General features: G+C 41.5%; 2 protein-coding genes and 1 non-coding gene across 4 annotated transcripts; 1 reads left to right on the top strand and 2 right to left on the bottom strand.

Moving 5' to 3' along the window:
* Window positions 1–9,992: 9,992 nt before the first annotated feature.
* Window positions 9,993–32,380, top strand: SERTAD2 (SERTA domain containing 2). The gene is made up of 2 exons (XM_003262457.3): window positions 9,993–10,289; window positions 27,100–32,380. Exon 2 carries the CDS (start codon window positions 27,104–27,106, stop codon window positions 28,046–28,048), a length of 945 nt encoding a protein of 314 aa, XP_003262505.1. The 5' UTR covers window positions 9,993–10,289; window positions 27,100–27,103; the 3' UTR covers window positions 28,049–32,380.
* Window positions 32,381–70,997: 38,617 nt separating this feature from the next.
* On the bottom strand, window positions 70,998–138,648 carry AFTPH (aftiphilin). 2 transcript variants are annotated; one of them, XM_003262456.3, is made up of 10 exons: window positions 138,347–138,648; window positions 110,078–112,044; window positions 95,794–95,945; window positions 94,282–94,408; window positions 93,821–93,877; window positions 90,379–90,501; window positions 84,033–84,093; window positions 82,404–82,487; window positions 78,427–78,550; window positions 70,998–72,117 (listed from the first exon to the last, which is right to left on the bottom strand). In XM_003262456.3, the coding sequence occupies exons 2-10, from the start codon at window positions 112,010–112,012 to the stop codon at window positions 71,973–71,975; spliced, it is 2,808 nt and encodes a 935-aa protein (XP_003262504.1). In that variant the 5' UTR covers window positions 112,013–112,044; window positions 138,347–138,648; the 3' UTR covers window positions 70,998–71,972. The 2 variants fall into 2 exon arrangements, with proteins under 2 accessions (XP_003262504.1, XP_030683304.1); XM_030827444.1 differs by lacking the exon at window positions 82,404–82,487.
* On the bottom strand, window positions 84,598–84,702 carry LOC115838436. Its single transcript, XR_004033463.1, has one exon. It is a non-coding gene; the product is annotated as a U6 spliceosomal RNA (small nuclear RNA).
* Window positions 138,649–144,179: the final 5,531 nt, after the last annotated feature.

The raw sequence follows: 144,179 nt of genomic DNA, 5'->3' as shown, positions 1-144,179 counted from the left end.
AGCTGTAGTTGTGGAGGGATGTGTACTCACAGATGAGGGCCCAAAGCAGGAAGGAGGAGGGAAGAAGTACCCCAGCTTCTCTACCTTCTGACCCATTGATCTCCTTCTGGTACCTTCTTTGTCTGAATCCAGTTGGAAGCTAGTGAGCAAAGGAACTTGGGTGAGGTTGTCCCTAGATGTCAACATTTCAAGGCATGGAGCCAAGCAGAGGCAAGTGGAGAATGAATCTCAGATGGACTATAATCAGCACACTTTCCTTATCCTAAAGCCATAAACATATTTTCATCTATTATATTCTCTCCCAAAAGTTAAAAATTTTGTTTTACCTATTTAGATTTTAGTCTACCTGAAATATATTTTTTTGTAAATATTAGGCACCTAATTTATTTTTCATACAGGTAATCAGGTGGCCCTGAGCTATTTATTTATAATTTTTTTGAGACAGTCTCGCTCTGTCACCCAGGCTGGAGTGCAGTGGTACCAACATAGCTCACTGCAGCCATGACCTCCTGGACTCAAGCGATCCTCCCACCTCAGCCCCCTGAGAAGCTGGGACCACTATGCTCAGCTAAATGTTGGTTTTTTGTTTTGTTTTGTTTGTTCTGTTTCTTTTTGAGATGGAGTCTCGCTCTGTTGCCCAGGCTGGAGTGCAGTGGTGCAATCTTGGCTCACTGCAACCTCTGGCTCCCAGGTTCAAGTGATTCTCCTGCCTCAGCCTCTTGTAATCCCAAATAGTTGGGATTACAGGAGCCCGCCAGCACGCCTGGCTAATTTTTTTTGTATGTTTAGTAGAGATTGGGTTTTGCTATGTTGGCCAGGCTGGTCTCGAACTCCTGACCCCATGATCTGCCCGCCTCGGCCTCCCAGAGTGCTGGGATTACAGGCTTGAGCCACCGTGCCCGGCCTGCTCAGCTAATTTTTAAAATTTTTGTAGAGACAGGGTCTCTTCATGTTGCCCAGGCAGGGTTCAAGCAATCCTTCTGCCTCAGCCTCCTGAAGTGCTGCGATTATAGGCGTGAGCCATCATGCCCAGCCCTGAGCTACTTATTGAATTCTTTCCTTACTGATCTGTAATTTCACTTCAGTCATGTATTACACTTCCATATATATGTGGTTCTGAACTCTCAATGGTTCTGTTCCATTGATCTATTTATCTGTACCTATGTCAACTCTACTCTGTTGTAATTACTAGAGCTTTATAATAAGCTCTGATAGGACATGTCCCCCATCTTGTTCCTTAAGCTTATTACAACTGTGTTTGGCTCTTTTCTATTTCAGATGAATTTTAGGATTCATTTGCCAAGTTCCACTGAAGGAAAATATGGGATTTAAATTGCATGTAATTTGTTGATAAGTTTGGGGGAGAATCTGCATGTATATAGCATTAAGTATTATTTTCCATTAAATGGTATGGCTCCCCATTAATTTTTATCTTTTCATCTGATGAACTTTTGGAAAGGTGTTTGTTTTCTCACTTTTCATTTTTGGCTGTAATGAGAAAATAGTAATTCTGGAATCTTTATTCTCATTGCTGTTAATTGTTATTAAAACTAAAAGCATGATGTCTCACAGTTTTAAAGGGGCAACAAATCAGAATGGATTGAAAATCAGTATCGGATTAATTAAAAATTTTTTCTACCTTTTTGTAATTTGGGCTTTAGTTTCTTAAAGGAAGCTAAACAGAAATTATGTTGAAATTATCAATATTAGTCCCACAAAAACGATTTTTCTGTAGCCCAGTACTGGATTGTGCTGAACTCTGTGTAAAGAGGCCAAATGAATAGCTCTGCACTCATAGTGAGGGAATCTGGCACTTTTTAAGTGAGATTTTTGACTTGTTGTGACTCTTTCAGATGTATGTTTTCTTTTAAATGAATCATCTTTAAATATATGCATTGTCTGAGCAAGTTCAGGATTGTAAAGTGTACATTTAATTGTAACAGAACAGAACAGCAGTGGGCGTCTGTGCTACAGATGATATTCTTAGGGTATTTGCTGCCATCCACTCTCCTTTCTAAATTTGGTGTTACAGATTCAACTTCTGTTTTTAAAAAGGGAAGTTGCAGATAGATCATTCACACTATTATTTTCTCCTTAAAGCCAGCTTCTTTGCCCATGTAAGGAGTTTCCTATAACCTAAACAAGACTTCTCCAAGAAAACTGCTTTGAAACAAATATTACTTAGCAAGATTAAATCTTTTGTTCAATATTTAAAGTATATTTTTGAAAAAACAATTGACTACTTACACAAGTGTACCTAATGTGGTGTTGGTGTCTGAGCTGCTTGCTTTATTTTCTTCCTACTTGACTTTACTCTGCATTTCTGAAATTTTAGATATGAAAACTTAAAAACTAAAAACAAAAACAAAAAAAGAGAAAGAAAACAAAAAGTATATATTTTATTTTATTTTCATTCATTCTTTAATTTGTTTTGATTCAGCTCTGTTGCCTAGGCTGGAGTGCAGTGCTGCGATCTCAGCTCACTGCAACCTCTGCCTCCTGGACTCAAGCAATTCTCATGCCTCAGCCTCCCGAGTAGCTGGGAATACAGGCATGTGCCACCATGCCTAGCTAATTTTTTTGTATTTTTAGTAGAGACGGGGTTTTGCCATGTTTGCCAGGCTGGTCTCAAACTCCTGGCCTCAAGCGACCTGCCCACCTCAGCCTCCCAAGGTGCTGGGGTTACAGGCATGAACCACCATGCCTGGCTATAAATTTTAAATTGTGTGTGTGTGTGTGTGTGTGTGTGTGTGTGTGTGTGTGTGTGTGTGTGTATACACACACACACACATATATTCCAATTTAAAGCAAAAGACTAGTATTAGACAGGTTGGATAATTTTGAAAACGTCTTGTTTATTCTGGCAACAGGTCTTTAAAAGACAATTCTACATTAGCGACTAAAAGGTAAAGCCTACACAGTCTTGGCAAGTGTTACCTCTGCCCTAGAAAACTAATAAAAATTCATGTGGCAAAGGGCTGATGCATTTTTAGTTGTATATTGTGTTTACACTTAAACTGTATCCTCTGTTCACGTTTATTTCCTAATGATGCCTCATAGCCTAAACTTGGAGGCACTTCCTGGGCACCTATTCACATTAAAGTCTTGATTTTTTTTTTTAACTTCTCTAAGTAGAATTTTTATAGCTGAGACTTCAAAAAATGGTTTAAATATATTATTTACATTACAAAAATCACCATACTTAAAAGTCCTCTTTACTTATAAGGCTTAAAGTTACTCAATCCTAGATAGTTTCTACAATAGATATAAGAATATGTAAACCAAAAGATAGAATTTAGTCTAGCCAATCATATAAATTTGCTTGATTTTAAAACATAAAAACATTTAGCATTAGAGTAATACTTTGAAAAAAAAATTTTTCCTGTCATCACTTTGCCATTTTTTCCTCAGAATTAACAGATAAAATTCTTAACTACTGTCATATTTTTGTATTCCATGAACAAAAGGGTGTGAAGGTGACAGTGTTAAATGCTCATTTGAACCATTCAGGTAGCCATTGGAAAATTTGGATAGATAAGTCTTTTTTTTTTTTTTTTTTTTTTTGAGACAGAGTTTAACTCTTGTTGCCCAGGCTGGAGTGCAGTGGCGCCATCTCAGCTCACTGCAACCTCTGCCTCCCGGGTTCCAGAGATTCTCTTGTCTCAGCCTCCTGAGTAGCAGGGATTACAGGCACCCGCCACTACGCCTGGCTAATTGTTGCTATTTTTAGTAGACACGTTTTTTTTTTTTTTTTAATTTATCTTCAAGTTGATGGCCTAAGCATATATTTTGGTTTTCTTCAACCCCTATCTGTCTTTTTTATTTAACCTAAAAATCAAATGCTGCTGTTTTAAAATGTTATTTGACTGATACTTTTCATTCTTAAAGTAAGTACGCAGAGAAGAATCTTCATTAAAAAGTACAGAATGGTGAGATTCTGGCAATAATTTGGTGTTTATCTGCAAGGCTGTTCCCCATGTAATGATCCTGTTAAAATTAACTCTTAACAGTACATACTTCATGAGAGAAATTTTAGCAGGAAAGATTAACCTTTTGAGTTTAGGAAGCTGGTGTAAGTGCTTCAGCATTCCTCATTGGCCCACTTATTGAGTGATCCTTATTGAATGCCTACTATGTCAGGCAGTGCTGTAGAGGCTAGAGACAGGGTGGTAAACAAGAATGACTGTGTTATAAACCTTACTGGAAATGAGTGAGGGGCTAGAGGATATGATGAGTTTTATTTCTTTTTTGTTGTGGTGGTTGTGGATTGTTAATTATGTGGGATAAAATATGGTGCTAACAAGGCTAAGGATAGGCAGGGTTGGAGTTTTTTGTATAAAAAATAGAATTGTTATTCCATGACCTGTGTAGAGAGATGGAGCTAAGCAGCATCCAGTTCCTGGCCCAGCACTACCCTCCTGTTAGTCTCTGCATGTTGACTCTGTATTTCCTGGCTCTGCACCATTTGCTGTTTCTGAGGAGTGTATGCTCTTCTCAAGACGCTCAGCACTCCTGGCTTCCACAGATTGCTTCAGTGAATGTTAGATCCTTTCTTTGACCCTGGAGTCAGCTTGATAAAGAGTTCCATTGGTAGGTCCTTCTCAGATCCTCTGTTTAGTCCTTTATGAGGTGTGGGTAGTAGTACCTGCCCTGCCTATGGCACAGGGAAGGTATTATGAAGAGCAAACAAGTGGATCCATATGAAAGCACCTTGTGGCCAGGCACGGTGGTTCACGCCTGTAATCCCAGCACTTTGGGAGGCTGAGACGGGCGGATCACCTGAAGTCGGGAGTTCAAGACCAGCCTGACCAACATGGAGAAACCCCGACCCCGTCTCTACTAAAAATACAAAATTAACCAGGTGTAGTGGTGTATGCCTGTAATCCCAGCTACTTGGGAGGCTGAGGCAGGAGAATCACTTGAATCTGGGAGGCAGAGGTTGCAGTGAGCCGAGATTGTGCCATTGCACTCCAGCCTGGGCAACAACAGCAAGACTCCGTCTCAAAAAAAAAAAAAAAAAGAAAGCCCCTTGTAAATTGCCCTGCTGCTATACAAACTTAGGGGGTAGGGGTATTCCCAGTCTCACAGCTGGGTGACTTGAACCCTAAGGGGTAACAAATCTAGAAGAATATGGATAGAACTGCTCAAGTCCATCTTCTGGACTTAAAATAATTCAAAGAACATATTGAAGAGACCACATTATCATTATTTGTATTTCTAGTCCTTTCATTTAGAAATATGTGGACATGAACTCGGTTTTATATTCTTCCAGACAAGCTGAGCAGCTTCCAAAGCATTTTATCTCATTTTAGCCCTAAAACTCCTCCATGAGGATATTCACAGTGTAATCACTGTTTCATAGACTCTTAGCTCTAGGGAGGGGCTCTTGAAATCTTTGAGTCCAAGTTCCTTTTTTTGCCAGGTGTCGAAGCAGGCCCACTGCAGAGGGTCTGATTCGGCCTCCCTGCTCACTGTGGCTGATGAGCCAGCCCTGAAATCACCTGACTCAACAACCCTATGCTCTTTTGACCAGAACTGGTGCTGATCCTAAATCTGTGACCAGTCAATTAAGAAACTTAAAAGTCATAGATTTATCAAGGTTAAGTAATTAATGTGTACAAGATCTTCAAACTCCTAGTCCAGGACTTTTCCTCTCACCAAGCTGGTTCCTGGGGGCAAGAAAGGTCTGTGCAATTTCTAACATTCATCGAAAGTTTCTGTGGAAGCTAGAAGTGCTCAGTGCCTTGAGAAGAGTGGGAACTTCTCAAGAATGATGGATGGCTTATAAACAGGAAGAAATACAGAGTCGATGCATAGAGGTGATGTGTGTTGTGTAGGGAGCTGGGGACGGGAGATGTTTCTGAGAAGTGACCACCAGTCTTAGTGGAGTAGTGTCCCTGCAGGAGGGAACCCTGGAGTTGTCAGAGTCACCAAGAAAGTTCTTTGCATTTTGATAGACTGCACAAGGCTTTTGAAGATTCAGTGGAAAATGGAATAGGAAGGAAGCTGATGCCTAACAGAAGCCATCTTCTCCAGTAATAGAAGGGACTGATCCCAAGTGCTAGAAAAAAAGGAAATGGTTTTAAAAGCATTTTCTTTAAATATTGCCATGAAGATTGTGTTTCAGGTTTAGATTTACATATTGTCAGATTTTTAAAAGAGAAAAAGGTGTGTCTTTTACAGACAAGTGAAACCTCCCTCAGAAGGTAAGAAGCAGTCGTTGCAAAGCAGTTCAACGTAACAACATGGAAAGCTTTGCAAAGGGGCCTTCACTGGAGCTGTAGTTCTGCTTTTATGAATTGTGACTTCAGGGAGGAGCAGAAAAAAACCATGACAAAAGCAGGTGGAAGAAGAGATGGAGAAAAGTTTGCAGAAGTAGAGGAGTTCACTTGCTGCTTCGATAGAATTGTTTTAAATTGTTAGTGGCTGAAAAGGACTGAATCTGCCTGTGCCATCTTTGTGAGAGTATTTACTTTTCCAAATCATTGTATCCTTTGTTGACTCCTTGATAATCAGTTAGGTGATGTGACTTCCAGAACTTTATTTTGAAGATTTATTCCAATATTCAGTTATCCGAATGATGAGTCCACAGTTAGGACGTCCGTATTTTCCATGAAAAGCTTATTTAGCCTAGCTGGCTCTATACAATTCATTTAATAACTGAAACATTTATCTTTTTTGCCATAAAACCAAGACCAATATTTGCAAGGTATATAGATGGATGATCATTACTGGTATTTCAGGTGGAACCTGAAAGATAAAAATTTAATAAAAGCAAAGGAAAAATGAAATTAAGTTCAAAACCTGTTGTAAAGTCTTTGTTTCTCAGTTTATATATCCAGTTTGCCCCTTGTGTTTTTGTGTGCTAATTTGTGCTAATTAAGTGCCAAAAGTGGCCTTCAATTAGTGCACTAGTGTACTGGTCTGTAAGATGTGAGGGCACAGAAACGTTCAAAAGAGAAGCAGTGAAGTGTAAACTAGTACCCAGAACTACAAAATGATGCCGAGAAGTACTTCTCTGAAATTAAACTCAGGAGCATTTTTAAAATTTACCATCACAGTTCTATACTTATAAAAGGAATGTTTCTTTTCTCCCTAAACAGATATGTTCCTGGTAGTTAAATGTGGATGACTAGCCTAATTTCTTATAACTGTTCTAAAGTTATGTTATATGAAAGTGAGAGGCAGACCTTCTAAATTCTGGATGAGGCCCTCAGAGTAGGATTATTTTAAATGGGATTTTGTTTTGAGACAAGATCTTACCTACATTGGAATGCAGTGGTATGGTCATTGCTCACTGCAACCTTGAACTCCTGGGCTCAAACAATCCTCCCACCTCAGCCTCCTTAGTAGCTAGGACTATAGGCATGCATCACCATGCAGGGCTAATTTTTTCATTTTTTGTGGCGATGGGGGTGTCGCTATGTTGGCCAGAATGGTCTCAAACTCCTGGCCTCAAGTGATCATTCTGTCTAGGCCTCCCAAATTGCTGGGATTACAGGTGTGAGCCACTGCACCCAGCCCTTAAATGGGCTTTTAAATCTCCCAAAGAGTGAGAACAAAATTCACATATTCGCTAAGCACTTCTTATCCAACGACATGATTTGAAATAAATAATATTTCATTGAATAAATAATATTTCAAATCATGTCATTACATACTGAAGGGAGCTGACTTCAAAAGTGTGGGAAGTGCCTTTCCTTATCCTCATAGACTTGAATTTCTAGGGCTGGGTAGAGATTGCTGTCCTGGCCTGTGTGTGACTCAGCCTTGGGGTAGGGGGTTGCATAAGGGGAGGGAGAGGGTTAACCAGCTGGTGTTAACCACATTGGCAGCTGTTGAAGCTGCCAGCTCACTTGAACTTCTTGGTCAAAGATGCCAGATTCTAAAAGTGGGGGAAGTGGGAGCTATTTGTAATGTGCGCATTGATAAGATGTTACAGCCTTCAGAGGTATAAAGAGATGGAAACCATTTCACTCCAAAAAACGCAGGTTGCTGGTCTCATAAGAGCGCAAACCTTTGTTTGAGCAGGTACAGAATACAGACCTTATAGACTTCAGCAGAATCCTGTCTACCCTAGTGACACAAAATTGTCACTTTGACTTAAATCCTGTTATTTTATACAGAAACACTGCATTTGGTGTAATCTATTTGCTAGAAAATATCCAAGTGTCACGAAAGTTCTGCAAGTGTTAACTTCCTGCTTACTTTAATTCATGAATAACAGTTTAAATTCACGAATAGCAGTTTAAATTCACTTTAAATTCAACAGAGCTAATGCCTGTAGCCTCCTCTACAAAGATATCACAGGAAGAGATTATTGCAGCTTCTATTTCAATGGCTTTTCCTTAAAGTGAGCACTGAAAGTATAAGTGAGTGGGTGGTTAGGAAACTGTTAGTAGTTAATGTCCTCTCTAAACTGCAGAACTCTGGAAATGAAAATATCTTGGCTTCACAGCAAAATGTTTGAATGTTATGCCACTCAGGCGCAAACTGAGCAAGACCTGCAGAGGGCCGGTGAGCACAGCTTCCATAATATCTCATTTTGAACGCCATTATAATGAGACTTTGCAAAGATATCCACAAATGATTAGCTTTTGGCCTAGGTTATACTGTATAAGACTTCAATTATACTGAGGGTCCAGTAAAAACCTTTTCCATCGTCCTTAAAGATAAAACAAGAAGCGTTGTCTCCTCTATCAGCATTTTAGCACAAGTTTAATTTCGATGAGATCATCAATTTGATTGATAACAAATCATTACAGAACAGTTTAAACAAGTCTAAATTTCTCTTGATGTTAACGACTTACAATCACCTTTATGTTAGGTCTTAAAGCTTTATTATCCTTAAATACAACTAGTATAGTGGACCATTAAACTCCAAAGTGATCTGAAATGATATTGATTGGGGTGGCAGCCAAAATTTTAAGGTGCCTGCCTGCATTGCTTTTTACATCTTGACATGAATGCACGTGTAATTTTTTAAATAATCATTAATTTTCCAGTGGAACCATCTATCTGGCCTCTTTTCCCTAGTGCTCTGAAATTCTCACCATTTGGGCATACACACATTCTCTTCCAACTAGTATAAATTTCCCTGGTAAATTTAAGTAGTTCGAAGCATAAGCTTACTCCACGGGAGGGAAAGGCTGTCAACGTGAAACTTGTGGGCAGAGGACTGCGCCTCCGACCTGGCTGCGTCTCCTAGCCTGGCTTCCCTCCTGCCGGGTCTGCACCGCGGCCCGGCCGGCCACGAAGGATGCAACTCGTTCGGTCCGGCTCCCAAAGTGCCGTGGACTTGGTGACCCACTTCTCGCGTCGGGCTGAGGCCACGCAGGCAAGGGACTTTTTCTGTCCCCGGCTCACGGCTGGAGCCCCCATCCTGCCGTTCGGACCTCAGAGGAGTGTCCCGCAGCGGACCCCCGCCCAGGAACCCCCGCCCAGGAACCCCGCAGGCAGCGAGACGAGCGCCCGGGCCAGCTCTCTGCCCCTCGCCCCCCGCGGGGACCCTGCCCGCCCCGCTGACCGGCCCCACGTTGCCAAATAGCTCAAATGCTTGTCATATTTGCGGTCGCGCGACTCCGCGGGCTGTGCACGCGCTGCACTCGCCGCCGCCTTTGTCACCAGCCGCTTCGTCATTCGCCTGAGCACTTCTAGAGTGTGTAGGGGGCGTTACTAGTGGCAGTGGTGGTCCTCGGGCCGGAGTGTCTCCTTCTGTCTCCCCTTTTCTTTCAGCTGGTCCTTAGGAGAAAATCAGGGGCGCGCCGGCCCGGGAGGGAGCTGGGGGCGGCGCTGCCACCCGGCGCTCACTGCGCTCCGCCGCCCCTTCCTGCTCCTCCGGCGGCCGCGGCCGGCCTCGGCCTTTATCGCGCCTCCCGGGAGCGCCGGGGAGAGGCGGGCCGGGGCGGGGCCGGCGGGGGCGGGGTCGGGCGGCGAGGGGCGGGGCCTGCGGCGCCGGGGCCCGGAGCTCGCGGGAGGCTCGCGGGCCGCACGTCACTCCTGCACGGCGAGTGCTGGAGCACGAGCTGCTGCTCGCTCGGTCAGGGCGCCCCCTCCGCCCGGCTCCTGCTTCCTCCTCCGCTGCCTGCCGCCGCCGCCTCCACCATTGTATAATGCTCGGGGCGCACAGGCAGAGGACAGCGGAGTCTTAGCCTCAGCCTCGCCTGCTGCCCGCTCCCCGGCGCCACCCTCGGGCCCCTGGAGCGGGGCACTCCGCATGGAGCGGGAGTAGCTGAGGAGTGGGCGGAAACCCCTCCTGATGCGTTAGTTCCCAGGTGGAGCTGCATGTGGTAAGTTCTTCTGGCGCCGGGCTGGAGGGGATCTGCGGGCGCGGGGGCTCCGGGTGGATGGGGGGCGGTGTTGGGACTCGGCCAGGGCTGGGAGAGCCCGGAGGGCGGAGGAGGGGCCGGGCGCCGCCGCGGGAGGGAGCCGGGGACGGAGCAGGTACGGGAGGAGCGCTCCCTCCCGTGGCCCCGGCCCCGGCCCCGGCCCCGCGCTCTCGGACCCCCGGCGCCTGCGGGCTGAGCCGCTGGGGGCAGGGCCGGGGTCAGGAGGGGGTCGGGAGCTCGGAGAGCCGAGCGGCGGGCGGGGGCGCCTGGAGCTGTCGCCTCTAGAGCTGGGATGTGTGTGTGCGTTGTGGCGGTTGTGTTGTTGTGAACGTGCGAGACTTCTTTTAAGGCTCGGATTGCTGGCGCGAAGGCTGCTTCACTTTTGAGTTCTGTGGCCGGGTTTGCATCCAACTTGCTGTAGTGCGTTTTTGTGAATTTCCCGGTGTTTTTTTTAATGTTAAAAACGTCCCTCTCCACCCTCTTTTCGTCCATGCCCAAATGAATTGATTTGGGATCTATATGTGTATTAAACTTAACGTCTCGTTGGTTTTTAAGTTGGAAATCTACAAGTCATCTTCGTGGTAACCGCCTATGACTGAAAGGGAGGGGGCTGAGGGGAGCCAGCTGTCCCAAGCCCTAGACTTTGTACCAGTAAGACAGGGGGTGTCGTCACAGGGCCACTGCATGGAGAGAAAATCGTGTTTTGTTTTGTTGTCTTGGCTGTAAGTTATCTTACCTTTAGCAGAAGTGGTAGTAATAGATTGAGATGGGAGTCGAGTTTTAGGTTTAGTTTCTAAGTTTCGCGAAAAGATCAGGTATAGTTTGCATTGGAATAACTTTCTGCTTACAAGCTGAGTCGTTTCAGGAGGTAGAAAGTAAGTTTTCACAGACACTGAATGGAGAGGACAGTCAGCAGAGTGAGACAGCCAGCCTCAGACCACAGCAGTTTTTATTTGAATCGAATTGGGCAGCCCCAGTTGGTCTTAGGGGAGAGAGTACATGTTTTCAAGCTTTGTTCATGAAATACGCTTTTTGATTTCCCAATATATGTTAAGAAATATCCATAATGTGGGTAAAGAGCCTGGAAGTTGTAGTCACCAGTAGGATTCCTGAGGCCCTAAGTGTTCACAGTAGCTTTTTGTAACTGAAGACTAGTCCCTGACAAGAGTGAAGTGGGCTTTTGGCTTCGCTGCGCCCCTGAAGGACCGTCCACCTGAGAGCGTCTGGGCTGCTTGGCCGATGGGGGTTGGGGGTAGTTGCTCAGCTCAGCAGAAGGCATGTCTCACCCTGGCAGCTACCATCCCTCCCCCTTTTTATAGCAGTCTATTCTGATATGAGTGTGCTAGGGTGTGCTGTGAAGATGAAAATATCCATCCTAAGATCCCAACTTCTGGAGTGAACAAGAATAGTTTGTGGATCTCTGCTTTTCTGTTTATTTTTTCAGGTTTTTTTTTCTTTTTATTTAAAAGAGACAAATGTTTAAAAGTTTTCCTTTAGCTTCATTGACTTCTTAAAGGTGTATTGTATGTTAATATAAAATTGTTTATGTCGTTCATTAAGTTTGGAATTCTTTAACAATTTTTTTTTTTTTACTTATTTCACCCCCTAATTAAAATGTACATAGCCATGTTGTTCTCAGATGAGAAATCTTATTTTGGATTTGACATCCCCCAACCCCCTTTTTCCTTAACACCCGGCTCTTTTCCTTACTTCATTCAGACAGGTAGGGGAGAGGACTCACATTTTATAATGCCAACCAAGTGTATGTATGACAGGAGGTGTCCTAGGGAACGGTTTTATTGTCAGGCGAATGTCACAGCGTCTTAGGTAACAGCTGCTCAAGCTTGTTTCCCTTGAAGAACTAAGAGAAGGATATTAATTCAGATTTAGAAAATCTTTACACTTCTATTTGCTGAATTGTCCCTCTTTAAAGCTTTTCTATTTAATTGAGAAGCTAAAATATGAATTTTGCCCAGTTGCTACACACTGAATTATTACTGATAACGAGCCTAGTAAAATAGCACATATTTTGATATTTTAAAACTCATTCAAATTTGTGTGGCGACTGATAGCTTATGGCATCTCCTATTTTAAACAGGGTTCCAATGGCAGAATAAGTTACAACACTACTTTAGAAAGGCATACACATGCATCACACACAAAAAACATTACAAAACGTATGAAGGCAGTTTGAAGATGTTCGAATGCAAATACATAAAAGTTTCTATCGATAAAAGTAGCATGCTGCAAGTTATCAGTGTCCAATTATACTACAAGTTTACCCTCAGACAAAATATTTTACATTTTAGTATCTAAGAAAGGTGAAAACTGGAACAGAAACTTTGAGAGGTTTCTTTTGCTGTGGTTTCTTGTTAAAAAGCACAGAAAAAAGTATGAAGCTTTATTTTATATTTCACATATATCAACAGAATCAAGACCACTTTGTCAATATTACCTATGGAAAAAGCTATGTATAGATAGGAGTATTTGAGACCATGAACTTTAATTCACTCATAGAATTTTTAAAGCTTTTTGGCAACAGAAATTTTGTATTCACTGTCCTGGCATATCCTATAGAAGATAGCTCTAGTTGCAATAGTTACTTGGTGCGTGAGAGAGAGAGCAAGCGCAGGCGCTATCTCTGATTACTGAGTCCAAAGATCAGGTGTGTACTGAAGGCACCAGAAGGCAAGCTCCAGTTGACATGAAAATGGCCTCACAATAAGGGTGACACCAGCTCTCATAGGTCTTTCTGTTAATTAATACTGACTAGCAAAACATGAAAATCTAAAAGTGCCATGACCACTTTATATGTATAACTCATATATTTTGTACCTATTGTTAATAATTATTCATTAAGCAATTGGTAGAAACCCACAAGCCAGGACTCCTGTTTAAGAAATATGTGGCTATTTCATTTAGTTTTAGTATGTTTGAAGGAAATGGCTACTAATCTAGAAAAAATGATTGTCTCAAATGGCCGGTGCAGTTGATATTAAAGGCAAACTTATGCCCTGTGTGCAGATGCTGGGAAACCCTCATGAACAGAACTGTCCCCTGGAGCGTCCGTCACTCATTGTGTGGAGCAGTGTCTTTCTCCATTAGCACTGTGTGGCAGTTCATTCTTCGCATGAATCTGTGAATGGCATATGTCAGCCCAATAAGACGACATTCCTATTCTGAGTAATAAATAGACTCCTTGTTTGTTTTTTTTTTCTCGGAGATCACGAGACAAACAAAACATGATTGGCTGTCTAAAAATTTTCTTTGAAATACAAATGAAAATGTCAAAGTAAAATCATCACAATATATTTTATAATATATGATTTCTAATGGGACAGAACAGATACTCCAGTTTCAACAAGCACCACATACAGACAGCACAAACTCTCTTTTGAAAATTCTGCCCTCTTTGTGGTCTGAGGGATCCCAAAGCTGGAAAGACCCATTTGTCTTTTCTCAGAATCCTCTGTCCCTCTTCTGAACTTAATGCTAGGATTCTCTGAAGTAAACCCACAATTTGATTGATCTATTTTGGAAACCCAAGATCACCTAAGCTGTATTCTGCACCCATTGCAGTTTTCAGCTCAGAATGGTGTTGTCGTCTGTGCTCCTGGCCGGCCTCTTCTTACACTTGCACACTGTCTGGCCAGAGCTGGCCCTGCCCCCCAACAGGGACAGCAGATCAAGGGGTGAGTGTGTCCGGCCCACCTCCACCCTGAGTAGAGAGTGGACTGAGCTATGCGGAGGCGTGGGGTGAGGGCTGGAGGGAGAAGAGCAGAGGACAGATCTGGAGCTGACTGTGCAACTGCTATAGCAGGTCTGACTAGTTTGAGGTGCCCAAAGGCAGCTTTGTTTCTCTACTAACTCCAGGTAGCAGCAAACTTCAGTTCTTAAAACTCATTCATGTCTGCCTTACTATCTTTTTTGTCACTTTACAAAAACCTGTAGCTTTGCAGAGTTACTAATTAATTCTAAGCTTTTTTCCTTTAAAAACCTTCCTAGGCAGTTAACTGAAAAGAAGCTAAGCATTTTCTAAGGATTTTCCCATAGAATAGTAAAGGGGAAGGGATTCTGGTTCTTACAGACATGATCTATGTCTATATATTCTGTATATCCATGTGCACACACACTGATGTTTAACAGTGGGCTGAGTGAACCTGTTGAAGAAAAGTAAAATGTACACTTGAATAGACCATGGTCAAAAACACTAAATGATTAAAAGTCCCTTGCTCCAGATCAGCCTTTAGCGCTTTGCTTGCCTCTGCTCCGGCCGGCTGCTTATCATTCCACGCCATGCACTGCAGCTCCTGGGGTTTGGAGCAGGCCTGCTGGTGTACCCCACCCTTGTGTTTAGAAGTATTGCCCAAGTTAAACTCAGAGAATCTGAAAGTCCCAAGGTCATCTCTACACCAGAACAGGTTTGCATAAAATCCTAGTCACGCTAATGAGATATCGAGCTGGCAGCTGCTTTAAACTGATCTTCCCTGTGTGGTTATCCCATTTTATAATAGGTGATACAGATTTGCTTTTCAGATTTCTTTCCTTCTTTGAGGGGACATCTCCCTGTCCATCTGTACTTCTCCTGTGTCTTCCGTGCTATCAGAGAAAACCAATCTGCCTGAGGAATTTGGGTGCTGTGATCCAGAGTGGAAGAATTTTTGCTCTGCCTCTCTGCTTGTCAGGAACTTGGTGGTCTTTTCTGAACTTTTTAAGGCAAACTAATTTTTTAAAATAGTTTTACCATGTCCAGAAATATAAAATAAAATACATTTCACTGGCAGTGTTTCTTAGCTCTCTGACAAGCAGTTGGTTTACACATTAAAAATTCGATTCTTCAGGTGGTTCCTGTCTCCTTCTAAAGCTCCAGAAGACAGGTAGGATGAATAGAGTGGCAGGCTGGGGCTGGCAGGCTGGGGAGGTTGAGGAAGGCTTTCCATGAAGACCATTGAAGGTAATTGAAGAATTATGAAGTATTTTCCTTAGAAAATAAATAGTTATTACATTTAGCGTGGAACTCTGGTTATTTTTATTGTATTTAAATGACATAGCTTAAAGTTGAATGAGCCATTCATTATCAATGCACAGAAGTCCTTGGGAAGATAAACATTTTATCTCAAAATAGTCCCAAAGTAGTTATTCTTTAATGGCTGCCATGTTTACAAAGTATCATTTACTCCCCTCAAGTTTAGCTTGTATCCTCATTGCCTTTTTCTTTCTAAAATTATTTTCTATGTGTGAATTATTCAAGTATATGATACAAAGTTTAAATTGTCTTTGTAAAACCTTATTAGCCTACCTAGTTCGTAGAGGCAACTAAATTAAACATTCGGAACACGTAGGTTACTTACATGGGACAGGCATTTACATAGAATAGTTATTTCCTGCCATTTGCATGTCTCAAGTATATTTCTATTATCCTGCACCTCAAATTTTTGTACTCATGTCATGTTGTAGAAATGTGATACTGTTCTCTAGGGAATCCAGGTTTAGGCCGTACAATACGATGTTCAGTTTTACACAGTAAGTAAAAGAAATAACACTTCTCTGGTTTTCCTCTTTGGACTGCACGGATAAGTTATAAGATGAAATATGTTCTGTATTTATAAGGAATATTTTAAGTGATTCTTTCGTAGTAAAGAAGCATCCAAATTTGAAGGCATGACTAGTTTTTAATTTTTAACTTTTAAGAAAAGCTTCCATTGAAGCATTTCTTGAAGTAGCATACTTTATTTTTATTCCTTAGTTTTATTCAGTGGCAAATAGTTTTCTAATAAAACCTAGAAGGCCACCTTTGGTTTTACTAAGATGCAATTTTATCTTTCACAGAATTGTTCTAAAAGCTTATATTTCCCTGTTTTAGTAAGACATATATATTATGTCTTACTAAATACATATATATTAGTAAGACATATATATCTTGAGTCTTTTTTTTTTTTTAACACAAAAACTGTCACATACTTTTGGCAAAGCCTTTCCTTTCTACTCTAAGTCCCCCACCCCCTTGACATTGTTTATTAAGGGTCTCTAGTGTGAGAGAGAAAAACAGTGTATCTTTAGGGAAAAGATGCTACAGGAGGATTGAAACAGAATCCCATCCAAGCAATTATAAATACAGGAGAAAAAAATATTCTCATTATGCCCGAGAATGGGGGGTTGGGCAATGCTGGCTAGCCTTTACTAGTAAAGCACATAATCTTATGGGAAAAATTGTCAAATCTGAGAATTCCTTACCCTAATGTTAATGAGGCCTTAGATTCAAAATGCTAAAAACATATTCTGACACCAAATTATTATGAAGTAGTATCACAATTCAAATGATTATAATATATAGATATGTTTATAGTTTCCAGTTTTCAAATGGGGAGACTCATTATAACATTTCATCTATTATGAGCATTATTATTGAACATACAATATCATATAACGTGACCTTATAATTTAAATAGAAAGAATTCCAGCAAGTAGTTACACATAATGATCTCGCTTCATTATCTCCCTAAGGTTAACTGTGTTACATTTTATAATTAAATGGCCCCTCCCCAATGTCCTTTATGAAGGGTTTTCCCAAATAACTGCCTGAAGCGGTATCTGTTCAGTATGGAGATAATTTATAGTTACTAAGAAGTAGTAGGCTTAGTAAAGGTGTCTATCTATACTGGTAAAAGTCTTAGTGCCGAATTTATTGAGACTCATTGTTTTATTAAGGGAGTCCATGTTGGAAGCCCCACTGGAAATTCTGAACTGTTGGTTTCTCCATGTTCACATCTCATGACTTGGGTGTGTGTTTGTTGTTGTGTGTTTGTTCTCATTTCAGGAATCCTCCAGGGATTTTAACCACGGTTTTTGAAATATCAGTGTTAACTTTTATATACAGGGAAACAACCTTTCCTATACACAGTACTTCCAGAGTTTGAACCGTACCATAATTTGATTTATTTTGGCCTTGGCAAAGCTCCCAGCTTGCTTAGCATTGTCCTGTGGATACCTGAATTTGGAAACAGTCTTGAAAATGTGTATACTTTGAGAGAGCTGCAGGTAGAAATTGCAGTGAAGAATGAGACTTCTGCGCTCCTTGCTGCTCGGCTGCGCCCCCTCGTGGCTGGATGTGATGTGCTGTTTTCCAGAGTTTAAAGAGTTCCAACTTGAATTGGGCGTGCTTGTTTACATGGAGCACTAATAGCTTTCTTCTGTGTGGAAAAAACAAAACAAAACCCTATCAAATTAATATAATAGTTTTCACTGGGGGTGTGAGTAATTTATTGTGATTATTTTATATGTTTTAATTTAGAAATCTGTATTGGCGTGTTGTGGTTTTTAACTTTTTGTTATGGAAAATTCCAAACACATTCAAAGTAAAAGGAAGAGTACAATGCACCGCCTTGTACTTATCAGCCAGCCTCAGCAGGTATCAACATTTTGTCAAATCTTGTTTCATCTACATGGCCAGGTTTTGGGTTTTTTGTTTGTTTGTTTGTTTTGGAGTATTTTAAAGCAAATTCCGGGCCATCAGAGCATATTATGTTTTTGTTAACTTAAGGTTAGAAACTGTATAATTCTACTCAACCTTTTACTTGAATTAAGTGTGCCATTCCCAAGTAATCCTTTTCCTTTATAAATTAAAAAAAAAAATCCTTAAACCTGAGAAAACAAAGCTTTTTTCTTTCTAATTTTTTTTTAAATCAAGTGTACCATACTTTTAGCCAGAATCCTTAGGTAAAATAAAACAATTGGCAGCATTCTCATTGTCCTTGGAAGAAGGTGATTGGTGTCCATAACTTCATAAGAGTTGGAATTAAAACTTAAAATTCCCAGCTGGCGGAGGAACCAGTAAGACAGGATATAAGAAACATTTTATACCACTTGACATTTATATTCTAAAAAGCCTATTTTCTTTCCAGATGTGTACTAACAAGGCCATAATTTATTCTAAAGAAATATTTACTTGAAACATTCCCTCCCAGAATTTGACTATATTTTGCTTACTAAATGCAGCTGTCAACATTTTAAAAAATTATTTTACTAGGAGAAAAGATTATATTTGACAAACCTCCAGTATTGGAAATTGCCTTCAATTTAATAGACGCATGTAAAAATCTGAGAGGAGAAACTAGAATTTTAAAAATTTGGACTTTAGAAAACAACCCCAAACAGTAAAAGTTGTTTCTTAAATTTAATTAGGGCTTGACTTCCTGTTCGAATTTCAGTGTATCGTCAGGCTGTTTTTTTTTTCTTCTTCTTCTTCTTCACTGTCAAGAAAGCCAGGAGGATTGCTCCTGCAGGTCTTCGTCAAATGCAGGGTCTCATCTTGCACAAACAGCCTAGGCTGCGTTGCCCTGCGGGCCCCCGCCCGGCCGGTGAGCAGCGGGAGAGCCCGGAGGAGGCGCCGGCAGCAAACAGTGGTATCGGGTTACAGGTTCAGAATATCGCTGGAGCACTGGAGACTGGCTTGATCTAGTGACTGGCTTTATAATTACATTGCTGATTTGTTAGGGGAGGCTTTGTCTTACTTACCAATTAGCATGGATGTTACTGCAGGGACCTCAGACATTCTGGATGAGCTTTGGTGTTTTTTTGTTTTGTTTTGTTTTGTTTTTTAAGCATCCCGATCCACAGAGCTTCATGGGTTCTGTTACTAATACTCCCTCTTGTCTTTGGGCATCCTTACCCTGTCTGTAAATAAGCCAGAGATGGTCTCTCCGTGTTGGAATTTTTGCCCACTCCCCTGGGCCAGACGCAGTTGTTTTGGGGTCTCAGGTTTACTTTTGCTGTTTGGATACCCCAGCACCTTTCCGCACCGTGCTGGAGGGGACAGCCCACTTCCCGTGCCTGCTGCAGTGTCAGGACACGCGAGGCCCGGCTGAGGACGCGCCTGTTTCTCTTAGCTTCCTTTCTGATTCTGCCAGTATCATCCACCACTGCAGCCTTTTCAGGGCAGCCTCTTTGTTTTCACTGGTGTGTTTTATTGTTCCTTGGGGGAGGAGGGTGTTAAAAGCCTGGACATGATCAGATTTCTTAGTCCAATGTGTTGTTTAAGGTGTAACATTTTAAGCTGTAGAAAGTTATCTAAACAAACAGCTTCCCCCAATTAGGATCGGGCTTCTCCTTCCTGCTCGGAAGTTGCTGTGTCACACTACGACAACAGCCTGGAGGCAGGGCTCTGGGGTCCTCAGCCTCCCGCCCTCAGGCTGGTGGGAGGTTCCCTTTTGTCATGAACAGAGGCTCTCCCACTTGGATGCCTCAAAAGCAGGGTCCTAAACGCATTGGGAGGCCAGCCTGTGGAGTGAGGAGAAGAGAAACAGCGTATTCTGTGTTTCAGAAGTTGTCTCAAAACAATCCTGGCCCTACTTTGAGCCTCTTTTCGGCTCAGAAGTCTGCCACATGCCCAGCTAATTTTACCAGGGGCACCCCTTTCTTCTACCACCACCACCAAAAGACACCGGGAGAATGAATGTGTTTCCACTTAGGGCTGTGGGCTTTGGTGGCACAGTGTGTCAGGGGAAGGGAAGGACCACTGCCAGCCTTCTCATAAGACAATCGCCACACGTCTTCTGTCAGCTTCTTTTTTCTTTCAAAGAGGTGGGTGCGTGAGGGCAGATCACTACTTTGAGCATTGGCGTTGGGTTGAAGGCCTCATCTTTCTGGTTTTAGCGTTAGCGTTGGCACCTCTGGACTCGTCAGCAACCAGTGGTCACACCAGCAGCCATATGGGACAGTGTGTCTGATGAGGTTAGGGATACAGCTTGGTGTTTGGTTTTGTTTTTTTGGAGACGGAGTTTTACTCTTATCGCCCAGGCTGGAGTGCAGTGGCGCGATCTCGGCTCACTGCAAACTCTGCCTCCCGGGTTCACGCCATTCTCCTGCCTCAGCCTCCTGAGTAGCTGGGACTACAGGTGCCCGCCACTGCCTGGCTAATTTTTTGTATTTTTAGTAGAGACGGGGTTTCACCGTGTTAGCCAGAGTGGTCTCGATCTCCTGACCTCGTGATCCGCCCGCCTCGGCCTTCCAAAGTGCTGGGATTACAGGCGTGAGCCACCGCGCCCGGCCAAGGGATACAGCTTGTTAAAGCTCCCGTTTGAATTAGGAGCCTTTTTCCTGATAGCTGTTAGCTAGCGTTTTGAAAACGTTCCTGTTGAAGTATAGCGTGCATGTGGAGCCATGCAGGATCCCGCGTGTGCAGGCTGGTGACTCATCATGAGGCAGGCCCCAGCTGTGCTCTCCACCCAGGTGAGCGGCAGAGCATGGCCAGCTCACCCCACTAGCCGCCCGTACACCACGGCAGACACTGTAGTTCAGTGTTGCCTTGTTACCTGACTTTTAAAACAACATATCACTTAATTGTGAAGCCTGCTGCACTCCTGAGAAGGGAGCATACAGAATGTGTAGTTGTTGCTGTTTCCCAAAAGGAAATTGGAAAAAGCTCTTGAAAACGTACACAAGGTACAAACCAGTTGGGCTTCTAAGGCCATGCTTTCCTGAGTTCCCCGTCTGTGTCTACACCAGGTCAGGGTGGTGCGGAGCTGCACAAGCCCCAGGGATGCAGGACCAGGTGTCTCCACTCAATCTTTGATTCCTTTTTGGTCACAAGATCAGTCACACCTTCCCCAATTATTTCCTCTCTTAAGAATTTAGAACTAAGCTGTCAATTTGACCCCCTTTTAAAGTCCTTTTGTGACATGAATTCTCTTTCTCCGGACGCTGGGTAGAAAAGTCTATCAGTGAGAGTTTTCCTTCCGCCCGGGCTAATGACAATCATTTGGGATGAATCAAGTTAAAACATAATGCAGAGTTTACATCTGTGAAGACTTTTGCATCTGTTTTTGACTGGCACAGAGAAACCCAGCAAGCCAGCCTTGGTGGGCTGAGGAGGGCTCCCTGTGCAGGCCTCCTACAGCCCCCGCACTGCCCCCGCCTCCCCAACCCAGGGTCTGTCGAGGGAGCCACCAGGATGCTGTGATGCTGCGGAGGCTGGGGTGAGCCTGCAGATTAAAGCAGTGGTTTTTGTTGGTGGTGGTAGGATGACAGAAGTGGTAATTTGGAAAAGTTGATTTAATACTCTCACTTTAAAAAATCATAACATTTATCTTGACAGTTCAAATAACATTAAAGGACAGTAATTTTTTAAAAAAAGATTTTAAAGAGATGTAGCTTTTTAAATAGTTGGAAAACACTGAGCTAAAGATAACCTTTTCTGATTCATCTTTAAAAAAATAGTTTGCATTTTTTTTCCAAAATGCAAAATGTAGTAGTAGGAGATGTTACTTATTACTTACTCTTTTAAACGTAAGTACTGTTTCAGTTCCTTTCTGGGCTTTGGATAAGATCCCACTGCCATCACTGTAAGATCCCAGCAAGGAGAATCTGGGCCCCACTGGGTGAGTAGGATCTGACACATCAGTTTGAGACCCTGAGTTTTGTCATTAAAATTGAGTATAAGACATCTTAACTCTGCATGCAGTATTTTGTTTTCTAATGTCAGTTGTCAGTTGCTATCACAAAAATGCTGTTCATTCCTTTTTGCCCTGCTAAATTAGACACAAATAAGGAAGGCCTTGGGAATCAAGATTAACTGAATAAAGATATCCTCCAGCCTAAACTTGAAACGGCCTGATGAGGAAAAGAAGAAATGGTAGTTCTCAAAGTGAGGTTCCCAGACCAGCATCACCTGAAAGTTTGTTGGAAATGCTCATTCGAGGTCCTTTCCCCAGACATGCTGAAAGAGAAATATGGGAGGTGGGGCCCAACGGCCTGTGCTTATCAGGCCTCCAGGTGAGCCTAAGGCTTGCCCGCGGTTGAAAAGTGAAGGATGGGAGAGCCGCTCACAGAAGAGCTTCTCAGCTGGAGCTTTCCTGCCTACTCTATATCTCAGCTGCTGGTGCATTGCGCGACCCTGATCCTGCCCTGTAAAACCGTTCAACTCAGGTCTGTGCAACCCTCCCGTTCCTCAGACCCTCCCTCCCAGATACAGTTCACACTCAGGGACACACACACACACACACACACACCTGGCTCTGTTTTTACAGTGCTGCCCTGGCTGCCCCTTGGTGTCTTTCCTCATTATTTCCACTTACTGTTCGTGTATTCAGTGACTATCTATGGAGCATCTTGTGTTGGAGACTGCCTTATGCTGAGGGTACAGAAATGAACAAAACACACAAGTCTGTGCCCTGGGGGGCTCACTATCTTGAGATGGGAAACAGATATGAAGGGACAATCCCACCTTAAAGGTAACTTTCAAATAGGCTACAAATCTATTTCCAGCAGTCTCCCGGCTGCCCCCAGCCCACAGTAATCTCTCAGATTGCTTACTGTGGGAGTCACTCAGATTCTGGAATTGCAAAGCCCCAAAAAGTCAAGTCATTCAGGCTCCTGGTCCTCTGGTCCTTTGACTTCTGAGGACACTTCTAGTGACATTTGTTACTTTTGAGCATCTACCCAGATTGTAGCTTTTGAGGGCAAGTTCCTTCCTAATAAAAAGTTGCACAGTTGAAAACTAGTTTTCATGTACAGAGTTGTGTTTAGTATGAAATTTCCTGGAAAACTCCAGAAGTTTTCATTTATGTCGCTACCAATGAGTTTTGTTCTTTATGTTTGCAACTTAGTTTGCTGCAGTTAATAGTTGCTAAAATTAATGTTTAGAAAACCAGAATGCTTAGGCGTTTGTTTCTAAAAAGATTATTGGGGAGGGAGGTCGTTTAATCTCAAACCTCATGTTAAGAGCCAATGACTATTCAGTAGAAAAGTGGCTGGAATTAGTTTTAGGCCCCTTAGGGTGGGCAGAAGAAGGAGGAGCACCCACGTGATTACCCCACGTGGGCGTCTCCAACCCCGCGTTGGAGCTCAGGGTCACTTGGGGTCTTTGTCTGGAAAAATTGGGTAGAAGGCATGGGTTTTTTAGGCTTTGATCTTCACCAGCCAAGGGAGGAGATAAAGTGGAGTGTCAAAGCCCTGGGGTGACCTAGGAAGCCAGTGGGTCACAGCCCCCCCCTTTCGTGAACTCCAGGCCCACCCTCCGCAGGAACCACAGCACCCCCTCCCTAGAGTTACCTACACGTCCTTAGCCAGCTCCTGCTACTGCTTCATCTTCAAGTTGCAGCCCAGTGAGGCCTTTTTGAAAGGTCCCTTGCCTCTCCAAAGGGTGGTTAAGGAGCTATTGTTATTTTCTTGGAGTGCCTGAGGAAGGAGAGGCTTCTGAGGAGCCAGGAGCCGGGCCGACCCAGACCTTGGCCAGCCTGAGCCAGGCCCAGAGAGGCCCGGAGGAGCTGATGCGCCTGGCTTCTTGCCCTCTGGTTCTCGAGGGCATGTCGTGTCTTTTCTCCTTTAAATTGGGCCCTGCTTGAGGAGGTGGTTGTTACACAAAGCCCTGAGAGTGAGAGTTCCCGCTGCCCTCCCCCTCTAGGAGTTGGAGGCCTCTTCTGAATATGCTCATTGTAATGTTACTGCAGTGTGTCAGGCAAACTTAAGGAAAATGACTTCACTTTTTATTATGTTGCATTGTATTCCTTTCTGTAACAGCTTAGATAGAATTAGGATTAAAAATCAAGATTATATGCATTTTACAATCTTACTGGGTGTGTGGAGTCAGTTTTGCCTTATAATACAAAATAGGGAAATGGTGGCAAAACTGCCTTGAGGTACACTCCATCAGGGGTCCGTATTCACACCTCTGAAGCGCATCCAAGATTTGGTGTGTGTGCGTGTCTGTTCCTGCTCACAGGTTTTGCTTATCGAGCCCTCTGCCCTCCCCTTCCAGGCAGCATTACAGATGTCTTATCAGGCTTTCTGTAAATCATTAGGATTAGCACACAGCTCTGGCCAGCTGGATCATTCTAATTGGAAATTAGGTGCTTCTCACATTGAAATCCTTCTGAAAATATCTCCAAAGATCTCTTTCAGCTATGGGAATTCTACTAAATGCCTATAGTATTTTGTGTGGCCTGTATACTTTTTAAATAAGTGAATTCTGTAGATTGAGTGATTATTTCTAGAAAAATGCATTATTAAAAAAAGCCCTGTTGTTTGTTCTAGTAACAAGTCCTAAAAAGACAATTCTGCATTGATGACTATAAGAAGAGTCTACACCATCTTCCCTAAATGTTACCTCTCCTCCAGAAAACTGATAAAAATCCACAGTGGCGATAAGCTAGTTTGTTTTTGGTTGTATTTTGTTTTACACTTACGGACAGTGCTTCTCAAGCTTTCTGTGACGAGGGGCTCTGTTGGTTCCCTGGCCCCCCAATCTTTCATAGACTTTAGTAAGACACAATAAAAATAATTACCATAGAATGAAATAAAAATACAAAGTTATGGAAAATAGAAGCCCCATTAAAAAAATTCCATGTACAGACATAACAGTTACTGTGTAAATTTGCTGTAGAAGTTTCTAAATAATAAAATGTCTCTCTCTACATACCTCACCATGGACCAGTAACAGTTCGCAGACAGGCACCATCTGTGGCCACACTTCGAGAAACACTGTTTTAGAGTGTGTATGTATCTGTGTACTCACACATTTAAGTGTGTTGCCATGATCATATTATAACATAACATAGATCTTAGAACTTTATATGAGATTAAATGCACTTAGCTCTTTAGCAAAAGTGAAATTTTTCTATAAGTATTTAAATGCTTAAATTATAAGCAAATACCAATAGTATAATTGTGAATACAGTTACATGTTTCAAAACCCAGTTGTCCAGTAGTACCTCTGATGCATGAAGTAGAAAATGTTTTGCAATGTGAGATGAAACCACCTCCACTCTGATTCACCTTCAAGTTTAAACAGGTACTTTAGATAGGAAATGTTCTATGCAAAGTAAATACACAAATGAGACTTTTAGCACTAAACAGTAGGAAATATGTCTATCACGTGAAGTATTAGACAAACCAGCTGTTACTATCATAACCTTTCTTGCCCTGGAGAACAGTTAATTACTGGACTGGTCATTGTGATTGACAGCCATTTTTTAAACGTTAACAAAATGAGGGGAAATGTTTCACGCAAGTAACTCCACATTCTTCGTAAGCATTAACAAATCTCAAGCCGATTCTGATGTTGATAGATTGCAGCTTGTTCATCTGTCTCTTCTGGAGACCTCATGAGACATGAGGTAAGACAGTTACCCCAAGTGGCAGGCTTCATGTCCACCTGTATACTGGCCTTGAGGGCAGCATGGCCTGCTTTCTGACAAAGTATGAGAAAGAAGTTCTGTGAAGTTTATATTCCGTTTAGCCTTATTTCTTTAGGTCGAGACTTGAAATTCAAAATGGTGATCAGGTGTAGGAGGGGATATTTAGCCTCTTGAAGGCCAGGGTATTCCCGTGGGACTCCCCACTGGGCCTGGCCAAGTGCCTATGACAGTGTAGATGTGGAGAAGTTAATAAAGGATTGAATGAGGTGTGATCAGTCAGCTGAAGCAGTTCATTAAAAGGTAAATGGCCTTTAGAAGAGAAATTGGATAACTATAAAGCAGTTGCCTGTAAATGAAGACATGAGAGTGAGTCACACTGAGGACAGGATTAGCAGGAGTCCCTGAGAGTGCTGTAGCTGGAGGCGGGGACGGTGAGGGAGCAAGCGTGGGCCTGGCTTCATTCGAACCACGATCCTGGTCTGAACACCAAAAGGCAGGTTTCTTGTTAAATGGTTAGAAAGTGAGATCTTTGAGGCAAAGGCTAAGGGACTTGAGATTGTTCTGTTTAGACAGTAGAAGTTCTGAAATTAGGTGGTGACGATGTCACATGATCTTGGAGAGCTGGAAGGACCACTCCCCAGAAGGTGACAACCAGATGATCAAATGTATTCACTAAGGCCAGAGCAAGAGAGGACACAGCCTGGCCTGTGAGCAGCAGGCAAGATGGGGCAGGAGTTCCTCGCTGCAGTTTTAAAATTCAACCCATTACCAGATTCTCAGGGTCTGAGATACGAGGTCATGGTTTCCTCAAAATACACATGTATCTCTGGAATCACAGGAGGTAGTTTGTTAGGAAATGTCTCAAGTACCCAAACAGCAATGCTTATAATCAGAGCTAATTACTTTAAAATTAATCCAGTTGTCTTCAAACATAACTGCGTGGATGAAATTGAGCCAAGGAAAAACAGGCTGGGAAATACGCATTCCTCCACTTGATTCTAGAATGAAAAGTGGTGGCGGCTCAGTCACTATGGTCATTTAACACAGGCGCAGTGCTTTACCACATGTCACCAACCAGGCAGAAAGACTATGCTTAATGAGGAAGGAAAAGCATTTTGAAAGCACACACAGTTCTACCCAAATTATACATGTTCCCTTTCTTTATCTTGGTTCTTTTAATCCTTTAAGAAGTGCTCAAGCTGTAATCTATGACACCTATATCTGTTTAGGTCATAGTAAGTGTTTTCTTGGGCTTTAAAAATAAATCTACTTGGGGGAGGGAAGTTGAACCTAGATGATAATCTTAGGCGAACACAAGCACATGAGCTGAGAAAGTCAAAATCATGGTTTCCATGGTAACTCTTAACTTGTCTGTGTCGTACACATTTCTCAAGAAATACACTCACCAGACTACCTAGTGATAAAAATTGCTCCACAGGCATACAAAGGTGGATTTTCTAACTCTCTCTTATTGTAAAAGGTCTTCCTTCTTCCCACCCCTAATTAATCCACGTGTACTTGTAAATAACCCTGGGCAGGAAACTGAGGTCCAAGTCCTGCCCTCTAAATCAATCTCTTTTTTTATGGTAGAAATCAGCTTTCATGTGATTAATGCCATTTCCTCTCTCTGCCCTCTGCAGATACATGTTGGGTAAAGGAGGAAAACGGAAGTTTGATGAGCATGAAGATGGGCTGGAAGGCAAAATCGTGTCTCCCTGTGACGGTCCATCCAAGGTGTCTTACACCTTACAGCGCCAGACTATCTTCAACATTTCCCTTATGAAACTCTATAACCACAGGCCCCTGACAGAGCCCAGCTTGCAAAAGACCGTTTTAATTAACAACATGTTGAGGCGGATCCAGGAGGAACTCAAACAGGAAGGCAGCCTGAGGCCCATGTTCACCCCCTCCTCCCAGCCCACCACCGAGCCCAGCGACAGCTACCGAGAGGCCCCGCCGGTCTTCAGCCACCTGGCGTCCCCGTCCTCCCACCCCTGCGACCTCGGAAGCACTACGCCCCTGGAGGCCTGCCTCACCCCGGCCTCGCTGCTCGAGGACGACGATGACACGTTTTGCACCTCCCAGGCCATACAGCCCACGGCTCCCACCAAACTGTCACCTCCAGTCCTCTTGCCAGAAAAGGACAGTTTCTCCTCCGCCTTGGACGAGATCGAGGAGCTCTGTCCCACATCTACCTCCACAGAGGCGGCCGCGGCTGCGACTGACAGTGTAAAAGGGACCTCCAGCGAGGGTGGCACCCAGAAACCCGACGGTCCTCAAGAGAGCCGCGCAGATGACTCAAAACTGATGGACTCTCTGCCTGGGAATTTTGAAATAACGACATCCACGGGTTTCCTGACAGACTTGACCCTGGATGACATCCTGTTTGCTGACATTGATACGTCCATGTATGATTTTGACCCCTGCACTTCCTCATCAGGGACAGCCTCAAAAATGGCCCCTGTGTCTGCCGACGACCTCCTCAAAACTCTGGCTCCTTACAGCAGTCAGCCTGTTGCCCCAAGTCAGCCTTTCAAAATGGACCTCACAGAGCTGGACCACATCATGGAGGTGCTTGTTGGGTCCTAAGAGCCAGGGACCCAGCGACTGTGCCCACCCAGACCCCAGAGCGTTCCCATAACCCTGACAGTTCTCCACACTGTGCATGCACCCTTGCTTGCCTTTTTCAGAGAAAAAGAAAATTTTACAACAGGATCACACTAATTTTTGCTTTGAGCAGAGTTGGAGTGCCTTCATCCAAGTATGACCACTTTTAATACACTTTTTTGAGTGGTTCCTCAGAGACCTACTACCCTGGTATAGGAAAGAATCCATTCAAAGACAATGTTGCAATGTTGAATGACAAAAATAAACAGTTCAAGTGAAGCACAAGGATTAAGTTGGAAAAGCTGTAAATTGCATGTGCATATTTGTCTATTTTTTCTATAAGTTTTATTGCAAGAGGTAAAGAAGAAAACCATATATATATATATCTAATAAGATATATATATATCTTATTTAGATAATCTCAGTACCTTTTCTGGCATTTTCGCCCTGTATAGGTTGACTTGGCAATTCGGCCTTTTTAGAGGCATTAACTACTCCTCGTAAGTGTTGCATTTACATGGCTGTTTAGAAAACTGCTGCCCAAATTTATTTTATATTTTTGTACAGATTCTGCAGTTTATGATATTGTTTTTCTAAAAACAAATGCTGTTTATACATATGAGATAGCTATTTTGATAGGATTTGCTCACATAGTTCCTGCAAACTTCAGATGTACAAGTTGCACTTGTACTTTTATAGAGTTGTAATGTTTTATATGTGTATGGTGCAAGAGAAAATTGGATCAAATCAATCTGCAGTTGATGTCCCCAAATGCAAACACAGGCACACACATGCACACACACATAAACACACACACACAGTGCTTTAAGAAAGGGCCAGGTGATATCACACCCAAATTTCACAAGCACTGACCCCCTGGCACCAACACCCGCCAGTACTGTGACTTCCAAAGCCAGAGCCACATGTGCTCATCAAACTTGCATTAAGCAGTTGGTGGGAGATGGCTGTGGAGCTGGGGGTTTAAGTGATGGTTCTCTTTTGCTCCCTCTTTTGAGGGTAAAGCTACCGTCTTTCTTAAGAGTGTATTTATGCCAAGTTTGCGCTTTTAATTGTTTTTATTTTGTTTTTTAATGAAAACCCAGATCTTTCCTTTTTGGCGTAATTTTTATGATGACCTGAAATTTTACATCCGAACAAAATTTTATGAAAAGCAACCAACTTCTTCATGGAACTCAGCCCTGTTGCAATGCTTAGGGCCCTTAAAGAAGAAAATGTCCCCAGAAGGCATCCATCATGTTGCTAAATTGTCTTCTGCAGCTTCCTTTCCCTAGAGCTTTCCCTGTGTTGCTAAGAGCTGAAAATGGCATCTTCGTGATCACCACAGTGAGCCTGGCTCACCTCGGCCGGCCCGGGATGCACTCTTAGAACATGTGTAACTCTTGAACCTGGAGTTCATCACATTACGTCACAGCTTCCCATCTGGTTGCTTTCCTAAATCAGCTACTTTACACTTGTCAAGGCTGTTTTACCCCAAAACTCAGACAGGACTTTCTATGCATGTTTTCCCTCCTCCCCCCAATTTCTTTCCCCCATCACCTTATCTCCCAGGACACACTTGAGAAGTAGCTTTTTATTCCTAGTGGTGTACATTTAATTTTAAAAAGTTTGCAATGTATCCTGCTTGTTGCCGAAACTGTTTATGGCCTTCTTGTTTCAGTTTTTTCTTTTCTTCCAATGGTACTTTAGCTGTTGAGTGCAGGTTACAACCTATATTGTTATGCAGATGGCTTCTTTAGGAATAACTTTTATATTTATTTAAAAATTTTTAAATTATGGGATTTTGTTTTGTTTTTGTTGTTGTCTTTGTTGTTGGTCATTTGTCAATATTCAGTCACCAATTCTGCTCACTTCTTGCCATGGATAAAATTGGGTCTTTCTGGCTAATTAAAAAAGACAACTTTATAAAATGGCACTTTAAGCAAGCCATAGATAGTTTTATTTTTGTAATGCACATGGCAAAGCAAAGATGTTTGTGATGAAGGAACTGCTCATCTAAGCAAAAGATTTGAGTGTGATATGATAAAGTCTTTCTACTTTCTAATTTACTTTTTCCCCCACTTGAATGTGTTTTAAAGGCTAATTATCAACTCAGTAGACCAGTGAAAAACTGATCAAATTGCACTTGTTCTCCTACAAGCAACCTCCACGCAGACACCTCGTACTGCTACAGGTGTGTCATTTCCTTTAATAGGACCAGGGACCATGTAACTGAGGTGAGGGTTGTAGTAGATGCTTCCAGTGTCAGTGTGCCTGTTAATTTTAAGAGCTTCCCTTTCTTGCAGAGAACAAGTCTGCCCAGATTCAATGCTTTCTATAACTGGAGGACCTGGCAAACCTGCTGCATGCTGCACACATCTACCTACATACACATGTACAATAGTATTGATGATTCTGAACAATAACAGGGTAAAACAATGGGTTTGCCATTGTTAAAAACTGATTTACAGTAACTTACAACAACTGTACTTTTGTTGGATTAGCAAATCATGTGTTTAAACAAATCCCATATGTTGGGCAACAGTTCAAATAAGCACGGAGAAGTGTTGCCCAAACTTGGTTCTCTGACTCTCATGTATTTGTAAGGCTGGGCTTCAAATTCAAAACAAAAACCCCAACAACAGCAGGCAAATGCTTTTTAACTCTGACACCGTTGCCATAAATCCCTGATACTCAAAGTCTAACAAGAAAGACATGGAAAATTAGCAGCCCATTTTCAGAAAGATCAAAACGATCTAGGGTTCTAATTGCTTTTGCATCCTATTCTTACAAAGTGATGTCCCAGCAGGGAACAGTAGGAGCTGGAGTGGGATCTCCAAGTCCCAGTTTGAGTGTGGGATGTGCTTCTAGCAGTGCCTTCCCCTTTATGAAAGACATCACACGGCATCCAGGGCCAGGCAGGCAGCTTGAGGTGCCTTCACGAGAAAGCCGAGCTGGGGCTGGGAGAGGACAGTTATTGACAGTGATGTGCAATGAAGTGACAAGATGAGAGCAGAATCGTAAGAGCTTTGAATTTGAAGTGAGTTTTTTTTTCCCATAAGTTATTTATTCCTTTTTTCTGTGTAAATATATTTATTTTACTGTGGAGCGCTAACATCTGGATCGTAACATGTGCAGAATGTATGGTAGGAATGTATTCTCTTGTAGGAATGTAAATCTGTATTAAAAGGGGGTCCAAGCCAGGCCCCCGGGTCTTCTCATTGTATGCACAGTCCGCATTCATTTTTACTCTTCTCTAATATGGGTCTATTTGAAATATGCAAAAGGTATGAGGAATGTTTTAATACCTCCAAATTTTTAAGAAAAGCATCAAAGGGTTGATATTTTTTAAAGTTTTTTTAGTAGCACTTTCTCTGGATGACAGAAGGGGCAACCACATGGGCACCCTTCTTCATACCAAAGGGTGAGCAGTGGCCAGAGCCTCCTCTGCACCTCTCGAGTGTGTTTACCAATTGAGCTTTTTATCGCCATAGCCCCTTGGAGTGCCCCAGCTGCCCTGAGGTCAATCAAGGAAAATTTCTTAATGAAATAAGCTCCAAAGAGCCAAAGTATCAACTTTCAGATCGTTTTTAAAGCTTAAATTTATTAACCACCTTTGCGGTAAACAATGAATTATGAATACCGCAGGGCAGCCTTCTTAAATGACAGATGTAAAAAAAGAAAAAAGAGACTCTACTTTGTGCAGCGATTACTACTCTACTCTATGTGAATTGTCTTAATTTGAAAACCTTGCTGTTACAAATTGGACCTTTATACATTTTCTGAAAACAATGAAAAGAGCATATTTAACCTTTTCTGGCTGTAAATGGTTACCTTCCTGTAACTGCCCCGCACCTGGAGGCATGGAGTTGTGTGCATCCTGCTTATGTACAGTTGTTTCCAGTGTTTTTAAGAATGAGTCTGAATGGTTCTTGAAAATTAGCCAGGATCAAATGCTATTGCAGACAAAGCCAATAAAAAGTTGGACTTCTTTTGGGGATAACAAGTTTTGGAAGAGAAATGCAGGCCATATGTGCGCATGACCGAGATTTTGAAAAAAGATGTACATAGTGACATGTTTGGTGCATGTTTTTTGAGGAGGGCTTTTGTCAAAAAGGAGGTATAACCTTTCCCCCACAGACCTGAGAGCTGTGCCTTTTCTATGCAATATTACAGACGTTACATCGGAACCCAGATGGCTGTATTCACATGTAGGTTTGGGCTGTAATCTAAACAATTGGACAGATTAAATGTACATGGAAATGAGCAGTCTTACTTTTGTAGTTTTATATTATACAATAAACAGTTAAAAGATGAGAGAGGCATGCTTGAAGTTTTCTTTTGATGGGAGCTCCACCAGCTTATTTGTGACAATTTGCTCACATTAAGCAAAGTCCAGCAAGAAAGAGCAGCAGGAGGGCCATGCAGGAGTGGGTGCTGTTGGTCTTCCTGAACCCTCCTGGTCTCAGGAACCACCCTTCTCTCTTGGTTCTCCTCCTGCTTCTTGGACCCTTCTGGACCTCCTTTTTCTCACATCTGTGCCCCAGCTGTCTCTAAAACATTGTCTTTTCCAGGATTTGGCCCATGACTGCACTTCACTGAGCCTCCATTCCTGCTGCCGCTTGCTTTCCCAAGGCGATCTAATCCACTCAGGACCCTCAAAACTGGTCTCCAGCCCCTGCCTCTCTCCTGAGCTCCAGACTTCAGTATCTACCAAGCTTTGCTCCCGCACACTCAGCGCGCCTAAAGAGCTCTCGTTTCCCCTGGGGGCTGATTCTTCTGTGGGCTCGTTGTCTTAAGCACTCTGCTCCACGCTTGGCTCATTTGCCCACCCTTGCAGCCTGTTCTGCAGTCCCAGCCATGTCATTCCCTCTGCCACCACCTCTCCATCCTCACCATAGCATACCCAGCTCGGACCCTTCCTCCCTCCTTGCCTCTGACCGCTGTACCTGCTTCCTGACCAGTCTTCCTGCCGTGATCGTCTCTCTACCATCCCTGATGCTGGAGTTGACATTCTAAAATGCCAGTGGGTCACGTGGTTGTTGCACGTCCTCCAGGTGTACCCACTGATTATACCATCTGGACCCTGCCCCTGCTGTCTTCCAGCAGGGAGTGGGGGAGACCCTGTGCAACCTCCTTGGCCACTGGGCCATCTTGGATGGAGTCATGGGATCTGGCCTCACCTGGCCCGGGCAGTTTTTTATTTTGGTGTGGTTGGGCCACCACACCACTGGCGAGGGAAAAGGGCTGGATGTGTGAGACCTGGGAAGTGAAGGTTCAGCTCAATCAGCAGTGGAATGTGGGGTGGGGTGTGAAGTGCCGGGGAGGTGTTAGGGGCTGAATTGTTTCCCCCAAAACGATAGGTTTCAGTACCTCAGAATGTGACTTTAATTTGGAAGTAGGGTCTTTATAGAGGTAATTAGGTTAAAATGAGGTTATTAGTGTGGGCTCTAATTCAATGGCTAATGTCCTTATAAAAAGATACTTGAATACATACATGCACACAGGGAGAAGGCCATGTGACAGTGAAGGCAGAGACTGGGGCGGTGGATCTACAAACCAAGGAGTGCCAAAGATACCAGCGAACCACCAGAAGGCAGGAGACAGGCGTAGGACAGACACTTTCTTACGGCCCTCAAAGCAACCAAGCCTGCTAGCACCTCAATCCTGGACTTCTAGCTCTAGAAAAATACATTTCTGTTGTCCCAGCCACCCAGTTTCAGACACTTTGTTTCAGCGGCCCCAGCACACTGATGCAGGGGCAGAAGAACAGGGCGAGGACTTTCCAGACACCCCGCGGAGATAAGCACCAGGCAACTAGGATGGAGGGTCCGTTGTTCAGTAGAGTGGTTTGTATCTGGAATTAGGATCATCTGCTATTAATTAATGATAAAACTTTGGCAAATCATTCAATCTGTATTTATGAGGATGAGATAAAGCCGTGGCTCCCAGAGCTCTTTGAAAATGTTGACAGTACAATGAAAATGCAAATTATGAATGTCATATCTGTCCTCATGCCTAGAGCTGTGCCCAGCATATGGTAGGCACTCAAAACGTTTGTTGAATGAAAAGAAGAAAAAACAATCTTGTAGTTCACCTTTCTTTATAGAATGAGAGAAGCCCAGCACTCAACATCTTTCTTGTCTGGGTCCTAGGTTCACACCACCCTTGCCCTCAGGATGTGCTGCTTTGCCAGCACGCACCAGCAGCCTGCCTCCATGTGTCCTTGCTTGCACCTGCCCCTTCTGCTTGTGGAAATTCTGCCCGGCATTCCAAGGCCAAACTCAAATGCCTGTCCGTGAAACCTTCTCTGCATGCCCGGAGTCAAAACCAGCCTTGTCCTCTTCTGGGCTTTCCTAGGGCTCCATGCCTCTGCAAATGCACTTAGCAAGTCCTGCTGCGTCTTCGGATTAGCTGTGCAGTTTGTTGTCTCTGTACTCCCTGTATCCTTAAGAGTAGCAACCCTGTGTTGTTTATCTTTGACAGAGGTTGGCAAACTGTGGCTTACAGGCCAGATCCTGTCCACTGCCTGCTTTTGTAAGAAAAGCGTTCCTGGAACCTGGCCACGCTCATGTATCTGTGTGTTGCCCTGTCTGCTGTCGTACTGCGATGGCAGAGTTGAGTAGTTGCAAAAAGACCACATGGCCCTCGAAGTCTGAACTATTTGCTATTTGGCCCTTTACAGAAAAAGTTTGCCAAATCCTGATCTTTGCAACTCTCCCAATACTTAGAACAGCGTCTGACCATAGATGGGATAGGCTCAGGGCTACCTAGACTGGGGACACACACCTCTGGAAAGATGAATATGGTATAGGCATCAGGGGAGTCCTAAGGGCGCAGAATGCTGGAGGTGGGGTTTCGAGGGCCAGACGGGGCAGAGTAGTCTGGAAAGTTACACAAGAGTGGACATATTCGGAGAGCTTAAGACTTGGGAGTGGCCATAGAGCTAGATCTTCCCACCAAAGGGGCCTTTTTGACAGATGTGCAAACTGAGGCCCGGAGAGGGAAGGGGATTATTGTCTGGGGCAAAATAGTTTATAACATCAGAGTTCAGTTTGGCTGTGCAACCAGATCTCCCAAGCTTGAATGCTGGCACCTATAATCTTGGGCAAGTTCCTGAGCCTCTCTGTGCCTCAGCTTTCTTACCTATAAAACGAGGGAAATAATTGAGCTTGTCTGAGGGCACGGTGGGGATCAAATGAGTCGATGTGAAGCACGCTCGGGCATTTCTAGGGCACTGGAAAGTCCACAAATGTTAGTACAGCTAACATGACAGCAGACAAGGCTAAAATCCAACTCTCCACTCTCAGCGTGGTGTTTTAGGTTAAGCCTCAAAGCACAACTGGGGTATCTTAATGCTGGAGGCATGTTTGCTGGGCAGAACCATGATTTCCTAATACCATGCATGTTGTGGTGGTCGGCCCCTTACAGAGAACACTGTGCTCCGTGCTTGCATGGCAATATGTGGTCCCAGAGTCCCCATTGCCTCTTCCGCCTTTGTTTTAATGCCCTTTTGTTCCCCTTGGAGAGGAATATTTGACTGAATTAGGAGTAATAGTTTCAAGGGTTACCACTTACTGAGCACTCACATGTGCCAGACACTGCTATATACTGGTGTGTGTGATCTCGTGAACTCTTTCCAGCGCTTTGAGCTTTATCTTACTACCCCCACTTTACAGAGGTGGCAGCCGGCTCAGAGAGGTTAAGCAACTTGCCAAAGGTCACACAGCTGGCAAGTGATAGAGCTGGGATTGGGTCTCTCTGACTCTTAGAACACCTTCGAGCACATGTCTTGTCTTCAGCCTCGAAGCTGAGCAGGGTGTTGGAATCCGATCGTTACCTCTATAACTTCCCTGACCTTGGACCTCTCTTCTTCATGGGGTGTGGATTTCTCCCGGCATGTGCACAGCATTGCCCTGAGGAACAAGAGGAGGAAGATCTCCTGCTGGGGCCAGCAGTAGACCAGGAGTTAGGATAGCTCTCCAGGGCCGAATGCCCGCTCGGTTCTCTTGTCCTGGCTCTGTATGACCTCGAGCCAGTCACTTCCCCTCTCTTGGACTCAGGAGCAAAAGACAGAAGCAGGACATACATGCCTTCTGCAAGCTCTGGACTATGCTTCTCCCTACAGCACACTGGAAGCATGGAGGTCTCCGCCAGCATCCCTGAGCATGCCATTCAGGCCTCGAGGATTTTACAAAAGCTCTCGGGTGGGAGGCGAGCGCTGTTCTATGGTGCCAGCCTTCGAGGCTTCTGGATAGTGCGGCCGTGTACATGATCCTGGAGACACACATGCCCGCATTGTCCTTGGAACTGGAACTGGGAACCCCCACCACAGCAGGCTGGCTGCCCCAGCCCCACAGCCCGCCAGGCGGCCTCCCTCCCTCCCTCCCCTCTCAGGCAGGGCAGCCAAGCTGCCAGCTGCTAGCAAGGCCTATTGTTCAGCAGTGACAAGAAATGGCTGCAGAGCACAGCACCCTCCTGGAGAGAGGCTGGAGGCGGAAGGGGGAGGGTGGGGTGAGCTGGGGAAATGTCCCCGACACGACACCGACACCGGCTTCCCTGGGGCGCTGGCCTGCGTGCCCAGGAGGAGTCAGGGACAAACACCGCTTGTGCGGGGTCTGTCTCCTCCTTCCTTCGGGCCTCACAGACTTCTTTTTCATTTGTCTTTTCGGGACGTGATGATGGGTGGAAGTGTGTGGCTGTGTTTTCGTGGGTCAATGTAGGGAGTCAGGCCTCCTCTGGAAAAAGATTTATGGTCACTTACTTCCCAGTTGATGGCCTGCAAGTAGTGCCAGGTGGCCAAGTGCGTTTGAAAGAGGCTGCTCCTGTCAGTCTAGCCCATGCTCTGAGTGGAATGCACTCCCTGGGCCTGGAGAGGCTCCCGTGGAGCTGAGGATCCTGACGTTTGTGGGTAGCTTCGTGGCGTCTGAGCGCCTCACACACATTCGCTTTCTTTTTCTTTTTTTTTTTGAAACGAAGTCTCACTCTGTAACCCAGGCTGGAGTGCAGTGGTGTCATCTCGGCTCACTGCAACCTCCGCCTCCCGGGTCCTGGTTCAAGCAATTCTCCTGCCTCAGCCTCCCGAGCAGCTGGGATTATAGGCGTGCACCACCATGCCCAGCTAATTTTTGTATTTTTAGTAGAGATGGGGTTTTACCATGTTGGCCAGGCTGGTCTTGAACTCTTGACCTCGTGATCTGCCCACCTCAGCCTCCCAAAGTGCTAGGATTACAGGCTTGAGCCACTGTGCCCGGCGCATTTGCTTTCTTTGATTCTCATGGCAGTTCTGGAGGAGATGGCAGGGGAGGGAGGCTCTGCAGACATGGGGACACTGAGGAGCAGAGGGCATGGGCCACTGAGTACAGAAGTGGCACAGACAGAAGAGCAGGTCCCAGACCCAGGCCCCTCCCTTTATCACCCTCAAGTGGCAGCTTTTGGGCTTAGAAAAAACGGCCAGAAATTTATGAAAAAATCAAGGTGTATAAGTGAGCCATGGAGCCAGAAGTCACATATTCTCTTGAGGCTTTGTAACAGGGGCAGGGTGGGAACTGAAACCATTCTGAGCTTTGATGCTGTCCTTTCTGTCCCTGAGACCCCCTCTCCTCCCGCTGCCCCAAACACACACACACTCAGCCACAGTGGAGGGGGCAGAAGTGATGCAGCTACAGGTGGCCACTGCCTTCCTCAAACATTCCACCTACGACAGAGTTAGCCACTTTCTGTGTTTCTTCTGATTTTTTTTTTTTTTTTTTGAGACAGGGTCTCATTCTGTCACCTAATGGCACGATCATAGCTCACTATAGCCTCTAACTCCTGACCTCAGCCATCCTCCCACCTCAGCCTCCCAAAGTGCTAGGACTACAGGCATGAACCACAGCACCCAGCCAGCACTTGTGTTAATGCAGCTTTGAGACAAACCCTGGGTCCCCTTCCAACCAGACTCTGCCTCTAAGCCTCGCCAATGCAGAAATTCTACAGCCCCCATGCTCACTGGCATACATGCTGTCTCCCCACAACCGCCCCATCCTTTCTCACCTTCCTCTCTCCCCGTCTCCCAGTCTCTCTCCCGCTCCTGCCCTCCATCTCTGACTCTGTGTCTCTGGTTCTTACTCCCATCCTCTCCCTTGCAGTGTCTGTCTCTGTCTGTCTTCTGCATTATTACTTGAAAACAAGCTTTGCTGTCGCAGAGCAGCTGAGTCTCACCTTGGGACCTGGATGACATGGCCGGCCCCCTGCCCTCTTGAGGTCTGGGTTTTCTGGGTCTGACGTGCTGGGCTCCAACTTCTGGGCTTTGAGGCAGGTCTGGTGGGGCTGGGTGGCTCCAGGGCTCAGGTTCATTGAGGTCTGGGGTCCTCAGAGTCACCACAAGAGGGCCCCAGGACCCTTTGGGATGGAGGGGGGTGTCCAGGGCCTCAGTACTGCCCCGAGTACCTGGCTTCCCCATCTGGGGCTACCTAGCTTGCAGGCTATGAGGTCATTGGGGTTAGAAGTTTTCTATCTCTGTTTTCTGAGTTGCCCAAGAAGCTCTGATTGGACCGTGTCCTGCAGGCATGGAAGGAGATTCTAGGCAGAGAGGCTGCCTGGGCTGGCTGAACCAGTGGGGTGCTGGGCCCTGGGGAAGGTGGGCTCTGAGGAGGCATCCACTGCCTGGGAGGAGGATGGAAGCCGGTTGTACCAGCAGGGGTGGACGACAGAGTCTGTTTTTTGTTTTTTTTTAAAGAGATAGGGTCTCACTGCATTGCCCAGTCTGATCTTGACCTGCTGAACTCAAGCATTCCTCCTGCCTCAGCCTCCTGAGTCGCTGGGATTATAGGCACCCTCCACTGCACCTCCACTGTCCCCTCTGCCCAGCTGGAAGGCAGCAGTCTTCAGTCATTTGTTCTAAGTGGTCTGTAAACAGACTGTGTGGCATGAGCAGGGGCTGCTTGGGGCCCCAAGTGAAGGCTGGGAGCCTGTGCTCAGGGAGATGGGGCTGGGGAGACCACCTGTGGAAAGCACTTTGCCTTTACAGAAAGTGTGGGCGCTGGGCTGGGCCTTCTCTGATCTCCCTTTCACAGATCCAAAAAGGGAAACCAAGGCCCTGAAAGGTGAGGCAAATTGTGCAAGGCGGCTGGAACCTGGGAGCAGGGGTCTGAGTGTGCCTGTGGGACTCTGCTCTGCCCTGCTGGACACATTTCCCCGCTGTCCGGGGCACCCGGGCCTCACTGTGGGTTATCGTGGAGATGCCCCATGCAGAAGGCTTAGACATGAGCCCTGGCTTTCTCAAGGCTGGCCCAGAGGGGAATCAGGAACCAGGAATACTTTCTGGTCCCCAAACCCTAGTAGTCTGCTATTGTGGCCTGCCAGGCCCCTCAGCTTGGCTACAGGGAAGACAAGATGGTTAAGAGAGGATCTTTGGAAAAGAAAAGGGCTCACTCACACCCACTGAGGCCTATCCCCATGGGTCAAAACAGGCCAGAGGATAGAAAGAACTTGTCTGACGGCCGGTAGGTGCAGGAAGACTGGCTGGGGAAGCTGTGGGTCAGGAGCCCCCGTGGCCCATTAGCTCATTTGCCGCTGCGCCCATCACAGCAGATGCACCACCACTTACCTAACTCATGATACCCTTGGAGCCATTCTTGCCTTTCCCCTTTCCCACCCACACACACCCCATCAGCAAACCTGGTTTATTCTGCCTTCTGAATAGATGCAGGATCCACTGGCATCTCACCATCCCCACTGCCAGTCACTTCTCATCAGGATGATCACCACAGCTTCCGCTCTGGCCTCCCTGCTCCCATCCTCGTTTGGATGTCTGTTCTCAAGACAGCACCCAGAGTGATCCTTTAGAAAATGAGTTAGCCGGCCAGGCGCAGTGGCTCACTCCTGTAATCCCATCACTTTGGGAGGCTGAGGTGGGCAGATCACTTGAGGTCAGGAGTTCGAGACCAGCCTGGCCAACATGGTGAAACCCTGTCTCTACTAAAGATACAAAAATTAGCCAGGCATGGTGGAGAGCGCCTGTAATCCCAGCACTCGGGAGGCTGAGGCAGAATAGCTTGAACTCGGGAGGCAGAGGTTGTAGTAAGCCGAGATCACGCCACTGCACTCCAGCCTGGGCCACAGAGTGAGACGCCACCTCAAGAAAAAGAAAAAAAAAGAAAAAGAGAATGAGTTAGCCATGTGCTTCCAAATAGGAGCACCTGGGGATTTGTGAGGATGCAGAGTCCAATCCGCAGGTCTGGGAGGGGACCGACAGCCTGTGTGTTTAACACGCTCTGCGTGTCTGGCGGTGCTGGCCCAGCATCAGGTTATGCTCCCTCTGTGCTCCAAGCACTCCATGGGCTTTTTTGGAGTAAAATCCAAAGTTCTTCTCCTGGCCTCTGCGGCCTCAGCTGCTTGTCCAATCCCACCACTCCCCTCTCCCCTACTCTTTGTTCCAGCCCCACCAATCTTCTCGCTGTTCCTCAAGCACACCTAGCACGTTCTTGCCTCTTGGCCTTTGCACACACTGTTCCCTCTGCCTGGCACCCTCTCCCTTCTCCCAGGCCACCTCCCAGGCCGCCTCCCAGGCCTTTCCTGACCGCCCTGCCTAAGGTAGCAGCCTGTCACTCAGTAGCCCTTTCCTCGCCTTCTTTTTCTTCACAGCATGCATCACTTCCTCGCAGCACACCTCTCCGCGTTTATTTGATGATCGTGTCTCCCTCACTGAATTGCAGAGTTTGGGAGGGCTGGAATGTGTGTGTATGTGTGTGGCTCTTTCCCCAGCCTGGCACAGGGCAGACCCTCAGTAGTGCCTGCTGAGGAAATGCAAGATCCCGTTACATGCTGGGGCTCCAGGACCGACACAGCAGATCCGGTGCCTGGCCTCTGCGTCATCTACAGCCTTGTTCCCCAGCAGGAGGACAGGCGTGGGGCTGAGGAGCGGGAATAGTCATCGTGGATACTTCCTGACTGCTTCCTGTGTCTGCCCTATGCTGAGGGTTTTCCGTGAATTAGCTCATTTAATCTTCATTACGGCCCAGCTAGGTAGGCACTGCCATCATCCCTACCCCCGATTGGAGGGTGGCCTCCTGCTTGCTGTCCCACAGCTCTTCAGGGCTCCCCTGTCTGCCCTGGGATCAGTGGCCTGACCTCCTTACCCTATCCTGCCCTGAGCCAAGGCGCAGGCAACCTGCAGGGAGGAGAAGCATCTAGCGCTTCCCCCTCCACTCCCCTGAGGCTGGGGCACCATAGCTGTCCCTGGGCACTGCGCTAATCTGGCACCCCACCCAGGGACACTGGAGAGGGTTGGGAGGGCGGGAAGGGGATGTGGAGTATGGATGGCACCCCTGCAGGGAGAAGGTCTGGTGACATCATCTCAGGCCAGGACACGGATTGAGATGATTTGTGTGCTAGTGTTGGGAGAGATTTTTCCCTTTCCCAGCTGAAGAAATGTGCTCTCGCCTGGCCCCAAGTGGTGCTTTGGGCTCCCTCATGAGCACTCCAGGCCTTTGGCTGGGGAGAAGGGAGAGTTTGCTGGCAGCTGGTGCTGAGGGAGAGGGGCTGCCTCGCTTTGCCCTGAAGGATGGGCAGCAGTTTTTTTTTTTTAATTATTTTTTTAAATGTTTATTAACAGGCTTTTAAGAAAGAGCATCTTTAGGTTTACAGAAATTTTTTTTAAGTACAGAATTCTCATATACCACTTCCCCCAACCCCTCAAGTTTCCTCTATTATGATTATTTTCGTTTGTTTGTTTGTTTTGAGATGGAGTCTTGCTCTGTCACCCAGGCTGGAGTGCAATGGCACTATCTCCATTCACCGCAACCTCTGCCTCCTGGGTTCAAGTGATTCTCCTGCCTCAGCCTCCCAAGTAGCTGGGATTACAGACGCGCACTACCATGCCTGGCTAATTTTTTGTATTTTTAGTAGAGACGGGGTTTCACCATGTTGGCCAGGTTGGTCTCAAACTCCTGACCTTGTGATCTGCCTGCCTGGATCGGCCTCCCAAAGTGCTGGGATTACAGACGTGAGCCACCCCGCCCGGCCCCTAGTTTCCTCTGTTATTAACATTTTGTATTCATGTGTGACATTTGTTACAAGTGATGAGCTAATACTGATACATTATTATTATTGTTGTTGTTATTATTTTGAGACAAGGTCTCACTCTGTTGCCCAGGCTGGAGTGCAGTGGCATGATCACGGCTCACTGCAGCCTCCGTCCCCAGGTTCAAGTGATCCTCCAGCATCTTGAGTAGCTGGGACTACAGGTGCTCACAACCACGCCTGGCTAATTTTTCTTATTTTTTGTAAAGCTGAAGGCTTGCTCTGTTGCCCACGCTGGTCTTGAACTCCTGGGCTCAAACTAGCCTCCTGGCTCGGCCTCCCAAACTGCTTCATGTATTATTATTAGCTGAAGTTTATAGTTTATTTTAGAGTTCACTTTTAGTGTTGTGAGTGCTATGGGTTTTGACAAATGTATAATGGCTACCATTATTATTGTGTCATCCAGAGTAGTTTCACTGCCCTAAATATCCTGTGTTCCCACAATTCATCCCTTGCCCCTCCCCAGGAACCCGGGTAACCTCTGATCTTTTCACTGTCTGCACAAGTTTACCTTTTCCAGAATGTCACATACTGGAATCATATAGTATATAGCCTTTTCAGACTGGCTTCTTTCACTTAGCATTACACATTTAAGGTTCCTTCATGACTTCATAGGTTGATCGTTTTTTAACCGTGAATAATATTTCATTGTCTGGGTGAACCACTATTTATTTAACCTTTACCTGCTGAAGGATACCTTGGTTCAAGTTTTTGCAATTTTTTGAATAAAGGTGCTATAAACATTTATGTGCAGGGGGGACATAAGTTTTCAGTTCGTTTGGGTAAATTCCTGAGGGTGATCGCTGGATTATATGTAAGAGTATGTATAGCTTTACAAGAAACTCCTAAACTGCCTTCCAATGTGTCTGTATCATTTTGCATTCCCACCAGCAATGAATGAGAATTCTATTGCTCTTCAGCCACTTCAGCGTTGGTGTTGCCAGTGTTTGGGACTTTAGCCATTATAATAGGTGTGCAGTGGTATCTCATTGTTATTCTAATTTGCAATTCCCTAATGACATATTATGTTGAGCATCTTTTCATATGTTTATTTGCCATCTGTATGCCTTTGGTGAGATGTCTGTTCCGATCTTTGCTCATTTTTAATTGAATTGTTTTCTTATTGTCGAAGGGTTCTTTGTGTACTTTGGATAGCAGTTCTTTATCAGATACGTGTTCTGCTAATATTTTCTCCTAGTCTGTGGCTTGTCTTTTCATTCTCTCAACAATGTCTTTTGCAGAGAAGTTTTTAATTTTAATGAAACTCAATTTGTCATTTTTTTCTTTTATGTATCATACTTTTGGTGTTATATTTAAACTGACATCACCAAATCCAAGGTCACCTAGATTTTCTTCTGTGTTATCTTCTAGAATTTTTATAATTTTGCTTTTATATTTAGATCTATAATCTATTTTGAATTTTTTTTTTAGGGATGGAGTCTCACTCTGTGGCCCAGGCTACAGTGCAGTGGTGCAATCATAACTCACTGCAACCTTGACCTTCTGGGCACAAGCAATCCTCTCACCAAGTAACTGGGACTGCAGGTGATCACAATAGCTTTTATAGTACGTCTTGAAATGGGGTAGTGTCAGCCCTCTGACTTTGTTTTCTCCTTCAATATTGTGTTAACTGTTCTAGTCTTTTGCCTCTCTACATAAACTTAAGAATCGCTTTGCCAGTTCCACAAAATAGACTACTGGGAGTTGATTATGATTGTACTGAATCTATAGATCAAGTTGGAAAGAACCGATATCTGAACAATATTGAGTCTCACTGTCAACGAACATGGAATATCTCTCTATTTATTTAGATCTTTGATTTATTTTACCAGCATTTTATTGTTTTACTCATATAGATTTTATACATGTTTTGTTAGATTTATACTAGAGTATTTCTTATTTTGAGGTGCTAATGTAAATGGTATTGTCTTTAATTTCAAATTGTAAAACATTCAACATTTTGACATTCCAAACATGAATCAGTTCACAATCTGACCCTCGAAAGTTATTTTTCCCACTGAACTTAGACTCTCAACTCCTTCTCTAGCCAGGCCTGCCCTCCGAGCTCACTTTTTCCTGTGTCCCTCACTCAGTGCCCTGTCATTGCACCAGCTTTTCTGAGCTGAGACTGCCACTCCAATCTCAGTCCTGCTTCCATTCCTTTGCATTAAATATACTCAGCACCTCTATCTCTGTATTATGTTGAGCTCTCTGAAGTTACTGTTTTTAGACCAAAAAGGGTTAAATATCTAGACTAAATGAGATTCTACTATGTCTCACTCCTTCTCATCCTCCAGTTCTCAGCTGAAATGCTGTCTTCTTAGAGTAGCCTTCTCTGACCACTCATCCCAGCCATACATATCAGTCTGTTCTTCTCCAGCATTTGTCACTGTCTAAAGCAAGGGTGTCTAATCTTTTGGCTTCCCTGGGCCATATGGGAAGAAGGAGAATTGTCTTGGGCCACACATAAAATACACTAATGATAACTGATGAGCTAAAAAAAAAAAGAAAAAAAAATTGCTAAAAAATCTCATAATGTTTGGCCAGGCATGGTGGCTCATGCTTATAATTGCAGCAATTTGGGAGGCCAAGGTGGGTGGATTGCCTGAGGTCAGGAGTTCGAGACCAGGCTGGCCAACATGGTGAAACCCCGTCTCTACTAAAAATACAAAAAATTAGCTGGGTGTGGTGGCACATGCCTATAATCCCAACTATTCAGGAGGCTGAGGCAGGACAATAACTTGAACCTGGGAGGCAGAGGCTGCAGTGAGCCGAGATTGTGCCACTCCACTACAGCCTGGGTGACAGAGCGAGACTCCATCTCAGGAAAAAAAAAAAATCTCATAATGTTTTAAGAAAGTTTACAGATTTGTGCTGGGCTGCATTCAAAGCTGTCCTGGGCTGCACGTGGCCTGCAGGCCACAGGTTGGACAAACTTGATCTAAAGCCATCTCATTTATTCATTTGCTTCCTTGTTTCTTACTGTTTTCCCTCCTCTAGCACATAAACCTCCTGATACCAGGGGCCTTGTCTTGATCAACAAGCCCCTCAGAGACCAGCTGGGCTGGAGACCCCAGATACTTGTCCCACCCTAGGGAAGGGGAAGCACCCCTTCACCCCGAATTTGACTGATGTCATATTTCCAATGAGCTCTGTGTTTGGGAATAAAGCCTAATTTACCTGACATAGAACAATAGGGAAACATGATATTTCTGTCCCTAAATATTGAGGACCAAATTTGTAACTCCGTGATTGTGTGGTTGAATAGTAGCATGGATTGTTCAAATAAGGGATTCTGTTGGATGCAGAGGGACTGAGTGAGAATGAGCTCTGGCCCAGCGACACCCATTTGTTTCCTTGGCTACCACCTCCTCCATCCTGTTCTATGCCCAACAACAGAGCAGGCTTCCTTACACCCATGGTGCTTCTCCAGCTCTGACTCTGATCTACAACTTCAGTGGCTCCCTATTGCCACAGGAAATATTCATTCCCCTTCCCATACCTTCAAGGCCCTGCTCTCTCCTGCCCCACTGACCCCTCCTGGAGTCCCTGCAAAGAAGTCCCCTTCTTTCCCCTCTGTCCATCCTTTGGAGCTCAGATTAAGCCCCACCTCCTCCAGGAACATTCCCCATTCTCCTGCAGTATGGGCTCCCGTGTGCCTCCTGTCAGTGTCCCAGTTAGTCTGCTCAGCTCTCAGGGTTTCTTTGAGAATTTCTGGGGCCTGCTTTAGAGCTCAGGCTTTGGAAGAACAGGAACTGAGTCCAGAGACTGAGCACCAGCTTGTGAGTGTGACTTTTTGAAGTGAAAGGAAGAGAGGCTGACAGGCCTCCCAGCCAGAGAAGAACTTTGTAGAGGAAGTCTCTCCTTTGTGGGGACCAGACCCCCAAGAACACACCAGCTCAGAGAAGTCGGGTGTGGTGCCCTCGAGGGGGAATCCATGCAGCAGTTCCTCCCCAGCTTCCTCCCCTCCCCACCCTCAAGTGTGGAGCCAGAGCCCAAGTGACTCAAGTGGCAAGAAAAAAATGCCCCCCTCCCCCCACCCCCGCCAAACTGCTGCACATCTGTGGCCAGACAAAGCCAGCTATTAATCCTTGCCTTTGTGTGAGTGTTTGGGTGTTGAATTCCACTTGGATCTGCTGGCTTTTGGAAGGGGAGATTGGAGGGGATTTAGTGAAGACAAAAGGAACCCACTATGGGGAATGGTGGGGGGCAGGGAAGCTAAGAAACCCAAGTGCATTCACTCTTAGCCTGGTGAGGGTCCTGGGAGCCCAACTTTAGCTAGAGCTGAGTGGGGCATCCAAATTCCCAGGGTCTGAGTCCCGGAAAGGGGACACTCCCCAGAATAAAAATACCTGTTTCTCAGGGCCTGACAGCAGCCTGCCTTTCACTCCAGATGCTGCCCAGCCTAACAGGGCCTGACTCTTTCAGACTGGAGCAGCCCATTGCCCAGGTGAGTCCAAGCGGGAGAGACAGGAGGAAATAGGGACTAGGAAGGAGTCCGGAGCCTCAGAGACTGAGTCCAGATGGAGAGAGAATCTCAAAGCCACCAGAAATCCCCAGCTGAGTCAACAACACAGCAATAAAGCCAGAGGGCCTGTGGCAATGTGGCTGCTCAAGGGTTGGGCTCTCAGGAAGAGTTCTTGAGTACCTGGTCCCAGGCAAAAGTTAAGTATTCAGGGAAAACAGTCCACACAAATTCTATCTTTGGCTCAAGCATCAAACACATAGAATAGCCCAGAACAGGATGACAGTGCGTGTGTGTGTATGTGTGTGTGTGTGTACAGGGTCTTAGAATGGTGGGCATGTCTGTGGGCAGCACCCCCCCAGCAGGTGTCGTTTGATTAACTTACCTAGCAGAAGCTCTGGTCTAGTTACCAGACTCCTAGGAGAGCAGGCTGGGGTATGAACTGAAACACCCTGATCTGCCCCTCCTACTTTGTTAATTGCATTTAGAAAATGAGATTTCCCCATCTGTGGGTGCTTGATTCTAAAGCTCACTGAGCTGTCAAGTTACACGAAGTACAAGTGACTTCAACTCTATGTGGGTGCGGAGACACACCCCCCAAAGCTTCCTCCCCCTTTTCCCCCTTATCTGAAATGTGTGGTCATGTCATGTCATTCATTCATTAAATAGTTGGCCAAACTACTGCACTGCAGGGCCCAGTTCTGGTTTAGCTGCTGGGCAACAAATTCAAAATGTGGTTGCCTATTGACACTTGTGTTCAACTAAGCTTCTGGGCTTGTTTAACTGTGTTCTAAATGGTGTTTGTACATCCACAGCTATTTTATTCTTTCTCTACCTTAACTCTAAAAATAAAAGAGTAAAGTAGAGGCATTCATTCATTCATGCATCCATTCATTCAGGAGAGGAGAAGGCAAGGCTGGCTCCACTGTTCTCCAAACTCTTTCTTGGTCTTTGGGGAAGGGAACTTGGGACTCACAGGTGCTCCACCTGCTGTTGTCAAGGCGCCCTCCTCCCATCACAGTTTTTGAGGACCTGGTCCCAGGCAACCCCACTCTGGAGGGCAGGGGAAGAATAGGAGGGGCCAGTTCCTGCCCCAGGGACTGTGGCCTCCTCTGAGTTAGGGAATGGGCCCAGCTTCTCCAGCTTCCAGATGGGGATTTTTAGAAGCTCATACAGCCACTTCTGTTCCCGATGTTGTCTGAGGGCCTCTGACTGTTGCTGAGCTGCCTCTGTGTGTCTGGGTGGCAGGCCCACTGCTGCGCTGACCAGGGAGCTCTGCACCTGGTGTAGATCCCGCTCTGCACTAAGGAGCCAGAGACCTTTCGGGCAGCTTCCCCTCTGGGCTGACGCAGAGGGTCTTGGAGGCATGGAGATGGTCAGGGGATTGAGAGAATTGGTGAGTGTGGTGGTTTAGAATCCCCAGGTCCCACATTCTTGTTAACAGGCACAGAGGGCGACCGACAGTGGCAAGAGGAGTTCAGTGCCTTGGGCGTCTCTGCCCTGACACCACAAGGGATAAATGGAATTGGGGTGGGAGGAAGGGTCAAGAGGGGGGCAACAGGACATTTATGGGATGGTGTGACAGGGCAAATGGGGAAGAAGCTGGGGTCAGAAACCCTAATCAAGTAACAGGTCCAGGCACGGAGTCCAGGCCAGGCATTCTGGAGTCCGTGGCTCTGGGGCTTGGCTTCACTCTCCACCTACCCTCTGAGGATGGCTGCAGGCGGGCTTGCTACCATCACAGCCCTTGGGTAGGTAAGGGTCTAGCTTCCCAAATTAAATGCAGTCAGGGTGGCATTTACTGAGTGTTAGGCAATGTGCTAAGCCCTTGACATTGTACCATCTCAGTAAGGCCTCATAACCACCCACAAGTCAATACTGTTATTACTCCCATTTGATAGCTGTGCACACAGAAGCTCAGAGAAGTCAAGGGCCTGAACTAAAGTCACAGGGCTACACAGAGCTGGGGCCAGGACTTCGGAACCCGGGCTGCTGTCTACTCAGTTGAGGCTGTCTCAGACCTCTAGATCTTCATCTTCTTCCCCAGCTCCACCTCCTTCAGCCTTTCACAGCCCAGCAGTGTGGAGAAGGCCTGGAAGAGGAGGGAAAAGAAGTCCAGTTTCAGGCTATCTTTTGGCTCCTTGGTCAAAGGTGGGGTGCGGAAATGAGGGTGGAGAGTCTGGGGATTTTCTGGAGATTTCGCTGCATGAAGATGTTGACCGTCTCCTCCCAGAGGAAAACAGATGAGCAAACTGCTCATTTTTTTAATTAAATTTTTTGATTTTCATTAATTTTTTTAATTAAAAATAATTTTTTTTCCTTTTGACAAACACAAATACAATATCTCCTTTGCAGGGGAAAGCTAGAAAATACAGAGAAGCAAAAATAAAAATATAAAATACCTTTGTAGTACACAAAGGTGATGACTACTAAAACCTTGCTTTTTTTTTTTTTTTTTTGACAGGGTCTTACTCTGCCACCCATGCTGGAGTTCAGTGGTACAATCATGGCTCACTGTGACCTTGAACCCCTGGGCTTAAGGATCTTCCTGCCTCAGCCTCCCAAGTAGCTGAGACTACAGGTGCGTGCTATCATGCCTGGCTAATTTACAAAAAAAAAAGAAAAGAAAAGAAAAGAAAAAAATAATTTTAGAGACAGGATCTGCCTATCTTGCCCAGGCTGGTCTTGAAGTCCTGGCCCCAAGCAATCTTCCCTCCTCAGCCTCCCCAGTCTTTCCAGGATTACAAGTATGAGCCACCACATCTGGCCTGCATATATTTTTGCAAGCTCTTTCTTAAGTACCGACACATACACGCATATACTTTTCATATTCTTCTAATTTTTTTTACTCCTATTTCATGGAAGGACATTATTTTTTAAAAAGCAAAAATGATATTATTATTTGGAAACTGCTTCTTTTTTCACTCAATAGTTTATCTGAACATCTTCCCGAATCAGGACGTAGTCATCGACTCTATTACATTCAGTGACTGTGTGGCATCCTGTTTTATGGCAGCACCGTAATTCATTGAACTCATCTCCTAATGGTAGATATTTAGGAATTTCCAATTTTCTGATGCTGCTAAGATTAACAGCTCTAGCTAAATCTCAGTGCATCCTTATAGAATCTTAATGTGAAACTGATGGGTGTAAAGGTGCGCATGTTGCCCAACTGCCCTCAGGAGAGACTGTAGCTATTTATTCTCACAGTGTTTGAGACTTGCCACAGCTCCACCCCCAACACACACACAAACACGTTGTTGTTATTCCTGGGAATATTCTTTCATTAGAAAAAAAAGGGTTGACAACTCGATACATGAAATACTATCTCATTATTGTTTTATTTAGCATTTCTTTAATTATTAATTGGGGTCAACAGGTTTTCATGTGCCCATTAGCCATTTTTATTTTGTCTTTGTGAATTGCCCATTCATGTCTTTTGTTCATTTCTCTATTGGATATTCTTTCTAACACAGTTGTCTTATTTTAAGTGAGTAATTCTTAGCTCTGGCATATTAGAATCACCTGGAAGACTTTTTAAAACACACACACATCACACACACACGCACACATACACACCCCCCACACACAAGGAAGGCAGGCAAGAAAGCATCCCATCTCAAGATAAATATTTGGTGGGGCCTGGGTATGAGTATTTTTTGAAGTGTTCTTGTGCTTCTAATTTGCAGCCATGGTTGAAAACCACTGTTATAAATTAGATTTCTCCCACTGTCTGGCTTCAAATGCTTTCATTGCAGAATCTATTCTCATTTCGTTGACACCCAGTTTTCTCTTGTGAAAAATGGGCAGCAGAACTGCAAAGCAACACAGCACCCCCTCCCAAATTCTGCAAATCCCATGGGGGAGACCGAAGTTTCGGGAAGGAGAGTGAGACAGACGCTGTGGTCAGGCTCTTTGCCAGGTGGATTGGAAAAAATTAAAAGAGCTTTCTCAAGCAATGAGACTTGCCCTGTAGGCAGTGTGAGCTCTCAGTGGAGGAGGAGAGAGCTGGGGTCTTGCGGGACATTTGCTTTTCTGTTGCACCCATCTTCAGATACATAGCAATCTTACCCTTCCGAACACTTCGAGGCTGAAGATTAGCACTTTATCTGAGGCAGTTCATCTCCTTTCATGAGAGACTGGAGAAGTTTGGGCCCAAGGAACTGAGTCCTTCAGGAGAGAAGCTGTCAAGGCATCAGAGGGATCACTTGGGGGTACAGGGGCTCCTCCACCACTTCTAGCCCTCTTGAGGGATTTATGACATTCTCAAACTTATTTGAATTCATTTCTATTAAAATGCACAGGAGCCGCTCCCCTTCCTCTTCACCTCTGTTCCACCTCAGGGCGTGGGGTCCCACCTGGGGGACAGGACGGAATGAAAGGGTCTTTCCAGTGTTCAGTCAGGAAGATCCCTGGAAACCCCCAGGCTGGCTCGGTGCCCTTCCATGTTGGAGACTGCTGAGGCCTTGTAGAGGATGACAGCAAATTTGGGTCCTCCAGGTGCTGTTGCTCCTGAAGTTGAAAGAATATGGTCAATGGCCTGAATCCTAGTCCACTTGGTGTCAGTGTGTGGTCCTGGGCCTCAGTTTCTGCGTCTGTAAAATGGAGATAGTAATGTTGATATTCAAGGTTACTAACAGGACTAAAAACACAGCACATACAACACTGTAGATGCTTGATTAATGCCAGGGGTGCTCTGTGGAGGTCCCTTCATGCCCTCACCCTCTCCAGTCAGGGCGAAGGGCTTTGAGTTTAGCTCCAGACTCTCCATCCTTTCTTTTTTCTTCTGAGATGGAGTTTCACTCTTGTTGCCCAGGCTAGAGTGCAATGGCGCAATCTCGGCTCACTGCAACCTCCTCCGCTTCCCGGGTTCAAGCAGTTCTCCTGCCTCAGCCTCCCAAGTAGCTGGGATACAGGCATGCTCACCATGCCCGGCTAATTTTGTTAGAGGTGGGGTTTCACCGTATTGGTCAGGCTGGTCTCAAACTCCCGACCTCAGGTGATCCACCCGCCTTGGTTTCCCAAAGTGCTGGGATTACAGGCGTGAACCACTGTGCCCGTTGACTCTCCATCCTTTCATCCCCAAGTCATCCCCCACTTATTCTGTTGCTCAAGGGCAAAGGAGGCAACCCCCACCCAACTGGTCCCTCAGCCTCCTGCGCCGTGCAGCACCTATGCCAGAAGCTATGCCCCTTGGCTGGCATCCTCTATCCTGTCTCCCACTCTTTACCTGTGAACCCCAAGCAACCTCAACCAGTTCCTCGCTACCCTTGCGCTTTCCTGCCCAGACTTGACTTGAGAAATTCTATTGTAAATGTAATTTTTATTCAGCACTTACTCTGTGCCAGGGACCATGTTTTGTATTCATTACCTTATTAATTGCTCACAAAAACCTTTCACTATCCCATTTTACAGATGGGAAAGCCAGACTAGTTAGTGAAACCTGCCCAAAGCTACAGGGCATCAGGGAGCAGAGCTGGGACTCTGACCCCACCCTGCTCTACTGACCTCCTAGGTGCCAGCTCCCAGGGAGCTTAGATTTCAGGGGATGTCTTCTGTCCCTCCTCTGAGCTCCCACTGTGTCCTGCCCCTCTCTCTCTCTTCTGTACTTGTCCCACCCTGCCCCACACTGCGATTTTCTGGCTACCTCTTATCTGCATTGACCATGATGAGTTCTTCCAAGGCAGAAAATATGTCTTTGTAGCTTATTCATCTTTGAGTCTGGCACAATGCTTAGAACATTGCAGGTTCTTAAATTATTTTTCTAATTCAAAAGTAACATGTGCTCATTATGGAAAACAGAAAAAATAAAGCAGAAACCAAATATCACCTATGAACCCATCACCCAAAGAAAATCATTGTTAATATCTTGACAAACTTTCTTCCAGTCTTTTTTAAAAATATATTTTTCCTTAGGCAAATAATATGTATTTTGTGTAAAGTAGGTATCATACAATACCATTTTCTATGCTGCTTTTCACCTCATATCATGAGCAATTCTCCATGTCATTAGAACTGTTTTGAAAATGGGATTTTTTGATGGCTGCAGATTGTTCTCTCATGTGACTGAGCACTCTTCTTTAAACCCCTCCCACATTGTTAGGTTTTTCTGTTTGTTTGTTTGTTTGTTTGTTTTGAGATGGAGTCTTGCTCCATCGCCCAGGCTGGAGTGCAGTGGCTAGATCTTGGCCCACTGCAACCTCCGCCTCCTGGGTTCAAGCGATTCTCCTGCCTCAGCCTCACAAGTAGCTGGGATTACAGGTGCCATGCCGGGCTAATTTTTTGTATTTTGGGTAGAGACGGGGTTTTGCCATGTTGGCCAAGCTGGTCTCAAACTCCTGACCTCAGGTGATCCACCCACCTCCTTCCAAAGTGCTGGGATTACAATTGTGAGCCACTGTGCCTGGCCTATTGTTGGTCATTTAAGGCCTGATTATTCCCATGGAAGAAATTCCTGAAGTAGAATTGTTGGGATAAAGAGGAGTATGTCCAGGCTCTTGACAGCACAATTGGCCCTGAACAAACCCTTGCTCTATCAAACCCTCTCCCATCCTCCCCAAGCAGACCAGCCAGAAAGCCCCATCTTCTGGGGCCCTCCTCTCATCCCTAAGCCCCAGCCCCCAACCTCCTACAACCCATTCAAAGGCTTAGAAGCAGGTGAGAGGGTCACCTGGAAGATGGGACTTGAGGGACCTGGCTGGCCTATCCCAAATCTCCCCTCACTCTGATCCGTACTCCATCATCAGAATCATCCCCTTGAGTCAAGGGCAGGGTGATTCAAAGGTTGTTGGCTGCAAAATGGACTTCTGGTGGGAGACATTGTACAGTAAGCCAACATTCCTTAACACATCATGGCCTTAACCCTCCCTGTCACTAGGTTAACAGCAGACACTTGGGTCTCAGGGGATGGGACACATTACAGAGTTATGAATGTGTTAAATTTTATTGTAAATATTATGTAAACATATTTTAAAATATTCTGGAAAAAAGACAAAAAGTTATGGTCACATCTTTTGAATTATTCCACATTTTTCTAGGTGGAATAAGAAAGGAAGTAGTTCCTTCCTATGAAATGGGAATAATCTTTAGTGAAGGTTGGAAGTATCTTCAAATGTATCCCAAACCTTCTGGGATAGATTTTCACTCAGCCTATAAATGACATCCATGAAGCAAGCGTCCACGTTCCTGGCAGAAGGCTGGATATGTGAGCCACGCCAGGTGCTGTGAGCCCCTCAGAGACCATTGACAATAGAGAGTCAGAGTGCTTTTCCAGCTCCATTGTCAACAACTTGGGATGTAATCTAAACAGATGCTAAGTGGATCAATCCTTTGAGGAAATTTGTGTCAATTTCCAAGTCACTTCTGGTCATCATCCAGGAAAGATCATTTTTATTAAAGAACCCCAGGGCTGCCTGCAGGAACCATTTTCCCTGTCTCACCGGTCAGTAATCAGCAGGACTCCCTGCTATTTGAGGGAACAAAGACAGGGTCGCTGTCCCCGAGGGGTTCAGTCTATCCTCCCGCTCTGTCCACCCTCCGGCGGGGTCTGGGCTCCAGAGCGGAGGTTCTCAAGCTTCCGCAGCGTGCAAACCGCTTGGAGGTCCACGACACCCAGTCTGCTGGTGCAGGGGTTCTCATCCAGAAGATCTCGGGTGGCTACAGGAGCCGCATATTTTTCTACCAAGGTCCCCGGGGATGCGGCTCTTCGCCCCACGACTGGGCCCAGGAGGTCAGAGGGAGTGACCGCCAGGCGCGGCGCCGCGGGGAGACGGCCCGGGCTCAGATCCCAGGGTGGCGGCGGGGGCGAGCGCCCGGCAGAGGGGGCGGGGGACGCCGAGGGGGCCTGGCGCGGCCGCCGGGCCTGGGGAGCGCGACGCGGAAGCCGCCGGAGGCCGGAAGCTGGGGCGCCCCCGAGCGGGCGGGCTGCGGCGCTGCGGCTCCGGGCGGTTCGGCAGCCCGCAGGCTCCCAGGCTCGGGTCCAGCCGCCCCGACCAGCTCGCGTGGCTCCGGGGGAGCGGCCAAGAGTGAAGCGCAGAGAGGGCGCCTCGGAGGCTGCTGGGGCGGCGGCGCGGGTGTCCTCTGCAGAGGGAGCGGAGCTTCCCCCTGCCCCCAAGAGCACCTGCAGCCCCGGCCCCCCGCATCCTGGCGCCCCGGCCCCCCGCATCCTGGCATCCCGGGCCCAGCGGCCAGAGCCGGCCCGGCGCCCCCTCGGCTTTCCGGTCCTCGTGCGTCCCCCGGGGCAGAGGCGCGAGGAGGGACGGCCAGCTGAGGCCTCTCACGCCTTCGCTCCCGAGTGTCCAGGCGGACGGGGTCCCTGCCTCTCCAACCCCTCCTCTCCCTTGGCTTTCCCCAGGGCACAGAGCGCTCCTCCTTGTCCACAGGAGACACAAGGCTTCAAACGCACACCCCCACACCCCAACCCTCTCCAAACACACTCAGGGCGCTGGCCACTGGTTCTCCTTCCTCCTTCCTTCCTTCCTTCTTCTTTTTGTCCTTTTTTTTTTTTTTTACAGAGGCTTGCTCTGTCGCCCAGGCTGGAGTGCAGTGGCACGATCTCAGCTCACTGCAACCTCCGCCTCCTGGGTTCAAGCGATTCTCTTGCCTCAGTCTCCCGAGGAGCTGGGATTACAGGCATGCGCCACCACGCCCGGCTAATATTTTTGTATTTTTAGTAGAGACGGAGTTTCACCATGTTGGCCAGGATGGTCTCAAACTCCTGACCTCAAGTGATGCGCCCGCCTCGGCCTCCCAAAGTGCTGAGATTACAGGCCTAAGCCACCTCGCCTGGCCCTTTTCTTCCTTTTTTTGAGAGGAAGATCTCGCCCCTTGCCCAGGCTGGATTCGAACTCTGGGGCTTAAGCGATCCTTCGGCCTCAGCCTCTCCAGCAGCCAGGACTGCAGGTGCACACCACCACGCCTGGCGTAGCCACCCGCGTTCTATCCCCAGCGCAGCTCCTTAGAGCTGGTGACCTTTAACAGCTCACTTCACCTCCCTGTCCTCAGTTTCTCTTTCTGGAAAGGAACTGGATTGGATGGGGACGGTTTCTGAGGCTCCTTCCAGCTCAGTTGTCCACCTTAAAGGTGTAAGTGGCAGAGGGTGGAGCGGGTCTGGTTCAGGGAGGAGAGCTGGGAGTAAAGGCAGGCCAGGGGCTGCGAGGTGGATGGAGGAAAGGAAGACAGGAGGGAGGAGAGCGGGGCATGCAGGATAGCTTTGCCAGCCTAGCCCACCAGTCCCGGACTCTTAAGAGCAGGCTGGCAGAGCCCCAAGAGCCTATACCACGGAAGGCCCCCATGGGAATCCCCTCACTCTCTAGGTGCCTGAGTTTGCAGAAATCTGTTTGCTAAAGGATGAGGGAAGGAACAGGAAGGAACGTGCCGGCAGGACTGGAAAATCCAGCTGGGCAGGAGATAGCTGTGGCTGCACCTCACACTGGAGGCTGAAGCTTTGCTTGGCTCTGCCCCTGTGTCATGTGTCAGGTGAGGCTGCTGGACCCCTGGAAGCCCCGCCAAGGGAAGTGACTACCACCAGGCCGCAAGCTCCTATGCAGAATGTCTAGCAGCCTTTAGCTTTGGGGCCATACACATGTGCTTCCAAGACTGTAGGCAGATGACGTTCAATTTAAATCTACTTTCCTATACATTTACTCAATGAGTTCAAAGATGCTTTTCATTTACAAGCTTGGCGGCAGCTTCCAACACATTAACCCAAAGGCCTTCATGTTCTCCCCAGCCTACCCCTTTGTCCCTCTGCAGAAAGGGAACCTCCTGTAAAATGTCCAGATGGTTCAGAGAAGTATATATGACAGGCTGGTTGCAAGTGGCAGGAACGCCCCTCTAAGTAGTTTAAAGACATATGTATGGGTGTGTGTGTGTGTGTGTGCGCGCGCGCGCACGCGTGAGCATGTATATAATTTATTTTTTGCTCAAATACTTTTGGTAAAGATAATTAACTAAAGGTAAATAACTAACCTTTACCAAGAGCAGGGGTGTGGCTGGGCCCAGAATGCAAGACTCTCTGATAGCAGCTCCCAAGCTTAACAAGTTAAAGTCGCGCTGCAGCTTTTCTCCAAAATTCTAGTTAAAGGCTGAGGCCGTCACCAAGCAATTGTTGCCAAGAACTCAGGATGTTGTGGTTGGAGGGGCCTGGGCCAGAGGTCCACTTCTGAACCAATCAGCAGGGCTCGGGGGCTGGGCCATGTTCTGCTTACCTCACAGCTTCCACACCCACAGGGTTTTGGGAACTGGAGGCAGGCGGACAGCCCTTGGAGTCATAATGAGAAGAAATGCTACCTCGGTACAGTGGACGAACGTGCAAACCACACAGAAAGTTTGAAAAAGGTCTACTGGAGGCTCTGCTTTCTGGTAATGGCTCCAAGATACAAAGGGCCTCACACTCCGGCACTGATGAAGTCCATACGGTTCTTAGGCTGACACCCACCAGCCAGTCAGTGGGAGAGCTAGGACCAGAGGGCTGACCTGACCTGTTCAGCAGGAGTGTCCAAGGCCTTTGTGGGCGGTGGTGCAGATTGTGCGTGTGAATAATGAAGGCAATTCATTATTACTCAGAACACAACACCTTGGCGATCTTTAGAAACATTAGAAACAGAGCTTCCAAGGTACCTGCTCACACGCCACCTCTCTGGAGGTAATCGCTGTGCTGAGGCTCTTAATGAGCCACTCTCCACATGGCCTGAGGCCTGGCACCTTGGGGATTCCCTCTGTCCCTGAGTCATAGGCCTCTGCTACTGAACTGTAAATAGGGACAGGGTCAATGACAGCGGGACAGCTGGCCCAGGAAGCAGGGTTGGGGTGGGGGCTGCTGGGAGGCTGCCCTGTTAATCTCTGTCTACCATAGAAGGCACTCCTTGGGTGACCCCTGTGACTTTGATGCAGAACAGGGAATGAGAGCGGGTGTTAACCTTGAGCCTAAGGCTCCTTCTCCACCTGTGGGACTGTCAGCCACCTCTCCTGGGCTGAGGGCTCTGGAAGGAGGTGTGGCTGCTCCTCAGCACTCGAGGAATGGTTTTTCAGGCACACACACTTGAGCTCCATGACCTCCCAGATTCCCACCGCCCCTGCTTGACTCTTCCCCTGTCTCCCCTTCCTGGAATGACCCCCTCTGAATTCCTTTGACTGTTCTCTGGTTGTCAGTCTCACAGTGAGAGGTGTGTAAAGCATGAGGTGACCTTGGGCAAGTTGTTCAACCTCAGTGTTATCACCTGTAGAATGGAGAAAACAAGACTACTTACTTTGGAGGTCATTGTAGGTTCCAATGAAATAACAGAGCTTGAGAGGTCCTATAGGCACATGGACCTGGAGCCAGACCCTCTGGGTTCAGATCTGTCCTGCCATGCGTTTTGGGGCAAGTTCCTTTTCTGTGCCTTAGTTTTATCATCTGTAAAGTGAGATGAGAATAATGGTACCTATTTCTTAGGACTCTTGGGAGAGTCAATGAGCAAATGCACAGAAAACACCTTGAACAGGGCCTGGCGTTAAGTGCTGGGTTGAGAGCTAGCTATTATTGTTGTTGTCATAGAGCTTAATATTGTGCTGTGCATACAGGAAGCCCTCAAGAAATGATAACTCAACAAAAGAAAATAAAACAAAACCCGAACCTGCCTCCTTCAATCGGGCCTTGTCTCCTAAATGAGCCTGAGCTCCTGGGTGAGGTGCGGGCACAGCAGGAGTTTCACACAATTTTGATCCTGTATCTGAAAAGCTGCCGGACACTGTGTTTTTCTTACCTTTCTTTTTGGGGGTGGAGTGAGGACGTCACAAACTCCCTTGGGAAACTGATGAAAGCTACAAACCCTCTCCCCAGAAAGGTGCTTGGAAGCAAATATTCACAATATGTTGCACACAGTTTCAGGGGGTTCCTGGGCTCCCTGGAAGCTGGGGTGAGAAGCTCCATTTTAGATGGTGCACTGTGCCATGTCTTATTTGTTGGTTTGATCCCAACAAAACACAAGCTAGCCCTGCTCCTTTGCTCATCGGTGGGTTGTACCCCAGCTTCCACCCTGGCTCCGGGGACTCTCCTTGATTCCTCTCCCTGGGCCCTCCGGCTCAGTGCCAGCTCTAAGCTACAAAACTTGGCTGGGAGTTGAATGCAGAACCTGTTCAACATTTGAAGGCTAAGAAAGAAAAAGGAGGAAAAAAGTAGACTCGACTTAGAAAAAAATCAGACAAAAGAAATCATCCTCCAAGCCAAGTGCTATAATTCATACAGCTCATATTTGCTGAGTGAGACTAAATGGTATTTATGGCCAAGCGGCCCTGGATTCACCCTGGGTTGAGTGATCCAGGAGTTGCCCAAAGTCTGGTGGAGAGGGCGGGGTGGGTCTGAGGGCTGGAAGACCAGACAACTTGCACTGGGAGACTTTGTTGCTGTTCACAGATGATGTGGTTTTCCCCCTGCTAAATGTCAAGTGTAGTTTCAGAATTTTGTATGTGTTTCTGGGAAGATAATAACCTCAAACAATATTACTTGGGGTAGATGGTGTACTTAGAATTGGATTATTAGCCGTAGGGCCCATTCATTCATACACTCATTCATTCAAGGTTTATGAGGTGCCTTCTCTGTATGAGAAGCTGTTCTAGGCACTGGGGATACAGTAGTGATTGTGGCAATAACGGTCCCTGTCCTAATTAAGTTTACAGTGTTGGCAGGAGAGACAGAGAACACAAAATAAACAGTAAATCTATCTTGGATGATATGGTGTGCTAAGAAGAAAAATACAGTAGGCTGGGATCTAGGGAAGGTTGGGGGGCACACTTTCAGTGAATGGTCAGGAAAGGCTTCTTCCAGCAGAGGCTGAAGTGGGGAGGGAGGGAGTTCAGCACAGGTCTGAGAAAGGCCCCTGTGAGGAAGGAGGACCAGGCACCAGGTGACCAATCCTGATGGGGCTGTGATAGCCCAGTAGGAGTGATGACCCACAGGGTCAGTTCCCACTGCTGGGGGTTTCTGGATGATGAGGTTGTTGAGCACCCGCATGCTTATGGATACCATGAGAGGAAGCATAGGGGATAGAGGGACAAGCTAAATGACACTAGGAGGAGACAATTAGATAAATCCAGAATGTGGGACATTCTACAAGACAACTAGCCTGATCTCTTCAAAAAATCCATGTAATGAAAAATAAAAGTGCAGCTATAACAAAGAATGAAATCATGTCCTTTGCAGCAACCTAGGAGCAGCTGGAAGCCATAATCCTAAGCAAATTAATGTGAGACAGAAAACCAAATACTACATGTTCTCACGTAAGTGGGAGCTAAACATTGGGTTCTCATGGACATACATAAAGATGGCAACAATAGACACCAGAGACTACTAGAGAGGAGAGGGAGGGAGAAGGGGAAGGGTTGAAAAACTAACTATTGCATACTGTGCTCGCTAGCTGTGTGGCAGGATCATTTATATCCCAAACCTCAGCATTACACACTATGCCCAGGTAACAAGTCTGTACAGGTACCCCCTGAATCTAAAATAAAAGTTGAAATTATAAAGAAAAAGAAAAAGAAGGGAGAACTGTTCTAGATGAAAAGAAACATACAACCAAATGAGATGTATTTTCCTAGAGCAGCCCCTGGTTTGAACAGGCAAACTATAAAAGACATTTTAGGGACATATGGGGGAATTCAAATATAGACTTCATTTCAAATGGGAGTCAGAAATTATGTTTAACTGTCTTAGGTGTGATAATAGTGGTGAGGTTAGATATGGAAAATCATCCCTTTATTTTGGATATGGTGTTGGTGTGTGTGGGTGACATGGAAGAATGTCCATAATTTATTCTAAAAATTTTCAGCAAAATAAACAAGTAAATAAAATCTAAGATATTTGAAGTTAGGGATGGCTGGAGGGAGGAAGATGAGATACCCTAAAGGATACCACTCACCTTCCTGGGCTTGGCCAGGTACCAGATGCTTGACAAACCCAAGGGTGAACACTCTATGTGTGTTTGGAATGGAACACACAAGCACCTGGCACATAGTAGGTGCTTAACAGAAGTTGAGTGAATGGATGGATGGATAGTCTTTGTTGGGATTTACTTCCCAGGATGGGCCCTGGCTGATCACTCCCTCTGCACATGTTCACATCCCACCCACCTTGCAGGCCACCACAAGACAATTAAAAACATGGGCCCATCATAAGACAATTAAAAATGTGGACAGGTTGCCAAGGGTCACCTGTTATGGACATGCCTATGAGATCCCTCTGAGGTCTCTTTGGGTGATTCTGGGCCACATGGCCATCTACCCAAACTGAGCCCCTTCCCAGCCTCCTGACAGGACTTACTTCTGCAGCCTCATCATTAAGTCAAGAGTAGGTTGCTCATAATCATTTGATCGTGAACAGCTGACCTGCTGGTCCCTAATTATTTCATTGAATCAGGTGCTGCATCTTAAATACCCTAACGCCCTAAAAAGCTCCCAACCCAGGCAGTATACATCATAGATACTCACTAAGATCTTGGTGCCCTAAACAATAACACCTAACATTTATTGAGCACTTACTATTTCCAAGTGTTATGCTAAGCGGTTGTTGGTGTTGCTGTTATACCCTATGGAGATTCATGTGCTGAGGGTTTAGTGCTCTGGTCTGAATGTTTGTGTCTCCGTCAAAATTTATATGTTAAAACTAAATCCCCAATGTGGTGGTGTTAAGAGTTGGGGCACCTGGGAGGTGTTAGGCCACGAGGGCAGAGCCCTTGTGAGTGGGATTAGTGCTCCTATAAAAGGGGCCTGGGAGCTTGCTTGTCCCTTCCTCCAGGTGAGGGCGCTGTAGGAAGGTGTCTGCAAAGCGGAGAGTGCACCTTTACCAGACGCGGAGTCGGCTGGCGTCTTGATCTCGGACTTTGCAGCTTCCAGAACCGTAAGCAACACATTTCTGTTGTTTATAAATCATCCAGTCTAATGTATTTTGTTATAGCAGCCCAAACAGATGAAGACAATGAGTTATCTGTAACTCCCCTAAGTAGGCTGTTTTGGTATTTTTTACTTTAATTCCTAGCCACACTTTACATACTGGTCCATGGTCTCACAACAGAAGTGGCAGTGCCCTCATTCGAACTCTTGCTGCCACTTTTCTGCGTCTTTTCCAGGAGCGATGCACAGGTCACCTCTTCTGTGACCTCAAGGGCTCAGGATTCCTCATGTCCTGAGGCTGGTGCATGTTTGAGGACAGTGGCCTAGGCAAGCCGTGAGCTGGCAGGGCCCCAGAGCTGCCTCATGCATAAAACACAGTTCCAGTTATGAGTTTTGTTTTCTACCAAGCCCCATGTGGAAATGATTATCTAAAATCGCGCATGCCCTTTCTTTCATGATCCTTCAGAAGCACACCACAAGACCATGAAAACTCAGGCAGATTGACAGGTGTCTAGTTTTATGGATGTGCCTGGAAGGACCCTCTCCCCAGAGGTCAGCCCCACGGAGGTGAATACTGTGGTGGCAGCCACTCCTCTTCAGCAGGGAAAACCATCATGTCTTCAAGCACCTTTGGGTTTCTTGTCAGTCAGTGGGGAAAGGGATTCCCAGCAGGTCCCCAGGAGCATTTGCAGCTCGGACCCATCACCTTTTCTTCTCTTTGCTCTTCTGTTAGTGCTGGGTTGCCCTCCATTTCCCTGTCAGTGGAGGCTGATATTAGATAAATACCAGCTGTCACCAGTGGGCTCTGCCCAGATTTTCTACCCCTGATTATATCCTTTCAACAGGTGTCTGGTGACACAGAGCCCATGTGGTCCTGTCTGCCTCACAGATGTTAGGTTCCAGCCAAAAAAAAAAAAAAAAAAACAAAAAAAAAAAAAAAAAAAAAAAAAAAAACACAACCCTGGGGTGGAAAAGAAGTGTCCAGATTTTACTGAAAATGAGGCTTTCTAGGGCTGCTGACTAAGGCGTTTTCTTTCCAAACATCTGAAACAGCAAACAGATTGTAAATTAAGAGGGAGTTACAAGATAGTAGTTGAAGGGAAGCAACACCTGCCTGTCTTCTGGGTCGTAGCTGTTGCTGCATGGCCAGGACAGCAGTGGCCAGGAAAGGTGATTAAATACGGTGGGGGAGAAGGGATCACCGTGGAATAGGGGTGCCGAGACAGATATTAGGTTAATGGGAAGGGAGTTCAGGCCTCTTCTTTGAGCCAAGGGAGAACATTTTATCTGACAAGAACTGGAACTGGCCCATGCCATTCTCTGATTCCCACCCAGATTAAAGTTCAGACTCCCAAGGCAACTCAGCAGAAATAAAGTGAAATAAATTGCAACTCCACTCCCCTGATGCTTCCTAGGACTAAAGTGTTCTATGAGAAGTTGGACAGTCCTTAGGCAAGACTTCTTTCCTCTCACTGAGTAAAAATACTGATTTTGGTAAAATATCTCCATTCAGCTGAGGGTCTCTTTTAAGCTGTGGCTTAAATTTATTTATTTTTAAAAATTCTTGGCTGAGCGCAGTGGCTCATGCCTGTAATCCCAGCACTCTGGGAGGCTGAGGTGGGCGGATAACCTGAGGTCAGGAGGTCAAGGCCAACCTGGCCAACATGGTGAAACTCCATCTCTACTGAAAAATATAAAAATTAGCTGGATGTGATGGTGCACACCTGTAGTCCCAGCTACTTGGGAGGCTGAGGCAGGAGAGTTGTTTGAACCTGGGAGGTGGATGTTGCAGTAAGCCAAGACCGCACCACTGCACTCTGGCCTGGGCAACAGAGCAAGACTCCATCTAAAAAACATTATTTTTATAGAGACAGGGTCTCACTATGTTGCCCAGGCTGGTCTTGAGCTCCTGGCCTTCAGCCATCTTCCTGCATCAGCCTCCCAAAGCACTGGGATTACAGGTGTGAGCCACCGTGCCTGGGCTATGTGACTTGAATTTATAACAGGAGAGCCTCCAGTGTGGCTTGCTTTGGCAGTAATCCTGCTAGGTTTGGGGGTCCTTGGGCCATATTGGGAAGCCTGGTCCCAGAGCTACGAAGTCAGGAGCACCTCCACCTACCCTTCCTGCACCACCTCCAGCCCAAACGTGGAAGTCTTGCTTTGGATAACAGAGAAAAATAGAAGGTTCGGGGTGGGGTGCGGTGAGGCTGACAGTGGATGGGGCAGGTTTCCTTAGGGAGCATGCCTTCAGGTGCTCCTGTGGTATCATACTCCGCAACTGAGAGGCATCTTTACTGATTTCCTCCAACCATCCACTCAGGGCACCCTAGGAGGAATGGTCAGGATGGGTCCTAGATTCAGGGGTCTCTCCTACAGAGCTGTGTACATACTTTTCAACTAGGGGCTTCCTGGTGCTGTGGGCTGTAGAGCTGTATCCCAGGAGTAGGATCACCCCATATCCAGTTCTTACCTGCTGGTTACACAAGGCAGGGATTGAGGCAAAAGCCAACAGAAACAAATAGTATTTGGCAGAATGAAAACCCAAAGGGTTTGGGGGCTTTCTTCAGAGCTTGCAGAACTGAGTCAGTGATTGATAGAATATGATATTTTGGGGGAAAATTTGGACAGCCCTTGAGGTGAGGGTCACAATGTTTGCAGGCAGAGGCAAAGCAAAGATTCAGGAAGGGTCCTCATACATTCCCCTGAGGGGCTCATGCATAAACTGGTTTAGGAAGCAAACAAAATGAAAGTCAGCCCATGCGCCAGGCACTGTGCCAGAGGACAGGGGACAAACATGAGCCAGATCCAGTCCCTGCTCTCAAGGAGCTCATGGCCTGAGGGAGAGAGACAAGTAAATCCGTCATCAGGAAGCAAGGTGAGAGGTGACATAACAGCCCTCATCCCACTGAGGCTGGTGCTCTGTGGCTAAGTGTTCAGGCTCTGTGATCCTTCAGATCTGGGCTCAAGACTTTTCTGCTTCCTGGCTCTATGACCTTGGGGGAAGTGACATCATGTCCTGTCTTGGTTTCCTTATCAGGAGATGAGTTCAGGTACCTTTTAGGGTTACTGTGAGCATTAAGAGAGAATGTGTGTGAGGCCCAGTACTTGGCACTCGGCAGAGCTCTTAATAAATGTGAAGTAGTTTTATGATGAGCATTACATGATCAGAGAGATTTGCCAAGCAATCACAGAGGCTAGAGAGCCAGCTGTGTCTGTGGGGGTGGCCCAGAAAGGCTCCCTGAGGAAATGAGGCTGGCTGGCTGGTGAGAAACAGTTTTCCTAAGAGACGATGAGCGTGGGCCGGCCCTCAGTGGGCATTTCATAACTAGCAAGGAGCTGGTAGGCCAGGCAGGAGCCTCCATGCAGAGAGGACGATCCCAGTGCTGTGGAACCCGCCAAGGAGCTGACTGTCCAGAGGGTAACGGGGTGCCATGAAGGATGCTCAGCAGGAAAAGAGCATTCCATTGGCATAGTGGAAGGTTAAATTGGAGGTGGGATGGGCAGAGGAAGGTCAGTGTGAGGCTGTTACAATAATCATGTGAAGATGATGAAGGCTTGAAGAGAGAGGCAATGGGTACTTCGGAGGTGTCATTGACAGGACTTCAGGCCAATAGGGTTAGGGGTAAGGAAGGGGAGCAGGCTGAGAGTGAACCTGAAGTGTGGCAAATGGAGCAAGGGCGATCCTAAGGCCAGGGGCATGGTGGGGTCGGGTGGATGCCTGGAAGGCTGTGAGCACAAGCTTTTGTGGTACACATGTTTAATTGCAGGAGTGTCTTGGGGATATCTAGGTGGGGATGGCCATAGGGCTGTCAGAATAGTGGTGCAGGGCTGGGTGCAGTGGCTCAAGCCTGTAATCCCAGCACTTTGGGAGGCCAAGGTGGGCGGATCACTTGAGGCCAGGAGTTTGATACCATCCTGGTCAACATGGTGAAATCCCATCTCTACCAAAAGTACAAAAATTGGCTGGGCTTGGTAGCACACAGCTGTAGTCCCAGCTACTTGGGAGGCTGAGGCAGGAGAATTGCTTGAACCTGGGAGGCGGAGGTTGCAGTAGTGAGTCGAGATTGTGCCACTGAACTCCAGCCTGGGTGACAGAGTGACAGACTGTCTCCAAAAAAACAAAAGGGGGGGGGTCGTGCAGAGCTCAGGGGAGAGGCAAAGATGAGGATCTCCACTGAGATCATCATTAGCTGTTTTGATCAAGGATTCTGTAGCGGAAACACGGGGTAGGAGATGACAGCAGCCCCTCTTCTAAGGTAGACACAGCGCAGATCACAAAAGATCTCCTTATTTTCCCTCCTTGACCCTTTTGGTCTTCGTGACCCTCCCTAGTCCCTGACCTTCATGGGGGGGATGGTGAGGCAGGAGAGGAGCATGAGCTCTGGTCAAAAGGAGAGCTGGGAGTGAGCAAGCGAAAGGCTTTGAAGTCACAGTTGACAACAACAGTGACCAGTGTTTTGTTCCTTAAATCCTGGTTTTTGAAAACTGAAGGAAGGGAGCAGTTTTTGAAAGAGGTAAATTTAAAATAATAACATTATGTAAAGTGATATGCAGTATCCTCACAGATGGTCCAGGCTGAAAAGATAACTGAAATGATAGATAATTGAAACAAAGCAGATCCCTTAAGGGCAACTTTCAGAAGACAACCATATCCTCCTCCTGTCAGCCTCCTGTCTGCATCGTCAATGACAGAAGACTCATCTGGATGAATGAAGATAAAAAGTTGTTTATTGAGGGCTTTCTGTATGCTAGTGATGATATGGATCATCCTCATTTAATTTCCCATCCTGAGTAGATGTCATTTTATCTTCTACTTGTTTTATCATCCTTATGCTTCTTTTGGAGAACTAGTCAGATTTTTTTTTTTTTTAAAGAAGGAATCTCGGGCGGGCACGGTGGCTCACACCTGTAATCCCAGCACTTAGGGAGGCCGAGGCAGGTGGATCATGAGGTCAGGAGTTCGAGACCAGCCTGACCACCATGGTGAAACCCTGTCGCTACTAAAAATACAAAAATTAGCCGGGGTTGGTGGCACACGCCTGTAATCCCAGCTACTCTGGAGGCTTTGGCAGGAGAATCGCTTGAACCCAGGAGGTGGAGGTTGCAGTGAGCTAAGATCTTTCCACTGCACTCCAGCCTGGGCAACAGAGACTCCGTCTCAAAAAAAAAAAAAAAAAAAAAAAAAAGGGTCTCACTATGTTGCTCAGGCTGCTCTCGAACTCCTGGGCTCAAGTGATCCTCCTGCCTCGGCCTTCTGAGTAACCAGGACTACAGGTGTGCGCCACCATGCTGGGCACTCACAGAAATGTTCAAGCTGCATGAGGTTTTGGGGAGCATCTGTAGAAATGCTCAGGATGGCCCACGAGATGCCACAGGTGTAACGTGATTGGATTTGACAAGGCTTCACCTGTTTTTATGACTGGTGGGCAAGATGAAGAAATGTGGGCATCACTGGGTTAAGAAGCTGCACCCAGGGTCTTCCTGGCACACTGGATGTTTTACTGGTCAACATTTTATGTCAGTGATTTGGATTATGAAGGATGTTTATCAATCTGTGGATGACAGAGCAGAGGAAGGAGGGCAAGTCTGTGTGTTGATGGTACAATGAAGATTTGTTGAGATGAACAGGCTGAAACAATAGTCTAAAGCTGACAAAAAATGCTGGAAAAGGATCAATATAAAACCCTGCTTTTAGGCTCAAAAAAACTCAGTGACACCAGGAGATGAGAGATGAGAGAAAAAAATCTGGTTTGACGGCAATTAGGGGTAAAAGGCTGTTCACACAGTGAGCTAAAGAGGCAATATTGTTGCCATAAACAGCAATGCAATTTTAGGCTACATTAAAAGTAGTGTCTGAAATAAACCTGAGCCCCATGCCAGTGAAGAGATGACCTCTGGCTCTGTCAGGGGAGCACATTTTAAGAGGAACTTTGGCAAACTGGACAATGTCCAGGAAAGAATAGTGTGTGTAAGAAAGGCCTGGAAACCATGTCATCACGGGAGGTTTGGTAGGAGGAGGAGCATGAATAGTGATCTTCAGATATTCATGGAAAAGAGTCTAGGTTCATCCCTTCAGCTTGAGAGACTGTAACTTGAGCCAATGAGCAACTGGTTATGGGAAACCAGGTTTCCGCTCAAGGTCCTAACAATCTGTGCTGCCAACCAAGCGTGTGTGTGTGTGTGTGTGTGTGTGTGTGTGTGTGTGTGTGTGTGTACGTGTGCATTGGAGGTGGGCAAGGAGACTTCCTGGTGAAGTCCTGAGCCCATGCAGTGTCCCTGCAAATGTTCAGGCAAAAGCTGGCCAGCCAGCTATGCAGATGGGAGTGGGGGTTGGTGGGGATGCAGGAGGGTATAAACAAAAAAGCCAAGAGTCAGGGAAACTGGGTTCAGGTCTTGCCCCTGTTTATAGATATGTAATGATGTGCCAGTCAGTTTTCTTATTTAGGCTTCAATTTCTTCAGATATGAGTATTGAGTCATTTTTGGTTTTCAACTTTTGGTAGCAATGGAACATTTTTATTACATGAAGTCTTTTGCAATCACCTTTCCCCTCCCTAAATATATAAGCCCAGTGTGTTATTATTGGACACACCCTGACTGCAGGTGCCAAGGCCTCCTGGCACTGCTTCGGGGCTCCTGGGAGTAGTTGGAAAGCACTGGACCAGCTCATCTTCCAGCCCTAAAATTGTATTCTTTAAGGTTTTCTCCTACCTTAGTTTTTGATTCTATAGACTCCAATCCCTCATTTTATGAAGTACCTGGTGCTTAAAAAAGGGATTTATCGAAGATCTTACAGCTGGTTAGTGGCAGGGCTGTATTTCACACACAACTCCCACTCCAATTCAGCGTTCCTTTCATCTCATCGGGCTGCCCCTACTTCCACCCGGGACTTGTCTTAGCAATTGTTCCTCCATGGTCCCAGGAAATCCTGTACTGCCCTCTATAGATCTTTTCCCTTTTGGAAAAGCATCAGGAAGGCAATAAATCTAGCCTGAGGCATTGCAGCCTGAGAAAATGATCTTGGAATTCATTTCTCTATGCATTACTTTATCTCAAGGAAGTATGTTTATGAGCTGAGAAATAAAAAATAGGTGTGGCTCAGACTACTGGTTGCCCTACATGATCTCTTCTGTCCTTCCTTACAACTAGATGTCCCTTCTTTTAGATGGCCACCCAGAATAGAGGTATTTCCTAGCCTCTGTTGCAGCTAGATAGGAACCTGCAATGAAGTTCTGGCCAATAGATTATAACTGAAAATACTGTATATGCCTTATGGAAAGTGTCCTTAATGGGAAGGAGAATCCCTTCTTCACTCTTTCTACCCTGATGGCTGGAATACAGGCATGAAGGCCATAACCATAACAGCCACCTTGGACCAGAGGGTAGAAACCATGTGTTGAGAATGGTAGAATAACAAGCTAGTAAGGACTTCAGGTGATCATACGAATCCCCGTAACCAGCCCTGGACTGTTTTCTTCCAGCATTTTATAGGTGGGAAATAAAATTCCACTGTTTAAGCCACCATTACCATTTTCATCTACTCTGTCATTGGTTATAAGGTAGCATTACTTAATACGTCGCTAAGAAAAAGAAACCACTGCCAACTAAAGACAACCCATCCAATTGTATGACACATTCCAATTTCAGAGAAGTTAAAATGTGACAAAAGGATGAGTCTTATTACATGAAATGCAGTATTTTGGGTTTTTGTTACTCACAGCCAAGCCTAATCCTAACTGATTTAATAAACATGAAGGAATGAAAAGATGGCAAATTCTATGTAAAGAATACAATCATGAAGAGGGAAGAACAAGCTTCTCTATTTAAAAAAAAAAAAATAAAGACTCATAAAAATAGTACTGATGTGACTCAACTTAGGAAAGTTTTTTCCCATGCTTCCCAGTCTGGCTTGGATTAACCTGGGGAATTATGTATGGCTCTCGGGACTTGGGCATCCAGTGGGATGAAGCTGCGGGATGAATGAGCTGGTTTTAAGACATAGAGGGCCCAAAGCTGTTTGCTGAACCCCAGTGTAGGCTTTGGCCTTTTGGGGCTCCTACTCCTTAGTTTCTTCCCCTCTTAACTCTGCAGGATCTTCCTGGTTGACTTTAAGACAGATGTACAGCTGCTGATGGCCAAGACAAGCTTGTAAGCGACAGGCTGCCCCTTAGCTGAGATCCCAAGGTGCTCAAAGCTCTTCCTTCCAGCCACTGCTATTGTATAGTTTAAACCTGGTCTGGCACAAAGCTGACCATTTTTTGGTCTTCAGTACTGAAGCATTAAGTTATGATGATCCAATATTAATGTACCTGTTAGGAAATCATCAAAGACCAATACAACAACAAAAGGAAAGTCTGGCTTATCTAAAAGTGGTTATAAGATGAAATATCTGAGTCATTAAAGTAAGCCACTTTCATAACGAAGGCCCACTTAACAATTTTAAAATGCCAAGTTACTCTATTATTATTTAGTGACCCTTTCTCCTGTGTCTGCTTCTTGAACCTACTGGGACTCCAGGAGCTTTCACAGAGTTCCCTGATGCTATGCTCTGGCTACTGCTCATTGACTGTTTACTCATGTGACAAATGTCTTATTAAATACATCCATTATTTAATACATCAACCTCATGAGATAGGATCATTCCCATTTTTATGGATAATTCAGGCTCAGAGATGTTGATTAATTTTCTCTTGGTAACACAGTTAACATGTGGGCTGTGAACTTAGGTTGGTGAAACTTGCCATTATAATTTAGTTGTAATGTACTATAGAAGTAGCCCTTTATGCTTCAATTACTGAAACATAAAAAATTCTGCTAAGGAATTTTCCGAGTCATCTTTTTCCATCCAAAAGGTTTGCTGGACACTAAAAACTTAGGATTATTTTGAAGGAAAGTTTCTCTGAAAAAGACCAAACTTTTTTTTTTTTTTTTTTTTAAATAGTTAGGGAAATGGTGGGATACGGACTGGATAGGCATCTTGTCACTCCAGGCCATACTTACATTACACTCAGGCAAGCGTTCCAATGGCCAGCGTAATCCCCTGGCAACACAGGAATCTGCAAACGACAGAGGTGCAGGAGTTCCACTGGCACATTCCCAGAGTGGATGAGGCCGACTGTCAGCTGACTGCCTGTTCCTGATGCAATGTCATGTGACTTTTTGCTGAAGCAATATCTAATAATATTCTAAAATTTTTAGACTTTTTCTGCCTACCTTCATTTCATGCTTATATATTCTTGGAAAGAAAAAAAATCCCTACAAATCCCTATTTAACCTTGCCAATACTCTGATGAAGACACATTATAATGAATCATGGGAATTTCTTTACTGATCTCATGTTCTATATAAAAACAAACAGCTCAGCTACTAAAAGTGCTGATCCAATTCTTATAGGCCAGATTCTAATTCCTCCTGGCTTCAACAAAGTAGAAGCCCTACCAAAGATTTCCTCTGGATTGAAATATGTTAATATTCAATAAAACGTCTCATTCAAACTCATTACATTTTTCCTCACATACCAAAGTACAGACACCAGGCTAAATTTCTTTTAAATTATTTTATTTTTGTATAAGCTAAAAGGAAATTTACACACTGAAATTTCAAAAGACCTTGGGCATGCACATTAACCTTGTTAGAGGTTCTTCTACATGTCTCTCTTTTTTCCATAGGAATTTCCCCAAACATTTAAAACCCATAGTTTTCACTGTATATACAGCCTAAACCATAGCAATCTATGATTATGTCATTTTACACTGTGCAAAATCCTCAAAAAATAGTGGTACAATAGAACAAAAAAATCAGTAACAAGTAAATTCCATTGTAAGACATTCATATAATTTGGTCCTTCTCTGAATCAAACTGATTTTAAACAGATACAATCTCTTTAAACCCCTCCAATCAAGTTCTGACAAGGATCCATACCCTATAACAAAAGAGCAATTGATTAAGTACCTTGCAAAAGGTCAAACAGCAATACGCCAGATTGAAAAGATTAAAAAAGCCCCAAAACGTTAACAAAAGCCAGATCTGAAACCCATCATACACAAAATTAAAAAAAAAAAAAATTAAATGGGGGACTTTGGAGCTTATTTATGATAGCAAAAGTAATTTGACATGTAATATGAAAAATCAAGAGGACAGTCAATGCAATCTGAAAAGACTGAAGGGGATTTCACAGACAGTGAAGATTTGAGTTTTTTTTTTATTTCAAAAGTTTTGTAAGAAGGACACCACCAGTGTATTTCACAAAGACATAAATGTATACACCCCAGCAACACAAAAAGAATAAATCTTCAAAAATGTTTACCCCCGATTATTTACATTTTTCTAATATAAATTTAGGACTTCAGTATGTAAATAAATATACATTACTATGTATACCTTTCTAGTGCGGCTTACCAACAAATCAGCTGAACTTGAATTTTTTTTTTTTTTAATTAGAGCAGGTATGCTTTTGATGGTAGGGAAGGGATGGAAAAAAGGAAAAGCAATAGAAACTGTCCAATTCACATAGTTATCAGTCTGCTTTTTCTTGAGAGCTTGTGGAAGGTGTTAACGTGGCTGGGAACATCAACACCTTGGCATGCATGAATGTTAAGTCAGGAAGGCCAGCGATCACCTTGATAGCTTCTTCACTTAGGTGCTCTTCTCTTTTCGGTTTCCTATTGACAAATGAAAAAAAGACAAGTGTGTTAATGTGACTTTGCTGTAGGTAAAATGGGAGACAATCCACTCTCAAGGTAGACAGTTAGCAATCTGTCGGGACTTGAGTACTTTTTTTCCTCTGCTAGTTCCTGAATCTTGTAATACTTTTGTGTAGTGTGCTTCCTGTGCCAAATGCCAAATCTCATGAAGAGTGACATGTGGCCTATTTATGTTCATTAAAGCTAGGCATGCACACACAGATACTCACATGCATACCTAGACAGCTTGTGTACTTTCTAGCCTTTACATTAGGCTAGAAGCATCTACCCAGGCATAATTTTAAAATGTTACTAAGCAGACATATAATGCCAAAGCCTTAGTAACACTTCACCTAACTGGATTTTTCCCTGCTCCTCCACCCCCTAAAACTACCTCAGCCTGAAACAAAGTATGTCCAGGGAAAGACTAAGTCATTTTAACCTCAGGCTTTCTTTATCCCCAATGGGGAATTCAAGGAGAGAAAGCTCTCAGCTCAGAAGACCCAATCTCAGCCTGTTGGGATGTAGACAGCAGGTCCAAAAGCAGCAGCACTAGGGCTGTTTGCTGGTGTTGTGCATGTACACAGGCAGGACGGAACTCTGGGAGAGGGAAATCTCAAGTCCTATCGGTCCTGTAGATGAAGTAGATTTTGCTGCACTGGCCCCCGATATGGGAAATAAGCAGTTTGGTGCCTAGCACAGACATGAAAATGCCTGGTGACCCAGGTCTACTCAGCAGGTGAGCCACAGAAAATGCCAAATGAGCCTCGAATTGAGCACATGATTGCAATTCAAACTTTATTTTTTCTGGGATATTAAATATACTAAAGGAATAGTTATACAGATTATTCACTTTAGACCAAGAATCATTTCAAGTTGTTCATTATAAGAAGCCTAATTCTCTTTTATGGTAAAGGATAGCTGATATTCTTAGATGTGACACAAGTTATTTCTTTGACCTAAATGTTTCCTTTTCCTTGGATGGGGTGCAGGAAGCCAGGAGGTAAAGCAAGAAAGGAAGGATAGCTACAGGCTTTTTTACTCCTAGGACTTTTCTGTTACCACTTTGAATCCAGACTGAAATAAAAAGATTTTACAGAATGAATGAAACATCCAACGACTTTTAGGACTAAAGTTCTTCAAAAGGGAAAAAGCATCAGGCATATAGCAGATGAACCAAATACTGCATTCAGTACTAGGTTCTTAGAAGAATGGAATAGGAATCCAACATTTTTTTCTGATGAAAATCTACATTTTTAATTGCACTTAAATAGTGGCAAAACTATTATGTGGATGTTTGATGGGGAACTGGATATCTGCATTATTCCAAAGTAAAACCAGATACATGACAAGTGAAAACCTGAAACTGTATAATGGAAAAGGTCAGTTTCTCACCAATCGTCAATATCAGCACCACTAACAATGGAGTCAACCAGATGTATGGATCTTCTGATGTGATATAACACCTAGGATGCATTCTAGCCAAAATATTTACCCTGAATTCAGCAAGCCTTTAGATATAATTTCCAATTTACAGGAAAATAGGGAGATAGAGAACACAGCAAATAGTACTTGAAGGAAGCAAACAGACAAATCCAGAGCTTTTAGGACATTCTGCAGGATACCTATACTAATCTTTATACAAGCTACTGTTAATAAGAAAACAGAAGGAATGAGGAGATATGCTAGGTTGAAAGGGACTTAAGAGCCCCAACAGCCAGGTACAATAGTCTTCAATTGAATACTCGTTTGTACAAAGCCAAGAAAGGATAGTTGGAGAAATCTGAATATAGCCTAAGTAGACGAAATGAAAACTCACTGAAATTGACAGAGATCACTGACTAAGACTAGGTTCAATTCACTATGAACTCTAAAATCTCATTTTTGGTGGAACCCCCCCCCCATATATGTATTTGCATAGAAAAAGATCTGAAAGAATTACACTAAGGAATTATAGTGATCCTGAATGGTAAGAATGTGATACTTTCATTTTTAATTTTTTTTGGTCTGGATTTCCTAACTTTCTAAAAATATACTTTACTACTTCTATAATGATAAATGGTTATTTAAAACAACAGTGAATAAATGTGCACCTAAATGGACTTTCCCATTTGTGGAGTGCAGTTTGGGTATAGGAACAGACAGCAAAAAGTAAGTTTTTACCTAAGAAACAGTTGGTAAAGATTATTCTAGGGTTTTAAACAATTGCCTTATTTCAGAGGCAATATGAAATTATATTTTAAAATAAAAACAAGTTTACACAGTTCATAGTTTGTGCATTTATCTGTGCTCATTGTGCATGGGTGTGAGCTAGTCTTCTTAGAATATGGGAAGAAGTAAACACTTAAGGAGAATTTGAAAATAAAAGTTATATCATGATTATTTTTCAAAGGCAGTGACCTAATTTTGATCTATTTCTCTCTAGTGAAGATTTATCCTTTTTGTCAATGGAATATAATTGACAGCCCAGGAAAAAAACATGATCAATTGTTTAATTTTTGTTTTTGACAAATGTGCCAAGACCTTTCAGTGGGGGAAATCGTTTCAACAGTTTTCAGACAACTAGATATCCACCTGCACAAGAATGAATGTGGACTCCTACCTCATACCATATACATAAATTAATTCAAAATGGATTAAAGACCTAAAGGTAAGAGTTGAAACTATAAAACTCTTAGGAGAAAATCTAGGTATAAATCTTTGTGACCATGAATTGGGCAATGATTTCTTGGATATGACACCTAAATCACAAGAAAAATTAGATCTTATCAAAATTAAAAGCTTTTGTGCATCAAATACTATCAAGATAATGAAAAGACAACCTGCAGAATTGGAGAAGATATCTTCAAATCATTTCTCTGCTAAAGGCTTAGTATCCAGAATATACTTAAAAATCTTACAACCTAACAAAAGACAAATTATCCAATTAAAATATAGGCAAATGGCTGGGCACAGTGGCTCATGCCTGTAATCTCAATACTTTGGGAGGCTGAGGAGGGAGATAGCTTGAGCTCAAGAGTTCAAGACCAGCCTGGAGCAACATACTGAGACCTTGTCTCTACTAAAACAAAACAAAACCAAAAAAGGCAAAGGATCTGAACAGATATTTCTCCACAGAAGATATACAAATAGTCGATAAACACATGAAAAGATGCTCAACATCATTAGCTATCAGGGAAATGCAAACAAAAATGTCACACCACTTTAAACCCACTGGGATGGCTATAACCAAAAAGACCAATAATAAGTGTTGGTACGAATGTGGAGAACTTGGAATGTATATTATTGGTGGGAACGTAAAATGGTGCCATCACTTTGGAAAAGTTTGGCAGTTCCCCAAAAAAGTTAGAGTTCCTATATAACACAGCCATTCCACTCCTAAGAGAATTAGAAACATTTGTGCACACAAAAATGTATACACAAGTGTTCATAGCAGCAACATTACTCATAATAGTCAAAAAGTGAAAACAACCCAATTATCAACTGATTAATGGAAAAGCAAAATGTGCTATTTCCCATGAAATATTATGCAGCCAAAAAACAAATACGGATACATACTACAATATGAATGAACTTGAGAACAGAATGCTAAGCAAAACCCAGACACAAAAGGCTGCAGACTGTAGAATTCCATCTATATGAAATAACCAGAAAAGACAAATCCATAGAGACAGAAAGCAGATTAGTAGTTGCCAGGGCCTGGGGAAAGAGAGGGATAAGGAGTGACTACTAATGGGTACAGGGTTCCTTTTTGGGATGATAAAAATGTTTTGGAATTAGATAGTGATGATGGTTGCACAACCTTGTGAATATACTAAAAACCAGTGAATTGAACACCTGAGTGAATTATAAATTTTTATCTCAATAAAAAGGCCTAAAAAAGAATAAAGATCTATATTTTGGTACTATTTCTTTGACCTGCATAAACTTCAGTTACAGGTCTATGGCTACTAACTAGCTGTCACTAATTAGCAGTGATTTAGAATAGGAAGTAATTTTCCTCCATATTAGGAAAGGTAGGCAAGAAGATGGAACTATTTTAAAACTAAGAACTTGCATTTCTTTAAAAAACTCAAAGTGAGAAGTCACTTTCACAACCTGTGTTCCAAAAGAGAAGAGCACATATAAATTCCCTGAGACATTCAAAGGCACTTAGTAAAGAGTACTGGATATTGTTTGGTCCATGTCAAATTTCCTCTACCTTGACCACTGTTCAACTCCTTCTTACCCTATAGTCTATCACAATGCCTTTTCACTTTATCTTCTGCTTATTGTCAATAGCCAAGAAGATTTTGCTGAGCTTTATTTTTTGCAGTTTACTTTATTCAAGAGAAAAATGAAAGAAAACCTAAAAATAAGATACTAAAAATGCTTTCTGAAATTATGCCACCAGCCTGTCTCTGCTCTGTACAATTGAGAATCACTCGTTGGGACATTTTACTGTATTTTAAGACTTGTGGGCCTTTGTATTTTTTATCATTTTTAAATGACATTTCTCAAAACAGAAAATACGAAGTTGGCAACTTGTTCTTTCCAATTTATTTTGTTTTAAAAATGATGCTGGACAGGTCCTAGCGAGTAACTCAATACAGAATTAGCAGACATTAACTCCAGGATACATTATTAGTTCCTTCTCTATTACTATAGAATAAGAGAAAAAATGAAAATAGCTTCTTAAAGTGATAGGGCTTGGAAGAGTTCTCTAGATTCAGCATGTTTCAAGGATGAGTTGATGAATTAGGAGAGCAAGTTAACGTGGTTTAGAGCTCCTCCTAATGGCACAAAACGAATTCTCATCATTGGGATTTTCAAAACTTCTATAGTTCTTTGGTCAGTGAGACTGCAGGGGAAACAAGGAAAGAGTAGAGCTGTCCCAGAAAGGGTTGTCCTAAAAATAGCAGGGGGAAACCCAAACAATAAAAGCATCCTTTTTGGTTTTTAAGTCAAATGTGTGTTAGCTTTTAGTTAACATATACAAATTTCTCATCCATTTTTTTCTATGAGAGGAGTTTGACTTTGAAGAAGTGATTTATTTGGAAAGAGAAAAAATTAGAAAAAATCCACATAGCCACATTTACAAGTAGGTTCATTGAAGACGAGGCTTTGGCAATGCCAGGTGGCATACTGCAAAGACATGGGGCAATGAGAACAATGGAGAGAACTGGCAAACAAGGATTTACATGCTACAAAGCCATTCTAGGGAAAAGTTAAGGGTAGTTTAATGTATAATAATGTATTTCATAATTATACATATTAAAGGCAATAAGAAAAATCTGGGGGAATAAAAGCAAACAAAGTTTAAAAGACAGTATGATAATTCAAGCTAAAGTTGAGAGATAAACATTTATTATTCACAATAAAAAAGGTTTTTTTTAAATGGATGTCTTTCTATTGAAGAATCTATTTAAAATATAAACCTGAATTTAACATGTGATTGGCGTGTATTTATTCAGGAGAAAGAGCTATCACACTTCTTTCAAAGTAGGCAACTAATAGGTAAATAGTTCCACTTTAAAATGCTGATGAATCACGGATTTGAGACAGCAGAGGTGGTGTGTCAATCAACCAGTATTTGCTTTTGCACTAGTGATTTCCTGGTTCAGAATTATATCTTCCTGTTAGAAACTGGCTTAGTCTTATGGTTAACAATAACTCAAAGCAATGGATTGTACCAGCCTAATCATATGAAACTAAAGATTTTCTGAATTGCAAACACATGGCCTGAGTGACATTCCGTGCCTTTAGTTCCAACACAGGGAGATGGTAATTGCTCTTCGATAGGCCATGCCTCTGAAGGGGCTTCTAGAAAGCTTGGTAAAGTAAGGCTTTACCTCCCAAATCAGAGGTGCATGTCAATGAAAATTCCAAGAACCATCTTAGCCTGCAAGTAAAAAGATCAGCCTAGGTGACTCCAGGATTACAAAACTGGGTTCTCAAAGATGATCTTCTCAGTAATTATGAAGAGAAAGGGAGAGTGTTTCTATAACGGCTTTATGATCACAATACTTAATCAGAATTAGTCTCTACAAAGTGGGGAGGCAGGAGCAGGGGGTGGGGGAAGAAAACCACATCTGTCAGCCTTGGCCAATCTCTTATGAAATAATCCTGTTCTAATAAAGTTCATAATTAAACATAATTTGATAATATTTTCTGGACTTGGGCATCGACTGACTTATCAAGCAAGTTGTAATACAATATACTGAAATGCTGTCAACTTACGTGCTTTTTCCTTTGGGCCGTTTTATCTCAGAATTCAAAATGTGGGTATAATTGACACTAACTATTTACCTGGTAGATGTGCTTGTCTTCTCTACTGTAGACATGAGTCTTGCAAATGCATCAGTCACTTTGAGGCTTGAGGTGGAGATTTCCAGCTTAGAAGTTGTTAACTCATACAACTCCGGATCCACACCTTATAGTATAAAATGATAGTCAGTGATGGCAGGCTGCAATAGGTTACCCAGTTAGCCACAATCCAAGATGCAAAAGGCAGTATTCTGTAAACATCTGAGTCTTTTACAAATAGAACATATCTTTAGAACACTGCAATACTGCATTTAAATTATAAACTCTACTTTTTGGAGTTTTTATAAAACAGGAAAATACTTTTCAAATTCCATTTTGGAATGAATATATCCTTAAGCTAGCATTTATGTGGCAGATGCTACCCAAATACTTCTAAAATTTCTATCTGCTATAGAAAACTCCCCCAAATTGGATTAGGATGTGATATAAAATTATCAATGTTTTATAAATAGAATGCACATGATGTGACACCCCATTTTTCAATTAACTAATCTCATTTTAAAAATTTTCCTGTTTCCTCACTTCCTTATTTTTTCTCCATTTTCTTCCACAGAAAAAGATTTAGAAGCTAATATAAAGTCTCAAACATGGTAAATGATCTGGTTAGTTTAAATATATCATGACTAAGGACTAATCATAAACATATACCACATAGCTCTTTCTTCAGGTTAGAGGTGGGGAGGGTAAAAGATTTTTAGAAAAGGTGAGTAAAAGTACTACTTTTGAACAAAATGAAAATTCTTGTCTACAGGGTTAATTATATTTCTGTAGTCTCATATCTGAATCTGGTAGTCATTAGTTCAAATATCTTGTTAGAGTAATTCAAAAGGAAGCTCAGAGGGTTAGATTTATTGCAAAAATTGATTTAAAAAATCTCCATCTGACTTCATTAAAATATATATAACTTTGTATATTTCTCATGTAATACAGATTTATAGCAATGATGACAACAATAACATTAAAAAGAACAGTTTAAATATTTTAAACTTAAGTTACACTTTGGATAATAAAGATATTCAGAGTAAAAAAAAAAGTTTTTAATCCTACACTGTCCTGGTACCAGCAAATAACTTGAGAAAAAAAGTTCATGAGTTGCAGGGCGTAACAGCAAAGCAAAATTCTAAGGAAGAATGTCTTACAGCTTCTGCAATTTTTACTTACTATTTCTTTAAAAAAATGCCCTGTAAGATCAGCAGATCAAGTTATATATAAATAACTTATATATAAATGCATTTATTTAGATTAACAAGTTTTTTCCTTTTAAGATACTTAACATATTAAATTAAAAAATTAAATCAGAAACTGACTTCTATTAACCAACTTTACAGAAGTAAACACAGATCTCAGATGTTTACAGAAATCAGACAAGCAAAAGCGACTTCCACAGTTACGAAGTCTAACAAGGGAGGAAGGCTATAGAAAATGTATATTGACTCTCCCAAGTTCTCAATATTTCATTAAGGTACGCTTTCAAAATATACTTTAAAAGGACTTTCCTTTGTGTTCCTGTAATAAGAATATGAGTTGCAATTAAAATGTAAAAAATTGTATATGTCTGTAAAGGGACTAAATGAGCCCAAAGTACTTCCCTCTCTAAAGGCTAGATTCCAGCAACCACAAAATTTAAGTTGCTGTCTAGTGTATAAGGCAGAATAAATAACTGCATTCTGACTGGCAATAGGAAAGTGCTAGTAAAAACTTAGTTGGGTTTATAAAATACTGGCCACTTGACTGTCAAACAGTAAAGTGGCAGATTAAAAAAAAAAAAGAACAAAATCACACCCCCAAATAACTACCACCACACCAAAAACTCCCCAAAACTATGATTAGATTTTTCAAAAACAAGACATCTATTTACTACAATAATTGGAGAGTAATTTTTTTAATGGAAGTTTTTTTTTTTAACAGAGCCTTAATGAGACATGGTTTAGTTACATAACTAAAGCTAGCCAACCAAGTTCTATGCCAACCTCCTAAGTCTCACACACAAAATAATTAAATAACCGCAAGCTAAGACGAAATGACTTTCCCAGAAACAAGTCAGAAAAAATGCAAGCAAGTGGTGAAATGGAATACTAAGGAAGGTGTTGATACCTGTAGCTTGATGGTAACTTTTAACAAAACCCAATAGCAATAAAAAGAAGCCAAAGCAAATATATAGTAATCAAATTTATATAGCAGCTAGAGCATATTAATGAAAATATTGAACAAAAATATTTAAAAGGCTCCAAAGTAATGAAAACTACATTTGACCATGCTGATTTCACTTCCATTACAGCTCTAAGCTTCTGAAACAGCTTGCTCTTCTCGCAGCTGTGTACACTGAGCCTGATTATCAGGTCATTTCTGTACTTCTTTATATAGCCACGTTATTTGTGTTCCTATGAATGGTTTTTAAATGAGTTTGAAATGTAACCAAAAATTAAATTTAAACCAGGTTTTCAGGGATCCAAAAGAAAAACAGTGACCTCATTCAAATTATAATACAGTTTATGACAAAACAAAGCTGAGAGCAAATTTAAAATGGGAGCTTAATAATTCTTGGGAATACAGTAACAAAAAGATATACATATTTTCGGTTGTCCCTCCTACCCCCCAGTAAGTATTCTAAAATGTCAGACAATTAGCTCACCCAGGTCATTGCACAGATCAAATGTAAATTTAGAAGTAATTTAAGTAAATAGTACAATATCATTTTGAAGTCAAAACCAGACAGATTGGTTTTTTATATGCTTGCAAAATCTTGAAAACAGTAAGAGTAACCAGGGGCTTGGATTTGAGGAATCCAGTCATTCTATACCAAATGACCTTGGAACTTCCCTGCAGCAGAATCAGATTTCCATAACCAGATCTAAAGAAGGGCATCCTGGTTCCCAGGTTCACTCTGAGCTGACTGTTTGTTAGTCTCCCCCATCCATAGCCCATCATGGCTGCTCAACTGTTGGAAGTGGGTGGTAGCACTATCTAGTGGAATAGCACAAAACCAGTGAATTCTCAGGAACCAGGCTAGTTGTGAAACTGGCCACTAGTGGGGACAGAAAGGGACTCTCACTATGCATTCTGGGCATGGGCATCTCTATGGCACCTCAACAGCTGTCTGGTGATCAACGGACATGATTACCAGATCACATGTTGGGATAACAGTTATTAAAATAATATTGAATAAAATGTAAACATAAAAATGCCATTATAATTTTAATCTTTTATTCAGTTAGAAAATGACAAAGTACATTAGTCCTTTGGTCAATGAACTGAACTTTTGCAGGGCTGAACATTAACAGGCACTCCAGTAAGTTTTAATTTCTAGCTTTTAGTATCTCATAGCAATTATTTTCTACTATTAACTTTTGTAACATTTTTTCCCCATGGAAAACTAACAGTATACTTTCTATTTAGGAGCTACATAAAAACAGAAATAGTTCTATGTGGGACTATATACTTAGTGCTAGACTCCAACATTTTGGAACCCAATTATATATTTAGCAGCACTAATAACTAATTGAATGCTGGAATTTGTAAAGGTTATATTATTACAGGCACTACAATGTAAAGTCATCTTTGTATACGAAAATATTCTATCTCTAAACTTGTATTTTTTTCAAATGGCTTTATAGAATATGCTTGTAAAAATAAGCATATAAAATATCACATTTTCCACTTAGAAGAAAAAAAAACCAACAGCCCTGCTTTTAACTCTCTAAGGACATTAGGGATGTTTTATTCCTAGAAACTACTTTCAGCTTTGAATATTACACTCTGAGAAAGTTTTCCTTGAAATACATTTCACTAAGTCATTTTTTTGTAATCAGATACTATAAAATAACAACAGATGAAAGAAAAGTATTAAAAAGACATTATAGAGAATACAATCTACTTGTTTCCTTGTTTATAGGAAAGTCAAGTGATGTGGTCATGCTTTTAGTAAATAACTGGAATTGTGGTTTTAACACTCTGCTGACCTGGGATTGTGGTGCTGCTGCTAGAGCTACTGTCATCCACGGGCCCAAAGAAATCAAGGTTCAGAAGAGTGGAACCTCCACTAGCTTGAAATTCAGTGACCGTGTTGGTAGGCAGCCACACAGAAGGTAAGCCAAGGGAGGAGGGGTTATGTGTAAAAAGGGGTAAGACACACACTTGAACATGCAGGTTATAATTAGTAATCATTACACATTTTAAAAATCAACATTAAAACAATGTGTACAGTATTAGTTTTTCATTACTAAGGACATTTCTAAAGTAACAATTCAATGTACATTTTCTCATGTACAATGTAAAGAATGTAACACTTAGTAAGGTTTTAGGAGTTCAGTTGCTTCAATCAAAACTGGAAGCCATACCAGAAAGACCAAAAGGAATGCGTACCCGTTAAAGGGAAACAATACTTTAATCTCAACCCAACATTAAAAATCACTGTACATGCCCAAATCAATCTTTCATGTTAGTAATATTGGTTTCTAATTAATGCTTTTTAAAAAGTGACAAAGTTGTCAGTTTCAGGACATGCACCAATGTGTTAACTTAGTTTAAAATAACATAATAAAGAATGTCGTAACTACCCTACCCTGATGTGCAACCTCAAGCTGTACTGTTCCCCTTTAACTCTGAAACAGTAATCAGAAATAGTATACATTTTTAAAGAAGTTGTTTGTTAATAAAAAGCATGATGATTTGACTGAAGACACCAGACAACAGCAAAAAGTGCATCCAGGCTTTCCTTCAGCACTATATTAATTCAATTGGATGCTTTCCAGATATCCTAGGACCCCACTATAAGGCCAAGCTGATAGTGATTTTTTACAATGGCAAAATAATTGCCATTTAGACAATGACAGGTGTTTAGACAATGGCTCGAACAACTTAAGCACAAGGAGTAAGAGCAATTACATCTTGGGATCCACTTAACACTTGTGGTGTCAACACTAGAAACTAGCATTGGTGTGTTACTTATTTTAACTGAAATAAGTTACTGAAATAAGTTATTCCTTTTTGAGGATTTTCTTTTAAAGCCATAAGTGAAACCAATTATTTTTAGAACTGCCTACTAACATTTGGAGACACGCTTTAGAAAAGGATCGTGAAATTTATTTTCTATTTGCATGTAGGTGCTCTATAAAATACTAAATCTAAAAACTACTTTGAGTCAATAAACATGGATCTATGCACATTGTTTTTGGTTAAATAATTGTGCTTTGTGCTTTGAAGCAGCCTTTAGCCACAAGACTTTGCATCCAAGAAAATTCCATAAATTAAAACTTACAGAAAAAAATTCAAGGTAAATTGGTCCTAGCTAAAATATCTTTTAAACTACCTAGATATTTGTAAAAAATAAAGAAGCTTACTTTTGACTTAAGATAAAGAAACTAAAATTTTACCTAACTACTATTACCTATATTTGGACATTAATACTGTTGATAATAGTAACGGCTGGTTTCTTGAGCAATTACTATTCAGAAAGAAAGCCTGAATTTCCAAAGATAAGAATAAGTTATGTTCAAACAAAAAAGGAAATCAGCAGAGAGAAGTTTGTCTGAACTTTGTAGCTTTCTTAACTCTAGCTCTGGTGCTAGAGGCTCTACGGAGAGACGTACCATCTAAAGGGTTAGTAAGGCCACTGCTACTCCAGTCAAACTGGACGGGTGGTAGAGACTCCTAGAGTTGAAAACCAAAAAATCAAAATTAATCAGTACAGGTTGTAGCAACGTAAATAATCCTTAAAAAAAAAAAAATTATAGCAAGACCATTAGGCAACAAAGTACCTAAGACAAAATTGGGATAATTTAATTTACAATTTCAGAAGGTTACCTGCAAATATCAGCACAAACTGAAATTGCAAAATTTACAAACAGTACAGGTTATTGACATTTAAAAAGTTGTATCTGGGAAATGAAATTATCTTTACATTTTTAAACAAATTTATGAACTGATTCTATGTCAAGATTTCAGTCTATTCTCAAATCATGATTTAAACTATTGGTGTGATTACAATAAAAATATTAAAATATTAAAACATGGTATAAAACAAGAAGATTCAAAGTCTAAGGTCCACCTGGTTCCTTACAATTTTCCAAATTTTGAAAATTACGGGCTAGTAAGACATTTTTAAAGTGTTGATTTAAAATATCTATTTTAGTCAACTTCTCTGATTTAGAAATTACTTATTAGATACCAGAATTTAATTTTGGGTGTCATCCTTGTACTGGGGCAATGCTAATCTCCTCTTACCTTGCCAAATTTTATAATGTGCTGCTGAAGTGAGCATAGAATTTTAAAAACAATACACTCAAGGGATGCTCAGGCAGGGTGCAGTGCCTCACACCTGTAATCCCCGCACTTTGGGATCCGAGGCGAGCAGATCACGAGGTCAGGAGATGGAGACCATCCTGGCTAACACAGTGAAACCCTTTCTCTACTAAAAATACAAAAAATTAGCCGGGCATGGTGGCACGCGCCTGTAATCCCAGCTACTTGGGAGGCTGAGGCAGGAGAACTGCTTGAACCCGGGAGGTGGAGGTTGCAGTGAGCCAAGATCGTGCCACTATTGCACTCCAGCCTGGGCAACAGAGCGAGACTCTGTTTAAAAAAAAAAAAAATTCACTATTCCAGGGGTTTAAATTTCATAACTGTCAAACATATAAAATAAGCAAATGGTAAATTTAAGATGGAAGGCAGTACAAACACATTTTTAAAATGAGCATTCACACTTCATTTTAAGAATATTCTTACATGAAAAAATGTTGGTTGCTTTTTTCTTTTCTTTTGGGGGTGGTGGTAAAATAACCTGTATGTTATTAGACTTTCTATATCAAAATGTTACCGTCTTTTTTTGGACATCGCTTACCACTACATTTTATTGTAAGGCAGGCACTGTTAAAACTTAATTTTTTTCTGGGTAGGTAAGGTCACCTGCTGTTTTTTATAGAAAAGGAGCATGAATCAGTTATTTTTGAAAAGTCTAATCCCATGATATTATAATACGACTGTCTGGATAACTGAGATACCAATGACAGGCAAATTAATTTAAGTATTTAGTCTCCAAAAATCAGGTCCAGCCTGGAACAAGGTATAAACCGAGTAAAATACTAACATTAGTTAGTGGGTGTAAGGGATGGGATAGGGATGGTTGTGGGGCAGTGACTATTAAGGGTGTTCTTAATAGTAGTGATGGTAGAAGAGTTTTACATCTTGACTGGTGGTGGTGGTTACAGGAATCTACCTATGTGATATAATGATATAGAACTATATACACATATTGTACCAATGTCATGTTCCTGGCTTTTACATTATAGTATATTATGTAAGATGTAACCATGGAGGAAACTGGTGAAGGGTACAAAGGACTTCTCTGTACTATATTTGCAACTTCCTATGAATCTATAATTATTTCAGATAAAAGTTAAACTGCTGAAAACCTAGTTTATAACCTACCTGCACAGCTAATAAATATTTAGCAAATATCTTCTTTAGCTGATCATAAAAGGAAACAAACATCTCTAAGCATTCTAGCAGACTCAACTTACTCCACTTCTAGATCAGTGACACCTTTGGTCATATTCAACACTGAATGAATGGACAAAATCTAGGACAATTTCTGAATAAATGGAGCAAGTTCTTCCATGAACACATTCTGTCTGAATGATGTCAAGTACCTGGGTGCTTAGAAATATTTCAATGATTTGCTGAATCTGAGCTGCTCAAATAGGGGTATGGTATTTTGAAGACAGCCAAAATCATAATGAGGTGATAAACATGAATCAACATTTAATGGAAATGAAAAAGGTGAAAAACAGGATACCGAAGCAAAAAAAGACTAAAACTAATGTTCACAAGTATGGAAACTCAGAGAAAGCTTGAGAATGAAGCATTTTAAAACCACTTGAAGCAATGTGGTATGAATTATTACTGATGAATTATTACTGCAGAGATAAAAGCACTAGGCAAATAAGGTCATAATAAAAAGAACAAAAACATGGAGACAGGAGGCTTGGATTCCAGTCCTAGCAGTACCACTAATACATGGTTTTGGGTAAATCACTTAGCCTTTCCAATGCTGTAAAAAGTGAGCATGGTGGCCAGGCACGGTGGCTTACACCTGTAATCCCAACACTTTGGGAGGCCGAGGTGGGTGGATCACTTGAGGTCAGGAGTTCGAGACCAGCCTGGCCAACATGGTGAAACCCGGTCTCTACTAAAAATATAAAAATTAGCCAGGTGTGGTGGCAGGTGCCTGCAATCCCAGCTTCTTGGGAGGCTGAGGTAGGAGAATCACTTGAACCCAGGAGACAGAGGTTGCAGTGACCTGAGACTGCGCCATTGCACTCTAGCCTGGGCAACAGAGCAAAACTCTGTTTCAAAAAAAAAAAAAAAAAAAGTGAGCATGGAACTACATAATCATTTTTCTTTTCTAGCTCAAATTGATTCACAAATAAAATACATCAGGCAGTCTAAGAGACGTTGGTACTGGTAACTAGATGGATAACTGCTAGTCAGAGTGTTGACCCTACTCAGCAATGGATAAAGTGTAAAGTATTGACCTTACTAAGAGGGAAATCAGTAGTGGCACAATGGTGTGACCTTGAAATTCAGCAGATAAAAATAAGAAAACACACACATAATCCCAAAAAAGGTAAAATTACTGTTTCACCCTTAAACTAAGTTAATAAATTTCTAAACAAGAGATGCAATAGTTATAAGATGAATATAAGCCAATTTGGAAGATAAAAACAAACTCAATGGGTATCAAAATTGGGATAGAATAGACAGACCCAAAAGCATGCAGTCATAATGGGAATTATACAATTGTGCTTGTGCTAAGTTTGAATGCCACTGTTGCTTCTAGCACTAAAGGCTAGGGCATAGGAAGATGTAACTTCCTGCATGGCCAAAAAGTAAAATTACATATATATATATATATACACATACACACACACACACACACACACATACACGTGTGTATTTCATTTGTATGACATACACATACGTGTGTGTGTGTATGTAGCATGCCAAAGAAGAGTGGTAAGAAATATTTTCTAGGCCGGGTGCGATGTCTCACGCCTGTAATCCCAGCACTTTGGGAGGCTGAGGCGGGCAGATCACTTGAGGTCAGGAGTTTGAGACCAGCCTGGCCAGCATGGTGAAACTCCATCTCTAATAAAAATATGAAAATTAGTCTGGTGGTGTGGCGTGTGCCTGTAGTCCCAGCTACTTGGGAGGCTGAGGCCAGGAGAATCGCTTGAACCCAGGAGGTGGAGGTTGCAGTGAGCTGAAATCATGCCACTGCACTCCAGCCTGGGTGACAGAGCAAGACTCTACCTCAAAAAAAAAAAAAGTGTATACACACACACACACACACACACACGTAATTTTCTGTAAAGAGACTCTTTAGAAAATGTACTTCAGATGTTTGTTAAATTTTTTTTTTCGAGGCAGGGTTTCACTCGGTTGCCCAGGCTGGAGTGCACTGGTGTGAACACAGCTCACTGCAGCCTCAAGCTTCTGAGCTCAAGCGATTCTCCCACCTCAGCCTCCTTAGAGGCTGGGACTATAGGCTCATGCCATCATGCAGGGTTTTGCCATGTTGGTTAGGCTGGTGTCGAACTCCTGGGCTCAAGCAATCCACCTGCCTTGGCCTCCCAAAGTGCTGAGATTACAGGCATGAGCCACCATGCCTGCTCTGTTAAATATTTTAACCTGAGTCAGAGGTATGTAGTCAAGCAAGGACCATACAATTCTGTGATGGAGGTCAGGCATCTTAGCACAAAATTCTAAACATGTTTTTCATTAGGTCATCTGGACTACTTTTTTGTCAAGTTCATAGTGAAATTATATGAGAAAAATGATAAGCTATGACTGACTGAAATGAAATACACAGATCAAATCAGCTGGAGGAAAAAATGACAGGCAACAGCTAACTGATACAATAAGCAATAGTTTATGGGGTTGTAAGGTGGAAGTGGTTAGATGGAGGAGGAAGCAAGCAAAACTAGCAACAAATGGTCTCAGTAAGTACAGCTCCATTTTCAGTGAATGTACCAAGTAGTTACTCAAAATACTTTCCTAATACCTAACACTGTAGGACTAAGAATGCAGATGGAGGCAGAAATAAAAATGTGCCGTGGGAAAGGTAATTCTGAAATATGCACAGACAGGGCAGACCTGGGAGAGCAGTTTGTAGCCAGAGGGCGTATCAGGGCAACAAAATTAAAGTAACTAAGAACAGATTCTACCTACGGAGACATTCTGCCCAAGCCACCTTGTCTGCTGCCCAACCATCAAGGCCAGGCATTGTAAACATCAAAGTCCTCTGGCCCACTAATTCAGTGCTAGTAATAAGCTGGCTTCAAAGTAACATTTAAGCTATGCCCAAGTATAAAACATAGTGGTACACAGCAGTAATATTAGATGTTTCTTGAAACACACCTAAAATGGCAGGACCTATGCTTTACACATTTTCTGAAGTATGTTCTTCAAAACACTAGTTCTGCAGGTGTTACCACTCCCCTCTCCTCTGATCTCTGCAAAAAAAGGTCCTGTGGCCAAGTAAATTTGAGAAATGAATTAAAATTAAGGCCATGCATTGCAGGACTCTTCAATGTCCTTAATGTGTGTTGTGATCTCTAAGGGTGGTTATGGGGGTATGATATGAAGTATTTCCCAAACTTACTTTACCCTGGAACCCTTTAGTGGACCATCTCTGGGGATTAATGTTCAATGGGAACACATTTTGGGAAAGGCTAAGCATACACTTTTTGTGTTAGATACAATTAAAGATGACATCTAAGGTTAAGAAATGACAAAACATGGTAAGAATATGTTTTAGAAATGGTAATGTTCACTTAAAAATACTAATCTTCTAAAAATACAATATTTAACCAGCACTGAGTCAGTTTGTAACTTGATATGGAAAGAGTAAGCAAGCCCAAATGGCCCATTTTACCCGGACAAAAAGTGAGAGAAGACTTTATATTAACATATTAGTCTGAAAAAAAATTTGTGCTTAAGTGTGCCAAGGAGGTAAAGGGTAAGAAAGGCAAGACAGTTTTCTGGCTGGGTGTGATGGCTCACACCTGTAATCCCAGCACTTTGGGAAGCCAAGGTGGGTGGATCACCTGTCATAAGTTCGATACCAGCCTGGCCAACATGGTGAAACCCCATCTCTACTAAAAACACAAAAATTAGCTGGGCATGTTGGCACACACCTGTAGTCCCAGCTACTTGGGAGGCTGAGGCAGGAGAATTGCTTGAACCCAGGAGGCAGAGGTTATAGTGAACTGAGATTGTACCACTGCACTCCAGCCTGGGAGACAGAGCAAGACTCCATCTCAAAAAAAAAAAAAAAAAGTTTTCTATTTTCCTAATCCATAGATTGTTTTGTTAAAGGTCAAATCATTTTCGAGTTAAATAACCATTTTGCTTAAACTCTAAAAACAAGTTTAAGGCAATGGACATATCTAACCTTTACTGTTTTATAAAATTTCACAGGATTCCAGAAAAAATACACATACAATTGCAGACTTATAGAGTTGGTATAAATACAGTGTTTCCTTTTTTCTTTTTTTTGAAAATCCAGCACTTACCAGATTTGTGTCAGTAATTATGATCACACAATATTCAAACTGTAGGGACTTTAGAGATACCTGTTTTAAACCCTTCAATTTATAGATAAAGAGACTAAGGCCTGGATAGGTTTAAGAACTTACCCATAATTGTGCTTTTCTCAAAGCACAATTCTCAAATTGTGCTTTTCTGTTTTTGAAAATTAAAGACAATTTGTTCATTGTATTCCAAGGGATGTTGATCAAAATCATGTCCATCATTAAATCAAGCTTTACAAATATTTTTAAAACTTAAGTCATAAATGAAGGAAAAAGGCAGTATGTGTGGATATATGTGTATATACATGCATAAACATATTTATATACATACAGATATTTTTACCTGGAACTGATCAGATGTACATGTGTTCATATCTGGTGACATGGTGGCTGTCTGACCGATGGAAGCTATTTTTTCTGCAGCAGAAAGAGGTTTCAATGGTTCCTTGGTGGGCTCTAACATACCCTGAAAAAGGAATATTAGCCTTTAATGGGGATGGGGGGCACAGACCATAAACTTAAGTTAACCTATCAGAAAGAAGAAAGTAAAAAACAGGTCACTTGGAAAGTACTGAAGACAAAAAGGAACTAGTCTTTTTTTTTTTTTTTTTAAAAGAGACATTTTTAAGAGACAAGGTCTCATGATGTTGCCCAGGCTGCCCTCAAACTCCCTGGCTTAAGGGATCCTCTTGCCTCAAAGCTCATGCCACCACACCCAGCTATTCTTAAATTTTATTTACTGAAAATCCTATAGCACTATAATGAGAACCATTTCACAGTAATACCTTTAAAATCAAAAGTTTTTAAAGCAAGACTTTATATTTTAAATCAGATGTTTTAAAGTACAGAGTTATTACTGTCACATGAAAGCAAAAGCAACCAACTTGGGATGGGTGGGGGGAGACAACAATATGTCACATCTAACCTCTAAAAATCCAACACTAATGACACTAAAATTGTAAGAAAGGGCACCCTTTGTACACATTACCCCATGGTGAGAAGTGAGAGCTGATTCTAAAACACACCATATAATGTGACATCTATATCCTTCAGTGTAAACTTAATGTTTGATCCTTATCTCTACGACAGCACTGGAGACTTAGTACTTAGTTCCTTGGACAGGCAAAGCAGATATACAGCCTTTTTAGAGAGGAAAAACATCTTACAGGTTCCATAGGGTTTGTTACAAATCTAATACACCTTTTTTTTGTTTTTTTGTTTTGTTTTTGGAGACGGAGTTTTGCTCTTGTTGCCCAGGATGGAGTGCAATGGTGTGATCTCAGCCCACTGCAACCTCTACCCCCCAGGTTCAAGTGATTCTCCTGCCTCAGCCTCCCAAGTAGCTAAGATTACAGGTGTCCACCACCATGCCTGGCTAATTTTTTGTATTTTTTTAGTAGAGATGGGGTTTCTCCACGTTGGCCAGGCTGGTCTCGAACTCCTGACCTCAGGTGATCCACCCATCCTGGCCTCCCAAAGTGCTAGGATTACAGGCATGAGCCACCGCGCCCAGCCTAATATGCTTTTTGAGTAAGAAAGATAGATGTTCAGTATGGCTATAGAAATAAAGAGGAAAAAAATCAGTATTTTTCAACACTCTACCAAACTCAAAATGGGCCATAATCTAGGCCTGAAAAAAGTCAAACTGTTACATGTTTTAAAACAATATCTGAAAAGCTTTTGAATGTTTTTCAAAGGTTATATCCTAGACAAAATCATCCTTAACTGGGCCAAAACAAAAACACAAAAAAACAAAAACAAACAAACAACCAAAAAAAAACTCAAAGCTGCTAAGTCTTTAATGTTAGAATCTGTAAATTTCTAAAATTTTCAGGAGAATCCATGCCTCCTCCCTTCCCCAGTAAAATAGGTGTAAACTAACAAAAACAGTTTGCAGAATCAATTCTTAACAGTAGCACATCTGAAAGCGTTTAACCAAGCAGCTAGAAAAATGAAATACGTTCATGGTCTAACTCAATACCATATGTATTATAATACCATATGTATTATACAGGCCCTCTAGTGTGCCCTTATGCAGAGACGATACATTTGGCAAACAATTACTAGTCTCAGCCAAGTTTTTTAATTTGAACGATCACTTTAAGCAGTGGTTCTCAAATTGTGATCCCCAATCAGCAGCTTCTGTGTCACCTTGGAACTTGTCAGATGTGCAAATTCTCGAGCCTACCTCAGAAATACTGAAAAAGAAACAGGGGGGTGGGGGGGTGCGCAGCAATTTGTGTTTTAACAAGTCTTCCAAGTGATTCTGATATACATTAAAGTTTGAGAACCAGTGGCTTAAATGATCACTTCAGGTACTATTTCTCCAGGTGAGATCAAAAGATTATTGAATATCTCATATGTGTAAGGCACCATGGGTAAATTTAGCTATAATTAAAACTTGATATTAAAAAAAGTTTCTAAATGAAAGATATCACAAAGATGGAGGAGGGGAGATACATTTATATTCATTAAATAATCTTTGGAATTAAAGCTTATAGAAATAGTAGCCATAGGTATGAGCTGACAGATGTGAAAATAAACTGGAAAAAAAGTGGGCGGGGAGGAAAGAAGTGGAAAAAAAGTCCATAGAAATAGTAAAAATACTACTAATAAAGGTTGAAAAATAAAGCATGAGCTTTAGCCTCTAACTTCTCACAAACCTCACAGAACTGGCTAATGGGCTGAGGCTATGCATAAGCATTAAGTAGGTCACTGCCCCTAATATGCTGAATGAAAGTGCCTACAAATTAAATTCCTAGTTCCATAACATCAACAACCTCTGGATTGCTACTCCTTGAGAAAAAGAGAAATCCAAATAACCAAAAAGTTAAAGAAATGTCCAGCATTATATTTACCTACAACAGAAAACAATGTGGGGATCATCAAAAGGTTTTTAAAGTACATGATAACCATTTACAAAGGAGTAAACATATTTAAAAAAACCCAAAACTCTAGAAAATTCCACAAATCAAAATGTTCCAATTCAAAATCAATAATTAGTGCTTATTCACGGAGAAAGTTTGTAGATTTAAAGGTCAAGTTCCACAGCAAATTAACTGTCACATGCACATAATGGGTTGTATAAATTCTATACCAAAGATTCCTCCATTTTTTTTCCTTATTTCCAATTTAACGGTTAATGTTTTTAGTTTGATGGGGCATTTTTATTCATTGATAAAAATACACAACAAAAAACACAAACATCAAACTCTAAAATGTGACTGAGTCTTGAGAAGGAACAGAATGAAAATGTCTGTTTTCTGGGACTACCTGGCATATCTGAAAAAACAAAATTCAACACATTTAAAACATTAACGGAAAAACTAAGAACCCATTATGAGTCCTGGCTCATTTTCATTTCATTATAATTTGGTGTTTCTAAGCTTTTATGTACATCTATAGCCTCAATATTGCATTTAAAATTAATAACTTGATTAAAACAAATGATATTTTTAGGCCTTCTGATACTTCAGCTTCTTTTTCTTTAAAGCAAGTTTAGAAAAGAAAAGAATCCTCCAAAGGTGCATTTTACAGTTATATATGCTAATATTACTAAGATAAAAATTTTCAATCTAAAAACAGTATCTGTAATTAATGAAATACTTTAAAAGTCCTGAGATCAATAATTGATGGGATTTATGAGATCAAAAAAGATCTATTTATACCCTTCAGATTCTAACACTAAATGTCTTATATAGCATGACATAGAAGTGTATTTTAAGATGATTTTACAGAATAAATGCAGTAATGATAAATACATGCAGAGAGATTTTTGTACTTACCAATCCTGCTGCATACATGGGCACTATAACAGGCTGCTTCTTATTGCCCGTGAAGAGCTACATACACGTTAGACAGAAAGAACATATATTTAGAGAATAATCTATCATACAATGAAATAGTTTCCAAATATGCTTGAGATGTTTTATTACATATATTGGGAATGATAAATTGATGAAACTTAAAAATTGCCCATATGGGTTAATTTATCTCCCAGTCCAATTCCTTCATTTTATATTTAAGAAAAACTACTAAAACAATTTTTTCTAAAAATAAGTATTGATTAGAGAAAAATTTAGGTAGATTGATGTTTAAAAGTCAGCACATTCAATATAAAGGAACATTTAAACCAAATATTTATTTTCTGAGGAACTAGCTTACCACGGCTTAAACAAAAGTATAACAGAATTTTAAAACATCCACAGGTTGATTAAAAGATTTTTCAAGGTACTAACAAACTCACAATGTTTCGGGTGTCTATTCCCAAGGAGCACAAAAGCTTCTTGTTGCTATGGGAGCCGCCCCACTGGTATCTCAAGCCATGTGCATCATGGATATCCTGTAGCTCAGTCCACACATCTAGCAATTCCCTGCAAAGGCCATGATGAAGCCATCAACAATAGGTTACTCAGTAACTTTCACCATGAGTTCTACTTATAATATGGCTGTGACATAATACACATTCCAATTACTCTTGGGTCCGACGTTAAGTGTATAACTGTTTGAATGAAATCAAGAGCCAATACTTACAGTCACTAGAAAAATAACTAAGGCCGGGTGCGGTGGCTCACGCCTATAATCCCAGCAATTTGGGGGGCCGAGGCAGGTGGATTACCTGAGGTAAGGAGTTCTAGACCAGCCTGGCCAACATGGTGAAACCCCATCTCTACTAAAAAATACAAAAAATTAGCCAGGCATGGTGGTGGGTGCCTGTAATCCCAGCTACTCGGGAGGCTGAGGCAGGAGAACTGCTTGAACCCAGGAGGCAGAGGCTGCAGTGAGCTGAGATCACTCCAGCCTGGGCAACAGAGCGAGACTGTCTCAAAGAAAAAAAGGTATTTCACTGTGAAATTTCAGAACATCAGCAACAAAGAGATCTTAAACTATAAATTTAATGTGAGAGTAGAATAAAAATTTACCTACCATCTATCTTTTTTCTCAGAAGGCTATTGGAGGATGTGCTCCACCGAAATGGGATCTAAGTGAAGGGAAGTCCCAAGACAGTGTATGTGTAAGACCAGACTGAAACCATTCTAGATGGGAGCAGAATGATAAGGTGTTGGATCACAAGTGTATGAACAAGCTCTTAAAGGGTAGGGAAACATTAACGAAAAAGAGAAGTCCAGGAAGAAGTTGTACTATAAAGAAAACAGTGGCTTAAGAGTCAACAATACATACGTGATTATAATAATGAAAATGCCAAATAAGAAATTAACCAAAAGCTGATGTATGGGGAAGATGAGGGGAGGAGAATAGCAGAGGTAAGATCTAAATTTTCAGTTTTCATTCTAAGAAGTCAAAAAATAATATATAACATCAACTGATTATTGATTTAGAAATATAAAAAGAAATAGCTCAAAAGTAAAGACGCAGGGAGTTTAGGTTTTGACACAATGTTTTTGAGCCTTAATTTTTTTTTTTTTTTTGGAGATAAGAGTCTTGCTCTGTCACTGAGGCTGGAGTGCAGTGATCTTGGCTCACTGCAACCTCCGTCTTCTGGGTTCAAGCGATTCTTGTGCCTCAACCTCAATCCCAAGTAGCTGGGATTACAGGCATGCTCCACCACACCCTACTAATTTTTTGTATTTTTAGTAGAGACAGGGTTTCACCATGTTGGTTAGGCTGGTCTCAAACTCCTGACCTCAGGTGATCCACTGCGCCCGGCCTGAACCTTGATGTTTTAAGATAAACTTATAAATTAGAACTGCTAAAAATAACAAAAACACATGCTATCTAAAAACAGTCTCCTACTTACCCACTTTCAGGTAAGGCCTCTCTCGTTTTCATTGGCAAAGTGCTTGTTTCCAGCAAGTGCTTCAGGGAAGTAACTTCCTCTTCAGCATCAGGGACAAGTATGGAAGGAAAACACGCTTCGAAAATTCGCTCCAGGCGGTTTAATAAAGCTGTCTGCATCAAAACACCCCCAAAAGTTTATTTTCATTTAATTTTGATAATATATCATAGTTATAGCATTAAAATGCAAACACACGCACACCCTGTCCACTACTGTAACACAGGAAGAGAACCATCAGAAAACACTGAGTGAAAAGAACACAACTACTCATGAAACAATCACTCTAAATGATTAATTTAAATGATGATGAGCTACGTAGCTGGCAAGTAAAAGCAACGTGCCAAGCAATATACCTGCTACTTTACATGCGTTATCTTAATCTATTACAAAATTCTACAAAAAAGAAATTACCCAATTGTACAGTGAGAATGCAATCTCAATGTTTGAATAATCTACCCAAAGCAAAACCAAAAAAACCCAGAGAGCATTTATATTCTTTCCACCACACTGGAATGTCTCTTACTACCACTCATCTACTCTAGATTTAGGAACAATAAGATTGGATGCTTGTGAGAAGTACTATGCTATTATAGCTAAACAATCTTTTTTTGGACATAAACATGAATTTTGATAGCCTTTTGGAAATATCTTTGCTGCTAATAGTACAAACCAAAGTAGGAAAGAATGTCTCAGTTTTTACTGATAAAAAATTCAAAAGCTCATTCATCATTTTGGTGATGTGTATTATCTTTTAGAAATTCTATTTCTCTTTAAATAGAATACTACCTTTCTCCCAAGTAAAGCCTGCATATTCCCCAGAGTATTTCCACCAAGAACAAACAGATATATTTCTTGGCTTTTTTTTTTTTAAAGTATTTTTATTAACTAAAACTTGCTGGATTTACATCAACTGAGTTTTGGTACCACTAGGTTTACTATACATGTGCAACCTACAATAACATTCATTCCTATTTTCCTAACTATTTCAGATACATGTAATATATTTTCCAACTTAGCCCAATTTACCATTTAAACATCAACTAGGAATACAAATTGTTATTAAGTTGAAGCCTGTTGTAAGATTAAGTTTACTATTGAATTGACACAGACAGTACAAGCAAAATGCCACGTCATGGTGGTACTTCCTGCCAAGTAACAAAAACAAGTTGATGCTTGATTTCTGTTTTGTAGTGTAGTGAGCACCCAGGAAAAATTAAAAAAGAAATTCAAAACATTTTCTGAACCCAAATCTCTTTTGGAAGCAGTATCAGAGCAAAAACTTAACGCTGCATAATTAGTCTCAGGGTACTCTTTTGTAATTCTACAAAAGTTACTCTCACATAATTATATTCATGTGTGTGATATTGGAAAACGTTCTCACTATCAATTATGAACCCTAAGTAAAGGGCAGCCTCAAGATCCCAAGGCTTGTGAAACTTGAGTGCGTCAGGAGGCCTTGCTCTCACTTGCCTCAACAGAGGGAACGGACAGACATTATTTTCAAAGGGATCAGATAACCACCTAATTGGATACATGATTGGCTCCTCCTGGGCAGGGAAGGTAAACAAAAAAACTAACATATGGCCAAATTTTATTTCTCTGTAAATTAAATCTTTCTTGTATCCTCTTTGTTATCTTTTTAATGGGATAGGAAAAAAATGTTTACCACAGGAAGAAAGAAATGACCCTAAAACACATCCAACCACTTGGGCAATGTTACACATAACTGCCAGGTGTCAAGACACCAGTAAAATTCTCAAATGAGTGGAATGAAGCTGAGGCAAAAAAGGATATAAGTTGAATGGAAATTTCTAAAGAAAGTTTCATATATGTTTAGGATCAGATATTACATTAGATTGCTTCAAATCTTACATTGAATAAGATAGAGCAGGAGATTAGCAATCTTTTCTACAGAGAGCCAGACAGTAAATATGTTAGGCCTTGTAGGCCATATGTAAAGGAATAAGCATGGGTATGTTCCAATGAAACTTATTTACAAAAACAGGCAGCAGGACAGATTTATCCTGTGGGTCATGGTTTGCCCCTTGAGGTAGAGCAGTAAATAATAACCAGAATCCACTAACAGCATTGCTCAACACAAGGAGGGAAACTCCTCAACAATTCAGCAACTAATAGAATGAACAAAGGCTTTTTTTTTTTTTTTTTTGAGATGGAGTCTCGCTCTGTTACCCAGGCTGGAGTGCAGTGGTGCAATCTCGGCTCACTGCAAGCTCCGCCTCCCAGGTTCACGCCATTCTCCTGCCTCAGCCTCCCGAGTAGCTGGGACTACAGGTGCCCACCACCACGCCCAGCTAATTTTTTGTATTTTTAGTAGATGGTGTTTCACCGTGTTAGCCAGGATGGTCTCCGTCTCCTGACCTCGTGATCCACCCACCTTGGTCTCCAAAGTGCTGGGATTACAGGTGTGAGCCACCACACCCAGCCCAAAGATTTTTATTAAATTTACTCTGACATTTTATTTTTAAAAGTGTATCAATTTCTAGCCAGATGCAGTGTCTCACGCCTGTAATCCCAGCACTTTGGGAAGCCGAGGCGGGTGGATTGCTTGAGCTCAGGAGTTTGAAACCAGCCTGGCCAACATGGTGAAACCCCGTCTCTACTCAAAATACAAAAATTAGCAGGGCATGGTGGCGCATGCCTGTAGTCTCAGCTACTCAGCAGGTTGAGGCATGAGAATCGCTTGAACCAGGGGAGGTGGAGGTGGCAGTGAGCTGAGATCATGCCACTGTAGTCCAGCCTGGGTGACAGAGCAAGACTTGGTCTCAAAAAGAAAAAAGTATATCAATTTCCATAAGACCAGTTTGGTGGTAAGGGCATCCTGTAATGAGTTTCTTACCATTGTCTTGCTTTGGGTAATAAATAAGGCCAAATTTAACTTACTACTAGTTAATTCCAGTAAGTAAATGACTGGTATAATAACACTTCAATAGAGGGCTATAGATCCAGGGGCTAAGACTCCAGTTTCTGCATTTATTTTTTTTACTTTTATTTTTTAGTTTTTTGAGACAGTCTTACTCTGTCACCGAGGCTGGAGTGCAGTGGTGAGATCTCGGCTCACTGCAACCTTGGCCTCCCAGCCAAGCGATTCTGCTACCTTAGCCTCCCAAGTAACTGGGATTACAGGCGTCTGCCACTGTTTCTACCCAGTTTCTGCATTTATAATCTGGAGATATCAGGGTCTATCTACCTCACGAGGTGGATGATAATTTAGAGGATTACATACTTGGCACCCAGGGTGTCAGAGGTGGCGGCTTTTATCATTACTACTGTTATACAAATGACACATATAGACACAGGTGGCTTGCCAGGGAATGAAATAAATGAGTGTCAAAACTAGAATCAAAGCTCACTAAGAATGTTTCTCTACCATGATTTAGCATTCTAAATCACTATGAAAATACTTATCTTGATTTATCAATTTCTACCACATTATGATATAACAAGAAATTAAATAATCTATGCATTTTGCATCCTTCCCAAGGTCATCCTATTGAGTTGAGGAAAAAAAAGTACCTAGTTTTTAAGTATCTATTTTTAAGAGTCTCTTATATAAATGAAACCTGCTATAGTTACTCCTTGTAGAGTTTAAATTTTGGATATTGGTGGTTGGCTTACTGGCATTATGACTTAAATCTTGATTGCATTATGAAACACAAAATGTATAAACCACACATTAGGCATTAAGAATGCTTTGCTTCTCAGCTGGGTGCGGTGGCTCATGCCTGTAATCCCAGAACTTTGGGAGGCCAAGGCAGGCAGATCACAAGGTCAGGAGTTCGAGACCAGCCTGACCAACATTGTTGAAACCCTGTCTCTACTAAAAGTACAAACTAAAAGTACAAAAAAATTAGCTGGGCATGGTGGCGGGTGCCTGTAATCCCAGCTACTTGGGAGGCCCAGGCAAGGAGAATCACTTGACCCTGGGAGGCGGAGGTGCAAGACTCCATCTCAAAAAGAGTCCTTTGCTTTCCAAGAAGCACAATAAAGTTAAACATTCAAAAATGTGATGTAACATAGTCCAAATAACTTGGTAAGTAAAACAGTTACAAGAATATAACTAATATAATACTCAGAAGAAAAGTTAAAATAACCTACCACAAGAAGTTTCTCTTATGACCAGACAGGTTTTTTTCAGGAAATAGATATTCCCAAACAGATTGTGATCAGACACTAATTTTTTAAAGAAATCATTGCTATTTTGAACACAAAATTTGAGCACTGGGATAAAAGGTGTATCAAAACTGTGAGAGTGGCAAAAGTTTCAAGTTCATTTTTCAAAAATTTTTGGGGGGTACATACATTAAGTATTTTAGTCTGTTTTAAAATACAATCATCCTTTCAACATCAGCCAAGGATAGTTTAACATATGCAAATAAATCAGTAGTAAAATTCAGTATCACATCAAAACTCAAGTTAAAGTAAAATATTAAACTTGGATTTCTTCTTATGAGTAAAAAGGAACTTTGCTTATATTACTCTGCTTATGTGAACTCCTATTTCAATACAGAGTATATGTAGCCATAACGGGAAATCAACTGGTTTTGATTAGGTGGGGGCACAACACAAATCTTCAAACTCCTTGTAGCAGATTAATGCAGAAAAAGGTTGCATCAAACAGTGACATTTATTAACATATTACAGTACATGTGGACTTGAATTAGATGTAAAATTCCAAAAAATAGATACTTTATTATTTAGAATTGGTGAAATGACACTGGCTGAGCTCTAGTTTCCTTAGGCATATAAGGCAGTATAAGTAAAGAAAACAGTATCATTTTAACCCAGTTCAGGAAAGTGGGAGACTAAATTCAGCAAAAGATCAAAAGATGTACTCTGAAACCTACTCAGAAGCTGCAAAAGCTTGGTATCGTGTATCATAATTTTCATTTAATGCTCACATAGTGCCTACCATGTGGCAGACATTATTCTAAATGCTTTACAAATTTTAGCTCATTTAAGTTTCAATAGAACCGTATGAGGGAGGTAATAGTATTATCTCCATTTCCTGGATGAGAAAAGCAGAGCAGAAAGAGGTTAACTTCCCTGTGGTCACATGAATACTAAGTGAAGAGGCTGAGTTCCTACCCAGGAAGTATAGTTTCAGTGTAGGTGCTCTTAACCACTATATTATGTTGTCATCAAGGCAGTTCTAAGTCCAATTTCTAAAAATTACAAGAGCTTTGAGAGCAGGGACTATGTCTTTTTCTTGAATTTCTAGTACCTGGGTTCCTGCACATAGTTGGTATTAATGTGCACTAGATTAGAAAAAAAAAGCACTTTGCCTTCATTTGGGACTGCAGGGGGCATAATTGTTCTACTTATAAAAGTATATCTTATTGTAAGCCATCTAAATCATTTTTATACACAGGTTGGGCATATTTAAATAATTATAAGACATATAATAGCCAAATTTTGTCTTCCATATACCATATTATGCTTGATGCTCTACATGTATTACTCCATGAATCTTCTAAAAGAAACTCCAGAAGTATTACTGTCTTCATATTACAGATGAAGAAACTATAGTTCAGGAAGATTCAGGTAAGTACCATAGCCTTACTGGTGGTATAGTACACAGCAGATATTTGATCCAAAGTCTGACTCTAAAGCCTACATTCTTTTCACTAAATCATGTTTTTCCCCACTTTTTGTGGTCTTTCAAACATTTCTAGCCATTATCAGATAAGGGATTTACCTGTTAAATGGTGCGGTGATAACTATGCTTAAAGCAAATGATAGCATCTAACACTACAATTCATTGTTTTCAACAAAGTTAGTTGTTAATTCTTACTAAAGAGTCAGTGCTGCATTCTGAATATGAAGGTAACAAATAAATGCACACATACTTAGCATACTAAATATTTAGCTGACGTTACAATACTAACTAAACGTCAAATTAAAATGATATTTACAGCAATTACTTGATTATTTTTTTTCTTAAGAGATGGTCTCACTCGCTCATTCAGGCTTCAGCGCAGTGGTGCCATCACAGCTCACTGCAGCCTTGAACTTCTGGGCTCGAGCGATCCTGTCACCACAACCTCCTGAGTAGCTAGGACCACAGGTGAACACCACCACGCACGGCTAATTTTTATTTTTTATTTTTTGTAGAGATGGGATCTCACTATGTTGCCAAGGCTGGTCTTGAACTCCTCCTTCCAAGCAATCCTCCCGCCTTGGCCTCCCAAAGCACTAGGATTTCACATGTGGGCCACCACACCCAGCCCCCATTACTTGAATTTTAAATGCCATCATCTTCAAAGTATAAAAAGGAAAAACAGTCCTTGGTTTTCCCTTGAATATGGAATAAACTCATGACTGGCTAGCTGAATACCAGTTTATGTGACTCAGTCACACCTTTTCATTCATACAGGTACCAACTTCTAAGTCTGGCAAACAGTAGCACATCTGGCTACTAAACATTTTAAAAACTGGGGCTCTGATAAATGTAGGATTAAAAATCAAATGCTATTCAAGGCAGGTACCATACCCTCCTTTTTCATTTTCTCTATTAATGTCCAATGCTATGAAGCCAAGTAGAGGAGCTATGCTACTTACACAGAAGTATACTTGTGCTTAGACGAGTTCATACCTATCAAAAACCGTTCTGAATGGAAACTAGCCCAAAGCAGGAGCTTTCACTCTCAAAATAGCCTGATAGGTGAGTATACTGACTAGAGCCAGAACTAGGGGGTACTCCCACACAAATTCTGATTTGCCTCCCTATTACTTTCTTTTTTTCCTCCCCCAAGATGGAGTCTCGCTCTGTCGCTCAGGATGGAGTGCAGTGGTGTGATCTTGGGTCACTGCAACCCCCGTCTCCCGGGTTCAAGTGATTCTCCTGCCTCAGCCTCCCGAATAACTCAAATTACAGCCGCACACCACCATGCCTGGCTAACTTTTGTAGTTTTAGTAGAGATGGGGTTTCACCATGTTGGCCAGGCTGGTCTTGAACTCCTGACCTCAAGTGATCCATCCGTCTTGGCTTCCCAAAGTGCTGGGATTACAGGCATGAGCCACCATGCCCCACCCCTCCCTATTACTTCCTACTGTTAACCAAAAAACACATTTTATGGAGAAAGGGCTCAGGAAAGTCGTAATGCATCCTTGGCTATACTACATCTTCAAAGGTACACTTGCTTTTATAGCTTTTCCCTCTTTCCCAATTTTCTCATTTCTTATATATTCATTTTCCTATCAGGGTCCTTCATTACCTTGAATGTCTTTATAATTATTTTTATTTTTTTAAAATCAGATTTGGTTTCTGGGAAAGCAAAAAATGATTACCCAATGGTTTAATTCATCAGTGGGGCAAAGCTTCATGTATGAATTGACAACTTTTACTCATTCCTAGTTCTGTCATGTCTTTATGTCTGGGGGTAGCGGAAGAAAGTCCAGGGGTATAGAAGCAGCCATTTCACTTTATCCATTGGTGCAAGTAAACCATTGTATCTAATGCAGAGCTTCTCAACTGGCACGTTTTAGTCACAAACAGGTTCCAGTCTTCCATAAATCCTGAAAGCTATATATGGACGTAAGGTGTTCCCTCTTTTGATGATTAAATTTATGTGTCAACTTGACTGGGCCATGGGGTGCCCAGACATTTGGTCAAACATTATTCTGGGGCGGAGCACGGTGGCTCATGCCTATAATCCCAGCACTCTAGGAGGCAGAGGCAGGCAGATTGCTTGAGCCCAGGAGTTGGAGACCATCTGGGCAACATGGCAAAATCCCATTTCTATAAAAAATACAAAAATTAGCCAGGTGTGGTAGCACACACCTGTAGTCTCAGCTACTAGAGAGGCTGAGGTGGGAGGACTGCTTGAAACCAAGAGGTGGAGGCTGCAGTGAGCAGAGACCATGCCACTATACTCTAGCCTGGGCAATGGAATGGGACCCTGTCTCAAAAACAAACAAACCAAAAAACGTGAAAACATGTTATTCTGGGAGTACCTGTGTGGGTGTTTCTAGATGAGATTAACATTTTAATTGGTAATCTGAGTAAAGCAGATTGCCCTCCCTAATGTGGGTAGGTCTCATCCAATCAGCTTAAGACCTGAATAGAACAAAAAGGCTAAGGAACTTCTGCCTGATTTTGAGTTGGTACTTCAGTTGGACTTGAACTAAAAAATCAGCTCTTCTTAGATCTTAAGCCTGATGAATATGAAGGTTCCAGCTTCTGGGCTGGAACTTACACCACTGCTCTCCTGGTTCTTAGGCCTTTGGACTCAGACTGGAACTACACCATTAGCTCTTGGGTCTCCAGCTTATGCACTGTGGCTTTTGGAACTTGTCAATTTCCAATAATAATTCTCTCTCTCTCTACTACCTCCACTCCTACCTCCCCTCCCCATCCTTCCCTCCCTAACCTCCACACATACCCTATTGGTTCTGTTTATCTGGAGAACTCTAACTAATACACCTCTATTTTATAAATGACTACATCTGGGCATAAAGAGATTAAGTGTATTGCAAGTCTCATTCAGCTTTCCAGAGAGGTGTACACAGGACCCCAGACTCTGGTTCTTATGCCATTCAAATGCCTATCTCCTTTAAAGGACAGCAGGTCCTCGAATAATGTCATTTTGTTGTAATGTTGATGAGAAAAACAACTGATTCCTGGCTGCAGTCACTACCTATGTGGAGTCTGCATATTTTCTCCATGTCCACATGGGTTTTTTTTTCTGGGTATGCCAGTTTACTTATAGATCCTAAAGACGTGTACATTAGATTGTCTAAATTGTTCCAGTCTGAGCGAGTGCTGGTATGTGTGTGTGAGTGCGCCCTGCAATGGAATGGCATCCAGGCCAGGAATAGTTTCAGCCTTGTACCCTGAGCTGGAGGGATAGGCTTTGGCCACTGGTGACCCTGAGCTGGAATAAGTAGATTGCAAAAAGAATAAATTATAAACATTCGTGAAGTCTACAATAATCATACAAATGCACAGCAATAAATTATGCAGTATGAAAGTGCCCAGTGATCCTGCCAGATTTGTGATTGTTTTTGAATTGTATGGTGGTAGGAGGTGCTCCTTAGATCATTTTTGCTTTGCAAACATTTATCGCTTGATTTTACCCAGCACCACTACGAGTGGTGTCACTCACTGATTCACCAAAAACTGGGTAAGTAATTATGTTTCTTGTTCTTTGTAATCTTTCTTAAATGTAAGTATAGCTCACATTTATTTCAATGTTTAATATTAGAAGTGCTTTGTGTCTTTAGAGGTTCAGTGATGTTTCTGTGACCAGAAAGATGCCATAGAAACTTAACTCTTGTTTATATCAGTTAGCCTATGGTAAAATTGGTTTTGTTATATGTCCTTTCACTTACAGTTGCAGTTTCCAAGACCCTATCAAGGATATTAACAACTTAAGTATTTTATATTTAAGGTAACTCTTGATATTCCTTCAACTTATTTCCAGTTAGTTTTCCTTTCTTGCTTAGGGACAGAAGTTGATTAATATCAATAGTTTTAATATTGATAGCATTAGGTTTCACACTCAGGCAGAAGTTTAGAAGAAACATTAAAATCCACTGGGTAATTTAATCTTCCATTTAAGAGGATATCTTATGCTGCAGCACATTAATTATTAAGTAAGCAATCAAGTACAATTGTAAGTCTACAACTGTATACTTACCAATCCCCAATTTCAAGCTGTATAAAGAGTGACCAGCTGTAATATTCACCATGATCTAAACATGATTTTTCCCTTCTGTACAGTTTCTGAATAAATCTAATACAGCACTTCTATTTTGAAATTAAACACCAGATAGTCAAATTTTCTGAGGAAAAAATAGCAAAAGGAAATTCTATCCAAACAGTTAAGTAAGCAAAGATCTATAAGGAAGGCTAAAGTCTTACATCTTAATTCTCTTATTTTGTTGCTTACTTCTGTTTTCAGTTGTATGTTCCAATGTTCACAGGAGGGAAAACCTGCATAAATATTAGCTAGATGACTAAATAAGTGAAGATGAAAAGGTAGGGCTGGTTATACTCAGTTTAAGAACGCTGAGTTTCTATGCCTATAATCACAGCTACTTGGGAGGCTGAGGCACGAGACTTGCTTGAACTCAGGAGGCATAGGCTGCAGTGAGCCGAGGATTGCACCGCTGCACTCCAGCCTGGGCGACAGAGCAAGATTCCGTCTCAAAAACAAAACAAACCAGTAACTTAATCTTGAATTAACACAAGCCAAGGTATTAGTAATTCTCTTCTTTTTGGTGGCACTTGACTTTCAAAGCTCTCAAAACAAATCTTCAGCTAATAGCATTTTCCCTGTAGCATTATCAATTGGATGTCTAATAAAAAATAACTCATAGCCTCCTTTTCTATACCCAATTAATATAAACAGATTACTTACCAATTACCTAAATTTCTAAATGATATCCAGAACAATATTTTAAAATTTTACAAAAGCTCAGGGTTAAATGCAGTGCTTATGACATTCATTACCTCTTTTATCATATATCTATGAAACAGGCATCTTGGCTATTTCAATCAAGATTTCTTTCTGAAACAAAAAAGTTAAAAAAAAATTTCCTGGCTTCCCAGGATAGAAAAAAAATTGTTAAAATAACACTCATAAAAAAGGACTGCTTTGAAATGTAAGGAAGGTTTTGTTGTTGTTGTTGTTGGCATTTTGTTGTTTTAAATCTTTAACCAAAAAGTGAAGACCTCGTTCTCATTTGTATAATGGAGATACCACTACTTACCTTCTCTACAATTTATACGAATGTTAACAAAAGAATGAAATATACTAAACTTCAGGTTCTCAGAAAAAATTATTCACCGAAGGGACAAGATATCTATTTCTCAATAATGTTCATGTATGGCTTTTACATCAAAGCTTGAACCCTCTGAGACTGGCTGGACCCACAGCCGAGAATTAGACTAAGAACATTTTTTTAATTTTGAAAGAATTCTTGCTTGACTTTTCCCTATCTAAGTAACAAATTATTGCACTAACCCCAACCAAGACATATTTATTAACGTTTTAAGATATCTTTTTGGTGGGCTAAAAATAGGAAAGTGCTAAGAAATGGGGACCTGGACAATGTCACACACCAAATAGTGAAAAGTGGAAGAAATCTGAAATGACCAACTATACCATTTGTCTGACTTCACAAAACAAAGATTTGTTTTCCATGCTTGTTTAATAAACAAATTAAATCAAATTGCCATGTTTGTTTAATTAAGCTCTGAATTCTAAAACACATTCTGTCAAAGCAAAATTCGGACAAAACCACTTGATGGCATTTTGTTCAGGACACTTGTGGCATCCAGGTAAGATTGAACAGGAATAAATCATTTCAACTTTTACCACTAAAAAACTTAATGCTTACTGTTATTAATATGTGAGGAGGCCAGGCACGGTGGCTCACGCCTGTAATCCCAGCACTTTGGGAGGCCGAGCCGGGTGGATCACCTGAGGTCAGGAGTTCAAGACCAGCCTGGCCTAATATGGTGACACCCCATCTCCAATAAAAGGACAAAAATTAGCCGGGCATGGTGGCGTGGGCCTGTAGACCCAGCCACTAGGGAGGCTGAGGCAGGAGAACTGCTTGAACCCGGGAGGCGGAGGTGGAGGCTGCAGTGAGCTGAGATTGTGCCACTGCACTCCAGCCTGGGTAACAGAGCAAGATTCAGTCTCCAAAAAAAAAAAAAAGTGAGGAATTCTGTGCTGTTCCGAACATTGTCCGGAGCAACTAGGGAAAACATTTTAAGAAAAATACTAATAAATCTAATACTCTCCAAAAGGGCTAAATTAATGCACTCTTCCAGCAGAATCTGAAGCCCAAGAAAGAAAGTGCCAGCCGCAACTCTCCTTCACAATAGCAGGGTAAGAACGAGAGTCTTTGTTCAATCTTTCTCCACTTCTGACTCAGTCACTTACTCAGCAGGGTTTATCCATTTCACTACTTCAACTTTCTTCCCAAACTTCTTCTGGCCTCCTCCAGCAGTTTCTCTTTCCCAACATCCAAATTCTGTTCATTTTCCATAACCCATTAGCAAAAACAGAAGCACGAGGCCTGAGCCAAACAAATCTAAGAAAGTCGTGTGTGTGTGTGTGTGTGTGTGACAGTCTCTCTCTGTAGCCTAGGCTGAAATGCAGTGGTGTGATCTCAGCTCATTGCAACCTCCACCTGCTGGGTTCAAGTTATTCTCCTGTCTCAGCCTCCTGAGTAGCTGGGATTATAGATGCACGTCACCACGCCTGGCTAACTTTTGTGCTTTTAGTAGAGACAGGGTCTCACCATGTTGGCCAGGCAGGACTAGAACTCCTGACCTCAAGTGATCCATCCACTTCAGCCTCCCAAAGTGCTGTGATTACAGGCATGAGCCACTGCGCCTGGCCTCAGAAACTCTTAATGCATCTTGCCACATCTATACAGTTTGTTTTATTTTTATAAAAAAATCATACTATAAAATTCTTATTTTCTATCAGATTGATTTTTTCACTCGTTTTAAAATTTCCTTTTATATTCACAAAAGTTATTTGAAGTAGATATTATCTTTTTTGTATATACAGCTGAGTTCAGAAGTAACCTATCCAAAATCATAAGACTTTTTAAGAGGCTGGGTCAAAATTCAAACTCAGATCTGTCAGATTCCATGAAGCCCATACGCTTTATTATCTCCTATATCCAGTTATCAAATTATACATAAATAACTTCAATCAACTTGTATGATGCAAGAAATTCCTACTTGAGTGGTCACACTTTTAAAAATTCATTATCTGATGATGTTAAAAGTTCTAAGGCTACAACTTAAAGATCACCCAATACCAGTGTCACCCTATCCTCTAGTGAGATGAAACTAAATAGGGAAAGGGTTAGGTCAAAAGCAACAGTCCTCATTTAGTATCATAATTAGTTCACTTCTTGTTTAAAATGGCAAGGTTCTGCCTAAATAATGAATTGCTCGATAGGAATAATACACATTAGCCAAACCATGTAATAACTGAATTAGCAAATTAAACTACTTAGACACAAAAGCCAACTAAAAAGCGATTAGCTATGCACACCAACTGGTAATACCATAATTTCTCTAATATCTTACTGTCTCAAAGTTATCAAGGCAATGAAATATAACTATTTCAATTACAAAGACTTTGGAAAGATTTCCAATTGAAAATGGTTTTCTTAGCAAAAGATAACTGGAGAAATAAAGTTTGTAGATTCTGAGTTTATTAACGGTATATTTAAAATAAGCTTGTGGATCAGGTGTTAGTTACATACATCAATTGTCAGTATAAGGCAGTGAGGTTCAAGGGAGTGCCCTCTTCCACACCCCTGGAGTTGAAAAAAGGTAAAATTTAGCACAGGGTACAACTCTGGACTGGGGAACAACCTAGATATCAAGCTATACCTCTAGGGGCTACTTTAGGTCAAAGTGAATCTTAATGAATCTTTTCTGAAAGAGTCTGAATCAAAAAAGGATAATGTATAGGAGGTAAGGGGTAAAAATATTCTCCCTGACACACCTACTCTCTAGGAAGAGCTAACAAGTACATTTGTAAGAAAGTATAGGCAAATAAATACAACTACAATAAGTGAACCTATAGTTGTTTCTTATTTTAGGACTAAACCTTAATTCATCTCATATCCTCACCCCAAGTCTTTTAGTAGCTGCTAAATTATGAGGAAAAAGAAAAATTTGCTTTTTTCTAGTTGTTTTTCTGTTCTTCAATTCACTATAGCCTTTGGCACAGAATGAGGTTTCAAATTCTGCTTGTTCTCTCCTGGAATCAAAACCATACTTGAATTTCCTAGGTCTTTGATGGACAAAATTAACATTTTATTCTTAAGCTTAAAAAAAAAAGGATCCAAATCTCAGTTTAACCTTCTTTTAAAATCACTGTAAAGGGTAATACTGAAGGATTTACTGGAAACGTTAATTAGCTAATAAGTGTGGGTTTTGTTTTTTTTTTAACATATATGGTATTTATAGTCACCAAAAAATCCAGGTTGATGAATATCTGTAAATATTAACGAAACTCATTGAGATAAAGAAAAATCTTACTGCGCTTTACTATAGGACTATTTGTAGTTTCCCAAAGGGTTGTGAAAAATGTAACCAACCCACAAATCAGACAGGCATTATACATCATAATGAGACTCCCTTAATAGGTACTCAGTTGAAAAAATATTTTTTGAAAAGCTGAAATTAGTAGCCTCCACAACAATTAATACATCATACAAAATAGAGAAAATTAGTAAATACCTGAACTGAAGTGGCTGATTCCTGTAAATGGCCACTAGCAACTGCTCCTTTGGAAGTTGCTGAAGGTACACTGTGCATTTTGGGGGTTCCTGGAGTATCAATATTTTCATCTGTCCTATGTGACTGCCAGGCTTCCTTTCGATGATGAGATTCAGTAGCCTGCTGGTCTCCAAAAGCAGCCCAAGAACAACTATCTTTTTGTTCATCCTCAAAAGCATTCCAATCTACAACTTGGCTAGGACCAGCTGAACTGAAGTCTGCAAAATCATCAGAGTCTTGAAAACCATTGCAGTCATCCTGAATATTTGGCACAGAATCAAAATGTCCAAACTCACCTTGTTGCCCATTTTTAAGTTTTGAAACAGGTTCAGTGCCTGTTCCACTAGATTTTCTTGCCAATTGACATTCTTCTGATAAATTATCAGAAGTCTGTTTTAGGTCTGACTTTGTTAATATTGTCTCCTCTTGGCAAGAAACAGCATTTATATCCCCAAATTCTCCAAAGTCATCACCTGGTTCACTAAAATGTGGAAAGTGCTCTGAAGACTCTTCAAAAGTGGCATCACTCATTGAATCTTGAGTACCAGTAACAAAAGGTGGAGTTGAGCCACTGGCAGTGCCAAAGTCACCAAAATCACCAAAATCATCTTCATTGATATCATTGCAAGTCACAAAGTCATTACTACTATCACCATTTTTTACACTTAAAGAATCATCCAAATCATTTTCTTCTGTGGGGTCAATGTTTGGGCTTTGGAAATTAGTAAACTTTCTACTTTCTTCTTTGGAAGAACCAACTTCATCATCAGAAGTTTTAACAGAATCCATGCATAGGTGAGCACATTTAGAAGTAAGTAAGTCAAGTTTTTCTTCAGTTTTACATTGTTCTCTCCTAATGGCTTCTGAATTGTCAGCTGAGTCTACCAAACTCCAAGCCTTTGACTGAACACCTGACTGTAAAAATTCATCCTGTTGCAGTGTTGGAAGGCCTTGTTTTTCAACACTGAAACCTCTGTTAGTCACTATGCTTATTTCTGAAACACGAACCTGATCCTCTCCATCAGTGTCTCCTTTGTTATCCAAGCTTCTACCCAAAGACACTTCTTTTACAGAATTCAGTTCATTGACTCTATTAATTTTATTGTTTTCCCGAATGGTTAGTGCTTCTCTATCATTTAAAACTGCACATTCTATTTCTTCTAATTGTATCCTTTCCTTTTTGGAAAATGTGGCAAAATCTGCAAATTCCTCAGCAGGACTAGGTACAGAGTCTAAATTATACTCAGTGCTATGAGTGCTAAGAGGCTTCCATCCCTTTGAATCAGCTACATTGTCCAGATCATCTGTTCCCTGAGGATTTACAGTTTCCAACACTGCAAACCCATTTGTTAGAATCTCCAGACAAGGAGGCTTTTCACCATTGCAGCTCTCTAACTGCTTGTTTTGATGAACAACATTCATATTAGTTCTAAAATCTCCTGGAGAGAAACTTTCAAGTGTTCCAACATTCTGTCTCTGCTCCACTACTTTATTTAAATTTCCTGGTCTTTCCATGCCATCAACGGAAGTATCTAACGTTTCAGATGAAATTATTTCTTTGCTGGTGGTAGAAAGTAAAACATCAGACTGTCCTTTCACAGGAGCAGAAAGTTCAGCAGTGATCTCCTTATCATTACCATTTTTAATGGACTTAAAGCTTGTAAGGCTATCTACATTTTCTGAGAATTCATGAATTGGCATAAAATGGTTTGAAGGTACAAACTCTTCCTTGGGACGAGTATAATCTGGTGTATCGAAATCAACAAACCCTACACCAGAAGGGCTAACTTCTGAAAACCCACCAAATTCCCCAAATTCATCATCATCATCCTCCTCTGCTCCATTGTCTAATGGTGGTGGGGATGAAGAGTACATTCGAATGATGTCTGGCTCCATTGTTCAGTTGCTTTCAAATAATTAATTTACACCTGTAAAAAAAAAAAAAGAATTTTTGGAGAGGACAGATTACGTAGAACAAGATCTTTTAAAATTCTCTCAAAGCTACTTTAAAACAATGAAAATTTACAATGCTCTATTTTGTCTCCTTTTTTCCTTGACTATTTCCTGCATGATGTTTTGTATCTTTTAATCTGTTTTTCTCTTAGGTGCAATTACTTTACATAGCTATAGTATATTGGCAAAAAAAAAAAAAAAAAGTTCTCTTAGACTACATGTTACCAAGGGCACTGGTAGTACATTAATGAAATGTGGGGATTCCAGATAATTCTGAATATATACTTACAAAAGTACACCTACAAAATTCTCTCCTGGGGTAAGTGCTTATTCTGTTAAGTTCTCCTTCAATTCATTAAGGATTCAGTGCTTGCCTTATGGATTTGTATGAATTCTTTATATTAATAAAGTCATCAAAATTTTATCTCTAATAATTGTTACAAATATTTTCTTCACTTGGCTTTTCAATGTTTATTTCCAACCCAAGTTAATTTTTAAATAACTTAATAATTTGAAATAGTTTAAGACTCAAGAAAAGTTGGAAATACAAGAGTTCTTGTGTATATTCCACTTAGCTTCTCCCAGTGGTAATATAGTAATAAGGTAATAACCATAACACACGGTCAAACCAGGAAACTGACATCAGTACAATACTATTAATTCAGGTACAGACCTTGTTTGGATTTCACCAGTTGTGTGTGTGTGTGTGTGTGTGCGCGTACAGTTCTAAAAATTTTATGTGTGTGGATTAGAGTGACCATCACTACAATCAGGATAAGAACTGTTCTATCAACACAAAAAAACTCCCTCATGTTACCTCTTAATAGTCACACACTTCCCTAAACCCTAATTCTTGATCTATTCTACATCATTATAATTTGTTATATCAAGAATGTTATATAAATAGAATCACACAATACATAACCCTTTGAAGCTGGCTTTTTCCCTCAGCCTAATAATGCCCTTGAGAGCTATCCATGTTACTGCGTTTGTCAACAGTTCATTCCTTTTCTTTTTCTTTTTCAGAGACAGGGTCTCACTATGTTGCCCAGGCTGGTTTCTTGGGCTGAGCAATCCTCCTGCCTCAGCCTCCTGGGCAGCTGAGACTACAGGTGCACATCACCACTCCTGGGTCTGACTCTTTTTCATTGCTAACTAGCATTCCATTGTATAGATGTACCACAGGTTGTCTACCCATTCACTCCATATAGGATATGTGGGTTGTTTCCAGTATTTTCCTATTACAAATAAAACTGCTATGAACATTCATGTACAGATTACTATGTGAACCCACGTTTTTATTTCTTTAAAATATATGAACCCAGGAGTGTGAATGCTGGGTCATGTAGCATGCTCAACTTTATAAGAAACTGCCAAGCTGTTTTCCCAAGTTAATTTTAGGAAGTCAAATCAATTGATTTTTTCACGAAGATGAAGAAAGTTTTATGCAACTTTCTTCATTATTTTGCTATCATATAAAAGTTAATAAATACTCACTTTTATTTTCTTCTACTTTTAGGGAATAAAAAAACATTTAATTTTAACACATCTAGAACTTATTTTGGTGTATGATGTAAAGCAAAAATGTAAGGTGAATTTTTTTTTTTCTCAACAGCCAAGCAATGGTCTTAATCCCTTTTGTTGAATAATCCTTCCCATACTAATTAATTTATAATAGCTTCTTTTTAATATATTTAATTCTTAAATGAAACCTGAGTTACTCTATTCCTGTGCTAAGGAGTCAAAAGTTCCACAAGTCAGATTTAACATTAAAAGCAAAGGGACCACCTATAATCCCAGCACTTTGGGAGGCTGAGGTGGGCAGATTGCTTGAGGTCAGGAGTTCGAGACCAGCCTGGCCAACACAGTGAAACCCTGCCTCTACTTAAAATTAAAAAAATTAGCTGGGCGTGGTGGTGCACATCTGTAATATCAGCTACTCAGGAGGCTGAGGCAGGAGAATCACTTGAACCCGGGAGGTGGAGGTTGCAATGAGGCGAGATTGTGCCACAGCACTTCAGCCTGAGTGACAGAGTGAGACTCGGTTTCAAAAAAAAAAAAAAAAAAAAAAAAAGCAAAGGGAGGACTAACAGCCGAAGTCCTAGAATAAAACCAGCGCATAAATAATAAACAGATACTTCTTACAACTCACAGCTGTCCAGTTAGATACATGAGGAAAATGTTTACTACAAAATTCAACCAGTTTTGCAGGCTAGACTTCTAACTCTCAGAATAAAATTTCCTAAGATCTTCCAGTTTTAGAGTGAAGGTACTGTAGAAACCACATAGTTTAATTTAGAGGTGAGGAAAATGAAGCCAACTAGTGAGTAACTTTCCCAAAGTTCATTCAGACAGCTGCTTAGTGGAGAATGGCTTCAGAATTTTGAAAAGGATCTTTGAGGTTAACGACTGGTCAGTCACTCAGAGTTACCAGGAAGAAATGAGCAAGTCACAAGAAAAGGAAAAGGCTCCATTGTAATATATCTACTTCAAATTATCTTCCTTATGAAATTAGCACCATAAAGAAGGAAGTAACTGCTTTGCTCTGCCATACTCTTCTTTCCTGCTGCTGATTTAAATAGAAAAAAAAAGTACAAGATACACATAAATCCTATTTTGTTCCCTTGCCTAGTGTCCTGATAACCCCTTCTAATTAGCATACAAGGTAATTTGACCTCTAACTATGTCCCTCTAATTATGAAGTTCCTATTTAAAATCACTTTGCGATTGTTAATGAGAATGTGGGGAAAGGAACCCTTGCACATATGCACATTGCTTGTGAGTGTAAATTGTTACAAGCCTTCCAGAAGGCAATATGGTTGTACTATGCAAACTCTTTTTAAGGAAATCTAAAACAAAATGCTGCAAAGGGATTATTTAGGCAAGTTATACTATATCCCTACAACAGCATATTATACAGCCATTGACTACAGGATTCCTTTTTCTAAAGTTTAAAAGCAGCCAGGCGCAGTGGCTCACACCTGTAATCCCAGCACTTTGGGAGGCTGAGGCGGGTGAATTACTTGAGCCCAGGAGTTCGATCAAGACCAGCCTTGGGCAACATGATGTAACCCTGTCTCTACAAAAAATACAAAATATTAGTCAGGCACGGTGGCATGCACCTGTAGTCCAGCTACTTGGGAGGCTAAGGCGGGAGGATTGCTTGGGTCCAGGAAGTCAAGGCTGCAGTGAGCTGTGATCACACCACTGTACTACTCCAGCCTGGGTGACAGAGTGAGACCCTGTCTCAAAAAAATTAAATAAAAATAAAATTTAAAAGCATTAATAAAGACAGTGACATGTCAAAGGGATACAATACAAAAGCTACCTTGAAGGGGCTGCTACTACATAAATCAGGAACAATTTGAGCACTGAAATAAAGATAATGGATTATAACCCAATAAATAAAATAATAAACTGAGTCCTCACAGATATAAACATGTAAGTAAATAAACTGCAAGTTAGATGAGGAACTGGATATTTGCATGGTTTCAAAGTACTTCCCCACAATATACTTAATTACAAAGGGAAAAAGTATAAGTTTACAGTGTGAAGCCTGACACTACCTTAATCAGGTGATCAACATGAACATTATCAGTAATGGGAACACTGAAATCATGCACCACCTGATGAGATGCAATGAGAATACAGGATCACTTCTGGGATATCCTGTCAAAAATACAACACCTGACTTCAGGAGGAAATTTCAGGGAAATTCAAACTGAGAGAGAGCCTACAAAATTACTGGCCTGTAATCTTCAAAAGTATCAAGCTCATGAAAGTCAAGGGAAGACTGAAAACCTGTTTCAGATTGAAGAAGAAGAATAAAGAGACATGAGAAGTAAACGCAGCACTTGGTCTCCTTTCTATAAAGGTTGTTACTGGGATGATTGTGAATCATCTAACAGAGTCCAAAAGATTCACTATAGCAGCAACGTATCAAGGTTAATTTCTTGATTGTGATGGTAGTATGTATCTATGTATTTTTTGGAGAAGGAGTCTAGCTCTGCCACCCAGGCTGGAGTGCAGTGGCACGATCTCGGCTCACTGCAAGCTCCGCCTTCCGGGTTCATGCCATTCCCCTGCCTCAACCTCCTGAGCAGCTGGGACTACAGGGGCCTGCCACCACACCTGGCTTTTTTTTTTTTTGATTTTTTTTTTTAGTAGAGATGGGGTTTCACTGTGTTAGCCAGGATGGTCTCGATCTCCTGACCTCGTGATCCGCCCGCCTCAGCCTCCCAAAGTGCTGGGATTACAGGCGTGAGCCACCGCGCGCGGCCTTGTGATGGTAGTATTGTAGTCATGCATGAAAATGTCCTTGGTTGTAGGCAACACACACTAAACTATTTGGTAGTGATGGGGCATCAGGCTGGCAGTCTTAAATTGTTCCAGAAAAAAAAGTTATTTGTATTGACATTGCAACTTTTTATGTTTGTGATTGTTTCAAAATGGAAAAAAAAAATTCAGAGATTTATATGCCTGCATTTAAATATGTATATTTTAGAATAAATGTGTTATTTATACAATAACACCTTTTAAAAAACTGTGGTAAAATATACATAATATAAAATTTACCATGACAATGTTGGTACATTACTGTTAACATTATTTTTCAGACTGTTAAATTTTTACCACTAAAAAAAAAAAAAAAAAAGGGCTGGGTGCAGTGGCTCACGCCTGTAATCCAGCGCTTTGGGAGGCCGAGGCGGGAGGATCACTTGAGGTCAGGAGTTTGAGACCAGCCTGGCCAACATGGTGAAACCCTGTCTCTACTAAAAATACAAAAATGAGCCAGGCGTGGTGGCGGGCGCCTGTAATCCCAGCTACTTGGGAGGATGAGGCAGGAGAATTGCTTGAACCCGGGAGGCGGAGGTTGCAGTGAGCCGAGATCGTGCCACTGCACTCCAGCCTGGGTGACAGAGTGAGACTCCATCTCATTAAAACAAAAAAAAACAAAAAAAAAACCTTGCATTTGTGTTTGGGTATAGTTCTGTTCAATTTTATCCTCTATTCAGATTTGTGTAACTACCACCACTATCAAGACACAGAACTGCCCCCACTCCACCTCCATCCCTGTCCCCTTGCAACCACTAATCTGTTCTCCATCACCACAATTTTGTCATTTCAAGAGTATTATGTAAATAGAGTCATAAGGTATGCAACCCTTTGAGGTTGAATTTTTTTCGTTCAGTGTAATGTCCTTGAGGTCCATTCTGGTTGCTGCCTGTAACAATAGGTCAGTCTTTTTTTTTTTTTTTTTTTTTTTACCGCTGGTGGCATTCCATTGTACAGATATACCAATTTAACTGTTCACCTGCTGAAGGACATTTTGGTTGTTTCCAGTATTTTACCATTATAAACTGCATATGTATAGTGTGTGTCTACATACATATACACTAACAGTATAAACAGTATATACATAATAATAGTATATATAAATAGTATGTATAATACGGATGCTAGGAACATCCATGTACATGTTTTTGTGGGCATGTAAGTTTTCATTTATCTGGGATAAATGTTCAAGAGTGTGACTGCTGAGTATCATGGTAAGTACACGTTCAGTTATGTAAAAAACTGCCAAACTCTTTTCCAGAGTAGCTGTACCATTTTACATGCTCATAATACCTTACTTTCAAAGAACTATGTGTGATGGCTTTTTTTTCCTAGCCTAATCTGCGATTAACCTATTGCTTTTTTCCAAAACTTTTTAAAAACGAAATAATTTATTGGTTCACAGCCTATTCCAAACTCAGACATTAATGCAAATACAAAGATATGAATCAGAAACTTTGTAACCAAAGCAACAACTCTGCAAGTTTTTCTTCCTGTCATACCTTTGCAAGGTACTCTATTTTCCATTATAGGTGAGACAGGCTTTATTGGCCTTCTAGAGTAAAAACATTTTCATATTTCTCAAAAGGGGGTCACCAATTGATGGTGAGAACTTGGGCTGCTGCATGTTCCCCTGCAGCAGGTATTGGCTCTGACCCCACTTACCCTTTAGAAACCTAAGAGAGTGCCACTGCTTCTAAGTGTCCTTGAACCAATCAGTGTAGCGGAGGTTCAAAACTTTCCAGAAAATTCCTCTGTGTCTAGGCCAACTCTACTTAAAAGAAGCTTCATGTTAATTGAAGTATTACTTGTATAATGAATTTACAAGTAAAGTTTCATTTATATAATCCACTTTAACACATAAAATATGGGCTTTAAATAGCTGTTCCTACTTAACAGGAAAAAAAAGTATAGATAAGCTACTTTAGTACTGTGTCTGGCACACAACAAACTGAATAAATGTCTCTTCATCCTTAATGGACTACTTTCTCCATCCACACCACAAGAAGTCCCAGTCAGTCGTCTAATTTCTTTATAACCTGTACAAACAAGCAAGCATGCGTGTGTGTGCATGCATGTAACTTGCCATTTTTATGTCTACGTATTCTAAGACCTGTTAGCGGGGAGCAAATAAATAATGCAGTTGTTGTCTTGCAAGCCACTGTATACAAAAACAGTTGACAGGAGGGTCTCATAATTGGGTAGCAAACAGGATATCCTAGTAGTCAGAGCATAGAGATAGGGAATTTGGGTGGGCTTCCTGTACTCTGGAGATTTGTCTATGAGAAATCACATCCTTATCAGGAGATTAGGGGACAATATAGGTGAATAAAAATAATAAAAGTGCAAACTGAAGCCGACTTTCAGGGCTACAAACCAGGAAAATCATAGGGTTTTGGGTTTGGGAATTCTGGCATAGAAGGTCCAATATAAAGGGGTCAGGGAAACAGTCTAGAAGCCCAACAGCAATCAGCAGTGGAACCTAAGCCCCGAGCCAGATTAGTAGCCAGGATGGCAGGGCATACAACAGGTGAAGGTGATTCTGTATTAATCTTCCACCAAAAGAGAAGCTGCACTTGCTTATGGAATTCTAACCTCTAGTCTGAAATGGTCATAGAAAAGAAGAGATGATGAGTCTGTAAGTTGTAAGCTCTGGGGTCAAAAGGCAAGATGGGCTTGATAAGGCAGAAGGAAGGAAGGAATGAGGCCAACAACTGTCTGAGACTATTTGACCATTTAAAAATAGTTTCTCAAGAAAAACAAAGTTGGAGGACTTAAACTACCTGATATTAAGACTTGGTTTAAAGTCACATGGTCTTGTGATAAAGATGCCACTGCAGTGTGGTGGGGAAAGGATAGACTTTTCAACAAATGATGCTGGATTAACTGGATATCCACACAGGCAGGAAAAAAATATCTGATTCTAACATCTTATACAGAAATAAGCTCCAGATAGACAGATCATGGGCCTACAGGTGAAAGGTAAGGCAATCAGCCTTCCAGAAGATAACAGAAGAGATTATTTGTATGACCTTAGGAAAGGCATAAATGTTTTAAACAAGAAACAGAAACACTGATTACAGAAAAGATTGATATATTTGACTGCATTAAAATTTAAAACTTCTGTTCATCAAAAGAATACCATAAAGAGAGTGAAAAACCAAGAAAGCCATTGCCTGGGAGAAGATATGTGCAAAACATGTAACTGTCAAAGAACTCATGTCCAGAATATGTAAAGAATTCCTACAAGTCAATGTGAAACAATCCAACAGAAAAATGGCCAAAATATTTGAACGGGTATTTCACAAGACAGGATATCCAAATAGCCAACAGCATATAAAAAGTCATCAGGGAAAAATGTACATTAAAACAACAATAAAATACCACTATACGTCTACCAGAATGACTAAAATTAAAATTATTCTCTCCATAGCCACTTTTTGGTAAGGATGTGGAGAAACTGTGATTCCCACACTTTACTGGTAGAAGTACAAACTGGTACAGATATTCAGAAAACTGTTTGATAATATGTAATAAAACTATACCAGACCTTCAGTACCTGGCACATTCTGTGCACTAGGTAAATGATCAACTACCATTATATTTTAACTTTCACCAACTCTGTGGCTAAAATAATAACCTATCTGTAAGAAAATGTAAGTCAATGTTTGCTTAGTTGGCACAAACATTCATATGACTCTATATTTTAAAAGGTCACTGAAAGAATAAGTCACTTACGAAAAATATGCATAACCACACTAAAGATACATGAAGTTGACTTTATTGCCAATTTTTATAACCAATCCCTAGAAAATATAAAACTTGACTTATATAACTATATAATTTCATAGGCTTGGGGGCATGGGGGGTGGGGGGTGCTGATAAACTAAATCTGAAGCCCAAGGTTGAAGGACTGAGATCATAACCTCTAAACAAGCTCAAGGGTCCAGTGACCAGTCTGTTAAAAGATGGAAGTTTTGAAGTGAAATAGAAAAATGTAACCCAGAAGTTCTCACTGGTATCTTGAAGTAAACTGCCTGTAGCTCCTATTTGGTTAGATGAACAACCACAAGAATTTATAAGATGCTTGGTTGGGATGGAAAAGATTCATCACATGTGGGAAATATATAGGGTATACCCTACATATTCCTCTAAGGAATAGTTAATCCCTGGTACCCTCCTACCCCCATCATCCACACACAGTATCATGCACCCTAAAGGTCCACAGGCTCACATTTGAGGGGGGTGGGGTGTCTCTAAGTAAGAGGCCCTCTAGCAATCTTTCCAGAATCAAACATCGAGAGTTCCTTCCAGACAAGTTAAAACCATACAGCACACACTGCTCAACTGGGAGAAACTTCCATCCTTTACCGGGTACCAGCCCAGCTGTATCAATGTGTACATCATCTTTCAAGGACAGATACACTGACCTAGACTATACAATCCAGCTTCACTCTAAACTTATTTTTATAGGGACTAGGCTGGAGGGTGAAGGAAAAGACATTGTAGAAAGAAGGATGGTGATAAGAAAAGGGAGAAGAAAAACAACTGTATCTGAAATATGCTAATGACTTCAATAATATCAATGACATCAGCAAAGTATATTTAATGGATGGCAAAAAATAATCACCATCTTTTTACCACAATATGTCCGAGGTTTATAATTAGTCATTTGGGTGAGTGAAGGAAAAAACAAAAAAGAAAAACTGTATTTTCTTTAGAAAAATGAATGAAAATATTACGTAAGCTTTAACAACATCAATTTACATTACAAGTGTTGCCTGGTGTACAGCAGTTCAAATTCTTCCAAATCTTTATTAGAATATCCTTATGGAAATTTTAAGGTCATATCAAAATGTACTGTCAATGAATTTGCCCAGCCTACATTTCTGCTTGAGAGTCATAAAGAAGTAGAAAAGAGCCCTTCTTCTGAACCACATGAAGATTTGGGTTTTAGTTAACTTTTTGGTTTTCAACATATTTAGAGTGCTATGATATCACAGTTGTTTTCATGGATCTAAATTTTAAAATCTACAAAAATAATTTTTTTCTTTTTGGGTGTTTTTTCTTTTGTTCTTAGCATATTGGCACAACAGAAATTAACAAATACAGGCAGAGCCTTTAATTAACTTGCCAGCCTAAAAACAAAAACCCAAGATATCAGACACCAACTGTATGTCACTAAGTCACCAAGTGCATAATATACATTATTTAAGATGACATTTGTTAAATAAATAGTATCTTCCACGTGTTTTCACTCCATGTTTACACCAATGTCATTGTTAATACTTATTGAGTGCTTACTATGGGCCAATATTATGCGAAGAGAATTCGTGAGTTATCTCAATTATCTCCTCATACTATCATATGAGGTAGAAACGCTTCATTTTAAAGATGAAGAAATAAAAGCTCAAAGAGGTTAAGTAATCCTACAAGGTAGCATAACTAGTAAGTGGTGAATTAATCACAAGTTAACCAAACATTTTATAAGCGTCTTAAACTATTAGACGTGATTGACGGCAAATATTACCATTATAAAAATTCTTACAAAAAGGTTTCAGTGGTTCAGAAAAAGGTTTCTGAAACCTAATTTGGAAGGGGAAAGATTTTTACAAGACAAGAAAGTACAGTACCAACAAAAGTACCAACAAAAATGCCAAGCAGCAAATATCTTGTTTCAGGGGAAAGATTTTTACAAGACGAGAAAGTACAGTACCAACCAAAGTACCAACGAAAATGCCAAGCAGCAAATACCTTGTTTCAGTATTAGTGTACATAGTACAAAATATGAGCAAACAATGAAAATGAGCAGCAAAATATCTTTATACTGAAGTTGATCACCCTAAAAAAGCCACACTGTCAATAGTGACAACAAAAAATTTTGTCTTTCTAGTTTTGATGTCAATACAGCTGACCCATAAAAGTAAAAAAATATATATAATGTCAGTTACATGAGCAGCAGCACACTTTCACTTTTCAAGTGCTACTTACCTTGTTAAACAGCAATGAGTTATTTGAGAGAAGTTGGTTTTCAAAAATTCCCATGAAAAATTTCTTCTTCTACTGAACATTTTAACCTTCTACACAAATTCATAATAACACATTTTATTTGCATTTGGATAGTTTCATGTAAAAATTAAACAAGATAAAAATATTAGAGATTGTTGTACCTTTAACTCGTCATATCAGCTGACCATATTTGAGAGTTTACTAGCTATTTTTCCCAAAAGGTACTTCAACATAAAATTGAATACATAACATTGGATAACTATTGATAACAAGGGCAACAAAATGGAAGCATCCATGAGGATAGATGGATTAGCCCTTGGAAAACATTTTTTTTGCCCTAGAACTCTCAGCTTCTATTATATAGATGCAGAATAAATTAGTCACTCTAATTCTCTACTCTCATATCCCTGAAACTCTGCAATAAAAATATAATCTGAAAGGCAGAAAACTGCCTTGATTTCATGTCCCTTGACTAAAATCTTGCTTACATCCACAATCTTGTCTAGAGATAATCCCAGGACCTTCTGTTTTTCTTCTCAACTGCTTGCTCAGGGGCTTTCAAAAATTTTCCATCACTATTGATCCTTTCCTATAAATGTTCAGCCTCTTCCATACTCAAAACAAACCAGAACAAAACAAAACAAAACAGAATCCTCTCTTCTGTGCACCCTAGCTCTTCTCCTCCTCACCACCAAGCTTCTTGAAAGAGATGTGCCTATTCACTCTCTCGACTTCCTAACTTCCCACTCCCTCCTCAACTCAACACAATCTGGCTTCCATGTTACCACTCTACTGAAACTGCTCTTTCAAGGGTTACTTTATTTGAGCTCAAATGACTGTAAATGTTGTGTAGGAATAGGCCTCTGTTGTTTACCACTGCATCCTCAAAGCCTGGCTCACAGCAGGAACTAAATATATTATCATCATTCTTGCTGGGGCATTTATTCCACTAACCACTGTTGAATTGTGCTCCAACTCACCCACACTCCAATTAGATTTCTATAACCACACCTCTGGTCTCTTGGTGCTTCACCAAATAAGTTATGAAACATCCAAGTGTAATCAAGGTAAATAAGTGGGATTTGAAATGTGGCCTGAAATGTGATGAATGTGGAAAAAAACAACCCAATCATTTGTGCTGCAACATGTCTAAAGAGAAAGTATGTTAAGAGGGGCAGTACATTGTATGCAAGCTGCAAAAAACCCTAGCTAAATGACAAAAATTTGTAGTGAGTTTTTAGAGCTGCTATCATGAATATTTGCTTTGATTTGAGACAATTCCTCAGCATAAGCAGAGGTGTCAGTGAGTGTCGCCAGAGCATAATGCTACACTCTGGATAGTCCAACTAATTTCTTTTTCTTGTTCTCTGCTCCCCAGGACTTTAACACATCATGAAAATTTTCCCACAGAAGATTTTGCAATCAGCTGACATGAACAGCTGATATGCTTTAAAGTAAGTTTCTTGCTGTAAAGTTTTAAATTAGCATTCTGGTCAAGACTAAGTTAATCCTCAAGTGACTAGTGTATTCTGAGAAAAAAAATCCCCAGAAAAACAAAATAACAAACTACTGTGTGGACTTTCAAAATGAAAAAAATACCACTCTAGTCTGTAACCTAAAAACGTTAACTGTGGCAGCTGCCATTCCTCTGACAGTGCTGCTTTCTACATCACAAACACCCACCATAAGGGCAACTCACCTCTTAGAGAAAGAAGCATTTACTAAAGGTTATAAAACTGCAACCAAGTGCAGTTAGATTTCAATTATCTGAGCCACTAAGAAAGTAAGCAACGATGTCCTACATAATCTTCAACTCACAAATTTGGCCTTAAAATATGACCTACGTAACAGCAGATTTACCGCCCAAATTAAGTCTTAGCAAGGTGCTATTAATTTTACTTTAATTTGTTTTCTTACCACCCATCAATTAAGAGAAAAAGATGACCTGGAGGCAATGAAGTGACAGAAGGAAACAAAACAATTAACCAAACTTAAAGACAGTCATAAATGATCCACAATAATAGCACACATGATATTCTTCAAGGGATTATTATAAAACAAACTTCATATATCTGAAAAATCAAATATAAACACATTCCAAAATAGTGCTCAGGAGTGTATGCGTGTGGAGTGTACACAGGTAATGCCACAAATGGTTCTACTGATACTAATAACCGCACAAAAACTATGGAAGGAATTCCACGGAGAACAAATTCCTAGCTGGTTGACCTTTTTTAATGGTGTTTTTGCTTGGTTTAAAGTTTTACTTTTTCCTGAGAGGTAGAAAGGCTAAAGGATAAAAGAAAAAAATATATAACATTTATTTGCAATGTACCAAATACATCTGGTTAGAAACAACTTGAGAATTGGCCCGTCATATAAAGCAAAATTTTTCACACATTTTTCCCCTATGACTCACAGAAGAAATACATCTTACATGATGACCCAACATACATTAAAAAAAAAAAAGTTTCGTCAAACAGTATTTACTCTTACTCTCCATGTACTCTGATTTTTAGTTCTATTTCATTTTTTCTTAAAAGCTGGTCATGACCCTCTAAACTGATTTTACAAACCAGAAATAGGTTTTAATACAAAATATAAAAAAGTATTCTTTCCTTCTCATCCAATACCTCCAAGTCCAATTATTGCTTCCAGCATACAAGAGGAGGGAACAGGGCTTCTTTTAAAACAAAGAATTCCTCCCTGATCTGGTGCTTACAAAGACAAAATGCATTCTTAAATTACATTATTTCAATGAACCAAGTATTTGATAAAATGAAAGTGTTCTTTTTCTCTTTACAGGATTTTGTATAGAATTAATAAATGAAAATTACTATTTATTTTTCAAATTCATACTACCTTCAATCTAGGAAGCATGCCACTTTAAGGATAACATTTTAAAAAAACACACAAACATAACATAAAACTGGAACACTCTGGCAAATTTTAACAATTTTCACTTTCAGAAAGCATTTAGCAATTGTTTAAGTTTGCAAACATTAACTTTTCTGGTGCAGTATCTACAATGTAAAAGTTCTCTAAAAGATACTATTGGTAGGAGTATATATTGGCTCACACACTATTGCAGTTTAGTAGCATATGAAACATTTTAATGAATTCTTTTTAAAATTTTTAATTTTTTTAACTTTTAGGTTCGGGGTAATGTGCAGGTTTGTTACATAGGTAAATTGCATGTCACGGGGGTTTGGTGTACAAATTATTTCATCACCAGGTAATAAGCATAGTACCCGACAGGTAGTTTTTCCATTCTCACCCTCTTCCCTCCTTCCACCTTCAAGTAGGCTCTGGTGTTTGTTGTTTCCATTCTTTTGACTAAGCAATTTCATCTGCAAGGATGTATTCTACAGAGGCACTCATGCAAATATACAAAGATATTTACACAAAGTATTAATTCCAGTATTGTTTGTTCAATTTTTTTTAAAAAGCAGCTGAAAACAACTTAATCTATTAATGAGGAAGTGGGTAAATAAAAAGTGCAGCCATTAAAAAACAGAAAGCTATATTACTAACAGGAAAGTGTCTAAAATATATTTTTAAGTGAAAAAGCATTTCTGAAAAGCATTTTCCTTTTCTTTTTTTTTTTTTTTTTTGAGACAAAGTCTCCTTCTTTTGCCCAGGCTGCAGTGCAGTGGTGCAATCATGGCTCACTGCTGCCTCTGCCTCCTGGGCTCAAGCAATCCTCCCACTTCAGCCACCCAAATAACTGGGACTACAGGCGTACACCACCACGCCCAGCTAATTTTTAAATTTTTTGTAGAGACAGTGTTTCACCATGTTGCCCAGGCTGGTCTCAACCTCCTGAGCTCAAGCAAGTGACTTACCTTGGGCTCTCAAAGTGCTGGGATTACAGGTTTGAGCCACCACACCCTGCTGGCAATTCTCTTTTGATTCTCCTACTTACATTCTATCCCTTCTCCTTCAGTGAATCTGATTGCCCTGGCTTCTCAATATATATTCTTTTTTTTTTTTTTTTTAAGATGGAGTCTCGCTCTGCTCTGTCTCCCAGGCTGGAGTGCAGTGGCGCGATCACTGCAACCTCCACCTCCTGGGTTCAGGCGATTCTCCCACCTCAACCTCCCGAGCAGTAGCTGGGATTACAGGCGTGTGCTACCACGCTCATCTAATTTTTTATTTTTAGTAGAGATGGGGTTTCACCATGTTGGGCAAGCTGGTCTCAAACTTCTTGACCTCAGGTGATCCGCCCACTTTGGCCTCCCGAAGTGCTGGGATTACAGGTGTGAGCAACCACGCCCAGCGGCTTCCCTATATTCTTATCACTGAGAAATCTCATCCCTCTTTTGTTTTTGTCTGTTCATAATGCTCAAACCTTACCTATATGTCTGACCTCCTGATCTGCCTACCCAAACGCCTTTTTAAAATCTCTCTACCTGGATGTCTCAGAGGTATCTTCTATTCTCCAATTCCAAGACTGAATTTAACCTCTACTCAAAAGGTAAACAGAAACCACTTGTTCCTACACTATATTCTAAATTCTAAGTCTAGAAATCTGAGTGTTACCCCAGCTGCCCACCCCCCACCACAAATTAAATCAATCAAGTTTCTACCTCCTTAACATCTCTTACTGTATTTGTTTTAACATCCCACAACCTACACCTTGTCAGGGCCTCATTATTTTTGGCCAGGATTACCGCATTCTACTTAAAACTCCTTATTTTAGCCAACATGGCTAAGATACTCCCTCTTTGTTCCAGCTAGACAAAATTACCTCTGGATTCTCCACTGGCACGGTTACCTCTAAGTTGTCACACATGTCATTTCTTTTAATGTATTGTTCTTATATGTCCAGAGAACCCACTGACTAAGCCTTCAAAATTCTATTCAGGCATGAAGTTTTCTATGAAGGCTGGAGAACTGAGATCACCTATATTTACTAAGTTACTATGTGATAGGTACTGTGTAAGGTACTTATTCATACACCAGTTTATTCATACATTCAGTTTAATCACAAAAACCCATTTTACAGAGGAAGAAACAAGTCACATAATCTGTTCACGGTCCCACAAAGAATAAGTAAGGAAAGTGGGACTCAAAGCCAGTGTTCTTTTCGTTGTATCAGGTTTCCTGTCTGAATTAATCCTCCTTTATATCTATTTCCTATTATATTTAACAAAGCAAATCACATTTGTTTCCATGTTTTTTTCCCCTAATAGGTTCTCAACCTTAGCTTTGTATTAACTTTTTTCTCTAATAGAATGGGTAGACCCAAACATCTTTTTTAAAGGTTTCGAAGGTGATACTAAATGGGTTAGCTAAGGTTGAGAACCTTTGTGTTAAGTTCCCAGAGTACAGGAATGCCAATGGACTTTATAACTCCAGGGATGACATAAATGTTTCTAAACTGAACTGCTAAACTCATTGATATAGGTAAATCACTGCAATAGTACTTTTTCCTACAAAAATGTTTTCTCTTATGATTTGGTTGTATAAATATTTTAAAGTTGTGTTGTACACATTTATCTGAGACTAGCACTAAGAAACTTAACATTCTTAAGATTTCAAAAACAAGGAGTTTACAATATTAAATCGTCAATACTCTTCTTAAAAATGCAACTTGAAAAATTTACTTAAAAGGATCAAAGTTTAAGCACCGTGACAATTTTTGAAACAACACATAAGTACTTGAGACAGCTCTAGATTTGGGAAATTCCATTTTGGAAATATTACTACTTTCTACTTAATCAGAAAGTTTATGAAATCATTTGTTTATTCCTTTTTGAAGCTTCACTTATAATTAGTATATAATTTAAATGTTATGGAATTCTCAGAAAAAAAAAAAAAAACAAACCAAGCTTAAAGAATTAACCACAGTTTCACTTGCAGATGAACATAAAGAAATGCTTATGTGAACAGCAACACCAACAACAAAAAACTTCCCTACTTCCAGAAACCAGGGTCACTGCTAATCTGATTAAAATCTGAACTTTTTATTTACGTGTAACACTTGCCCTGTGCTTTGTGTAAACTTATGAAACCTAATAAGACAGAAAACTATCATCTGCTGGCACAGAATCTGAAATATGCAAAAGAAGAGGAAGTGGTAACTTAACTATAAGTAAGAAGTGATGAATACTCAAATATTCTGTTTGGGCTTCAGGCAAGAGAAAATACGAATTTTTGATACCTGAAACTCTTAGTAATTTTTTTTTGGAATGAAGATATTACCAAAAAATAGTAAAAAGTATAAAAATAGTTCAGTGTAAAAAGAGTTAAATGATCTCTTAATAAGTTCATTGCTTTTTATAAATAGCCACTAAAAACAAAAGCCTTAAGAAAATAAATCAATGCTTCAGATTTTGAGTGTCATTGTAGCAGAAGTATTTTAGCTGCAAATACTCCAGGTCAACATTTTTGCATCCACACAATAAACAAGATGAGAGATGATAAACCACAGCAAAACTGAAAATACTACGAAACTTAAGCAATCACCAAGAAGAAAACACCAAAAACCTCACTTGGGAGGGTGTCTAAGGCAGAAACGCTATTCACTTCGACCATTTAAAAAACTGTGGCCTCACTAAAATGTATGCAAATATTAAAAATCCTACTCCTAGGAGTTTTGCTTTGAAAAGTATCACGTCACTTACAATGATTTAAATAACAAGTGGTAAATAATTCATTAATCACTTAGGAAGGATCATTTTTATTACCTATAGAATTGTTAATTTTATATAACATAAAAATTGAATCTGTTAGCAATATAGAATTTTCATATTTATTAAGTTTATTGTTAGGTATTTTACCTTTCTCTGCTCATGTAAATCGTAGTCTTCACTTCCACCCTATCTAACTGGCAAGCATTATTTACATAAACAAAAGCTCTTGGTGTTTATATAGTATACCATCACATCACTAGCAAATTGGGGTAGACTGACCTTTTCCTTTCCAAGTCTCATAACAATGGTGATAGGTAAGAATCTAATATTCACCCTTAATTAAGATATTGATTTCTGAGTTGAAGTGTATGTTTTTATTGTCTTATAGAATTATTCAGTAATTCTTATTTTAAGTTGCTTTGTTAAAAAATCACAAATGGGTTTTTAAATGCCCTTTCAATATTTATGAAGATAATTATGTAAGTTTTCCTCAGATTTTTTTTTTGGAGACAGGGTCTCACTCACTCTGTTGCCCAGGCTGGAGTGCAGTGGTGTGATCTCAGCTCACTGAAGCCTCGACCTCCTGAGCTCAAGTGATCCTTTCATTTCAGCTTCCCGAGTAGCTGGGACTACAGGTGCATGCCACCATATCTGGCTAATTTTTTATATTTTTTATAGAGATGGGGTTTTGTCATGTTGCCCGGGCTGGTCTCAAACTCTGGAGCTCAACAATCCACCCACCCTGGCCTCTCAAAGTGCTGGGATTACAGGCATGAGCCACCACACCTGGCCTAGATCTATTAATACAGCAAAAACATCAATACCTATTCATAATTGTCTTCAGCTTGTTTGATAGTTAGGATCCCAGTTTATTTTCTGCAGGAAAAAGGTAAATGTTTCCAAAGAATCAGATAAGCATTATGTAAGATTATCTACTTAATTACACATATGTCAAACAGTATGTATTTAAACTTATTTGATCTTACTCCTTGCCTTCATTTTTACACAAAGTGGGCTACAAAATAAATTTTCCCATAGGTATTAAACACACTCAAATTAGTAATATAAGTTTATCTAGGTTTAATCCTTACTCAATTTTCCCCAAACAATTTCATCTACCTAAGGCTTTTATTAGTAATTACCATATTCTTGGACTCTCAGATTCATCTTTACAGCCTAGTCAAGCCAGCTCCCTGCTCAGACCTCTCCACTTGATTCCACAAAGATCTCAAACTGAGCTTAACAAGAACAGAGCTCAAGCTCTTTTTCCTTAAAGCTGGTCATGTTCCAGGGCTCTCTAACCCAGTTACCATACCAGAAACTTAAGATCCCCTTTAACAAAGCTCCTTATCCTTTAACATCTGTAACAAATGATTTCACCTCACAAATCCCTCAATTCTGGAATATCTACCTCTTTTCACCTCTGACTCCACTCTGGTCCAGAATGCCCTTACCATCTAAACTAATCTCCCTAAGTAGTATTTGATCATGCCCAACCCAAGTAATCTTTTTAAAAGTCAAATTTGATCATGCCAATCCTCTTCTTCTGATAAAGATTTAAAAAAAAAAAAAAATTTAACAAAGGCTTTAAACCATTCCTATCTCTCCAGCCTTACTCCTCTTTTCCCCCATTGTTTTCAATGCTCTAGGCTAGGCCTTCTTCCAGTTTCTGAAAGGTAGATAATTAACATTCCCTTGTGCCACAGGGTCTTTGCACTTACAGTCCCAGTGCCTAAGACATTCCCACACATCCTTCAGTTTTTAGGTGAGAGATCAATTCCTCAGGTAAGTTTCCTAACACCCTCCCTCAAGTCCTCCTACACATATTTCTTTCAGAGCATAAGAACCATAGTTAAGTTATAGTTTGTGATCAAACACTTGTAACTTGAAAAATTACCGTGCAACCCATGTATACTATGAAAAATATATTGAGAGGTTTAAATGTAATATGTAATTTTAAAAAATCTATGTATTCCTTTCTATGAGTGAAGTTAATCTTATATTTTTTCTCTAAATAAAAAGTGTCATTTCTAGAGCAGCGCTGTCCAACTGACAACAATAAAGCCATATATGCAATTAAAAATCTTCTAGTAGCCACATTTAAAACGAAACAGATGAAATTTTATTTAACCCAAAGTATCCACAATATTATTTTAACATGTGACCAATGTAAAATATTACTGATATATTTCACATTAGTTTTTAAAATCTGCTGTGTATTTTACACTGAAATCACATCTTAATTTGGACTAGTTTCATTTCAAGTGACACATCTGGCTAGTGGCTACTGTATTAGACAAGATAGTTCTAGAAGATAGTACTGTGTTTTTTTATACTTAAATAGCTTGCTAACGGAATAGGTTAACTTAAAAAGAGCATGGCATTAAGCAAGATTAACCTTATATCAAATAAAGGCATATCTCAGGTTTAAATCATTCAAAAATTTTAAATTGTGCAAACATTCCACACTGCTGAAAAGCCTAAATTCAAAATAAAAATTCCAGTAATTTAAAAACTGCATATTACTGATCATCTGAGGAAATGAGGGAGATGGGGACCCAACCACTGCTGGTAGGAGTGATTTTATTATAACCTCTTAGAAAGTAACAGGCTTTCCCTCTGACTTAACAACTCTACTTCTAAGATTTGATCCTATGAAAATAATCAACAATAAGGTCAAAGAATTATGTACAAACTTTTTCACCAAGATGCTCTTCTATGATGGTAAAATCTGGAAAACCCACAATAGTGGGAAATAGCAGAGATAACTTGAAAATGGCATTCTACACAGTTATTAAAAAGCATGGTTTTTTTTCACTTTGTGTTTTTTTGTTTGTTTGTTTTTTGTTTTTTTGAGACGAAGTCTCACTCTGTCACCCAGACTGGAGTGCAGTGGTGTGATCTAGGCTCACTGCAATCTCCACCTCCTGGGTTTAAGCAATTCTCCTGCCTCAGCCTCCCGAGTAGCTGGGATTACAAGTGCCTGCCACCATGCTCGGCTAATTTTTGTATTTTTAGTAGAGACGGGGTTTCACCATGTTGGCCAGGCTGGTCTCAAACTCCTGACCTCAGGTGATCCTCCCACCTCAGCCTCCCAAAGTGCTGGGATTACAAGCGTGAGCCACCGCACCAGCCAAAAAGCATGTTTTAAGGAAAATTTAGTAACATGGAGAAATGCTCACAATTTAATAAGTAAAAGAAAGATCAATGCAATATGATTCATATGTATATGTATGACACGCTCACATATCCACAGTAAAAATAAAACAGGAAGAAAACCAAAATATTAAGTTTTCTTTTTGTAGTATGATGACTAGTGATATTTTTCTTCTATTATCCCTCTTAACATGTATTTATTGAGTATTACTTTGTGCCAGGCATTAAAACAGAAGGGTTCCTGCCATTATGGTCACACCGATTTTCTTTCTACTTTTTTTCCACATTTTCCCAAATTTTCTATAATAAGCACATTATTTTTTCATGTTAATAACTGGAAAAACATAATATGAAGTAGATAATGATTTGGGTAAATCAGTTGCCAAGGGACATTTTTTGGTGAACTGGGGAAGAATCTGAATATGGCCTTGAATATTAGTTTAGATGACTAAACTGACTTAAAAAAAATCTACAAAATACTATGTACAACAAGTCTTCATTTTGGTAAAAAGTACACATATATAAATATATTAAAATGTGTAGGAAAATATGCATTATATAAACTGTAACAGTGAGGGATTTGCTTTTTTTTTTTTTTTTTTTGAGACGGAGCCTCACTCTGTTGCCCAGGCTGGGGTGCAATGGCATGATCTTGGCTCACTGCAACCTCCACCTCTCAGGTTCAAGTGATTCTCCTGTCTCAGCCTCCTGAGTAGCCGGGATTACAGGCGCCCGCCACCATGCCCGGCTAATTTTTCTATATTTTTAGTAGAGATGGGGTTTCACCATGTTGGCCAGGCTGGTCTCCAACTCCAAACCTCAAGTGATATGCCCGCCTTGGCCTCCCAAGGTGCTGGGATTACAGGCATGAGCCACCGCACCTGGCTGAGGGATTTTTTTAAAGTAATTTTTCCAGCCTGGGCAACATAGCAAGGCCCTGTCTCTACAAATAATAAAAAACAATTAGCCAGCTGTGGTGGTGTGCGCCCATGGTCCCAGCTATTTAGGAGACTGAGGCAGGCGGATTGCCTGAGCCCAGGAGGTCTGGGCTGCAGTGAGCCATGATCACTCCACTGTACTCCAGCCTGGGTGACACAGTGAGACTCTGTCTCAAAAAAAAAAAAGTGATTTGTTTTTTTGCTTGTCTATTTTCTATGATGCTCCTGTATGCTTCTGCAATAAGACTATTTAAAAAAATTTAAATATGTATACACCCACTATTTACTGAGCATCTATTACATACAAAACTGGTAGAACTGAGTAAAAGGAGTCACAACCTTAAAGAAACAACTAATTAAGGAGAATAATACAAGAGAACAGCAAAAATAATGCAAGATAGAATATAAACATCACTGAAGTAAAATGTGGCTACCAAGAGTCTAAGAAAAAGATCATACTTGATTGGGAAGAGGAGGAATGGTGAAAAAAAAAAAAACTGCAAAAAGGAGAAAATTTGAAATAGGAAGGATTTAATTGACCGAGGAAACGGTAGTCATTAAAGATAAAGCATGGGGCCCCTGTCAAGGAACAGTAAGACACATAATAAAATATGGTTAGAACACAGGACATATGAAGGGTACAGGCAGTAAGCTGGAAACATAGGTTGCGAGGGCCTTGAATTTTCAGAAGGGAGTGCCTCTGTAGCTTTCTCAGTTTAAAAATGAGGGAATTATTGCAGGTTCCAATTCAAGAAACTGTCCTACCACTTCTCACCTCTACTGGTTCATGCCACTACCATCTCTTCTTAACTCTACCAGCACAATTCTCTCCTGACTGCTTCTATTCTTACATTCCACTCCTATAGTCTATTTTCTATATAGCAGCTAGACAGATCCTTTTACAACATAAATTATCTTACACCTTTACTCAAAAATCCTGCACTGATTTACCATCTCCCATAGTAAAAAGCCTAAGTCATTAGAATTTCTGTAAGGACCCTAAAACACTGCCCCTCTCACCCTCTAACTCTGATCACAATTCGTACTACTCTTCTACTTGTTCACCCTATTCTATCCACCCCGGACTTCTCTGCCACAATTCCTTGACTATTCCAGGCATACTTCTGTCTCTACCACTCTTCTTATTTGCTTCCCCTTCTTCAGGTTTAAGCCTTCTCTGACTCCACTCTATATAAATAAACAGCAAGCCCCACCAACCTTCCTTACTACTGGCTCAAAGCAAAATATTCACCACTCCCTATCCCCCCAAAACCGATTCCATTTTTCTGATGATACTTAACATCATCTGCCATTATTGCTATTGCTTATTTTATTGCTACTTGCTTATTTGTCCCAAATACATACACAAATGTGTGTGTATATATATATATATATATATACACACACACAAAGAAACTGAAGCTGTAGGAGGGCAGATATTTTTTCTTGTTTGTTCATTTCAGTATCCCCAGCACCTAGAACAGGGCCGGACAAATAGCAGGTGCTCAATAGATGAATGAAAGGAAAAAGGTAACATGCATGGTGTCAGTAGATATTTAATTGAAATGGTTTATGGTATACTGTACATATTTACGTAAATAGAACCTACAGTAAATTCTCATTTACTGTGTAATTTTCCTATGGGAATTATTCACAAATACAGTGCTTGTAAATTAACCTTTAATTAATTAGCAATCTATCTTTGCAAGGCCTATCTTCAAGTTAGCTATTTGGAACAAGGGTGACAGTGACTGACAACCACGGGATGGAGTCTTAAATAATTATTTCCCTCTTCTTCTCAATTATCCCAAATCAATAAGCAGTGATTCCCCACCTCCCTTCTTCCTCCCCACTTAGTTCTGACCTTTTCCCTTTTCTTGGGAATAGGTCTAATCCACAGACCTACAAGCCCCTACCCTAGGAGGGTAAGGCCAGAAATAGAAACTAGGAGTGTGATAAAGGGCTGTTAAATGGTTGCTAGCAATAGGGAAGAGCCCAGGCAAGGGAAGTTAATGCAGAGGAATCTGGAAAGGCAAACAATTCTTAATTAAAAAAAAAAAATTTAACTTAGAAGCTCCTTGTATTTTAAAAGAAAGTCAACACAAAATAAAATAATACTAACTCCTTTCCTGTCCTTTTTTTAAATATACAATGCTGAAAGAAGAGTGATACTTTATATATGTTTTAAAGTTAAATACCCAAACTTTTAATTTTTTTTTTTTTTTTTTTGAGACGATGTTTCACTCTTTTTGCCCAGGCTGGAGTGCACTGGCGTGATCTCAGCTCACTGCAACCTCCGCCTCCCGGGTTCAAGCGATTCTCCTGCCTCAGTCTCCCAAATAGCTGGGATTATAGGCATGTGCCACCACACCCAGCTAATTTTGTATTTTTAGTAGAGACAGGGGTTCTCCATGTTGGTCAGGCTGGTTTTGAACTCCCGACCTCAGGTGATCTGCCCACCTCCGCCTCCCAAAGTGCTAGGATTACAGGTGTGAGCCACCGCGCCTGGCCTTTAACTTTTAATTTCATTGTAAAGAATTTCATGCAAACCTTAGGGAGAAAAAAGCCATAAGGAATGATCAACTAACCATCACCCAGGTGTGTTAAATCTTAATCTCTTAACAAGTCAACTTCAGATTTTTTCAAGGATATAAAGATATGTTTGTAAACCCATGGGCCCCTCCTAGATCCTTCATCCCTCTCAAGTTCTCCAAAGGTCACTTTTATTCTGACTTGGTGTTTATCATTCCCATGCACGTTGTTATACTTTTGCTACATATTGCACAAATCACAGACAATACATAGTATAGTTTTGCATGAGACTGTATAAATGGTCTAGCAAATGGCTCTGTCACTTACCAGCTGTTTGACCTAAGGCAAGTTACTTAGTATCTGTGTGCCTCAGTTTCCTCTCTGAAAAATGAGGGATACTACTACTTACTACCTTACAGGTTGTTGTGTGGATTGCGTTAGTACACTGTATATAAAGCATTTAGAAAACTATCTTGCTCATAGGAAGCAATATATAATGAGCAACATATATACTGCTCATATATGTTAGCAATTATCATATAAAGCTGCAAAAGGACTTGTGACTATATCTGATATATACACAGATAGAGAAAATGATTAGCAAAATGAGATATGTAAAATCCACACAATGCCAGATTTTCAAAATAGTGTAAAAACTAAAAATACTTACAAAGTTCCGGCTAGAAAGTTCACTATTCTACTTAAAAAGGAATTGAAAGTGCTAAGAATAGAGGGAAAAACCTTTATTTTTTAATCTACAAAGTGTAGGTAACATTAAATTAGAATATAAACATTTTATTTAAATAATTTATGATGATTTAAAAATATCTAAATACTTAGCGGCCTTTTATGAGATTTGGGGGAAGGGTTGGGAGAGAAGGGGCAATCCCTTAATGAGAAGCTATTCAAAGACTTTGCCTGCTGAGGAAAGCACTTTAGATTTCACACAAAGTAAAACATTATTTGGTACTCAAATGTCATTACATTTCTGAACTAGTTTTTCACTAAATGTAAGCAGAACAAATGAAAATGTAAAATGATGTTTTATAATAGGATTCACCCAGATTATACAATTTTCATAATGAAAACTGGATTCTGCAAGATTTATCAAGGCTATTAAGGACATATTATCCTTGTTGTGATATAGGATTATTTTTTAACAGTCTCTAGGTCAAAAGATCAGCAAACATTAAAACTTAAATGCCCTACATATTATGTGAATTGTAGTGGATTTTTTTCCAGAGGTTTTTGAAGATTTAAAAATATATATGTACTTTGAAGATCAACTGATATATCTAATTTAATCCACGGAGGAACAACTAGATCTAATGAATATCTGCTAGGTGCCATTTACTGGGCTAGATGTTTTACACAAGATCTGTCTTTTAATCCGTGTGAAATATCTTTATCAACAAAATTTAGGAGGCTACCACAGATATTTTGTTTAAACAAATATACCTCTGCGAAGTGTTAAAAATGACTACTAAAAAAGCCAACATTTAAACTGGTAAAGCACATAAAATGTACGTGACTGTGCTAATTATATTAACATAATAATGTTGAAATATTTGTTGTCCCTAGAGTTTAGCATATATTTTAATGTCTAAGAGGTTAACTGAAAGCAATAATTAAGTGTAGCATCAAAGATAAACTCTGTGTCTCCCCTCCACCAAAGAAAATCCTCGGAATAGGAGGTGGAAGGAAGATTTACACTGTAGGAAAAGTTGAAAACCAAAGTTCTACTTTACTTCTCCTAAAGTGAGAACTCTGAAACGGAACCATTACTTCTGTTTCATCCCCCTGCCCAGTAAAAAATTTACATGTATGAGTCAGTTCTTCCCTCGGCCCCAACAGAAAAGACTCAGTATAACCAAGCTATAACTTGCACAAAGCAACAAGGAAAAAAAAACCTTTCTATCCCCACTACTTTCCTAATAGAGCAAGGACCCTACCACCCCTCACCCCATACTCTGCCTCTGCCCCAAGCAAGACGCAGCACCTGCCAAACCAGGCACTTAAAGAATAATGGTCCAACTTTTCAAACGCAATCTGGAGAGGAGACGCAGATAATTTCTTGAAGAGTGCAAGAAGACAGCAGAAAAGGTACTCTCAGGAAGGGATGCGTGAGATTTGGGGCTTGTCCCCTCTGCCTGTTGGAGGATTCAAAATTCGCTTGCTTCAGAGACCCTTGGAAGCAGCACACTCAGGTCGCAGCCAGCCTCGGGCCTCGGTGAAGGAGGCAGTGTTTACACCTGTCACGAGGGAGGGGGAAGGAGAGCGAAGAAGCCCGAGCAAAGCCCCAAACTTCTGAACAGCTCCAGGGAGAACGCAGCCAGCGCGGAGCTTTGGGAGGTGGAAGCAAAGGGGCACGGAGAGCCGGCGGCGGCCGGGGAGTGAAGGACTCCCACTTACCCGGCCGGTGCCCGGGATGGCGAGGAGGGGGCCGTGCGCTTCGGGCGCAACCAGCGGCGTTCCCGCACTCGCCGCAGAAGAGAGCAGAGCCCAAGCCGGGAGCCGCAGGCCCGCAGAGCCAGCTCCGTCCTCGCAGCCCCCGGCTCCGCGGCGGGCAGATGTTCCCGGCCCGGGTGAGGGTCCGGCTGCTGGGCCGGGCTCGGTCCCCGCACCCTCTTTCCCCGGCGCAGCTAGGGGAGCGGCGCGGCGGCGCTTACCTGGCTCCTTCGGGGCGGCCGCGATGGGCATGGCTCAGGGGCCCGGGGAGGAACTGAGTCCCCGGGGAAGGACCGTCTATTCCGACGCGGAACTGGTGAGAGCGGAAGGCCGGCTGCTCACAGCCCTGTCAGCGCAGCAGCACCATGGACGCCCACCCGGAGTTTCACCGCTGCCGCGGGACCCCCATCCCACTACCCTCCGCCCTCTTCCGCCGCCGCCGCCTCCACCTCCTCCGCGGAGACCCCCCGCCCACTCCACACACTCTCCCATCATGCAGCGGGGGAGCCGCTGCCGCCGACACGTCACTTCCGGGCGCAGGTGGCTAGGTCGGGACCGGGCGCTGGTGGGTGCTGTGGGGTGGGGGAGGACACTCCAGGGGAATTGGTGTCACAGAACGCTTATCCCTGCGCAGGCGCTCTCGTGCAGAGCTCCGGCCGCCATTTTGGGTGCGGGCAAGCTGCCCTTTCCTTTTACTTCCTTGCGAGTCATAGAGCTGTAGGGGGAGAGACGTCTTCCCGCACTCAGGCGCCGGCTGAGGCTGCGCTCCCGGCGAGGGACAGGTGCTCCTCTCAGCCGGTTAACGTTCAGCTCAGGACCAGGTTAGGTTTCTTGCTCTCCAAATAAAATTGTAAAAGTTTGGAAATATAGAACCACATTTTTACCAAAAACCTACTAGAGAGCATTCGTCAGCTTGCCCTTTTCGCCCCGAAAAACGACTTTTTCACTCACAGCCCGTCTCTTCCTCTTTTTAAATTTATGCCGACAGAGGAAGAAGCTGATATTTAACAAATAACAAGAGATTGCGATAAATAGAATTTAAGGTGGGAAAGCAGCCGCCAAACTGACAAATCGTCTTCGACGAGAAAATAGTAGTCCGGAATTTGGCTAATGGATGGAGAAGGTGGTCGTTTTTTCATAGATCCTTACGGAGAATATCCAGTGAAGCTAAAGAGACCACCATAAACTTCTGCATTCAAACGCATTTCTGGAACAGAAGTCGTAACCGATTTTGTTTCCATCATCAGTCCTGAACAGTTGATTATTTGAAAATAATCAACTGTTATTTATATAAAGGTAATAGAAATATTACCTTTCCTCCTCCTTTACAATGAATATCTGTTAGAACACCAGCCAGTGTAACAATCAGAGTACAAGGCTACAGGATTATGATTACTGTCTCGGATGATGAGCCCGGGGTCCTACAAATCATGACCCCCGCCGGCTCCTCATTCTGCCCATATTTGCCAAACGTCTGCATCAGTAATTTGAATAATTTAAAATAGTCCCAAAACAGCAAAGCTCAGCAGTTATGCAAAGAAACAAGAATGGAAAACACCCCCTCAGCCACAGAGAAGTGTCCACCCCTTTGGGTGGAGGAATTATACAAATCAGGAGAAAGATAAGGACAATAGCAGTTCATCACGATTTATCCCGCCTCTGCAATGTTCTAGACAAATTAACTCGGAGCGCTCCAATGGACCCGCATTTGTCTCTTTACTACTCAATCGCTGTAAGATATACGGAGACTGCATCACTTTAAATGGGAGTATCATTTGCTTTGTGGTGATGCTGGATTTTGTGTTATTGCTCAGTCACTAAAGTAAGAAAAATCTATACGGCTTGTCAAATTTATGCCTATTGTATTTCGCCCCCTGCTGGTTTAGCTCGTGTGCAAGCTTGAATTTGTGTGTGTGTAGAAACTAGAAATTGATTTTAAACGAATACATGCTTGCTTTCATTTTACAGCTGTACTAAACAGAAATAGCAAAATAAGAACATATGACTAGACCTTAAAGCAGACTGTACACTGAGAACATGTTTAAACTAAATGAATTTAAACTGCACTCCAGCCTGGGTGACAGAGTGAAACCCTGTCTAAAAAAATAATTAAATGGCACACCCCCTATCAGCTTACAATTTTGTAATAGGGAAATTGAGTACCTATTTGGCCAACTAACTTGTAATTGGTAATCTTACATGTAATTCTGAAGACAGTGACCTAACGCTTATGAAATTTTATTACAAAAGGAAAGTATTTGAGTGTTTGTAAGATGATAAATCTGTGGGAAATATAAAGTCCATTTCATTTGGAGTCAATGATAGTATTGTTTTTACTTACCTTTTAAAAATTATGGCCATAACTGCATTATCTAAGATTTGGCATCAAGAAAAGAGGAAGAAAAAAAATTACCAGTTAACATTTGTTGTATTTACTTCTAGTTTTTTTTCCTGTCCTTACTTTTTACAAACTTGTAATCATAATTTAGATTTTGTGTCCCTTTTGTCACCTAATTTTGTGTTGTAAACATTTCCTCCCATCGTTTAATATAAAACCTTAATTTTAATTGGCTGCTTAGTAGTCAATGGAATGACCACTATATGGATAGTTTTCACTATTATAAAATAATACTTAGATGAACATTTTGTGTGTGTGGCTTTGTTCAATTTTAGGATTTTTTTTCTCAGTATAAAAGTTACTAAGCGAAAAGGCTATGAATGTTTTATTGGTAATTTATCATCTCATATTATTTTCCAAGAGACTGCTAATTTAGAATGCCACCAGCAATATACGAGTGCACTAATTTTACCACCTCCTTACCAACCAGCAGTGAATGATAATTAAGAGGGGAAAAAAAGATGGAATAGACTAAAAAGTGAAAACAATTTAATTCATTTTATATTGTATAAGAAATTAACAGACAAACAAGAACGAAACCTCAGCAATGTGGTGGTGTTCTGGAAAGGCAATATGTATAGAACCTGGGTCTATGACCAGGTTCTGTTGTCACTATGATTTTGTATAAGTTACTTAACCTCTCTTGACCTCAATCTCCTTATATAACAAATGAGAGAATACAGTCAGATCACAGGTTCTCAACCGTCTTAGGACAAATAATGTTTTGGCACATGTATCTCTTTAAGAATATGGTAAAAGCTTTGGCTCTTTCTGTAGAAAAATGCTTATATCCACAGACACTCAAATTTCTCATCCTAAAGCTCATTCACGGAAGAGGGTCTTTGAACCACAGCTTAAGAAACATGCACCAGATAATCCCCAAGATCCTTTCTGTATCTAAACATTTACCTAAGATTTTATTTATTTATTTATTTATTTATTTTTATTTTTTTGAGACGGGTTCTCCCTCCATTGCGCAGGCTAGAGTGCAGTGGTGCCATCACAGCCCACTGCAGACTGAACCTCCTGGGCTCAAGCGATCCTCCTACCTCAGCCTCCGAAGTAGCTGGGACTACAGGTTCATGTCATCACGCTCAGCTAATTTTTTTATTTTTTGTAGAGATGGGGGTCTCACTATGTTGCCCAGGTTGGTCTCAAACTCTTGGGCTCAAGCAATTCACCCACCCTGGCTTCCCAAAATGCTGGGATTACAGGTATTATGTCACCACTACCTCTTGAAATATGTCCTTCATACAGTTTTATAAAAATAGGGTATTAGGCTGGGCATGGTGGGTGACGCCTGTAATCCCAGCACTTTGGGAGGCCGAGGTGGGCAGATCACTTGAGCCCAGGAGTTCAAGAGCAGCCTGGGTAACATGGTGAACCTCCACCTTTACAAAAAATTAGCCAGGTGAGGTGGCATGCTCCTGTAGTCCCAGCTACTCGGGAGGCTGAGGTGGGAGGATCACCCGAGCCCATGAGGTCAAGGATGCAGTGAGTTGTGATTGCGCCACTGCACTCCACCCTGGCTGACAGAGCAAGACCCCTTCTTAATAATAATAATAATAATGATAATAATAATAATAATAATAATGAGCGACTTTCCCAAAGTGTGATGAGCAACAGAGATTTTGTTTCTTAATCATTCCCACTGATCTTTCTTGGATTTGCGTATCAAATTTATTACATAAATAATAAAAATTACAATTTGGTGTTATAGTACTTCCTGGAGTACTGGATATCTAGAACTTTTTGGACATATTCAATGTATCAGGGAAAATATTGAATATTTCAATATTTAATATGTCTTAACCTGTTAAGACAGTATTAATTTTTATCTGTAAAATTGGAGAGGTAGGGAAGAAACTGCTGTTTGACTACATTATTTCTAAAGGTACTGAAACTTTTTCAGCAAATTGTTTAAAGGGTCAAATTCTGTATATAAAGTTCTAACAAATTTTATAGAACTTTCCAAGGAAAAAATTTTGAAGGATGGGCTTCTGGTAGTGGTAATTGACATGAATACATAACATTTAAATCAAAGACCCCAAAGTCGTTTCCTAGATTTATTTAGACATATTCTTTTGCCACATGAGGACCAGTGTTCCACTGCCTTTGGAGGATTTGGCAACAAGGTGCCATCTTGGAAGCAGAGAACAGCACGCACCGAACAACCAAATCTCTTGGCACCTTGATCTTGCACTTCACAGCCCCCAGAACTGAACCTGTACCCACTCATGGGCTTACCACATATGGAGCAATATAGAAGGAGTGTTCTCCTGAAGGGAGCTGCAGCCCAACCTTCTTCTTTATTCTAGTCTTCAAGCCTCTCTTTTGGCTCTGAGCACAGCTTTGAAGGGCTCATTATGTGCTATACTGATTGCAGAAATGGTTCCACTATCAACCTGCTATGTTGTGAAATTCAGCCTGATCACCTGGAGAAAACATGACCTTTCTGAGCAACTTGTCTCTCAGGAGAAAAGTCTCCTTTATTTTGAAGGAGATTGGCCTCAGGGCACTGTGGAACAGTCAAGTGATAACTCTATTTCTACTTTTGTCCCTTATTTCAAGGTGAAGAGAAGTGGAAACCTTGCTGTGAGTCATGACAAAAATATATAAAGTAAAACACTAAAATTAATTTCACCTGTTTCTTTTTACTTTTTAAAACTGTAGCTACACAATGTGGCTCACATTATATTTCTATTGTACAATGCTGAACCTTTGTTTAAAAGCTACATCTGTCTTTAAATTTGTGTAGTCATAGGATCCAGGGAAATACAATAGAAGTAGTTTTCATGCAATTTTAACAGTTGCATGAAGGCAGAGACTTCTGTCTGCTTTATTCATTTCTATATTCCCAACTTCAAGAACATGGCCTGGTACATGGTTGATGGCAATACATATTTATTCAATAAATGACATTCCCTTGAATGAGTGGCGTGGGTAGTTCTAGAAAAAAAAATTTAATGTATCTTTTTTTTTTTTTTTTGAGATGGAGTCCCGCTCTTGTTGCCCAGGCTGGAGTGCAGTGGCGCAATCTTGGCTGACTGCAACCTCCACTTCCTGGGTTCAAGCGATTCTCCTGTCTCAACGTCCCTAGTAGCTGGAATTATGGGTGTGTGCCACCACAGCCAGCTAATTTTTGTATTTTTAGTACAGACGAGGTTTCACCATGTTGGCCAGTCTGGTCTTGAACTCTGGACCTCAGGTGATCCGCTTGCCTTGGCCTCCCAAAGTGCTGGGATTACAGGCATAAGCCACCATGCCCAACTGAAAAATGTAATGTATTTTTAATAGCTTTCTTGAGGCTTTGCTATTTATCATGTCTTTCAATGGTTTTATAGTTATATAGGTATAATATCAATTTATGATCCTATCCTTGATTATTATTTTTGTAATTTTTCTTTTTAAATTAATTAACAATTTACTGAACACCTTTATGCATTCAGCTTCCTCTATTTCTGTGCTGAGGGACTGTAAAGAAACAGGCCTTGGTTCCTGCCCAGAAACAGGAGTTAACAGTCTAGTTGGGGCGACAAGACTGATATACCTGAAACAATTGTCACCTTGAAACTTCTGATTCTATCAAACGGAGAATAATTAAGTGCTGAAGCTGCATAGGATTGACAATAAAAGTAACAAGTTCAAAGAAGAGG

The sequence above is a fragment of the Nomascus leucogenys genome, chromosome 14 (genome assembly GCF_006542625.1).
Source record: "Nomascus leucogenys isolate Asia chromosome 14, Asia_NLE_v1, whole genome shotgun sequence".
Lineage (NCBI taxonomy): Eukaryota > Metazoa > Chordata > Mammalia > Primates > Hylobatidae > Nomascus > Nomascus leucogenys.
The sequence above is the reverse complement of the archived record's forward strand: the minus strand, read 5'-3'. Positions and strand labels throughout refer to the sequence as shown.

Excerpts from the sequence above, each read along its gene's own strand:
- SERTAD2 (XM_003262457.3), top strand. The coding sequence starts at position 27,104 with ATGTTGGGTAAAGGAGGAAAACGGAAGTTTGATGAGCATGAAGATGGG.
- AFTPH (XM_003262456.3), bottom strand. The coding sequence starts at position 112,012 with ATGGAGCCAGACATCATTCGAATGTACTCTTCATCCCCACCACCATTA. Across the intron at positions 84,094-90,378 it reads GTACATCTGATCAGTTCCAG|GAGTCTCTACCACCCGTCCA; the intron begins GTAAAAATATCT and ends TTTCAACTCTAG. Across the intron at positions 72,118-78,426 it reads AAGACAAGCACATCTACCAG|GAAACCGAAAAGAGAAGAGC; the intron begins GTAAATAGTTAG and ends ATTTGTCAATAG.